Source organism: Ammospiza caudacuta, chromosome 12 (assembly GCF_027887145.1).
Source record: "Ammospiza caudacuta isolate bAmmCau1 chromosome 12, bAmmCau1.pri, whole genome shotgun sequence".
NCBI lineage: Eukaryota > Metazoa > Chordata > Aves > Passeriformes > Passerellidae > Ammospiza > Ammospiza caudacuta.
This window is the reverse complement of record NC_080604.1, coordinates 17,145,258-17,289,436: the sequence shown is the minus strand read 5'-3', so window position 1 is coordinate 17,289,436 and position 144,179 is coordinate 17,145,258. Positions and strand designations below refer to the sequence as shown.

At 38.9% G+C, this 144,179-nt stretch overlaps 1 protein-coding gene across 2 annotated transcripts; it reads left to right on the top strand.

The window, feature by feature from the left end:
* Nucleotides 1–33,174: 33,174 nt before the first annotated feature.
* SUCLG2 (succinate-CoA ligase GDP-forming subunit beta) lies at nt 33,175–141,326 on the top strand. 2 transcript variants are annotated; one of them, XM_058812709.1, is made up of 11 exons: nt 33,175–33,238; nt 59,313–59,454; nt 84,369–84,468; nt 84,599–84,689; nt 89,664–89,816; nt 90,780–90,869; nt 93,295–93,391; nt 96,705–96,866; nt 98,257–98,399; nt 131,873–131,993; nt 139,366–141,326. In XM_058812709.1, the coding sequence occupies exons 2-11, from the start codon at nt 59,373–59,375 to the stop codon at nt 139,479–139,481; spliced, it is 1,155 nt and encodes a 384-aa protein (XP_058668692.1). In that variant the 5' UTR covers nt 33,175–33,238; nt 59,313–59,372; the 3' UTR covers nt 139,482–141,326. The 2 variants fall into 2 exon arrangements, with proteins under 2 accessions (XP_058668692.1, XP_058668691.1); XM_058812708.1 differs by lacking the exon at nt 33,175–33,238 and adding an exon at nt 39,101–39,185.
* The last annotated feature ends 2,853 nt before the right edge of the window (nt 141,327–144,179 follow it).

Below are 144,179 nucleotides of genomic sequence, written 5' to 3'. Positions count from 1 at the left end.
AGATAAAATTTAGAAGACAGAGAAACTGTTGGACATTGGTCACTGGCAATGGAAGGCACAAAGTGCCAAAAAGGTCAGAATTAATGTGGATTTCTTGAACCTTAGTCATAAAATCATTCTTCCTGTCCTCTCTTCATCTCTGAGCACTGTTAGTTGGGTTAATGACCCTACAGCAGCAGACTCAGCACTGAAATCTCCTGTATGATCTTTCATTTGTATTTCTCTTATTTACAAATAATTCTAAGAGTATCCATATGTATTAATCATATGTACCACAGCTTCTCTTGAATGAGTGGGTTTTTTTTCAAAGAGAAAGCAGTACAGCAAGGAACTTTTCCACTTAAAAGCATTCTGCTCCAAAGAATCCTAGCTGTCATTTCAAAGCTATTTGTTGTGTTAACAATATTTTTCCAGGAGAATGTTTCATTTAGTAATCTGGAAAGTAAGTACAATTGTGGGAAATAAAAAACCCATGAAATTCATATGATCAAAAATCCACAGAGATTTCAGAACATTTGAAAAGAAAAGAAATATATTTTAAAAAAACCAAGACATGCAAAATAGAAGATTCATATTAAATTCTCATAGCCGTAGGGCTTTTGCTTGCTATTCATGAGAGCTACAGAATTTGCTTCTACTTGACATCAGAAATGCAGATTCACTGAATTCATTTAAGACAAAACTGAAATCTTATCTTTTTAGACTGCCTCTTCCAGCCTTAAATGCAGTTCAGTTTTAAAGCTCCTAGATATTATTTTATGTGAAGCTATTTGAGATCCTTTGTATTTTCTGCACTATATACTTTTAGTTTTATTGTACTTAGTTCGTGTGCATTACAACATAGTGTGATTAGCTGAAAAAAATTACAAACCAGGTAATGGGAAAGGCAAAGCAGTTACTTGCTAATGCAAAAGGATAAATACAACAGAAATGGAAGACTTCTAAACCATGTTTTTAAATATGAAGAAATATTTAGTGAAGATTTCTTTAGCTGCCATGCACAACTGTGTGTATACGGGATGAATTAAAAATTGTTCTGTTCCACCATACCCCCATTTCTTCCTGTCCACACCACAGCACTTCCCAATGCTCCTCTTTCCTCTTCTTTAACTGCGAAATCTCCATCTGCTCTCTCTTACCCATGGGCCTGCTCCAGAGTCAGGAGGGCAAAAGTGAAAATGGCTTTCCTTAGTTCCCAAAAGGCTAAAGTATATCTTCCTCATACTGAGCTATCAACTCATGGTCAACAGAGGCAAACTTCAACCTAGCAACTTTCCCTGAGATTTCAGTAACTCCTTCATAAACCTAAAGGCAACCAGTTGCCACTTGCTTTTTCCAAAGGTGAATTTTGTTCAATGACAAGTTGCTGCTTTAAGTGTTATAATCAAATATTGACTTCCCAAATATTTAGCACTTCACAAACACATGACCCTGACAGGAGTTATTATGTAAACTCTCAGGAAAAATCTGGGAGTGAATAAGGGTAAAAAAAGGGGAGAAATCTGTTTCTAATTTGACCAAGTGATAACATACTTTAAATATCAGATTATTCCAGTGAAATCTGTTTTAAGAACTCAAATGTTCCTGCTTACTCCAAGTATCTGTCATTACATCTTACAGTCACTCTCTCACCCATTTAGGAGACAGTTAAGCATTTCTGCATCCCAGAGTAACAAAAGCCTCAGTTCAATTTCTGCCTTTAGCTCAGTAAGGGGAGCAGCTGCTGCTGCCCAGTCTGTGGTCCCTCATTTGCTGTTTATCCCTCACTCCAGCCCCATGTAACCCACCTTGCTGTATGCAAATCCAGCTACAGAATTCTCTCAGAGTGCCCCTCTGGAGTGTTTGCCAGGAGGATGCAGCAAACAGCAAATGCAGGAGTGCTGCACCTGCCTGCATCAGCATCTGGGCTCCCCAGCTCATCATGTCTTCTAACTGCTTCAGTGAGCTGAACTCATTTCTTAAAAATGGGATTTCTACTAAATATTTTTTAAGTTTTTGGAATAAATTTTCCATACTAAGGACAGGTGCAGGCTGAAAGAAGAATGCCAGCTGCCCCACGTTCCCCATCCCTGTCCCTGAGGAGGGTGTGTTTCCCAGGAGCACACATTCATCACTGACTGCTGTGGTGCAGAGAGCAGCACCAGGGCACCCTCCTGCTGCCATCATGTCCTCAGGAACAGCACCTAAATCCCCTCTGTACTGGTAAAGACAGAGATGCACCACAATTTGTTGCATGCACCACTGAGAAGGCGGACAGGCGCCACAAAGTGCAGCCAGAGCAACCTGCTGGAGGCCTCTTTGCTCACAGTGCCCATTTCCCCTCCTCCTAATTCCATCAAAAACTCATGCAGGAGAAAAAGAAAAAAAAATCAGACAAGATCTTTTCATGATGCTACATGCTGCAATTAAAGATCCATGGACTGGAAATTGTCCCTGCACTCCTGTGCAGCAAGCACACAGGTCAGGTACATTTTCTCCTGCCAGCTGTACATACAGGCAGTTGGCATGGGACATGGAGGGATCACTCTATTTTCACTAAAGTAAGAATATGTAAAATCTTCTGACAATGTATTTACAATACACTCCATGTTTTCTCTTTTGGAAAAACACTTCCTCTGGGTCTGCATTTGCCACAGTCCATCAGTTCCTATCAGCTCCCTCTGAGGGTGCAGGACCACTGAACAGGCTGCATTGCACTAAGAAATAACAGCAATGAGAGTCTTAAATTGGAAAAAGGCATCTTTTCTAGATGAAGGCTTTGAACTTGTAGAAATGCAGTCTGAAAATGACTCTGGCACTGACAACAATAATACAAAAAATATATCTTCTAATAAAAATTGTTATAGAAAATAGGTTTTATAAAAAATAAATACATTTATATTTTAAATTAATATATATATTGTAATAAAATTTTACATATACATCTATAAAATATATCTTATATATTATCTATAATAAATACATATAATATACTATATACTATATAATATATAAAATATATACTATATACTATATAATATATAATATATAATATATAATATATAATATACATAATATATAAATAAAATATATACATATATACATATATATGGAATAATATATGTAATTTATAATTTATTATAATAAAATTATTTTCTAGGATAATTACACATTGTTTCAGTTATTTTATTTTAATCAGCCTCCTCTAACATTGAATTTGGCTTATAATTTATATAAAGCCCAAACATCTTCTGATATTTATAATTGATTTTGGTACAGAATCATCAAAGGAATGCAGAACAAAACTTGAACAACTTCCTTAAAACCATTAGCAGAGCTAAACTGTATCATGAATATGAAAAAAAAGCATAGCATACAGGCAGCAGAAAATGAAAGGCAGCTGGGTAGAGTAAGAAGAGAGATCAAGGTGCAAAAATATCAGTTCAAATATTTCAAACATGACTTTAATATTCATCAACTTGTTCTTCTGTATTTTACAGTTCATTCATCTGACTTAGGGGTCACATGATAGCAGGCATGGATTGAATTAGGAAACCCATCTTTTCCAGCTTTAGACTCTGAATGAAAATAAGTAAGTAGAATTTCCTCTTTCTCTGGGTTTCCCAAGCTATGTAACAGAAACAATGATATTTATCTCTGGTTTTAAGATGTCTTGAGATCTGTGATGAAGAAGTGCACTGTCAGAGCTTAGATAATGTAGTGTTGCAGGCAACTTTCTCCTTATTTGGCTCCATTTTTCTTTCCAAACTCTGTTAGGCACCTGTTTGAAACTTGTAATTCTTTTAAAAGGCTCCAGGTTGTTTTCAAGTCTGTGTCCTTTTCTTCAGTCCCTCTGTGAGCACCCCTTGCACAGGTGGCTCTGGGCATGTTTCTGTGCAGTCACACTGTCCTTCTGTCACTGAACTGCTCAGACTCTGTACCATAATGCTCTTCACACATTTTTTAGGGCAAGCCTTGCATTGCAATCAATGATAATGACCCAAGTTGTGCCATCAGACTGGGAAATGTATTGAGTTTTTGATTCATATTTAGTTTTGGAGTAGCTGAATGACAGGCACTGCAAGGGCTGGAACCAGACAGTTTCTAGAGCCACACAATTCTGACAATATCCTCTTTAAGCCAGGTAAACATCCCTCAGGTTTTCTGGAGTCTGGCACAGCCTACCCACATTTGTATGGCCCTGAAACATTATAAAAGTCATTCCCACTGGCACCCTCCAGTGTGGGCCACCTTCTGTTCTTGGCACACATGATAACAATTTCCACTGCATCCTTATCAGTTTGTTCTTTCAGGAAATGCATTTTATTTTCCATTAAGTCCTTTTTGCATGAAGCAATTCTTACATCCAGCAGTCTGCCAGACTTCCTTTATCCTTGACTGACCTTTGCTAGGGTAGTTTGGCTCATGGCTTGCCTACCAGTTCCATTATTCCCAGCCTGACTGTTCATATCGAGGGCAGTGCTTTCCAGGAATTACAGATACAGCATTGCAAGCAGCCCAGCTGATATTGTGATGAGATCTACAAATGGGACAAAATCTTCAAGTTTCAACTTAATAAGAAGCCACTTGCATGTTTCTGTCCATGTGCAACACTTCAGTTTTTAAGTCAGATTCTCAGGCTAGACATAGATGTGCCTCACTATGCCAAAATTAAACCTCACTATGCCAAAATTACTTCACTCACTTGGGGCATTGAAGAGTCTATGGCACTACTCAGCATGGGAAAAGTCATCTGCATCCAGCCCTAAGGAAGTGCATGAAAAGTTTAAAAGCTCTGCTGGTTGATGAATTACCTGGAGCCTCACATGCTCCAAACAAAAATCAGAAAGGCTTCTTCTTTCTGCCAAGAAAAGAACCAAGTTCATCATCAATGTAGAATCTAAAAGATCCTGTCCAAAAACCTTCAGAATTTTATCCAGCCATTCATGTTTTGAGGCCATTACTGTAATTATGATGAAGGGTTAATATCCAGGCTGGCAATGGACACTTCCAGTTTTACTGTTTTGCACTGAAAACAATGCAAAGGCATCTAAAAGAATGTAAATTTTATTGCTGCTGAGAATCCAATAAGCAAAGTGATGATTTCTCGTCTTTGATCTGCCTTGTTGCACATTGTTATATTTCTGAGCTGACAGAAAAGATGTTCATTTCAAGGCACCAAAATGTCTGAACCATTTAAGAATTGTCGCCTTGAATCAATTCCGGTTTCCTACACTGCATCTTTGTGAGCATTATTTCTTCCAGATCAATTCCATATCCAAACTAATTGTTTAAAAGCCATGACTTTAAGGGAATAACTGTGGCATTCCTAATTAAAACAAAAATATTTCCAGTAGGGTACACAATATATACAAAGGTATTGACAGCAGTAAATGTTTCCAAATGCAGATCTTTCGCCTTTGCACATACAAAGGAGCTTTTTAAAGGCTGAAGGGCCTATGTTAGAAAAACATACAGTACCTACTTCAACAAGAGGATCAGACATCATTTATAATTCATGTAAGTGTATTGAAGTTTTCCACTGCCATCCAAGAGAGATGGTTTCAAATCTATGGAGTGCAATAAGCCAATATTCTGTGTTGCAACTCCTATATATCTCACCTAGATTTTACTCAGGAGATCATTTCTATACTAAGGTCTTCACATCTACAATGTGCTACGTTCAAAATCCTCACTATCTCTGCATATCTATCAACATTAATACGTCAGCTTCCACCCCATGCTATTTTCATAAATGCTTTAGGGACACAGATTTGTTGAACAGATAGATGACAGAGTTAAATGTAATCTGAGAATAATCAGAAGCAAGAGGAATGGTTAGCTCAATATGCAACTTTTTTTTTTCTATATTCTGTATAAAAAAATGAAAAGAAATGAATGATGGATCTGGTCAGTTCCTTCTGCATTGATGAACTGATGCAAAACTGCTGCACATAACTTAGCTATTTCCTACAACCATACAATTTAAATGCCCAACAAGTGAGCAGTTGAGCTAAGGGAAGTTTATTACAATTCAACCACAAACAGTTCAGTTCTGTTCAAAGAAGATTCTATTTGCCAGTGAGATAAATTTGCACTATGACTGCCTGCAAGGCATCTAACCTATCCAAAACTTCTGATCACAAGGGCAATTCCATTGTCAGCTCTGTCTCTTAATTCCCTAAAGCTTGTAGTCTCTTAAATAATCCTCTGAAAGTTTAGGACTTACATTAAATGACCATGTATAATGTATAAAATCCAGTTTTACAGTTTGGCAAAAAGTCCCAGAGAATTTGATTTCTAATAATTTTTTTTTCCATCTCTGCAGCTCACACTAGTATTTAGCACATAGCAGAGATAATGCATCACAAACGACTTTATCGGCTGTCATAGCTTAAAACAGCTTTGTTCTGCACTGATTAATTTGTGAGGCAGTTTATTCAGATTCTGAAGCTGCTGGTTCTGCATGATTATTAAAACTAAACACAAGCAAGTATCCTTTATTACCTAAAAATAACGAGTGTGGAAGAGGCAGGCACTGGGGACCCAGGGAGGTGACATTAATGTTCAACGCTTTGCAAACAGCAGCATTTTGAATTATCGATGCAGAGCGTTTGACAATGGTCTTTAAAAGGCAGGCACAGAGGCTGTCTAGACATGATCAGATATCAAAGTCTATGGGTTTGGCAATCTGATCATCTATTTTTTCCCTTTTCCAAAGGTGAAGAGGCGCCTGTCAGTATCTGACAGACTGCAGACACAATGATTATAACAACAATAAGAACTCCTCTCTGTAGTACTATTAAATTACTTTGTTGGAGGAATGCTCTTCCAGTTTGTTTATTTGTTGGCTTGGTGGCTTGCTTGGTTTTTATTTCTGATGCAGGGTAATGTCTGTATATTGTGACCTTTGTTGCAGCTCCCACTAGACAGAGGTTTAGATACATATCCCAAATTGATCTCAAACCACTGTGGAGAGACTAAGTGGGATCATTTCTTGGAATGATTTGGAATATAAACTGGAATATGTTCCAGAAAAAGTAAGTTATTCTTTTTTGAATTGGACATAGGGAGTAAAATCTGATTTAACCCTTCACTGCACTAGAAAGTTTCTCCAAGCTCCTCATCTCATGATTATTTATCAGGCCACAGGCATAAGAATAAAAATTGCTGCTCTCTTTAGCAGCAACCTATAATAACAGATTTTGAAGTGGTACACCATGTATTTAACATAACAGCAATTCTAGGAATTGATGTGTGCTTGTTTAATAATTGTCGCTTTTCCCCCTCAGACCTCATGACTGTGCTTTTGTCCACAGAAAATGGTAATGCTTTCCTCTAAGGGAACATTCCAGGTCAAATGAATGTTGAGATAGAAAGCAGATAGTAGCAGAAATTGTGATTAGGGCATTTGGTTTAGTCTTTTCTTTGTACCAGAACGTATAGGCAGCTCCTGCTAAGATATCCCTAAGATCAAATTCCCAACTCAATGCTAGTGCTGGATTTGATGTAGACAGTGATGCTGATGTCATTTGGGTGGATATCTATGAGAAAAGTAATGGGACATGAAGTGATTCCATGTGAAACATGACAAATGTAGTTCCAAGAGTTATAACATGTCCTGATTACTGAAACTATTGAAACCATACTCCATAATTTTATTTTATTTTATTTTTATGTCTCTTAAGTAGTAACAGCAAGTGATGCTGCATTATAGCATTTAAGCCTCAGGGTTAAAACACCAAGTCTGCATCATGTCATGCTGTCTCATCTCCTGGTGTTAAGTCACATACAGAGATTTACAAAGGCTTTAAATCCAGACTGCTCTTTATCATCACTAGGAAATAGATTTTTAAGTCACACCTCTATGGAGGCTGATCATCAGAAGAGTGAATCAATTTCCAAATTGCAAAAATACAACTGTTGCTTGTTATCAAGAGGATTTTAGACAACTGGTCAGTAACAATTTCTCATAGCAGTCAATGAAAACTCCTAGTAGAAAATTAGAAAATTAAGAGGAATAGGCTTGTCACATCTCACCTGTAGGAAGTTTTTCCCATTTCTTGGCATCAGAAGACTCTGGAGGTTAACAAGACAGTTTGTGCTTTGCTTTAGAAAATCAGCATCCTGTTGTGTTGAGCATTGCATGCACATACAGTAGGAAAACGTTCTTGTCCTTTCAAAGCAACTACATAGATAGATCAGAAAACATCTTATTGTCCCATTTCAGAGCAGGGAAATCAAGGCCATTGTCTGAAAACTGCAGCAGAAGCATGAAGCAAATCTATGACTCCTAAATGTGCACAAATCATCTTTCTTTTGCATGAAGACAACAGTGAAGAAACAATGGGGGAAAGTTCTGAAGGCTGCAATTATTCAGGCAACTGGGGCAGCATTGAGGATCAGAGCAGGTGCCCTGGAAGCAGTCTCAGCACTCAGACCAAGAGCTGCATCTCCTTATCCCCAGGGATGAAGGGATTGGAACTGAAGCTGGTTGCTGGTGAAATAGGATGTGTTCAGAGCTCCTGTGCTGCTGGTGAGCTGAATTCCTAAACCTCCAGGGCTGGCACTTGGCTGTGCAGAGGGTCCAGCAGATGCTGAGGTGCTTCAAGGTGCAGGAGCTGTGCCTGACCAAGGACAGCGATGAAGCCCTGCCTTGCCCATGGTTCCTGCACCACGGCCTGGTGCACACAGAAGCACAGGGGTCAAAGGGCTCCAGCCCTGCTGGGAAGTGAGAAATGGAAGCAGCAAAGCACAAGAGTGATGGGAAGGTCCAGGGAGCCAGAGTGAATCCAGTCCTGAGCGATGCCGTGGCCACAGAGCGCAGTGGTGGGCCGATCCATTGCTCCACTTCCATTGTGTTCTGTACAGTTTATCCAGCTTTGGCTGCACATCCAAGCTCTCAAATGCTCTTGATTTCTGCCCCTAAAGTGCAGTGCTGTTTGCCCAGCCTAGGTAGCTGGGGTTGCTATTTAACCCCCAGGTCAGCCATGTCAGTGCCTGATCTGCTTCACCCCTTCTTACTCCACAGACTGCATTCACTATGGATTTTGGATATCTCCTGAACTCTTGATCTGCATTATAATTAATGACAGATAAGCAGGTAACGTTACCAGGCTGCCCTATATCCATCTCCAGAATCTGGTGAAATTTTACTTATGTTAGTAGAAATATTTAATAGAAAAAAGCCTTTTTCCCTGTGGAAATCTTCATCTATTAACAAATTTTTACTAAAAAATGCATGTCTAAACCCAAATGGGAGGGCTTGTCATACAAAGTTTACAAGAAAAATGAGTCATCACTTAAAAACTTATTTAATAACATTGCACACAAATGACCAGAAATGTCAATTACCAGGGAGAAGGGGGACAGGATACTTCATGTAATCGCAACTGTTGCTCAGGGGCACTCATGTTTGAGCCTTTCTGACAACATCTACAACACTCTAATTGAACTGCCTGGGCATAGAGGAATTGCTTCTTGCTCCTGCAAAATAGCCAGCAGAATTGCAAAAATGGCGGCCCAGAAAAATTTAGTGTATTTTCAAGCTTTTGAAATGTCACACTCCTGGGCACCAATTTATCTGAGTTACATTGCAACATTACAAATAGCCAGCAAGTCTTACAGGGCCATTTTTCACAATAAAAGTACTTTCCTAACTGCTATTTTAGTTCAGTAATGATTGTATAGATCTGTTTATTATGCATTTATATTTTTCCCTAAATAACACCTTACTGTTGGCAACATACTGGAACAGAGGAAAGTGTGCAATATTAATGGGGCCAACCACTTGCTTCAGTATAAAAATATTTTTGACTCCAGGGGAAGAACAAAGAGAGAGAAAAAAAAAAGAAAAACTCACGAGAAATCCGTGAAAACAAAGAAATCCTTCAGCTATTTTTCTAATTTAATATTGTTTCCACTTCTATCTGTTGTCTCCAGGATAATGGCCATTATGATCATAGTGAAAAGATTACATTGATTGCAGAGTGCCAGGGAAGCTATATTAAAGGTCAATAAGGAAAAGTGGGATATATCTCTGCTGGAGCTATGATTCAGCCTCTTGAGCCCACTTCTGAAGATATTTCCATTGTTTTTTCTTGTATGTAGAAGCACAGATAAGCTGCCACTTTCAGAAAAGCACAGCCAAAACCAAGGGATTCCAGTTCCCAAATGCTTTAGTGCACCTGTGTTGTACATCAAGGAAACCATTAGGCATGCAAGTCCCAGCTCTTGGAGACTTCCTTCATTGGCCCTAAGACAGCTGTTCTCACTGATGGATGTCCTGCACCTGCCCAGGTTAGTCAGGGCTTCATTTGGGACTCTGGGCCCACATGCATATGCTGCAGTGCTGGAATGAAAATATGTTGGATATCTGGCTAATCCTCAGCTCTCTGTGGCTTGTGCATCTCTTGGAGGCAGGCAGTGCACATCTCATGCAAGGTACAAATCTGAATTTGCCCACTGAGTATGTGCTCCCTGTGGTACCAGAGACTGCAGTAGGGGCTTAATTCCAGACAAGAATGATATTGAACCTTTTACACTGCTTGCATTTGTCCTTGAGTTATTTAATAACAATTATTAATAGCAAATTAACATGCAGTTGGCAACAGCTAACTTATCAATTGTCTTAACAAAGTGCCTGCATAACCCCCTTAGCACTGAAAAAAATCTGACTCTGGAAGGTGAGGATTTGATTTCAATGAAACCTTAAAATTAAAATTAAAGGGTAAGAATACCCACCCACTATGTCTACAGGCCAACTTTCTCTTACAAAGGGAGGGTTGGAAAATCTCTCTCTTAAGGCTTTAAGTGTGAGTAACTTTCTAACAGAAGGAGTTGCTAAAGGAACAGCTCTGCCACTTGAAGAAAATGGTTGCTTTTCAAAGAATTCATTGCTACCAAGTTGCTTGGCAGTGAGAGCAATGGAAAATCGTTGTGTGTTTCACATAAGAGCAAATGCAAATGTTTTAGCACCCCTCAGTCCTCCCTCTCACCTGCAGAGGTGAGCAGAGATAAGTATTTTTAACACTCTAATAAAAAATGCTTAAGTACTAATAACTATTGTTCATTCTGTTGGCAGGATTTTAGTAGAGAAACTTTTGTCTTCAGGTTTTAGAATCATGATGCTAAAACCTGGAGAAAACAACATTTATACTTTATATGAACATAAAACAATTCCATGCATATATTCTAAACATATTCCTTAGCACAGGCTGCTGCACTGGGTGCACGTATCCATAAACTGGACTCTTTAAAATAAACTCTGGAAGCTTCCAGATTAATTAACAAATAAAACACATGGAAAGTTGTTCAGGTCACAGTTTCATATGTGAATAACATTCTCATAATAGTTTCATTTTATTTGTGCTTTTAAAGTGTAGTTTAGGAATGGCTTGAGGAATTACAGTTATTACAGGGAAACAGTGATCTTGAGAGGAATCTTGGGATGAGCAAAAGCAGGCTAGAAACCACAAAAACTGAAGGATGGCTATTTTGAAAGGTACTTGTGACTTCTACCACTTTCAGAAGGGCTATCAGAAGTATTTTCTGTCTTCCTAAACTCTTTTCTCTGTATTTGTGACTTCTCCCACCTGTCTTGCAGAGGGGGAATATCTCTGGGTGAGAATTGGGCCAAGAGCATGCAGAGAAGCACTGACGTGCTGGATCATCTCATGGCTTTGGGCTTCAGAGCAGCAAGCTCAACTGTTCAGAGGGACACTGAGACTGGGATTCAGCAACCAGCAGCCTTTTCTCACTTGGGACAGTCTTGATTTCAATGTCTGCTCGTCTCTAGGGACAAAGTCTCTTCTCTGAGAGGCAGTACCATGACTTTGCTTAAGTGATCATCTGACCCAGAGGAAAAGCTGTTTAAACAACCCTGCTTGGATTAAGAAGGCCAAAAGGAATTGCCTAAACTTTGCTGCCCTTTTACCCACTAACACTGAGGGTTAGTATATGTCTGTGAACATGCTAATCCTAACAGGAAAATTGATGCTTAACACCCAGCGTATTTTATCTATTTGATCACAGAAAACAGATAAAAACTTCCTGTCCTGAACCAACAAAAGTGAATTCCTAAAAAAAGAGATGCAGCATAAGGGTGCCTTGAAAAAAATCTCTTTGTGACATATGGACCAAGTTTAAACAGTCAGATTGCCTATGCCAGTTAAATCAGTGCCAATCAAACATCTTCAACAAAGCATTCTTCCAACTAAGAATATTGTACAATATTAGAGGCTTCCTTCTTACTTTTCAACACACATTTAAAATTCTGATTTTTCATTCAACTCACAAAATCTAGAGGATGAGCTAAGAAAATGAGTCATGATAGAGACTGCATACTTTACCTATCATTTGATGGGAAAGACATTGTTATTTGTTTGATTAAACAGTGCATAATTAAAAGTCAATATGCAAAACTGTAATAGAATCTGTGTAACTAGTCAAATTTTTGTCAATGACCTTGTCTAATTGATAGGAAATCAGTAATAAAATGTTTGTTTCCGACATTATCTACAAAATTATTTGTATATTATGAAAATAAATCCATATGGCTTTGGATCCACAGATAAACATCCATGGGCGAAGTCCATGGGATGGTGATCCAGCTTAGGTACTAAACTAAGAAGTGCTACTTGGGGAGGACAAATTATAGTTTACTTCTTCAGATCTCTAGCACAGTGTGCAGAAATGAGTTTAGTTCCTTTGAGAATATCTGTTATATCCAAGCAGGGAAGAAGAATACCTTATTAGGCTGTACCCATTTCATAATGCATACAAGATAGATGTCTCCAGAGGAGGGAGAGGAGTCGTCTTATGTTTAAAAGTTTTAGAGTACAAGCTTGTTAAGAAAGTTGGCAATCAATTATAGAAACTAATCCAGTCAATGAATTACTACTGATTTTTAGCAAAGCACCACAGGTGAGAAATAATTTCATTAACTATAACAATACACACGCTACACTGTGCCCTAGGTCAGCCAGTTTTCTAAGGTCTGATGTGAATCAATGAGTGGCAACTTCCCAAATTAAAAGACAAACCCAATAATCCTAAGGATTTTACTTCCAAAAGGATTTGAAAGGAAACAGTACCTATTAATGCTGAGAGGAGCATGTAGAAAAATAAAGGAGGGAATCTACAGATTGGAATGGGATACTTCCAAACCGTTCTTCCAAATGCCTGAAACCATTTCCAAAAGGATTTGTTCATGCCAAGAAAAGCAGTCTTTTTTCCATTGTTGCTCAAGGTGCCAGGCATGGTAGGAGCTCACAGAGACAGGGCAGGAAGCCAGACCCAGCCAGCTCCTGTTGTGGATTGGAAACTGGCCAAAGAGCCAAGCCTAATTTACAGAGCTCTGGCTGAGATCTTGATCTCAACCTTCCCACTGCCTGGGTCAGTCTGAAATCAGGCTCCTTGCTCTGGAGCCTCTCCTCAGCTTGGCTTGGCTGGATAATTTTTTTTTTTTTTTTTGGTCCTCTGAGCAGGAATATAGAGGTAATTTGACATGCAAAAAGCACATCTCTGCAACAACAAGGACAAGAAAGATAAGAGAAATAGTGCTGTAAAGTAAGCCCCAGAATTGCTCTGGATTCTGAACAAGGACACAGCTACAAGTGTGCAGTGCTACAACACTGGACCAGACCTCCTGGGAGGGAGAGGCCAGAGGACTGACGAGGTACATGGACCCCTTTGATCCCATGATCCCTTCCATATTCCTATTTACTCAGCAGAGGAAGGGATGCACTGATACTAGACAGTGTAAATAATATCCAGAGCCTGAAGCACTTTCCAGTTCTGCCCCTGTTTTGCCTATGTGACACAATGAACTCCATGTGTGGCAGTCAGGACTAGCAGTGCTTCAATTTTATATAACAAACATCCTAAACCTACTCCAAACAGTTTCCTTCTGTGACCATAGGTGGGAAGAATCCATTTTGGAGACAAGTTGAATCCACACTTAAGCTTTGAACACTTCCTGCTGGAGGTTAAGGCATAAGGGAGGACAGGCAAAGAGAGTCAAGAGATGCAAAGCATTGGTCTCAACATCTCACCTCCCTCTTTAGCCTCCTACATACCCTACAGAAGCCTACACTGAGATTTAATGTATTGCTCAAATCCTCCCTGTTCCCACCTCCCCCTGCCTCCTGCACTGGCTGCAGTCACACCAATCCCTTGCAAAAATTCCCTTTGAAAATCTTCCAGCCATTATAAGAGAGGAATGACAATTTTCCTTCCCCAGCACACGAGCAGAGGAAGCACTGCTGGTTGGTTCTATGGTGCTCTCATTAATTACAGCAGAATTTCTACCCTGCTGAAGTCACCAGGAGTTTTGAAAAATGACTGTGTTACACTCTTGGAAAGCACTGGTTTATATCTCAGCATCTCCAAACTAGTGGAAACAGCAATTTCTACTTTAGAGGAGATTATCTCCTCTGGGTAAAACCCTGTGGATATTCCAGGAGGGAGAGGTTGGCAAAGTGTGTTCCCCACTAGATGAACAAGGGCCCCACAGTGACACTCATAGCCTACTGCCCATGAAATGCCTTCTCAAGAGTTGCAGAAGCTCCTGAGAAAAGCTGTATCCTATCCCCATGGTCTATAGAGATTATTGGTACTTCCCCACTGCATACAGTTTTTCTTACAGCGACATTTGGAATAAAAATTCTTTGAAATATTTCTTTGATGTTTGTGCTTCTTTCAAAGTTGAATTTCTGTTTTAAAGGTTCTCAGTCCTGCATGTTCACCATTTTCTTATCCCATGTATTTTGGAGATACCAGACACTTTAAAACACAGGGAGAAATGGTGAATTCTTATGGAACATTTTTCTTATCCGCAAGCACTCAACTACTTAAAAGAAAATGTATTTTTCAAATGTGTGCAGCATTGATTTGGCGTCTTTATGTTAAAATTAACTAATTTTATGGTGTTACCTTATGGCTGCTGCTTGTGACAATATAGAGTTTGCAGTTATATACCATTATAAAGGGAAGGGCTGCAAGAGGGTGTTAACAGCTTATTTAGGATATAAAGCATTGTGCAGCACACAGATTTAAATTCAGGTGCAGTATAAGGTCAGCCTTGAATTGTATGTATAATATGTTTGTCAGGCACCCCATGTGTAAAACTGACAGCTCTAACCTAGTTGCCACAGGCTGTTTTATACAGTTGGGAATATTATGTCTCTTTGACTTCAGTGATGTACACTTGAAAAGAAAATTGTTTCATTTTGAGGAAACTTGGAAAGTCAGAACCTATTGCATTAATAAAATACAACATAAACTTTCTAGTTAAAAAGGCTGTTTGGAAGTAGTTAGCATCAGCTCATGCCACAATTAAATGCAATACATACGAGTTAATAATAATAATAATAATAATAATAAAATAATAATGAGGCTCACATAGTGTGGTTTTATTCTTGGATAAATCTGACACATGGAAAGTCTGGCTTTGCCCTGCTACATTGGAAACGTGAGTTGAATGCTTGGGAGAGTCTGGATTTCAGGAAGTGCTTGGAGCATGGCTGAGAGGAGTGCACAGAGCCAGCACTGCACTGTCCCTCCTGCAGGACTTGAACCTCATGGTTCCTGCACGATCCTGAGAATCCTGCTGCACCAGGACAAGGAGCTACTTTCCCACTGCTCATTTTGGGGTACAAGCTGTTTCCCACCACCACCACCATCTTGTGGAGCTGCAAAGCTGGGGCCCCACCTATTCCCAGATGATTTGGCAACAATAAAGCTTTGTTGTCCCTGGTTCATATTTAGCTAGACAGAATAGGCAAGATTTCTCTCAGTGAGAAGTTGTCTGGTGTTTAAATTCAATTGATTTGCACAAAAGCATGGCCATGGACTGCTTATGATTCACTGCAGCCCCTCAGAAAGAAAAGGACAGTGGAATGAGATGGAGTAGCTTGGAAGGATCACATTGATGAAGAAATTCAGGCACACAGTAGCACTGCAGGTTTCCAAAGTCATGTAAAAGCTCTGGAACAGAATTGTTTGTGAATCTCCTCCCTCAGCAGAGAGCCACCCTTTCACCACCTGTAACCAACCACCAGAACAAAACAGAGGAGGGGACATTGTACAGCAACTTCAGCAATGACAAAGGTGGAGGCTCTGACAGGACAAGGATTGACCAGGATTTGGTTACCATCTCTTTGTTATGTCATACAGCTTTCTTCCAGAGAACAACAGCACTGTTTCCAATCACTTCTTCACTTTCTCAGAAAAAATGGACGATGATTTATCAGGCCATTGCACACGGATCTAAAATGTCCAGCTCTTCACAGAAAGGTTTGAAGGTACAAAAGCTTTTTATGAGCTCTCCTGAGAGGAAGCTCCTCAACTGGTATAAAACAACACTCAGTAATGTCAAATGGAAATAGGCCAATTTATATTGCCCAAGGATTTTGTACCTTTATTTCTTATATAAGTGTTCCCAATATCTTTCAGTCACCTCCCTAAAAGGTACGATTCAGATCGAGTATTTATCACCCTTCTATATTTCTTATCTCCACTTTAAATTGGAAAAGAAAATAACAAGCTGTCTGCAGAGTAATCAGTTGCTATAGTAAACATTACTTTAGCATACAATGCAGTACTTATCTCTGTTTTGTTTAATTAAATCTGTGGTATATGCTGTCATTTGCCTATGCAGAGCAAGTGCTCTTCTCTCCAGCCCTAAACTTAATTTCACTAAATAACTCTTTGGTTTTAGAACAAATTTGGAAAGAGGTTAAATTAGCCTGATTTTCCTCATTTCCCACATCACTCATATGTGCAGAATGTGCTTTACTGCTCTGAATTAGCAAACTTCAGCACCCAGTCATAATGATGGAAAAAATACTTATACTGTGGTAGAAAAAGCACTTTTACAGGCCTTATTTATTTTCTAATGACAATGGATGTTCCAAGGCTAGTGTATAACTGACTGTATGAATTTTTAAGTTGGTAGGATTGCATGCAGGCACTATCACTAGTGAAGAGCCAAAGTATGAAGGTACAAAATAGACATGAAACTCGTGATTTCAAGCATTTTATGAAGGAATATTTGGGTCTGAATTGCTAATGGGTGCATATATGTATAAAACAAGTATTGGTGGTAAAGTTATACATCATTTGTTCAGCTGGTCCAAATCCCTAAAAGGTCCCTCTACATCAGAGAAAACAGTCAGGGTTATGCCAGCAGTGTCTGGCCCTACAGTCTGAAGAGAAAGGCACTAAGCTGTCTTAGGAAAGTCTCTAGGACAAAGAGAACCAAAGGCAAGTTTTCCTACACTGAGGAGGCACCCAGAGGGACATTTTAACTGAAGACTCCAGCTGTTCATACCTAACAACTGCAGTGAAGTCTTTGTGCCCCAGTTCACAGCTCTGCAGTGGCTATAAATGACTGGTGCCTGTAGCCATCACTCACAGAGGTTCAGGACACCACTCTACACCCAGGTATGTGCAGATCATGGCTCAACTCTATAGAGTTAGACAATCAGAGAACATCCTGAGCTGGAAGGAACCCACCAGGACCATCAAATCTGCACAGAACAGCCCCAAGAATCAGAGCCTGTGCCTGAAGCAAAGATACTCAAAGAACCGTTTGCTTCTGAGACTCCAAACACTGTGTTAGACCCTGAGTAATCCAAAACTGAACTATGAAAAGCAATAAGAACATAGCACTGCCTGTAGAACATTGCCTGATTTTTTGTCAGTGCACTTTGCAGAGATGATGTTTTTCTTCTGGTTTAACACTTGTACCAGCTCAGTCACTCTGCAGTGAGTGCATATCCTTGGTACAGAGACATGGAACACTGCCTTGTTCACAGCTCTGTGGTGGGGCCCATGGGCACTGATCTAATTTCCCTGCATCAAAACAAGGCATCTGTAATATCACAGCACAACCACAACCAGGCTGGAGCCAGAGCAGCCTCCACACTGCTGGTACAACTGTGTCAGCTCAATTCTTTACGCTTTCTTCACCAGCAAGGTCTCATCTCCCCAGTCTAATTGTATCAGCTAATAACCAGTAACAGTTCCAGCAATGGAAAATCTATGGAAAGTCAAGGGAACAAACTGGAATGATGAAACAGCAGTTCCCATTCCTCACCTTTAGTTATTTACTCTGAAAGTTGCAAAAAAGATTTTCATCTCAGCTACAGCACCTCTTTTTCAGTGCCAGAACCCCAGCTTTCACACTAGAAATAATGATCAGTAGCTGTCTATTCAGACTGCCACTTGCTTATTGTCCAAATTATTCTTACATAGATTTTCTTCAGTAGTTAGGATATTGCAATAATCTGGAAAAATCTTAACAAAACCAGGCTCTTTTATGAAGATTTAGACTACCCTCACTCTATTCATTTTTTGCTACAGAAGGTGAAAAATTATATGATCAGTTTCATAAAAAGACATATTTATTTGTAAACTGTATTGCACACATAAAAACATGTTCTCCAGCTTCCAAAATTATTGTGCACTCATGTTTAATAATATTCCCTATCATATTTACTTGGACATTATATTAAACAAATAAATTTGTTGTTGAAATATTGCATAATGAAAAAGGAAATATGCTTATTTTTCTAATAAGTTCAATGTTTTTTAATCAGTTCAATGTGAATTCAATACAGCCAGTCTTCTCTTGGTACTGCTTCCCTTATTGAAATCAATTCTTCAAAAGGGAAGGCAATGAAAAAAACCAGGGAATGTAAATGTCTGAGATGCAGTCAATGGAAATAATCCTAGAATCATAGAATGATTTGGACTGGAAAGGACCTTAGAGAGGATTTTGTTCCAAGCCCCCCTGCCATGGGCAGGGGCAGGTTTCACTAGACCAGGCTGCTCAGAGCCCCATCCAGCCTGACTTTGGACACTTCCAGGGATGAGGATCCCCTAGTCCCTTTCCATTTCTGAGAAACTGACTGACAGGGAGTTCTGCCTTTACACTTGTGCACAAGGAAAAGTTGTCTCCCAAACAAAGCACTCAGAAGCATCCTTGGTCCTCCTGTGTGCAATCCTGAGTCCAGCTAGTTATCAAATCTGGCTCCTGCTTTTAGCAGAACAAACCACACAACTTCCCTCTGTGTTTGAAAACTGGTGCTCAGTGGCCACTTGAAGCACTTTGGATGATTTCTTTGCCCCCGTGGTAGTATCCAAGTAGATGAAAACTTCTTACCTAAGTTCACAAAGAAAACACTATGAATTCTAGGACTTCCCCTTGTGATGGAATAAAAAAAAAAAAAAACATACAAAAGAGAGACAAACAACATACAGAAGTAACCAGCTTTCACAGTTCCTTGTTTTTACAAAAAAGCAATTTGGCATGATGATGATGCACTACAAATTCCAAAGACCAAATAATGAGAGATCCTGTCAGCTGAGTGCAGGACTTGGTGCAATGCCTGTCAAATCTTGAGTGATGCAAGTTGTGCTGCCAGACTTCACTGCCTGTCACTTACATCCCCTTTATTTTTACACAACAATTTACACATAGCCACAACTATTGTTGCAAAGATAATCCCATGCCACGGCAAAGAAATGAAAATGGAAATTCTCTGTGAGGTGGAATCAAACACTGATTGATGATTTAGACATGCAAGGGAACAAATTTTCTGGGAAAACATGACTGTTTAGATTGCCATAGGACTCATTCTGGAGACTTTTGATATTATCCATGTCCATGGCCAGTTTCATACTCTTAACTCTATGGCAGAAGGAAATTTTATTCAATATATTGGCCAAATATTATTGTATACAATTGCAGATTCAGGATCTTGTCATTTTGGAAATATCCTGTTTGATAGTTTATTTTTAAATGTCCTCAAAAGGAAAACAATTGCATGTGTAGGAATTTAGAAAGCAAGAGTTATCTAAAGCAAGTGGCTTACCTTGTGATAAACTATTCTGTCAACACTTGAGCTGAACTTCATAATTTTTCATTCCTGTGAAGGACATAATGTTCTGGATCACTTTTAGACAGGATTTTTTTAAAAAAAATTCATTTTAAGAGCTGAGCAGAGTTAGGATTTTCTTTCCTATACAAGAATTCTGCCTTCTCAGTGCCTGGATCTCAAACACCATTCAGTAATTTACAACACCAGTTTGTCACATGCCATTTCCACCAGGGAAAGGACATTAGCCCTTGTCTGTTCTTCACAATAATTAAGAAAAACGGGAGCATCAAATGGCCTGGATCTATCATAGCCTTCATGGTTCAGAGGAGTAATCATCAGAGGAGTAATTTCTGGGAGCTGGATGTCTCTGGAGCTGTAGGATACTGAGTGTGAGCCTTGTGCTCCTGTCAGCCTATTTTGCTCATTGAGTATGGGATTTAGCAGAATAGTATTGATTCTCCTTCAACCCTTCCTTCATTTCCTATGGTCTCAGCCTGTTCCAAATCACCCAGGAAATATGGCTCCAGCAGCAAAAACTTCACAGGTGTCAAATCCAAAGCAAGAGATAACAGAATTAGCTGCATCAACTTTACACAGATGAAGATTCCCTCTAGCACACCTGTATTCTCCAGGTGTCAATCTGGCCAGTTAAGTTCATTTGGTACTGACTGAACTTAATGGGCTGTAAAATCTCTTTCACTATAAGCAATTCTTATTCAAACCGAGAAGCAAAAATAATTTGTTCTCTCTTTTTGAAGCCAAAACCAAAAGTCCCAAGAGTTTCCTTGCAAATTGACCACACTTTTCTTTCCCTGTGCAATGCTGCCTTGACTTCTGGAGAGAATGATATAGATAATTTCTGCAAAACAGTGTAAAACTATTATAATCAACACTACTCCTGCTTCCTTTCCAGTACAACATTGCAATCATTTATGGACTTCCATGAAGCCCTGAATTTGTTCTCTTCTTGTTGTCCTCAAATCCATTAGCAGGCCAGGAATCAGCTATGCCAGCATGTTCATCTATGAATTGCTGATAGAAAGAATTTTGAAGCTCAGAATAAAAGCTCTGGATCAAAGATGCTTATCTGAAGCAATCTGTCTGGGGAACCATGGGAAAGAATTCCAATCACAATGGGAAAGATAAAGTGACTTAAACTCAATCCTAGAAGTAGTAACTATCAGGAAAGAGCAAAAACCACCACGAAGACAGAAAGAACCTTCCATGCACTATGGCAGGGGGCCAGAAACATTGAGGTGCTGTGATGTTTGGTTGCTGTTTCCAATCCCCTTGGCAGGAAGGCTGCAGGTGGTGGCACGGAGAAACAAAAAAACCCCACACAGAAACACAAATGCCTGTGCTTTACTGTGCTCATGTGAGTAAAACAGATGCCTGCCTGAAATGCTGAAGTACCCCCTTTAATAAAGATAGCATCCATGAAAGAGCTTGCTTTCAGAATCCCTGCTTACTGATTAGCATTCTTTTTTTTTTTTTGTTTTCTTTTTAAAGTGTTGCAGGCATTCTTGACATTTGTGCCATCTGAAAGTTACAGCTGCTCTCCCAATCTTCACTTGAAGGCATCCTAACCACTGAGAGCTTTTCTGAGAAATGGCAACCTGTCCCCTCATCCAGAAGTGTGATTTTTGAATGGAGTGCAGGCAGATGATTTCAGCTGAATGGGTGTCTTCTAGAGGAAGTCTCTTACATCTTATTTTCTTTGTGTGATAGCAGAAGCCTGAGTCTATTTATTCAATTACCATGTGTTTGAGCCTACAGGCTTTGCATGCTTCTGCCTAGCAAAAATAACTTGCTCCACTGCTGCAATCTAATTGAAAGAGTTCTGTACAGTCTCATTATGAATTATTCTGTGTTATGCTAGGAAGGCTAGAGGTTGTGAAACTAGTTACATCAGCAAAGCTGGCATCTGATTTCATTAGCTGGCACTGTAATTGCCTTGCATTGATGGGCCTCATACTATCACTCCTGCTCAGAGAAAATCTCCTTTGCCTTTGTTTCAGAGTTGTCAATTCCACTTTGGGAGCTTATGGCTCTGTAATCTGGCACTTCATACCACAGTGAGCATCTGGCTGCCAAAATATCCCAGGGTGCAAGGAGAGTGGAGATGACATGTCTTTAGGAAAACGCTTGCACTAGTCCAGTCAAATCTAGAATTAGACCACTCCATTTTAGAGCACTTTGCATCATTACATTCCTTTCACACCTGGCCAGTTTGCCCCATAGAAACACATCCATGTCATGGCCAACAGTGCTCCAGGAAAGGCAAGACCAGGAGGTGTCCAGGACAATACCTAGTGCCAGAAAAGGACAGTTCTGAGAGAGAACTGGGTCAGTGCTGGCACACGAGTGGTGACAAGGCACAAGAGTTTCCAAGTGTTTCCAATGCTATCCTCTTCTAGACACATTGAGCAGTGTGAAGTTTTCCAGCAGGATTTTGAGAAGTGGCCAGACCAGTATTAGTGTCTCTTTCCCCCATATATTTTTTTGATCATTTATCTCAATCACTGCAGTACTCAAATAGTTAATCAACAGGTTTTGTCTCTCTGCCAGTGGGAAAGTAAGTGGAAATGGGATCCTCTGTCTCTGCCATTCACAGGAAGAAAGATGTCATATACCAATTATTAAGTTTCACCTAGATTTATGGCATGTGTTTGCCATGCAAAATGAAGATATTATCCACAAAGATTCTATGATTTATTACCTGGAGAGGTGATGCATCACTGAAAAAAAGGAAATGGTGGAGGAATAATAGAGCTAAACACAGGTAGCAGCAAGGTGGCAAAGGTTTTCTTCCTTTGCCTACAGAAATTATGCATCCCAATCCATGTACCTCCTTTAGCTCGAGGAAAAGAATTGGAATTCACAAGGATTTCTGCGAGCAACCTCAAACTGCAGCTGGAGGTCACATCCTTCTATCAGTTTCTTATCACTGTTCTCTAGTTCAGTGTAATATTTGCAACTGTCTTTTCCTCTGAAATTCTCTGAGTCTCTGGAGAAAGTGTATGAAGTAAAGTAATAGAGCCACCATTTCTGGAAGAGTTGTAGACTTTGTCATTTTCTTCCACAGCCAAGGAGCATTTCCTTACATTCCATTCACAGTGTTCCTTCTTCAGGAGCTTCAGGAGATGTGAGCTTGGGCTCTTCCAGTGCCAGAAGGAGCAGGCACAGCTCCTGAGGCCAGAGACAATTACACCATAACACCACCAAGAGTCACTGTCAAACACCTCCCAACAAATCAAATTCAATCCTCTCCAACTGCTGAGATCAGAATAATACAATTGTCCAAAATACGTCACATTCTGTAGGAGCTCTTCAGCTCCTTTTAAATCCTTTCTTTGGAAGTGTGCATGAAAACATAAAGTTACTGTCACATTTAGCAGAATGTCACTCAGTTTTTTCTGTCTGCTCTTAAAAAATACTCCATCAACTAGTTTGATGTAGTGAAAATGCCATGATTTCAGTAAAAATTAACTGTAAAACATGCATGATTTTTAGAGAAAAGCTATAAACCAGTTTGTCAAGCAAGCTGTCTTGATGGGTGCTTCCAATACACACCCTACAAAAAGGTGAAATGGGTGAAGCACTTGAGGAGTTTAATACAATATCTGCCCTCATTTCTACTGTAGGAGTGGAAGATACCAATATAGCTTGGGTACATTTTATATAATGCTATAAACTGTTGGCATACTACTTGAATTTGTATAAAGTTTTCAGATATCTTTGGGTTAATCAGCTTTTTATTTATGTTTTACTGTGGAGTTTTATGGCAGCAAAATCTTCTGTAACACATAGTAAAACTGGTCAAGCAACCATGATTTCCCAGAGAAATACATCCTAGTGGGATATAAATTACTGAGTGATCTACTGAGGAAGAAAGTGTAATTACATACAAAATGCAATATTTCCAATGAAGTTTCTGAGCAGGCTTGAAAAAATGAATTTTCCAGGCATCATCGAGTTCACAATGTGGAAGAATGAATGTGAAAAAGAAATCAAGAAAGAGCTCCACAGAAAAATAAAATAAAATAGACTCCAACATTCACACCTGTACATTACAAAAGAATAAGTGCATCTGATTAGATCAGGTAGAAAGGAGTTAAAACACACAGGCTGGGGTACACCTGAGGAGAGCCAGCAGTTCAGTCACAACAGGAAGGCTGACAGTACTTCCTTACAACAAAAATGTCTTTGCTCACAGTCCCTGGCAAGCAAAATGGATCAGAAGCATTCTCCCCACATTGTGTGGACAAGGGAGTGAGAAATGAAGCTGAGCCATCTATTAAACAGCTCTGTGATGGAGCTGTCACATCATAAGGTGAAAGGAAAGTGAAGCAGAATCTGTGATAAACCTAAGGAACTGGCAGCATTTGTTAGATAAATGGAAGCAACTGACAATAGACAACAAGCCAGGCTGTCCGGGCAAAGACTTTGTAGTTCTGTATTTTCAGGTGACAGAAAAGCACACCAAGATTCTAAAAGGCTTTTGTTCCCAGAACCACTGATATGTCACTAGGGAATGTCAGCAAATAAAGAAATAACACAATTTTTATTGCAAAAAGATACATAGTGCAAAAGAAGGAAAAGAAGGTTTTTATGAATATTCAGTCACTGGGTTACCTAACATATCTGGGGCGTTGGCAATTGACCATTTCTACCCTGTTTTAGTGCCCAAAATGCATATTGGGCACAGAACTGTGGGAAGCAGGCTTTAAAGAATATTATTAGGAGTGCCAGAAAGAGTGATGGCCTGAGACAACCTCATATGGCTTCACTTGAAGAGGGACACTGGGGTAACATCCCTAAGAAGTAGCTTTCCTCCCAAATTCATTGATTCCAGAAGTGCCAGAAAACTGGCCTAGAATAACAACTATGGGGAATGAAATGATGGCAGTTCACAGCCCTCTCCCAAGTAAAAAATACCAATTAAACACTGCATTAATTTAGTGTTCACCAGGAGTTATCTAATTAGCTCCAATCAAATCAGATATATGTTCTATATTAGTTGTAAGCTGTGTTTAACTAAAAGGGTGCAACAATGGTGAATGGGGTGCAGTTTTCTTTATATTTTTGTGGACTACACAAGTATCATCTATGGCTATTTGCCCAGGGTAGATCTGGCCTGTTGCTTCTAACATGAAACTCTCTACTATTCTCTCCCCTAGAGAATAAAAAAAGCCTCAGTGAAATTAAGATCTTGATGCTGTATCATAAAATCAAACATAATGAGACAAGCACCAGCAATGCTGATGTCAGGGGCTGAAAAAGAATTTGAATATTCTCTGAATGACACCCACATGCTTCATTCCAGAGAGAACTTCTTGCTGTATTGCAAGGCATTGATAGCAGTACCATCAACTCAAGTAAAATCAGAACCCAGCAGAATATTGATCTGCAGGATCTGAAAGCACTCTTTAGAGCCTTGGCCACCTTAATATCAAGCAGGAGCAAACTACAAAATATGTCCATTGCTCCTTAGTACATCTGCTATCAAATTTTTCCACATCTCAGAAACTTTTTACTGAGCTTATATAGCTTATTGTGGGAGTAATAGAATGAGTGAATAAAATAAAAGTATTCTATCTTCTCTGTCATTGAAATGCAATCAGATTTGCTCAAAGAAAAAGTGCCATACCATCTCCATCCTCAGTGTTAACATTCAGGACTTTCTCCCAGGTTTGCTTATCTGATAAAAAGCCTCTCCACCTGGAGCCTGATATTAATGCATAAATCCCAGAAATGTGTCTTGAAAAGTTCACACTATTCAACTAAAAAAACATTAAGGAGAACATGAAGGGAGGATAAAACCCTTTCAGGTTAAAATATGATTTCTATATTTCCTTTGGAAAGAATAACAACAGACCACAATCTCAAGGGAAATTGTAAATTCTCCAAGGAACAAACAAAAGAGCTGAAAACTTTAGAGATTTAAGATATTTGAATAAAGTGGTTTTGCAAATTAAATATTCAGAACTCTGTTTATTTAGGCCTCAGTATTGTAATGATGCCAGACTGCAGCATGGTGATAAACAAGCAATGAACTGGAGACCTCTGGTCCTAAATATATCAGCTCCTTGTGCTTGAGTTTAACGACCAGCCCTGGAGCTAAAAGTGGTAACAGCATATCATCTGTGGATTGGGACCTAAGAGGATAGGAAAAGGCACTGACTGCTGGCCAATAAACACTTAATCATGTCTATCCATCTCTCCCAGGGTTTTACTCTGCCGTCCATCACTGCACCATCCCAGAGCCTTCATGTAAAATCAATAGCACTGGTGCAATCCCTGGAGGTGCCACAGCAACTCCAGCACTTCTCCTCTTCTGGGTGTTTGCACAGCCACAGAGTCCCAGGCTTTGATTTTAATGAGACTGTTCATGCGTACTGTGCTAAGAAAACTTCCTGTAATCACACAAGCATTGAACTATTCCTCCAAATATTGGTGCTAACAAAAAGGACCAGACTCAGATATCACATCCTGTAGCTCAGTTTGAACAGTTGATGAACAAATGATTTTGTTCCATCAGCTGCACCTTTTTCATCATTTAAAGAAAGGGAATAGGCAAATTGACAAACACTCTCAGGAAGGGCTGCCTCATTTCATAAAGGAAGTAGTTTACTGTCTCCCCATTTACAGCCTTTGTCAGTGCCAATCCCCTATTATTGTTATCATCCTCTTCTGTCGTGCTGATGCCCGCACTCCATTTTTTAGCACACTCAATACACCAGATCAGTTAGAAATAGATGTATTTACATATTCATATTCATTCACTTCCATTTACTACCCATGCAAGACTGAGGTTTAGTTGTGCTAACTCCAAACCAGGTAATATTTAAATAGCACTCTGATTTTCTGCAGCATAAAACAAATATAACATTTTTCATTTCTCTGATTCTCCAAGTTTTAGTCGATTCCTTAGAAATAGATAGAAATGCACCTCAGAAAGAAAGCAGGCAAATAAATAGGCCCCCAAGTTTGTACATACAGCTCCCTCTCTTCTCAGTTCACTGAGAGGTGGCAGCAAAGTGCTCCTTTCCTCAGTTTCAGAGCTGCCACATTGCAAACAAGCATTTTGTGAACACATGAGCTAAACATCCTTTCAGATGGATGACTGAAAGCCTCATTAACAAGAGCAGATTTTCTTCAAGGGAAAAGAGAGATCTATCTCTTTCTATTGCCACATTCAAGGATTAGATAAACACAACCAGTGATGGATCAAAAACCCCCATGAGCTGCCCATGACTGCCATGAGGGCAGGGCAAGGTCACTGGTCAGGTACCCAAAGGAGAATTGTGCAGCATCCCAGGAGCTACCTTTCACAATCTGACCTGTAAAACAAAGTATAATGTATGGATGGTGAATCATTCCAGACTTAGGAAGAATCACCACAAACCCAACAATGCTCTGAATATTTTCTGTACATGCTACCATACACTGATATTTATATAGGAGAACTGCAATGGGAGAAAGCATAAGGAATCCAAGCTTCCTACTGCCCACCCTGATAACATGCCAACCCAGAAAGTGGAACAGAACTAATTTCTCCAATTCCATCTGATTGTTAAGAATTGAAGTAACAGTTCTTTGTATACTGATATGTTTTCTTAACATGTTCTTTCTTTTTTTTTTTTTTTTTAATATAGACTATTTGATTGTTGCTTTTTTGCCATTCAATGTCCTGACTAAACATATATTTGACTTAGTTGCTAAAGACATCAAGAAGAAAAAAAAGTAATGGAATGTCAGTATATTGCCATGAATCTTAGATTTTCATTGACAATAAAGGGTAATACACGTGCCACCCATGGAAAGCTCATAGCTGAAAGGACCAGGAGAATTTTCTGTGAACGGCTACACATTATACACTTTATTTCAAGAACAATCAAATAAAGCCTAATTGGTTGAATAATATTAGGAAATTGAACAGCAACTATTTAAACTCACTGTCTCCAAGCAAAAAGCCCATGTTTGCAATAAACCTTAGAGCAAAAGCTCTCAAAAGTGGCTCTGGAGCTTTCAGGCTATTTCATGAAACCATTCCAATAGCCAAGATTTCCATCTCTCATAGATCCTCCTCAGCTCTCAGCACAGAGTTAGTCCTTCTGTTACCCTCTCTGTTATCCTGCTGAAGCCACAGGATACTGGGGAAAAAAAAAGGCTTGAGGTGGCTCCCACTGCAGCATCAGCAAAGGCAGATGGGATTTGCATGCAGGCTGAGTTTGGACAGCCCACAGAGGCTGCAGGTGTGGACACAAAGTGCTTTCTGAGCAGCTGTTCTTCCTGGGGCTGGACACTTCAGTGACCCAGCAGAGATGAACAATGTTCTTTACTGCTGTGCTGAAGTAGAGAGAGGCTTTTTCTTAGCATTCATTTCATTCAATAAAATGAATCCTCCTAATAAATAATTGTATGGGAATTGAAGTCCTACACCTCACAGGTTTAGTTGTGCTTGTTTTATGGTATGCACAATTGTCTGGGTATCATTTCTCTGACAAAATATTTTACAAGTTTCTATTACAGCTATTTTCTGAATACTTGCAAGGGCAACTGACAGGTTACATTTTCATTTCCTGGGCACACAGGAGTGCCGGATATGGGAGGAGGAATCTTTGCTGGGTTTGTCTCTTAAAACTGCCATGAACCTATAGCAGTATTTTCTCACCCTCCTCTTCCCTCCCTTTGGGCAAAATGGTACCTCAGAGGCTCCTAGTTTTATGCAATGCTCTCTAAGCCTCCTCTTCCCCAACTCCACACTCCCAAAATAGAGAGCTACAGCTGCCCCTATTTTTGTCTGTTCCTAAAAAGTTTTTTAAAATTTTTTCTTTACAGTATGTTTCAAAACTGCAGAAGGAATGACAGAACCAGTAAAAACTTTACAGCATTTCCCCTTCTCCCCCACTTCACACTCTATAATCTCTGTAATTAGAAAGAAATTGTATTGCTTTTTGTTTTTCTCAGACTTTCTAGAATAATTCAACTTTCAGCAAAAACCATATCTGGAAATACACTTACATCCTAAACATAGAAATAAAAATGTTCTAATGAAAGTTAAGTTGCACTCTTACCTACAGCATTCCCTACTGTGAAGGTTACTGTTTAAAAAGCCTGATTATAATGAACCATCTGCTTGGCTTCTTTACACTCACTTTATTCTTTATTGTGTGCTGTAATTAATGAGGCTTTCTGTATTATTACCATAATAGCCCATGTTTTTCTTTATAAATGAGAAGCAAAAGCTCCCTGATGAAAATTTCAGCTTACTTCAACAATTGAGAGGAACTGCCCTAAGACTGGATGGTTGTTTGGGGGTCATTGCAGTAGCAGAAGTCTCAGCAGCACTGCAGCCACAGTGCTTTGAAACAGAGTGGCCATGAAATGATGGATGAGCTGGGTGAAGTCAGGATGGCAGCCCTGTCTGTAAAGGACAGTTGTCATATGTGACTGCTGTACACTTTGGCAGATAAGGAAAGAAACAAGACAAAATAATTGAATACCAAATCTCTCTGTGAGTTTTTGCTTCATCTTTGTTCCATGGCTATGGAGTATATCATGAAGATAAGAGCATGCTGCTGATGCCTTTTGACTAGGAGGACAATTTCTGTGCTCTCCTGCTGCCTCCTTTGTGTATTTTTTTTTCTAAGTTGCAGACAATCTTATTTTCATGGAGAATGATGGAGTTTTTTAGACATACAAACCCAGCATTCTTTACAAAACAGGGAGAAATTGCCTGACAAACAGGACCTCTGGTTTGGTTCTACATAGCAAAGGGAGCAAAATGTCACACAACATAAACAATCCCTGGCTTTCAGTTCCCAGATAAGCACAATGTCTTTAAAAGTCCTTTTTGTGTGTTTTTGACTTTGTCACTTTTCTTCAGCTTTTTATAAACACCTCTCACTCTGTAGCCCACAGCTGTACATATAAACCTTGTGACCTTGCTATTTAGTATTAGCTAAAGCCTGAGAGACACTCAGCTGAGGCTGAAATGACCTCTGATAGTTACCTTTCAAACACTTAACAGCCTACCTTCAAAAACACATTTCTCCATCTGCTCATCAAGAAAAATGATTTCTGATGGTCTGTACTCACCGTTCATTCAGGACTGATTTTCTCATTTGGGTGGAATTTTATGGAGCTGATTTTCACTCTCTCAACCTCTCTCAGGTTATTAAGACAGACCTGTTCAGTCTGACAGCACAGATGCAACAGGGCATGACTGGGCTACATTAACAATTCTATGCAATTTGATCTGTGCTATATGCAATTAATCTATTCATGCTGGTTAGAAATCCCTGGAATACTGGGTATACTGAAACTTCCTCACCATTTTGAATAAACTGGTGGAAGCCTGAGGAATTAGGAAGGAAAGTATTGCAAAATTCCTAATGTCACAGAAACCAGTGAAAAAGGATCTTAAATATTATTTAGCATATATTTTAATACAAATATTCTATCAGTAAAGGTCTCCACTAAATAAATATATATTTATTACACATATATATACACATGTATGTGTGTATATATATGTGTGTGTGCATATAAATATAAATATATATATATATATATATATGCACACACACATATATACACACACACACATGTACTGACACTCATATATGTACATGTATCTTCTGTGCTTGAAATGGTGCAAGAAATATTGGACTTATCACTTCTGCTTGACTTATCACTTCCACTGGCCTCAAAAGAATGAGACACTTCTGCAGGATATAGTGGTGACAAGTTTGCATCAGGCACAGTGCCACTGCTGAATCCTGTGCTTCTGATGTAAGACAGCATGAACTGCACTGCTCCTTCCAATGAGAGGTTAAAATAAAAAGTCATTGCTATTCTCCAGGAGCTCTGGACAAGAGATGAATCCCTTTCCCCGTCCTATTCATTGTTTGCTTATTGACTGGCACTCATATTTTTATGCTGTATCACAAGATCATACTTAGCATTAAAGCTAAGTGATTAATTCATAACAATTACTGCCTAATAAAGTCTTCTCTTCTTCACAGAAGACTGATGTATTTTGCAAATTCCTCAGTTATTTGTTGTTCTGAAGTAATGAATTAATTGCAATAATTTTCTGTTTTATAGGGTGGCAACAGTTGTGCTCTCATTTGAAACATGGCACGTGTCATACCAGGCATACATTACTGTTTTTCTTCCCTTGCTGGCAATATTAGATGCAATTATTGAATGAAACATGCACAAACTCTCACATAGATATAAATTTCATTGGAATTTGGGGGAGTATTCATTGGCAATATTAAAACTCTTTTAAATTCTTTCATTTATAAATAAGACTTGAGCATTCTTACATTGTGCACTCACATTAATGTCTGCAGGATGATTAGTAGAGAAGTTCTCTCCTTTGCAGAGAGCTGAACCATGGGCCATAGGCACTGTAATAACTGTGCTCCCAGAAACCAGCAGAGATAAGGAGGGTTACTCTCAGCATTTATCCCTTCAAACTCTGTTATTTGTTATGAATCCTACTCTGAATTCCATCAAGTAAGCCACATGTAGCCTTCAGTAACAAAAGGATTCATTCCAGTATATAGCTCAACACTCATTACATACATTAAAATCTAAGGAAGCCAAATCCAAAGTGAATAAATAGTGATTTGCTCAGGATACTACACAAAGATGCATGTTGCCTCAAACATAAAATGATCACAGCCATTAAATGAGCTGTACATGATATTTTCTGTAGTTTCCCTGAATTTCTATCACAGCACACAGGATTTTGATCCTAAATGACTCTCCAAACAAATCACATACCTCCTATGGCACTTGTTGTTAATGAACTGGTCTTCACTCGTTCTCTAAAGAAAAAATTCAACATTTTCTGAAGCAGAGATTGGTAGCTTAAAAATGCTTCTTGGGGTAGAATTTTGATTGCAAATTTGCTTGTATGCACTAAAACATTCTCAGTGTTCCTAGAGAAACAAAATCATCAAAACACATTTATTAAGGACAAACAATATACAAAGCAGAAGCTGTACCTGACAGTGCTATATTTAACAGCTAAGCTTGCAAATGCCACTTTACTAAATCAGATGGATACTAGAACTTGTTGCTTAGAGAAATCTTATTCCAATTTCTTTGTGAGGCAGAATGCAAAAGAATTTTTTTTTAGGCTCTGCTACAGCCAAGCTGATGGCTAAAGTACTCCCATTTTGATCTTTATAACAAATGCATATTAATTAAAAATATGGTAATTTCTATGTACTTCTGTAGAGGCTATTAAAGGAATAGGCCATGGGGAAGTTATTTTTGATTCCTCCTAGCTCTACTAATAGAAGAAAGCTTTATATTATGATTTTCCAAATGATGAAAAAAATGTAGTTTATTTGTGTACACACATAAGACTTGAAGGTGAGATAACAGATAATCTATGCCCATTTCCAAGAGTTTATGTAGAAAGTTAGCTGTATGTTGTAACAATCTTCATAAGCAAAACAATTTGGAGTTATTCTGCTTACAGGGTTAAGAAATCTTTACATAAATGAAGCCAATAAATTATATGGGCTTCTTTTACTGGATAAAATGCATCTATATAGAAGGCAAGCATGAGGCTTTACCCTCCCTACTCATCTGTTCATATAGATACTGTCCCCTGAGGATGCAGACTTTGATCTTTGCCCATTTTCTCTTTGAATTTCCATAAAATTTGCAAACACCATTCAAAAGAAAATACTAATGCAGCTGATTTACAAACCTCTGTGTAGGGGAGGTGATGCTTACAAATGTAGTTGGAATTCTGTTAAAGTATTTAGGCTATAGGGTTGGGAAACTACAGTTCACCATGGGTATGATCAGTTAGTCAATTATATTTAATGTTTTCATCAGGTTCCTAAAGGCTCCTTGCATGTAATTTGAAGGGATCTCAGAAAGTCACTGTCTTTTTTCTTCTTCACAAACTTACATTTTGACTATATTTTTGAAGAATTGATACATTAGCTGGTAATTGACACAATAACTAGCAAAAGAGAGCCTGGAAGCACCTCTTGCCAGTCCCTTGTGCAGAAAGATTGCTATCTGCTGGTAGTTTTATTCTAAAGGGTAGATTTATTCTATACAATATTTGTTAGATTTTGTAACCTAACAGATTACAAAACAAATCAGCACAGTCTCATCTGTGTGATTGCATTTCTAGCTATTCTCCTTCTTCTCATAGCTGGTTTGAGAGATGGCACCATTCAACATAGGAAAACCAGAAAAAATTTACAAACTTTGGCACTTTTATATAGAAGCACTGAGATCTTTTCAAAGCCGTGGAGATGAAGTCTGCCTGCAGTTTTGACTGGGGACAGCCTGGCTCCATCAGCTGTAACTGCTCTTGCCACCAGGTAAGGTAAAAAAAATTCTCCTTTACTTTACACACTTGTAAATGTCCAAATATGCTGTCTAGACAACAAAGCAGTGAGCATATGCACCAAATGCCATAGTAACTGTTGTCACCCTGCTTTATGTTTAGGCAGTTCAGTTTCCTCTGGTGCATTCGGGTTTTGTTACAAGCTTTTTCACACAGTGCTGCAGTTCTTTGTTAGGCTCCTCAGAAAGGTTATGGTTTTTATAAACTTCCATGATCACTGAACCACTTGCAGGTGTCCAACCAATTGTAATGAAAGTGAAACCTGCCTCCACAACAAAAGGTTTTATTGAAATAGGAAAACACAGCAAGCAATCTACAAAATCCACAGAAATAGTACCCTATGACCCCAAACTAGGTAGCATAGTAAGCTTCTTTTAGATCAATACTTCATTTGGCAGAAAAATCAATTTCCCTGCCTCTGCAATCCATAAAATTCATCAGGAAAAAATTACCCCTCACATATTAGCAGCCCTTTCACCTTACTGGTTTGGAAATTAATTACAATAGACAATTTCAAACCCTGTAACAGGTTGGTGCAACAAGGTATTTTGCAACCTGTGAATTAAAACATGGATTAGCTGTGATGGGAACACCTATGGCTTTCCTGATTTGCCCAGCCTCCCTGTGGTAGGGGCAAACAATGCTTGTTCAGCTACAGCCTTCAACAGTCTCAAGCTGTAACCAGGTTTCATTCCTGGAGAATTCTCACCTGTTTGCAGATAACTGTGCAGGACACACAGAACACCATAAAGCAAAGCTTTTTCTATCAGCATCCAAGTAATTTCTCTTATGGCAGTGCCATCTTGCCTTTATTCTTCCATATGGGCATTGCAGCCCTGCTGGGAAAGAGTGAAAGAGCTTTACTGCATGGCTCATGTGGAATTCACAGATTCCTGCCAGCCACCATGGTGGATGTGGAGGTTCCACATTTGATTGCCTCAGCAAACTCTTCATCTGGGAACTTTCCTGTGCACTCCAGAGAGCTTGCTGGTAGGAATGTCTCTAAATAGAATGCCTTGCTACTAAATATGTTTTTAAATATAATGTACAGAAGATTATTGATCTAGTCAAGATCTTGTCTCATCTTTAATAAATCTAATTCTTTTTTGGAATGTTTTTCTACATAATAAACTGAGTTGCTCAGCAGATACAACAGAGGCTGTCTTCTCATTGCATCACTGTTTCGCTGCTACTCTAACCTCTATTCCTTCCCCCAAGAAAATTTAGCTTTCTTTTTTTTAAGACTGTTGGACATTTCTTTCCTGAATTTAGATTCATGGTATTTTTTAGAAAATTCAATGTTTTTGTAAGGATACAGTGACATCTTATCAAGGAAGTCCAGACTCTGAGAGGTTGTTTTCACTGTATCCCACAGCTCAGATCTTTACACTTATTGTATTCACAGTCCTGCATGGTCTCTGACAGAAGTTCAATAAAATTGTCTTTCTACCCTCAATATCAGGGTCCTCAGCATTGTTGGAACTGAGTGTTATAGAGCTACAGTCTGTCTCTGCTGAGAAACCTGAACTCCCGTCTGCCTCATTATACAGCAGGCCACTGGCAAGAGGTAGCAGTAGCTCTCCTGTAAACTGATGCATCACTTCTATTGTTTTCAGCCTATTATTTATGTCATAAATCCTGAAATTTCTGTTTTTACATAGCCAGGTAGTTAGACATCAAAAAAGGTGGAGCATAATTGTTACTATTGCTATGCCTGGTGTTGCCGCTCCTGCTATAAATCTTTTTAAAGTTGGTTATTCCACTACTTTTTCTCTTAATTCCATGTCATTTAAAGTTTTCACTGTTTTAGACACTTACTTTCACTTTTCAAGTCACAGTTATCACACAGTATTAAAATGCAGCACCCTGGCTTCCCACAGCATTGAGCAGAAGATGCTGTTCCAAGGTTTCACTTGGTTCCTTCATTCTGAGCCACACACAGGTTCCACTGGGTACAGCAGAGGTGCAATCTGAAAATGAAAAGGGCAGGCTGATATTTACTAACACAGCCTGGGGATGCAGCAGCACACAGAGCTCCCATGTCACTACAGAAAGAGAAACCAGGATGTTTGATCCTACCAAGCCAAAACCACCTCATCCTGCTTCCTTCCAGGATACCTTCCAGTACATTTCAATAATGTTCTAATGAATGGGGAATTTGGGGCTGTGTGCAATCACTGAACTCAGTGACCTAGGAGGTAATTTACAACTCTAATACACTATTTTTCATTCCTTCTTTTCAGACCCAAACATCGTTATTTTAATATTTTGTTACCTTCCTCCACCCATTGGTATATTTACCACTTACCACATATTTTTTCTTGTTGGTTTAATAGTTGAACAGAGAAAGGGAATGAGAAATAATGAATGATTGGGAGAGCATCATAATCTGAGAGGTGCTTGAGCATCAGGACACATGCTCTGCAGTGGCACTGTCAGACTCACCCTATGATCTTGTTTCCTGTTCCTCAGCCACCTACAGTGGGATTTAGTGAGTTTGCTGCAGCTTTATTACCCTCACTTGTTATTCTTGAGGATGCTGTGTGTGGGGTATCTGGCAAATAAACTTATTTATTGTAAACTTATTCCCTATGAAATCCATGTGAAAGTGAAGCTCAAATTCTGTAGTTAACATAAAGACAATTGCAAGGCAATGTGCAGCTGAGGAAATGTCTTTCAGCCCACTGGTTCCAGTACCCTGAAATGAAACTACAACCCACCAAAACCCAGCTAGAGCAACACATTATAAAATAAAAACCCCCAGTGGTTTGGGAGGTAATCTGCATAGATAAGAAAATGAATATACAATGTCATTGCAAAAACACTTAGAATTGTGCTTTACCTGTGATAAGGTGATTTCTTTTGTCTTTAAATGTTTTCACTTGAACACTACCAACCATTTAGCCTTAAGGATAACTTCTAAAGACGTATAAACCTTACACAATGTTCTTTTTTAAACTTAATTGCAAAACCATTACTGGTTGTTTTGCATTAAATAGACCACTGCTAAAAACTTAGCTACAATCCAGCCTTTTGTGTATTGTGGGGAAGACAGAGCAGAAGCACACTCAAAGGCTGCACATCCAGGAGAGATACAGGGAGGAATGTCTGCAAGTCTAGAAGGAATCACCTTTGAAACCAGCCTCTCCCTCTATCCCTTTTTATTTTGCACTTCCCTCCTCTCCTTATTTGTGAGGATGATGTGTTGAGACTACTCCTCAGCTGCTCCCAAATTCCTGCATTTGAAGTGTTTTCCCCAACAACAATTCATAGTTTGTCCCTCCTCTCACACACCAACACATCTTGTACTCCATGATCCAAAAATTCCAGCTCTTACTTGCTCTAGTTGCTTCAGAGACCTGTTTAATCTAAATTTGCTTTGGCTCAAACACACACAGAAGGAAACTGGATGTGAAGACAATGAATCTATCTTTTCTCCTCATGCTTTAAAGGTCAGGTATGTTCTGCAGCAGAGATACAAAAAGAAATATGTCTTGGTGACTACTCCACACTGTGCAGTGGTTTTCCACTAAATCTAAACAATAAAAAAATAGTAAAGCAGGTTCTGCATTATTTATATTAAGCAGTCAAAATGCTCCTCACAGCATTAAATGATAGCCTTGCATGCAATTCACAGACATTATCTGAAAGCTTATATACCTGCTATATATATATAAACCTAATGCAGACAGCCATAATAGACTGTATGAATAGGGAACTCTGTGCTTACTGAACCACAGCCATGAAACTAAAAATGAAATTATAGTTCCTCCATCATCATACCTAAGCCAGTACATAATATTATGAAAGAACAAGCACACAGTAATACCTGGGTTAATACTGGTACCATACATTATTGCTCAATGCTATCAAAAATAGCATCTCCAGATTCTTTATTGAAACATATTACATTACTTAAATTGTCATGACAAAGACAAAAGTGTTCAATTTCAGACTTTTCTAACACCTCAGTTTTTATGAAATTGCAGATTTTTTCTCTATTAGACATATAATTTATTTGCTGATTAAATTCCAATAAAGGACTTGTTCAGTCCTGATTTTTTAAAAAACATGTTTGGGAGTGTAAGTTTTAAGCCCTGACAGGAGCATTTTCTTTGTTCCCACTCACATCCTGGACTGGAAGATGAGGATTTAAGTGTTTATCCAACTATTTCATCATAAACCACTGAATAAATAATGCTTAGCATAAATAATGCCTCCATATAATGCTAACTCTGCATGCTTCAATATAGGTGAATTTAAAATGAACTGTTGTAAAATTGCAAGGGTATCTCAGCCACTGCTCAATTTTAGCATTTTTTCTTCAGACCATGATTGTAAATGGACAATTTGTGTGAGCTATTTGGTTAACTCTCTATTACTCATAGGTGGATTATCTCAAATGTGCACTAAACAGAAACAGACAAGGAAAATGCTCAAGTGAGTCACATAGCAACTGTATCTGCAAATCCTAGGCCATCTGACTGTTGAGTTTGCTTCAGACTGTAGACATGGTACACCTCTGTCTACACCAGCCCCCAAGTCATTCCTGATGGATGGAACAATCTTCAAAATGTGGCTGCTGGGACTCACTTTCATGAAACCTCTGCTCAGACTGTGAACTCATGTCAGATTTTAAGTCCATGTGATGGACATAAAGCTTTATGGGCTTTGCTCTTCTGCTCCATCCCCCAAGAGGACCTGAGTTTGGTGTCTCAGGTTTGGCATTAACTCACAGGTTTCACAGAATTGTTTAGGTTGGAATAAACCACTCTAGATATTCAGGTCTAACCTGTGACCAATCATCACCTTGACAAATAGAGCACAGCACCATGTGCCAAATCAGTCCTTTGTTAAAAACCTCCATGGATGGCGACTCCACCACTACCCTGGGCAGCTGATTGTAACACCAAACAACTCTTTCTGTGAAAAAATTCCTCCTAATGTTTAGCCTGACACTGACATATTTTACCTGTAGATTAAGAAGAGAGTTTTATGGAGTTCAGATTAAAGTTCCTATGAAGAGTCAGCTGGATCCCATGAAGCCTTATTAGGGTTTATTAGATTGGGTTAATTTGATATTTCCTAACAAAGACCAAAAGACCTTTTAGTCATGAAAAATGAAGTCGGAACAGCCTCCAGCAGTGCAAGGCCGGCACCTCACACTCCTCAGGCGCTCCCCTCATGGCTGCCTGCCCGTTCCCAGGCACTGCCTTCCCCACAGGGCCCTTCCTGCTCTGGTCACCGCACTGGGCCCCAGTCCCAAACCGGGCCGTGCTGGGCACACTCATCTCAAACACAATTTCATGGGCAGGGCTGGAAGGAACCGCAGCGGCTCCTCTGGTCCAGCCTCCCTGCTCATCCCAGAGCACAGGGCACAGCATCGTGTCCAGGCAGCGCTGGAGCATCCCCAGCGAGGCAGGCTCCACACCCTCTCTAAGCAATCTGTTCCAGTGCACAGCGAGGAATTTCTTCATGTTCAGGCAGAACCTCCTCGGCATCAGTCCTGTCCACCGCCTGTTTGTTCTATCGCTGCGCGCCACCGAGCAGAGCGGTGTCCATCTTCCAGAAACCTTTAGATAGTTACACACATTATCGGAGTCCCCTCTCGGTGGCCTCTTCTCGAAGCTAAACAGCCACAACTCCCTCGGTGTTTCTTAGTCAGAGAGATAACGCACCCTCCCTCACAGGGGCCCATACCCTTCCACAAGGTGCCGACCCCACCGTGCCGGCCTCCCGCAGCCCCTCATGGCTCTGCCGGGGCCCCGCCCGGCCCCTCTCCGCCTCCGCCGGGGCTTCCGCCCGGGGCGCGGGGCAGGGCGGGGACAGCGGCGAAGATGGCGGCGCCCTTGGCCGGGCAGGCGGGGGCCGTGCTGCGGGACCTGGCGCTGCGATCCGGCCGCCTGCGGGCCCGATTCCCGGTGAGTGAGCGAGCCCGGCCCCGCGCCCCGCCATCCCCCCTCGCCTGAGCCCCGCGGCCGGCGCGGCTCCGCTCGCGGCCGTGTCTGGCAGGGAGGGACCTTGGTGCTCCCGCTGGCTGCGATGCTCGGGCCGGAGGATGCGCCCGACCCGGCGCCTGCGGGGTCGGAGCGAGGCTGTGGCGGCGGCGCTGGCTCAGGGTTGGGCAGACCAAAACCGGCCGGAGCGCCTCGCTGCCCCCACACCTGCCCGAACCCTGAATTGTTTCAATAGCAGAGCTGGGTGACGCTGTGCACGGAGCGATAGCGTCTGTCTGAGCGCGTTTCGGTGGCGGCATCGCGTTGGGTTGGCTCAGTGCGGCTGGCTGAGGTCACGCCGGGGTGAACATGCCTGGCTGTGCTCTCCTGGGAAATCCATCCTAGCTCAGGCTCCCCGGTGGTCCTGAGCCTCAGCAGAGCGGTGGGAAAGAGTAGATGAGCGTTCTGGAAGGGCTCAGGGGCTCTCTGAGGTGTGGCAGGAGTTCATTATTCACCTTGACAGCAGCCTTGCCGAGGTAAAACGAGATACGCACATTCTGGACAGCCCTCGTGCCTTTGGCAACCAACTCTGTTATTTTACTTTTTCATCATGAGCAGCTGCATGGGAATCTTACTTTGGTCCACACTTCTGAGCATAAATGTTTTCCACGAAGCAAAATCCCCTGGAGCAAACAAAACGTGTTTGTGTCCAGTTCTGTCCGCAGGTGCTGCTGCTGGGAACGCTCCTGGCTGCTGGTGCAGGGCTCGGGGGTAAAGGGTGCTGTGGTGCTTAACTTGTGTTGCACAACTGCGGCTGTGTGGTTTATCTTTTAACCTGAAGGAGGTTGTAAATCTGAAATCTTTTATGCCCGACTTTCCTATTTGAAAGCTGGGTACAGAATTAAGTGCAATTGATTTGTTGATTTAGCATTTGTCCGTTTCACGTCAATTTTTCGTCAATTTCTCACCCTTTCTTTCAGGAAGACTGTTTAACACACACACACACAATGTTATCTATAAACATACATTTATCTGTATATATACAGATTTTGTGGATGGGCAATGCTGTCAGTCACAACAATGTTTGAGGAATATGCACTGTATGGTTGAAAATGTGTTCCTCCCATCAAGGCTTTGGTGAGTCTGATGCTGCAATAAGGAATTTGGAGGTAACATCCCTGTTCTTGTAGGGCTTGGAAAGGCTGGAGTATGGAGCATTGTCTGAAAAGAGTCATTTGGTGTGAACTTAGGAGGTGTTTTGGTTGAGGTGCTTTGGTTGGTTTCAAGCCCTGTCTCTGTCTGGTGCTGCAGTGAGAAATAGGTGGAAATTAGGAGCTCATGGTCTATTCTGTCATCTCTCAAAGCATGAAGGCAATCTGTAAATTACCCCACCGAAATAACTGGGTATCAGCTCAGATACTCAAGAGTATTCTTAGGATATCAAGGTGGCCATCTTTAAAAACAAAAAAACACCTTTTTTTGTGCATTATTTTTGAACTAGAGCTGTTGAGCTTGTATTATTAATCACATTTTGATATTCTGTTTCTTCACTCTGCCAGATACTGAGAGCATCTCCCAAGATCTGTGTTTTCCAAGTAGGCTATTTTCAAGAACCACATCAGTACTGTATAATGACAAATCAAGTTCCTAACTTCAAAGCAAACAACTTTCCTTTATAAAGGTCTTCAATTTGGCAATGTTGCATAATAGAATTCCCATCTAAACAGTCCCCTAATCTTCCACTGTCTCAGACTTTAGGCTACAAATGAGTTGATCAGCCAGAGTCTGGATTTCTGTGCTATAAAATAGGATAAAGGATTTGAGAGTAAGAGCCCATCCATTGAAGGTGTTTCTCATTTCTATCATTCATTCTGTTGCTCAGATGAGAAGTTACACTCTTACTTTATTTAGCATGAACCTGTCCTCAAAGCCCATCACAGTGTTTCTTTCACAGATTAGGGTCTTCCATATGGTGTGAATGTGATCAAGAAATACCAGTCTCCAACTTTGTGGTTTTGGTAACCCTGTGTGAGATTTAGAATCTTTCCTCATAGCCCTTACTGTTGGAGTGATGTTTCTACACTTTGTTGCAAAATTTCTTATTATTTCAAAACTGTAGCTGTGAAATTCGGTTATATGCTGTCATTGTAATCTGCACACATTTTCCTGTGTAGCTTCATTTTAGGGGTGGAGTAAATGGTAGTTGATTCTACAATATGAAATTATTTTATCATCCTTTTGCTTTTTTATAACTGTTAAACATTCTTTTACTCCTTTTGCTGTTTATATTCTTGGTAGATTCGATTCTTTGTGCTGCTGGAGTTTTAAATCTGACCAAATATCTCGAGAAGATAAAAGATAGGTTTGAGTTGTCTGCAGTGCACGTGGACAGGAGCATTCAGGGCTGCTCTTGCTGGAGCAGTGTTTGTGAAGAGCTGTGACAAACGCTCCAGGGACCACTCGGCAGCAGAATTCAGTCTTGTTGGCTGGCAACAAATAGGCTCCATTGAAGGCTGTTTATTTGAATGGGAGTTGGATTGGGCCCTTTGGGAGAATGCTGTCTATTCAAAATAGCTTCAGATGCAGTGAAATTCAGCGATGAATATAAATGAGGGACAATTAAATCAGAATCATAAAAAAAAAAAAAAAAAGTGCTTAAGGTATCTCTCCAGTATTCTAATAGGGTGAGCAGGTTGGTTGGTGCATTATGAGCCCTAGCCCAGCCTTCAAAATGGGCCTCAGTCCTGCCAGAACGCATCCAGATTCCACAAGCATTGAAAATATTAAAAAAAAAAAAAGCAAAGAGAGGAAGATGAAATTAAACAAGATTTCTGTTCTAAAATCTGCTGGAATCTATAGAAGTTACAAATAGGGAGCTGCAAGGTTGCTCACTGCAGATGCCTTCAGTTCCTACACTTGTATATCTGTAAAACCTCATTAATGTTGAACAGAGAAAATTCTGCCTTTTCCAAGAAGCTATCAGCTGTGATAGCTGATCCTCCATGTGACACAAAACATTACCCAAAAAAACTTTTCAATTCATGGCTTTAGAAGCTACTTCAATGTTGAATTCTTCTTTTTCTTGAATTCTTCTTTGGTGTTCTTGAAAATTTCTTTGGACTGCTTCCCTATTTGGCTTTTCCTGGTTGGCAGTTTTGCTATATTTTCAAGGTTTTACATTTAGAGGCAGGAAATACATGAGCCTACAGACTTTCACAAACAGCTTTTCCTACAGGCACCTCATCCAAATGACAGGAAAGCCCTCTTCAAACTCTAGACAAAACTGAAATGCCAAAGTGGAGCAGATGTTTGGCCCACTCCTCCCCAGCAGTTCCATTAAACACATGGTTATTGAATCCTATTTTGAGATGAAAAAGGAAATGAAAACATAAATATAACCTCAGACTGTAATTTTTTTTTTTTTTTTTTTCTCCCCCAGTTAGTTTTCTGCTAGTGGAACTTCTACCCTGGGAGCAATCTGGCTCTGACACAGATATCACAGCTCTGTCTTAAAGCAGAAAAGCTGCACTTTGCTGCATTGATTTACCTTCTTTTTTTACTTCATGGAGGTATAATCAGGGGATGGGGCTAATTAGGTAAGAAGAGAGAGCCTTCATGAATATGACATTAGATGGAGAATTAGCCACACCTGTGGTCTTAAACATGGCTCTGAATAAATCCTTCCTGACCCTCCATCTGAGCTTCCAAGCAGTTTACCCAGAGACTCCTTGCATTCCTTGGGTATGTTTAGGATTGGGTGAAGTTTTTTTTATATAAAAGCAAGTGGGTTTTTTTCATTGATCTGCCTCCTGAGGAACTAGACAAAGTGTCAATAGGCAAACTGTGTTTTCTTTACAGTTATCTGAGTGATTGTTTCCTCCTGTTTTTCTCTGGAAATTTCTATGTGGTAGTTTTCCTTTTTTTTTTTTTTTTTTTTTTTTGTTTTGTTTAATTTTTTAAAGTCACCTTTCATTTGGTCTATCTGGCTGATGAGTACCAGCAGGGATTTTATCTGAAATGTGTGAAGCTGCTGAGGTTCTTTTGAGAATACATAGAAGTGAGATGAAGGTTTAGGCACAGTTGGGGTATAGTTGTTTCTTGGAAGTAGTTCATTTCTCTACTATTTTATCCTTTCTCTTGTTTGGAAGGTTCATTTTCACAAAAATGGGCAATGTCCTCATTTAATGTATAGAGATGAGGTCATCTCCCTCCCTGTTTTTGGGACTCACTTGTTCCAAAGTGATTTAACCTCAACTGATAATTTTTATTGTTGGCCACACCTGTAGTGAGTAGCTCAGCTCATTATTGCCTTGGCCAGTCCAATTTTTCTGTGCATATTTGTGACTGTGACTGTCATGTGTAGCTTTGAGCATATACTGTGAGGGTTTTCTCCTGAAAATTTCATCCTCTAATACTCTAAAAGCAGTTTCTAACCATCTGTGACTCAGCTTATTTCTTCCACAGCACTTTAATAAAACACAGGACAGAGGAGTCATATTACCTGTCCAAGTGCATATGACAATAGCTTTGGAACTGGTTATTAAACATTGATTCATGATTAGGAGCTGTTGATTTTATTTTAACTAGATAACAGCAGGAATGGATATGAAACAAATAGGAGTTAAGATTGACTATTGTGAAAAATTCCTTAATAGTGGAGTTTTGCTGTGCTGCTGAATTCTTTGTTGTACTAGTGAGACTTAAAACAATTTGAACTGCAAGCTGAAGCCATCCTTTAATGTGGTAATGAAAATCAAACCCCTAGATTGGTGTTGTAGTTTGTTTGTGCTGTTATGCTGATGGTGATGTTTTTGTATAATTAGTGGCTAAATGTTAACTGTGAAGGAATTTAAAGACTTGCTGTTTTTCCACTTATTTGTTGGAACATCTTTTTTAATTCTTCAGTAAACAGCTTATACTGATAGCACAAATATATTCAATAAATGCAAGTTTAGTTTTGCTTAAAAGGTGCTGCTTTGATTTACCCATGGGCTTTTTTCTTCCTGTCCTCTCTCTTCCATAATTGCTCATGGGTTTCCCTAAACTATAAGAGTCTGTATCCCAAAGTTGAATGAAATTTTGATTCTGTGATGATCTGCGTGTTTGGAAGCTTTGAGTCCAAAATCATAAAGCTTTAGGCACTCACAACCTTGAATGTATATTAGGATGTTTAACTCAAAGACTGTTTCATTTAAGAAAAGACTTTTAAGCATGTTTTGTGATACATTATTATTCATTTGTGTTTACTTGCCTTGCACATGGGTAGTACTTGGAGACAGATCAATTTCTGTCTACCCTGTTTGTCTTTAATTTGTGTGTTGTAGAATCACAGTCTGGGTTGGGTTGGAGTCTGAGCAATGTAAACTGTGAGAATCAGCCTCAGTTTGTGTCAGGAGGATAGAAAATCACTTGTACTGTGGTGTACCTTTGATGTCTTAACTCTTGTCCACTTAAATTCTTCATGAGATGCAAAAGTTTTGTGAGAATTGTCAGGAGGAGTGAAAAATTAAACAAGAGTTTTGATCCTGTTTGCCTGCTTGTCTAAGACTTTTGACTGAAAAATATGAAACCGCAAATTAAAAACCAGCCACAGATTACTAATGGAACACTTCATTATCTTTTGATATCTTTCTCTGAAGGATCTGTGGACAAAAGGACAGTTTAATTTGACATCTGCTAATTTCATGTCAGCTAAGAAAGCAGTTACTGCCTTGTATAAAAAAAATAGTTGTTCATACAGAATATCGGTATGAAAATGTCAGGGAAATTCCAATTATTGGAGGAGTTCTATGTGCCAGTTGTACATAACACTGATGGGTATAGGTAAAATATAGAGCTATTCATGATAATTAAAGATGAAAGGCCTATTAAAAGAAACCATATCCTTTTTATTGTCAAGACAGTACTTGCTAAGGTTTGAAGATGGCATAAAAATGTGTTTTCCCTTAAATTTTCTACTGTCTTCAATTCTGTCACTCCAAACACATTGGAAACAGAGAATCTATTTAATTGAATTCTTTCATGCAGAGTTTCAGTCTAGATTTTTTTTTCAGTTAAATGGCTCAGATTAAAATAGTCTAAAGTAACACCATAAATTTTGGAAGTAGAGGAACAGCTATTTAGAGCTTGCTCTAACCATGATGTGACATGAGTGAATGTGAGTCCAGAGCAGCTGGAGTGCTGGAGCTCCATCTAGGGAGGGCTGGTGACCCAGCTGGAGCCCACAGGTCAGGATTTGGGGGCACACCAGCATCTCTGACAGGGCTGTTGTGCATTTCTGCTGCAGGCACCTGCATCAGCAAGGACCAGATGAAGCTGCAGAGCCTGAGGGAGCCTCAGCAGGCCCTGTCCTCTTGGAGGACTTCATTCCCCCCAGGTCCTCCTGGAGGGACAGCACAGCTGGGAACATATCAGGAGTTCCAGGAGGTTTCTGGAGAGCCCTGATAACTTCCACATGCAGATGTGTGGGGAGCTGACAACAGGAGACCCTGCTGAGCCTCACATGTGGGAACAGGAACTGGTCAGGGCCCTCAGCTCCCTCTGGGGAGAAGCTGAGGGAAGAGCAGTGGCTGTTGTTTATTCTAATGTTGTTTATTTCTGGATATAGCATGGGCTGCAATAAGTCACAAGGCTGGGCACAACCCAATTTCCTTAACCATTGGAGTTGGCATCACCCATTGCCAACATCCAGTGCCATCATCCTTTGGGCTTGGAAGTGCAGTTTAATTGGATTAAAGTTTGCCTTTCTCTCCCTCCATACAGTCAGGGATGTAGAAATCTGCTTTAGGTGAAAGTCTTTGAGGATGATGAAGTGATGCTTCTTGTAGTGTCCTAAGCTTTCTTTGAGATTTGAGAATGGCAGCAGAATGAATTTATATAATTAGGTATAAACAATGGAAAAATATTAATAAAGAAATTACCTGCAAAGGAAGGAAAAAATATTCTTAATGTTTGGCTTCATGTTAGTCTAAGTCAAATGGTCTAATTAAAACCAAGACTTAGTAACTATAAAGGGTGTCAATTCAGATGGAAGCAAAAAATGGGTACCAGTCTTTTCTTAGTGCTTCCAGGAAAGAAATTGGTATAGACCATTCTGGACTGGTTTAATAAACCAGATATGACTTAGGCATGCAGTGAAACGGCTTCTGTAGATACTTTTCTGTATTTCTTTATTTTACTACCATGGGCATTTGCATTTTTGTTGCTTTGAAGTGTTATGTTGCTTAGTGCTCAAAGTCCTATTCTGTGATGACATAGTCAGGTAGCGTGGAAATTATCATGATTTAGCTTCAATATTAAAGAACTGGAACAAAAAAGCTGTGATTGTGTTTCATATTTCCTTCTCTGTGATGAAAAATGGAGCTCAAACTGTATAAATTGGCATTTTATCAGTGTTTTTCTTAAAATATCAGTGACTTCTAACACTTGAAAAAGCATTCTTCCAGGGTATGGTAGGCGTGAAACACTTCTTTGATAGATATGATTGCTTGAGATATGAATGCAGAAATATTTCTTTTAATCTTATTGAATATGCTTTGGGTTTTGTAACAATTTTGAAAGCTGAATTTGCATGCAAGAAAGAAAATATTGGTAGTGGCTACTTAGTCTCATGTTTGGTCGTACAATAGTTTTAGCTTTTTTTCTGGTTATGTTTACTGTTTAGAGCATTTCTTCATAGCTGCATCAAAATATCATTTTAATCTTGTAAAAAATTAGGAAATTAAACATTTTTATGATCAGAACAAAAATATAAAATTTCCCCTCAAGATACTTAAAATATGTAGAGAAGATGACTTATTTCACTTTTTGAATGTGTTGTGCATATCACCAACAATCTTCTTTCATTTGCCAAGGCAAGGAATGTGTTACAGTATTTTCTGCAACTGATTATGCAGTTGTGTATGGTAGTGAGTTTATTTTCATCAGATACTTCAAAGCCTTACTTTTTAGGTCAGGAAAGTATGCTTCTCTTAAAGCTTTGAAGTACAAAATAAGCAAAATGAACATAATTTGACTAAAATTAATTACTAATGCAAAGCAGAACTTCTGATGGTGAGAACGTTGACAAAAGCAGAAATTGAATCTGGGAGTTCATATTTTTCCTTTGCCCAAGCAAAGGCTCTGCAAATCAGTTCCAGAGGTGTAAAGCTTCTGTAGACATGCTTGATCTTTGGGCACATGTAATTCTGTTTTATTAGGCTGAAATTTGGTTTAAAAATGCAAGGAAAAAATACTTTGCCAACAATTTCTGCAGGAAGGACAGAGGGTATTGTTTGGCTCTTGGGGTGGATTGGCAGCTTGGTGTTTGGGCTGGCAGCTTTGTTTTGTGACATCCTTTTTGTGATGTGATCTTCTGCATGTTGTTTGAAGCAGATAGTAATTTTCATGTAATCCCACAGAATGAGGAACCTGCCCTGTGTCAGGGTTTTTGGAAGGTGTGAATGGTTCAGTGTTCAGGTGAAGGTTCATGGCTTGGGGTGTGCTCAGCCCTGCTCAGGCAGCCTGTCCACACTAAGCAAAATGCATCCCAAAACTTCTCAGGATCACAAGGGTGCTGTCAATTAATTTGCAGAAATTTTATTTTGCTGATTGCATATAGATAGAGTCCTGAATAATCCCCTGGGTGGGCAGCAGGATGCAGTTGTCAGGGGTTTGATGATGTCCTGCTTTATTTGGAGGTCAGTCTGACTGAAACAACTGCTGAACAAGGTGTGGGAAATGGAGAAGAGAGATCAGGGTCTTGCTGTTCAAAAGAACACTCTTCCAACCCTCTCCTCTTTTAATTTTGAGGACCATGGTCCTTACAAGCCCATTCATGCAGACACCCAAAAGGATCATCCAGGTGGTGGCTGCTAGGATCTGCCTTGTAGAGCACGAGGATGTGGGCTCAGATTCTGGTTTGGTGAGATACGGAGACTAAGAATGACAGAAGGAGCTCAAGTGTGACCCCGTGCATGTTCCTGGTAGTTTACAATGGAGCTTAGTGGGTAGGAGAGTGTATTTACGGAATAGCTGTCAAAATCCCTGAGTGTAAGCAAGCTGTAAATAAGTCTATAAAGTGTAATCGTTACTGGAGACTTTAAATCTGCAATGAGTGAAGGACTTGCTTCAAGTTCATTCTTGTGTCTGCTTCCTTGCATGAGAAGTAAACAGAAGGATAAATCAGAAAGCTGAGTTTGTACATATATAGGCACACTGGAAGATTTAAAAGCACATTGGAAGAGGATTGGTTAATGTCATTTGTGTTTTCTGGAGCTAATGACTGAACTCTGCAGTGGAAGAACATCACACCACACTCATCATGTCCAGGAGAGGGCAGAGGTAAAGCCTGGGATGATCACTTTGCAATCAGACTGATTCTGGAAGGACAAGGAGGGGCACAAGATCAAGTCAAAAGAGCATAGTAGGGCAGGCATTCAGAAACCCTTGAAGTAAAAAAGTGTTTTTGCAGTAGACAGCAAGCAGGAACATTGAGGAGAACTGGTAAGGGAGTCATTACATTGTGTTAAGAATGCAGTCAGGATTTTCAGTCCCACTTCCACGCTGAGTACATTTACTGTCCTTACAATTTCATCTGCAATACTGTGAAACACACAAGACATAACTGAGATGTTTCTAAAACATGGTGACTTTCATGTACATATTGCTGTGGTTTTGTTTAAAGGGAAAGGTTCATGAATAGACACATCTGATTTCTTAATCCAGTCTATATGGTTTGGTAATCTAAATTTCAGAATTGTGAACGAGATGGGTGCTGTCCTCTGAACTCCTCTTCTGTTTCTGTGATATTTGGTAAAGCACAGCAAAATTGTGCTGTTTGCATTTAGTGTGGAAAAATTTAGGTGTGCTTTAATGAAAGAGATAAAGAAAGCCTCCCCAGCATCCAGCCACTTCAGAACTGATGGAGACACTCCTGATGTTCCTCTTTCCTAGATGAGGGATTCTACCATTGAGAGAGGAAAGAAAGCACTGAGTCAAAAATAAAGAGGGGTGTTGAGGTATCAATATATGTTTCCTAATAAATATTGATTAATATGTCATTGCAGTTTAATATATCTTTTAGTGGAAGGGAATATTGTTTTAAAGATGGAAGAGGTAAATCCTCATGAATATTTAATATATTTATTAATGAATTAATTTTGAGGCAGTAGGTAGTGAATGAAATGTATAAACCCCCCCAAGTAATGGTGGCATTTTAATTTTAATGTGAAAAACCTTTACTAGAGCCACATATTTTTAGATTTAATTACCTTGGAAAGTTGGCAGTTCACTAGTGAGTGAGGTTTGGGAAGGTTCTCCCACTTCAGTGAGCAAATCGGGGGAGAGTGAGGGAGTTTGATTCATGACTTGACTTTGGGGTCAAATCCAGTAGGCTTATTTCTTTAGTTAAATCATTCCTTTCCCAGGTTAATTTTAACATTCTGGGTAGGCTGTTCAGGTTGAGGCTGAAACTGTTCTTTTTATAATTGGTTTCTGCAGGATCTTGCTACTTTGAACTGTCTTGTATTACACAAAAATGTCAGACCTTCCTACTCTGCCTAAAAGTGTTCCCTGCTGCAGTCCCTTGTGTCGAACTTTATATTTTCTTTTTAAAAAGCAGAAATGTGGCTTATATGGCCATCTTATGTAGAGGATATTTTATAGGTGTTTATTTGATAGAAATTTCTGTTCATTTCTCTGGTATTATTGAAATAAAACTCCTTTGGTAAAACTGAAATTTGAAGGAGAACTTAATATTGTTTCTCATTTAAATTGTGTATGAATAAATGATTACAAATTGACAGATGTGGCTTGTAGTGATTCCTTTCTTGAGTGAAAAACCAATTTCTATTTCCTTCTTAATTTAGGAACTTAAAATTATTAAGAGAGAAAAAGAGAAAATAGATGCAGCCGCAACACAAGCAAAATGAACTATGAATTGAAAATTTAATCACTGCTTTTGTTTCCAGGGCTGTGTAGCATTGCGCTAAATGCAGATGAACCAGCTTTTACTTAGGATTTATTGGTAACAGAGGTGCTGCAGGTGGGTTTGTGGAAATGCAAAGTTCTCCAGTGTCCCTGCTGAGGGACTTAAACACCTAATGCTACTGATGCCTTGTTGGTACTACCTAAAACCAGACAAAATTGAGAGAATAAAAAACTGCTGTATTTATTGAAGGGCCTTCAGGTACATTTCAGGCAGTTGAAGCCTCTCCATGGACCACACCAAACACAGATGATGAGTCATGGTTTTAACTTGGGCCTTTTTCAGAGGGCTCACCCAGAGGATTCACTTGCCACCAGGCTTTTATTATTCCATTAAACAGTGTACAATATTTTCTGCTTTAATTTGTTTTGAAATAATTCAGCCATACTTTATAATGCCTTATGGAACTCATCAATATTGCCTGTGTATCTGTCTAATGAGAGCTCAGTAAATTAGCATATTCATTAAACAAACAAATTATTGTTCTGTTAGTAATTGGTGACTGCCTGTTTTTCAACAGATGAGTGATGTCAACTGGCATCAATTGGTTTAGTGTGCTTTGTTACCTACAGGTAGGTAATCTGTGGTTGGTAATCCTTGCTTTATTAGGTTTTATTAAAATAATCAGTGCTGCTGGGTGATGGGAGAAAAGTGGTTTCTCTTAACTAAAAAGGATGAGATCCCTAAATATACCTTGTTTAGCTTTTCAGTTAAAATAGATTCCTTCCCTAAAATTGACATTTTACTAGTTTAACAAAGCTCTTCTCTTTCTTTCTTTCATGTTTGTCGCCATTTTTCTGCTATGATGCACTCTGATTCCTCTCTCTGGTTTGCAGCAGCTCCTCTTAAAAAGAATCTTGCAATGTGTGACAAGAGAAATTGGCTTGTCCTTGAACTGTGGGAAAGTATTGAGGGTAAGATTTAACTAAGCACTTGTTTTGATTGTGTTGTGTAGAACTAAATGGTGACACAAACACCTAATGCAGTAATAAAAACAATCCTGTGATTGTTTCAAACTAGATTTCTGAAATTCTTCTGGAGTGTTGCTGTTCTGGACAGTGAATTGCAGTGAATGTAATTGCTTTGGAAGGAGAAATGCTCTTGAGCAGGGAGTTTGGTACTGTCTTCCCCTTGGTTTGCACTGTGCAGTCTCATTTTCAGGAACGAGAGCTTCTGAGCAGAGGTGGTGGCTTGTTTCACTCCTCTGAAGTTGTTCAACTTGGAATTCTTAAAATTTATGCTTTCCAAGCTCTTGACCACCCTCTCAACTGTTTGAGTCCAATTTTTTAAACAATTTACCAATAGCAATCCTAATAATTACGGTAACTGTGAGCTCCTTTTATGAACAGCCCCCATTTCTTTTTTCTATATTTTGTCAGTATATGGAGAGAACCATTTAGTTATTTAACACATCTTGTTTCAAAGAGTCATAGATGTTAGGAATAGTAGCAATTATCCACTAGGCAATCCAGATTTACTAAACAAAATGTAGGGCCATACTTCGTGTGTGTTTTTTATTTTATTTGAAGTTAGGTTTCATAAACCTTTGTTGCATGGACAGATCTCACTTGTTCTGAAAAGTGAGTATATGGTTAAAACAGTAAATTACCCTGCAGTTTATTGATCAAAATGCCTTAGCCTTTAGAAAACTGGGAAATGTGATAGGTTCTTTTCTTTTTTTTTTTTCTGTGTATTTTACTGCTCAGGGTATTTTGTGTGCTATATTTTCAGGAAAAAATATGGAACTCAAAGGCCTATAGCTGTTAACTAGAGTTTGTGTGTGGGTTTTAATCAGTTCAAATGAATTCCCATTTTTAGGAATAAGTAATGGAAAGTTAAAAGATCTTCAGCTGTACCTGTAGATTTAAACCCAAATGCTCTTGTTTAAGGCCTGGTCTGCTTATGGTGCTTTAATACAGACTAAAAAATAAGCAATTCCTGCCTGCTGTGAACAAAAGTATGGAAACTGTTTTTGTCAGAGAAATATCCAAGACTTCTTCCTAAACTAGCTCACAGAACCAATTTTATCCCTCATAAATATATCACAGAGGTCTGGAGTGAGGCTTTGGTTATAATCTCAGTGTTGGATGAGGCTGCTGGAGCTGCTGGCACCAAAGGGACCTCGCTGCCATGTGGCATCCCAGCCAAAGCAGGCAGTTTGGGATGGGCATGAACACTCTTTCCTCTGTGGCTTTTAAACAGCGTGACCTGGATGCTAGCTCCTGCTTTGGAAGATGAAAATTGCTGGTTTGTGGCAGCCAGCAGGACATTAGTTGGGAAGGACATTTTCTGTCCTGCTGTCCCTAGTGTGCCCCCAGGTTTGCAGTGTTGGCCATCTCTGAAGGGAGTGTGTGCTGTGCCTCGTGGGACCCCTTAAAGCCCATCAGCCTTACCTCTTTCCAGCTTATATTCTTCAAAGCTTTCCCTACAGAGCATATTTTTGCATTCTATGACTATATTTGTCGTAAACTTCTGTTTAATGTGGTGCCATTTTGCTACATTTTTGTTTCTTCTTGGGTTAATTTACTCATTTTGTGGGCACTGCCAGCAAACTGAAATAAGTGCTTTAGTTTGTTTTCAGTGGCCTATGTGGTATATTTTAAATACATGACCTAATAAAATGTGTCTGTATCTGCAGTGGTTTATATGAGGGTATTCAGTTTAGTTTATTTCTGATGGTTTCTTTTTGAGAGAAACTTCTACATCTTTGTCAATTACAGAGACTGTATGTCAATAAATATAATAAAGGTTTATGCCTCACATTGATGAATGGTCTGCTCTTTCATTACTGTCATCTTTGTGTATCTGCTTTCCTTCATATGTGCTTGGAATTGCATTATAGGGCAGAGAGCACAAATTGAATAAACTGGAATGCTGTAGAATGTGTTGGCTAAGCAAATAGATTATTTTGGTGACAGACATTTATTTTTGATCACATACACTAAATACATCTCCTTTTAATTTCAGATACAGAATACATCTCACCTCCTCAAAACTGCCACTATTTTTCTTCCCAATTGACTTATTTCCAATATAACCATTACAAAAAAGTCCAAGTTTACAAAACCTGATACTTTATATATTTGACATATAATTTGCATTCATGCAGAGCTAATTTGTGTTGCTAGAGCTGGCACAGGATCAATGAGCACAGTTACAGCTACTTGGCTTCTGTGGAGCAACAGAGGGAGAAGAAGTGGGCATTTATTTGCCCAACTTTCCTGCCAGGTGCTTTTAAAAGTCCATCTTTGCTTTGTGATGCTAATACTGGCTTCCATTAATACTGTAAATGAAAAAGGAATGTTGGATGTTAGAGTGTGTCTTCCTTTTAGCAGTGATGCAATAAAATGCATTAAGCTGTGCTAATGAAAACAGTAGAGCTGCTCAAATTATATAGGTGTGTCAAGGGATGTTCAATTATCCTAGAAATTTGCTTAGTGGTGGTTTTGTTTTCTTTAATAGTGTTGATTAACACTGGATTCTCTTCCCCAAGCTAGAATCATTTGGCATTTTATAAAAGTAGAGTCTTACCAAGAGAAAATAAGTATTTATATTTAGGGCTCTTTCTAGGGAAATGATCTACACATGAACTCTGGACTTGATAAAGTGAAATATTTGGTTGTGGATGATTAGCCAAGGTAGTTTTTACATGGAATTAGGCATGAAAGGGCACTAAATTTCTTAAATTTTGATTTTTTTAAGACCAAGAGGCCTCAGTTGTAATACAGGGTATAATTTGAATCTTCAGTTGTTTGTCAGACTTGACCTTTCAGTTATTCCTTTTGACAGCTTCTTCTTGTTATTCTTGTTAAAGAACAGACTTAAGTGATTCTTTCAATTCTGTTTATTCCATTTTAAAAAGTCAGCCTTGGATATTTTACCAGGGAAGCCAAAGAATGAGAAAACCTTATCCTGAGCATAGAGGTTCAGGTAAGAAATAATCAGTGCCATAATCTGATGAAGTTTGGATTTACTGATGCTGCTTCTGTTTGGTGCTTACATGGAACATTTGTTAACATTTCTTTTCAAGCAGAGTTTTGCTGAAGTAGTTAACATGCAACTTGCAAACTTCTTGGTGAATGTGTTAAGACAGTTTCTTCTGGTTTTATGTGTGTGTGTTTTCTTTTTCCAAAAGCAAGCACTCGAAAGATACCTCCTGGGTCATCTGAAAGATGTTTTACATCACAGCAGTTAATGCTGCATATATAACAAAGATGTCTCTGTTGCAGTGTTTTCTAAATCTGTTTGGGGGTTTTTGAGGGGGAGTTTGGTGTTTTCTTTTTGGTTTTGTGTTTTGTTTCATTTGGGGTTTTTTTTTTGTTTTTTTTGCTTATATTGAAGCAAATTTCTGCTAGAAGATGTACTTTTAGTTCCACTTTGCTTTAACTAAGCTGCTAGTTTTTTAGCCCTTGTTATTTAAATAATGCAATTTTTTTCTTGTCATGTGACAGTTAAAGAATTGGCAAATGGAACAGTGGAAAAATAATGCAAATCAAATACATTTTTTGTGCAGATCCTGTAGCATTTTATAAACCCCCCCCACCAAACAAAAAGGTGGTAAATAAGAGGTTATGCAGGTTATGTGAAGAATCAAATTTTTTTCTACCAGTAGTCAATAAACCACAGATACAATTCTGCAACACCTGACCTTGTTAAGATGATCAAAAAAGAAATATTTGATTTTTTGATGTGTGTGCCACTCATTTATCGTGCTGTGGATCTAAATATGGTCTCTGCTTATATAAAGAAGGAACTTTGGACAGAAAGCTTGTTCAGAACAAAATACTCAATTCCCAGTAATAGTAATTTTCTAAGTCCTCCTCACTCTGTATACTTTTGGTCTACATTAGTGTGATTCTGACTGGTAACAAAAATATTGGAGATTGAGAAGAGAAGGGAGGTTAGAGATGAAACCCAAGCAATATTTTGTGCTTTTGGAAAATGCCAAATAATTCTAGCCAGCAGGGGAGAATCTGGTTTGAAAGTTGTACTTGAATAAATAATTCTGCCTTCATCTCACTTCATGTTACTGCTCAGTTGAGGCCTTTTGTTCCACTTACTTGAGTTTTGGGATTTTTGATATTGTCAGGCTCTCAGGAAATGTTATCAGTTGTAAAAGAGCTCTATTTAAATGTACTAATCTCTTTGATAAGCATTTTCATTAGAAATTTAATCTTAAGAAGTATCTTATTAGGATGAATTTAAATCCTCTTGAAAGCTTTATTATTTTAAATAACAACATTTTATTTTCTGTGTGCTGCTAGTAATGTTTTCTTAGTTTCACAGACTGATTTATCCTTAAACTTTATTTGTGGTTTGAAAATAGACAACACCTTTTGATTTACCAGGCAGATCTGAATCTCCGATAAGATCCACTCTGCATCTTCAATGTGTACATCAATACACAACACAGAGTTCCCATATGAAAGGATAACAGAGAAATGCCACCAGTGGAAAATTTTCTGGTTTTTTTGTCTGTCATCTTATGAAGATGAAAGATGAGATGTCACACAGGAGTCAGGGTTTACTAAAATCCACACACAATTTCCAGTCTCTTCTTCCCAGGCTGGTGGGACAGGATTTCTCCTTGTACTGCAGCCCAACCTTGCAATAAAGAGAGAGATGAAACACAGATACAGCTTGAACTTGTGGAAAACACTGGGTGTCAGCTGGGACAGAGCTTCCTGGAGATCTGAGACATCTCTGGTGTTTTCTGATATGTTTTCTGACCAATGTGTGAGGAGATAAAAATATTCGAGGAGGGATAAGATGGGAGTAGAAGATAATGAGAATCACTAATTAACAGAAATGACTAAAGCTAGACTCTGATTTCCTGTGCTGTAGGTTCTCTTTCAGCTGCTCTCCCCATTCGCTTTTTCACATTGAGATTATTTTTCTGATGCTGATTTACCATCTAATTCTTTAGTGTGTCTTTGCTGAGAGCTGGGACTGAACTGGTGAATCTAAGAGTGCTGTTTGCTGCTGCTGCAAGCAATGGAACAGCTGTAAAACAGGAAAACGAGTAAAACAAAGATGTGATGGCAGAGTTGTATTGTGTGCTGGATTAAAGTCTCTTTGTAACAACTTTCAGGGGAAGGGTTGGATTAAGGCTGCCTGTAGGAGACTGTCTGTGGGCCATAGCTTTCTCTCAAACCTCTGTAGGTTTTTCTCTAGAGTTTTGGGGCTGTACCTTTGTGCATTAGCATCTTACTGTCAGTCTCACATGTGGATTTATCTGTAGAATGCGTAAACGTTTATGATGCCCAAGAATTTAGGCCATTTGAAGCCCATCTGAGATTTTTGAGAATGTTTGGTATAAATGTATTTGGAGGGTGGGAGTTCAAGGTTCTTATATAAATTTAGGTACAGATTTATTGCAACCAAAGCATCTTGGGCTGGAAATTAGTTCAAAGCAGCATCTCATGTTTCTGAGATTTCATGGTCACTTTTTTTTTGTCTTCACCCTAAAATGCATGTCCACAGCTGTTTTGATTTTTCAAGATAGTCTTGAAAGAGCAGTCACCTTTACAGATTCAAAGCTTGTGCTTTATTTCATCTCTTGTAACTGCTTTAGTTTTCCTGCTGTCCCCATGACATGTGGTGGGTATCCTGCAAGTGCTTCAAAGCAAGTTTTTCATGTTCCTTGCTCTTCAGAGCTTCTGGTACAGACTTTAGATACTTATTAATTTCATCAAGCAGTTCATTCACAACCAGGAGTGTGTCTTTTGTGCAGAGACTTGATTGAAAGTCCTCAGTTGGCACTCAGTAAGATGGTCCCTCTTAGAATTATGTAGTATAGCAGGGAGTGTGCTCACTAAGCTGGAGTTTGTAGGCTTTGTTTTTCTGTGCCAGAAGTTGTTGAGCAGACCTTTGTCTCATCACCCTTAGGACTGCTTTGACCCTTTTCAGAGGAATTATTCTTTTATTTCCTTTCTCTGTCCTTACTGTGGTCTGGTTCATAATTTAGGAAAGAAATATTTCGTAATATCTTAATTGTCCAATTTTTGTAAGAGAAGATGTGTACCTGTGCTTATGTATGTCTGCACTTCATGCATGTGTAGTAAGATTTTTAGCATCTCATCAGTGGAATATCTCTGTGGGACATTTTGAGTTATATTTTGAGTTTTAAAGCTGTTGGATCCCAAAAGCACCTATGAGATGCTGAGAGGGTGTTTGGGAGCAGAGGTCACTACAGTTGCCATCAAGCAACAGCCACAAAAATCTTTCCCAGAAGGAATTTTTTTATATTTTCCTTCTTATTGATTTGATTTAGATCAGCTTAGTAATACTTATATGTGAAACTGGTTTATTTTTCTAAGTTATGAATAAAAGCTGTTTTGAAGACTTGGTCTAAATTATAAAACCAGTGACCAAAATTTTATCAGCAGTATTACTGACCTGTAGAATTTTTTAGATAAATTAAAAGGGTCCCTCCTGGCCCCTAGTGTTAATCCCTTTGTGGGAATGATCCTGAAGTGATAATTGTTAGAACCTAGAAGAGAATTTATAATAGGGAAACAAATTAAATGTCAACAATTATGAAAGGGACTTTAAATTTTGACCCTACCTTTGAAGTATTGCATAACTGCAATAACATATCATCCATGAATAGCATGGAGGAATATAAATCATGTGAGGTGTCTGTATGATGTGTAGAATTAGAGATAGCCATAGAGCAAACTGACAATGCCATTTTGTTCCTCTAAAATATGTTAATCAGGTTATGCATAAAAGGATTTAAAATGTCATCCTGAGCTATTTGTAACTGTTTAAGTTCAGTGGGAGTCACTTTTACAGAAAACATGCAGTTATATACTGTAAAAGATGGGTTTGTGTTTTCTTTATGTATCACTCTTTTGTGCTGTGTTTCAAAGAGAATAGAACAGATGGGAGTTGGCTTTTGAGACAACTCAGCCTGTAAACCTTGAGTGTTGTGAGAGGGTGTGTTACTGAAAGACTTTAGCACAGAGAGGTTTTCTTTTCAGTATAAAGTTGCATTAGGTTGATAAATTTTTTATCATGCTGTTAGAGATGAAAGTATAGTAAATAATCCTCTTTGTCCAGCATTTCTAAATACGTAGCCCTGGCTTGCATGCTGTGTTCCTTACTTCAGGAGAAACCAAGAACTGGTTGTGGCTGGCTGCCAGGGGGACAGCACTTTGTCTCTCCATGTGGGAAAAGCATCTTTGGCTGGCACAAAATGCAATTATACCATTGCCAGGAGCCAGCTCCACCTTTGCCGTTATAACATTGCCAGGAGTCAGCTCCAGCTCCTTAATCATTGCTTTTGTGTGAATCAATTCATCCTGTGTGGAGAATGTGTCCTTTCTCAAAACCATTCAGTAAAGATCCTCTGACTTCTGTAGTGTCTCAAGGTTTCCTGCCAGGACAAGCAAGTGTGATGTCTGTGTGTGTGTAAGTTCTTTGTACCCATGGGGTGTAGATGTGTTTATATTCCCACAGGGGCGTCTAAACTGGCATGTTGGGAACGAGGAGGGAATTATTCTAATTATTCTCATTATTCTAATTATTATAACCAGCTGTTGTTGGCCTGGCATGGCTGATGTGGCTGTGCTGGTGTCCTGCTGCTTAGAAGCTCAGTGAACAAATCAGAGGTAGCAGACCACTGAAAATACATGCATTAGTGTAAAGTTTCTTACAGAATAATGCTAATACCATGTCACTTGCTTTTCTTCTCAGATGTGTTTCAACAAATGCACAGAATCAGTGGAAATCATTTTATAGGGAAGGATTAGGTGAAATGTTGTATAATAAGGATATTTAACATGAAACTGAATTTGTTTTAATGTAAGAGTCTGTTACTACTTTTATAGCAGAGGAAAACATTGAAACATAAATAGACTTTGGAGTTCAAGACAAATTTGCCTTGATATTAAATGCAAGACATTTTGTCTGGCCGAGTGAGCCTTGTGTAGCTTTTGAAAAATATCTATAGGTTTCAGAGCACTTGGGATGCACAAATGTTGAGAAAAGGCACTTAGGTAAATCAATAAGTATTTTACCTTTTCTCTGGGTGTTGTTTAACTGCTGGTTTGAGATAACCATAAGGTGGAGGAGCTCAGTGGGCTGTCTCATGAACTCTTCTTAATGAGCATTATGTTATTTTCCCCTCTTGTTGTTTCTAGGCTGTTCAATTAACCCCCAGACGATGGCTCAACCTGCAGGAGTACCAAAGCAAAAAAATAATGGCAGACCATGGGGTTACAGTTCAGAGATTCTTGGTAGCTGATTCTGCAAATGATGCCCTGGAGGCTGCTCAGAGACTGAGTAAGTTGACTGATAATGGGAGAACTCTGCTTCACTGGGTAGCAATCTGGAAAATAAATTGTTTTCTAATAAGTTTAAGCAGTCTTTAAATTCATGCTTACTGGAAAGCTTTGATATTTCATCCAGACCATAAGTATATGCTCAATTTTATATATGAACAAGTTTTTAGTGGCAGTACTTAGAACTTTATTTCTCAAATTTTTTGCATGCAGCATGTAAAGTGAATTCTTTAATTAACATTGTTATAATTCAGAATGTCATGAAGAGTTGTGGGAGGAAATACTTGATATAACTTAAGGATCTGAAATAAATGAACTTGTGTAACAAGCTGTTTTCAAACAAAAATTTGCTTTATTAAAAAGCAAAGGAAGGAAAAGGTTGTGGCCTCTCCATTTTACAAGATACTTAGATATTTGTAAATGTGTGTGTCCAAATGAAGAAATAGAAAAGGTGAGTAGAGTTACCATCACAAAAGGACGTGACAGTGGCTTGAAGACAAGACCCTGCTTCTGGAGCTTTGTTTTGTTTCTCTGACAACACCTTCATTATGGTGTGATGAACAAAAGATCATAATGCGGGTCAGAAATGAATTTCTGTAATAGCTTTTCTCTCTCAAAATAAAGTGTTAAAGTACTTTGTCAATCTGTTCTAAGTGAAATAATTTTTCTATTTTTAAAAGTTGCACAGTTTTCCTCTTTTCATTCAGCTTTTGTTAATATATCAAATATCAAAATGCCAGAGGCCAGACATTATTGCAGTCTAATTGTGTAGTAACAGGAAGGTTTTTTGGTTTATGCTTTACATAATGCACAGGCCACTTAGTTAAATGCATTTCAATTTTGCACACTGGAAGGTAAATTAACACAACTTACTCATATCCAAGATCTCATCAGAGCTCAAGTAGCTGAGTAGCATTAGCATAATGGCTTGTTCAATCTCTAGAACTTCATTAAGGTGATACATTTTTCAGTGATCAAAACCTTCTTATGACAATCAGTATATTTGAAAATATATCCGGAACAAAAAATGAAATGCAAGTGTTATGGGCATTTAGCAGTACAAAATGGCGAAGTGGGACATAAAGCAAAGCACATGAAATTGGAGTGTTTCCTCATGTCTGGATATCTGAGAAAATCAAGGAATGCTAACTGAAGCTGTGGCAGGTTTATCACCAGTCCTGCAGCACTTAAACTCTCCTCTTCGTGATTGAACTCATAAATGGATTGGCCTGTCCAATAACTATTGCTGTTCTTGATCTCTGTGACTATTTGGAGATATAAATTACTCCATTAAAGGCAGTGAACCTCCTCTGTTTTATGATGCTGGGTTTATTTTAAATAACCTCTGTAGCTTGCTTGCTTTGCAAATCACAGAAATATCTGTCTGTTAAAAACAAATAAACAGTGTTTAAATAACAAAAATAAAATCCAGAACTAAAAAACGTTTGCTCATGCAACTTTATCAGGTAAATTTTATTTTAATTGTGTGGGCTTGCTAGCACTTCAGAAAGTGATGCCTTTCTTCATTTGATGTAGTTGCATTCAGCCATGGTGCACTACTGAGCATGAAAGAATTGTGGTTTATGGTGTGGAATCTATTTCATGTTGGAATGACTGACACTCCATTGATCCACTTAATAATTAACAACATCCTCCTTATCATTCTGGTGCTGTGCTGTCCTTGTACTTCTAACATGCACTTTGAAAACTAAGAATCAAGAACATCAGTTTTGCTGCTGTGGTCATTGTTGTTCCAAGATTTTGCCAGGTTTATGTTCTTTGTGATCCCTCAGATTAATATTGGCTCTGTCACTCAGGGTTTTCTGCACAATTTGCAACTGAATATGCAACCACACAAAGTAAAAAGATATGGGAAAACAGGAAAATTCAGCCTACAGGAGGCATGAAATATTATGAAATAAAATAACCAGTGAAGGTAGTTTGGTAGTTTAGGGATGTTGTTGATAGATACTGGCATTCTACAGTAAAATATGGGGAGAGGCCAACTTCCCCTGCCAAGTCCTGCTCAAAAATCTCGTGTTTCAGGTGCTGTGTGCCACGTTGCAGCTATCCTTCACTTTGGCTTCTTCAAACAAGAAAAGGTGCTTGTCAGCATATTTTAAAGATAGCACAAAGTTCTCAAAACTTGAAAGTCAAAGGTTCAGTATTTTTCTTGTGAAAGGAAATTCTTTCTATAGCCCTCAGGAATGCAAAAAATACAGAAAACAAGAATTTTCCTTTTAAATCTTACAGCATTACATCACTCATATGGGTCTGTGTGTGTGATAAAGGGGTACAGGTAAGGGGATAGGAATTTCTGGCATGGAAATCTGCATCAAGTCTGGAATTCACAATTTAATTTCACAATTTCACCAACTGTTTTGTGCTTGACAGAGCTGTCTTTACTGCTGCAGGGCCTGTGCTCACCAGCTTTGCTATTGTTGGATTTCCTGTTGATGCAATGGAAAGAGATGAGATGATTTTTTGCTGCTGTCTTCACTTGTCAGGAATGTGTTAATGCATGCCTTCTTGAAAGGGTTTGCCTTTATCCAGTATCAGCAGTTTTGTTACACTCTGCTCATTTCCTCTGTTTCTCTCTATTTTTATTAATATATACGCTGAATGTTAATTTTTTCCACAGATACTTTCAAAACTTACCAACTGCACAAAAGACAGTTTGCAAGGAATTTTTAATGGAACTAAAGGATTTTTTTTCCCTTTCCAAGATAAGAATGGCAGATGTAAGAAAAATTAACATGACATCACTAATATTGACTTCAAAAGAAGTTGTACACAATACAGAATTAAGCCCCAAGGAATTTATTGCCTTCTATATGCTAAGCAACTTCCCAGTTGCTTAGAACTATAGAACTTCCCAGTGTAACTTTTGTAGAGAAGGCAATATCTACAGAGTGCCAAGAAATTCAGTCACAATAGCTTTCTGGTTTGAGTTAAAATTCCTTGTTTTTCAGGAGTGGAAGGAAAGATGTTGTCCTGTTGGCTGCACAGTATGGTGTTGCTTGATCTGCTCTCTGAAGAAACTTAATTTGTAAACAAGTACTTACAATTCCAGTGCAACTATTTAATAGAAAAAAAAAAATACTTGGGAGCCAAGTTTTTGTCTGAAGTATAAGCTCATGTGGCTGTTTTTATGTTAACCCACAAGTCTTCTGATCTAATTTTGACTTAATTTAGGGCTTGTTTACCAGAGAAGGCATTTCCTTACTTGCTCTTTCTTTTCCTTGTACTGTAGCACCAATACCTAAGGAAATAATCCTTATATAGGCTGTGTGTGCATTGCCACTGCCTGTGCTGTGCATCATTTGTGAAAGGAAAATCTGTGCCCTGTGCATCATTTCAGGGCATCGTTTGCTCTGGGCTCCTCCAGCACAAACCCTTGAGTCTCGTGTTCTGCTCTTTGTGCTCTGCCTGATGGAGAAGTTATTAAGGGAGCCATCATTTGCAGCCAGGAGGTGGGCAGAGCTGAGAGGGGCTGTAATTCTGCTGGAGGGGGCTGCTGTGCGCTGTCATTTGGCTCTTTGAGTCAGTGGAGAGCACAGAGGTGGCTGGCACTGCTGACAGTCCTAAATCGATGCCAGGAACTTGGCACGTGTTTCTTTTTCTGAATTTTAACAAAAGCAATAGAATGCTGCCTGTTGCCACTTAGAGTGTTTCATTACATTTAGGAATCAATCAGGTGCAGTGTTCACACTCTATCACAGAGAAATGCAGTTCAATTGAGAGCAAGGTTTTTATTCACTCTTCTTAAAAAATAATAAAACAAAATATAGCCTCTGCATGTCCTGTTTCTATTGCTTATGCATGAGGGAACTCATAAAATTCAGCTTTGGACTGAAGGTGTGCTTTTTCTATCAGGCTGGAGAGGTAAACATGTATTTTATAAAGAACAGAAAAGGTTTATTGAAGCATCTTTTCATGAGGTCATTTACCTGTCACCTATTAGTCACCATTTTTTAGAATATTGAAAGAGTTCTTGGTCATGTGAGCACCAGTCTCCTTCCTATGTCAGCTGCTGAAGTTTTTTCTCTCAGTGGTTTTTTAATTTAAAGGGAAGGCTGCATTTTTTAGATGCTGTTTTAGATCTCTTATCTGAAAATTCACCTCTCCAGTACTAGTTGTGAAAACCACTTGAAAGCAATTTACGTTTAGAAGGGATCAAAAATTGACCTTTAGGCTGGTGTTGTCCTTTTTGTGTAGATCATGAACAATTTGTTGGTGATAATGCTGTCTGCATTTAATTTAAGCTTTTATGCTGGGAAAATTAAAAACATCCTTGAACCTGATGTTTCTGAGGATATTTGAAATGTGATTTCAAGTCCTTTTTTGTTATACCAGGAAGAGCTTTTCTATGAGTATCCTGGACAGAGTGGCCCCTATATAAAATTTTATTTGAGAAACTTGGCTACTTAGCTGATCTTTTTTTACTGTCATCATGGAGTTGCTTATGTGATTTAATTTCCTCTCTGTTTCTGTCCATCAGGATAGGTAGCAGAATTGCTTCTTTCAGCATTTCTATGATTTTCGTATTTATTTCCATTCTATGCTTCACTGTGAAGTAACAATTTTTCACCTGGGCATAATGAGTTATTTCTCAAAAACCCTCATGTTATAACTAGTTATTTTTTGAAGCCACTCAGGTAATCCTTTTCTGCATATGTTGAAAAAGTCATGTGTTGCTGCAATAGCATTCCAGGGAACTGTACACAGAACTTTGCTTGCTGGTGAGGAACAGCTCTCCCACAAGTCCTCTTATTTTCTCTGACAGCTTTTATTAAAGTTCCTTAGACTTAAATTATAGCTTTCTGAAACTGTTCTTTTCAGGCAAAATAACGCTGTAAGTTATTGACTAATATGATCCTATTCTCACATGGGTAAGTATTTAGAAAACAATCTTTTAAATTTAATAGAAAACTGGTGGTGGATGAGCTGCCTTGGACCATGTTCAGTGTTACTGAACGTGAATATTTCTTTGTTCCACTTAATGGATTTTGCCTTGTCAGAGGAATGAAATCTAAAATTGCAGTGAATCTGCACTTTCCAAGCCACTTCTCAATGATAGAAAATACCTGTTAATGCTCCATTATTTGCAGCATTCATCGGCATCCCTTGAATGCATTAATTCAAAAATCCACAAAATTTGTCAGTGTCTGTGGTTTTACTCTCTTTCTGTCCCTTGTTCAGTTCCCTGTTGTTTCTCAGAGCCTTCTCCTCCCTGTGATCATTTGCTCTTTTCTTCTCAGCCCTTCTCCCACCTTATGAGTTCTGATTGGGAAAATCCTCTTCCTTTTTTTTTCCTTTTTTTGTGCTAAACAGTCACTTGTTACCCTATTTAGCATCGTTAGAGCACATATTTAGCAGTTGTGTGCTACTAAAAGCCATTTGTGTGTGTACTGGTTTTTTGCTTGTTGAAGTGCATTGCTCAGACCCACATTTGCTTGGCAATCACAGAAGGTAATTTTTCTGTGTATGATCAGAAGACAAATATTGATTGCTAAGCATGGTTTATATGATATTTAAATAATATCAAATAATATTGCAAATGAGTTTGTTTCCTACATTTGTCTATGTTGCAATGGTTTGATTTTTGGAAAAAATCGCAAGTGTCAGAGTTGTGCAAACAGCTTTAATATTCTCATTTGTGTCTGAAAATGATGAAAATAATTAAGTAGAGGAAAAATTATGAAGGCAACATGTTGTTTGCTGCAGTTAAAGTAATCCTTTGTAGGAGCCTTGGTAATCAATATGTCAGTGACCCAATTTATTTACCTCATCTACTGGATGAAAAAGATCAGTCCTGGAAAATCAGAGGAGCCAGGAAAGGTGGTACAGGGTTTTGTTCACCAAATGTGCTGTGCTAGGGAGTTTGTTAGAAGGTCCTGGGGAATTTGCTGTGGACAGCTGCAGAACAAAGCAGGAATAAAGCACATCTGCATTGTAGTTATTTTTATGGACATTCTTCATTTCCTCACACGTTGCTTTTTGGGGCTTTAGCTTAATCTGTCTTGGAAGCTGAACTGCACAAGGCACAGTCAAGGTGGAATGAAGATTTCCTTTGAGGGTTTCACACTCAGTGAATGTTGCTGCTGCAGGACCTTTCCCCTGGACAGGAGCCCTAAAGTTCTGCTGTTTTCTCCTCTGTATTTGTATGGGTTGGTTGGGTTTGAATCTTGTAATCCTGCCTGTGCTTCCCTCCTCCCTTTGTGTCTCATGCTGAGACACTGCTTCACAGTGGTGGCAGAGAATTGGAAAACTTTTATGTGCAGCAGTGTTTAAGCAGTGCAGCATCCTTGGCACACCCTGGGAGGGCTCTCTGCCTTTGCCTTCCTGCTTCTCTCATTCCACCAATCTTTTCCACATAAAACCTTGGCATCTCTGTGTTTTCTGTGGAATCCAGGCAGCTGTGGAACCACACATGCATTTGTTGGTAATGGCCACATGTGTTGCATCCTGTGTGCCAGAAAAAACAGGTAAAGAAACTTCCAGCTTCTCTAACTTGAGTTTTATTCTTTTCCAAAGAAAGTTAATAACAGATTTTATCAAAGCTCACCACTGGGTATTGTTTTGTTTCAAGCTGAACCTTTTTGTTTCAAGTTAACTTACAAATTGTGGCTTTTTTAATATTTTAGAAATGAGCATACTTTGCAAGACCCTCTGCCTCCAGAGGAATTACAGAAATACTTATTTTGAAATGTTATTTTGTTATGAAAAACAAATTGTTTTGTTTTTCTTATCTATTCCCTTCGTTAGAGAATTACATGCTGAGTGTGAGTCAGTAAATGCAAGCTTGAGACTGCTTACATTAGGTGGATATTTTATAACCATTCTTTGTCACCAAATGTCTTCATATTCAATAGATTTATAGTAATATGAGTAATGGCTTGGGGGCTAACAAATCAAAATCTCATTTCAGATGTTTGACACTAATGTTGAGCTGACTTATTGTTCTCTGTGTTGGATTTCTGATCAAATTACCAAAATAGCTGCTTGAAAGTAAAACATAAAGTCAAAAATATTCTAGAAATGGGGTACTGAATTCAAAACTTGCTGTGTGCCACAGAGTGTGGGCTTTGGGAAATTTCAGTTGTGTTAAGTACACTACTGGATTTTTTGTTCATAAAAGAAGGAGGGAACAGAAGTTATAGTTCTTGATTCAGGAATTTTACCATGTGGTGAAAAATGCGAAGTTTTACAAGGAGGGTACAAGATGACTGCTGGTATTTATTCCACTCTTGTCACACCATATTTTATGGTTCTTCAAGGTAGTTTTGCAGCTGCAGAACAATAACCAGATGCGTAATTGAGAAGCAGCTGCATGAAATTTTCATTTTTTTATGCATAAAATCAGAACCATTAGACACACTTTATGTATAAGGTACGAAATACTAAACAAAAATGTTTTCTCTGTAGTACTAGCAGCTGTGTAAAGGAGAGAAATCACTTCTTCTAGACTCTCTAGGTGCCCATCAACTTCTAAATGTTCAGGGCCTGATTACTGAAAACAAGTTTCATTCTTCTCTTGTTTTCTTTTTTTCCTTGTTTGTTACTCTGTGGTGTGCTGCTGCATCTTCTATGTGATCAGTCCCAGTGGATAATCCCATGTATAGGGCTCTCAAATACAAAATTGATGCTCATGCCTGTTTTTCATTTAAACTTCTCAGTAGAAGGACAAGTAGCACAATCATGTTGAATAAAATCTAAGAAGGAATGATGGCAGCCCTAAAACAGGATAGTTTATGATTGATTTGTTATGATTTTCCTCATCTCCTGTAGTGTGCCCCAGGTGACACAGGGTACAGCAGGAAGATACTGTTGTTGGTTATCTACTTTTTATATGTAATTTATTTAGGAAAGTTGCTTTTTAATTTTTTTTTATTTTGTCAATTGTTTCTGTTAAATTTATCACACATTTTGTCTTTATGCAGCAGGTGGTGGTTTAGGATGAGCTGGATTGACAAGTAAGGATATTAACTTGTACATTTGCTATAAAAGCACATGGCTTGGAACCAAGCCAGGAATCTCTCACAACTGATGTTTCAACTCTTGTGAAGCTCAGAGAACACCCAGCATCCAGCCCCCATACCATGATTCCCATCCCCTGTTTCCTCCTCAGCCTCTTCCAGTCAATGAGGTAATATTAACTGGTATTTTGCAAAGGTTAGGATGCCTTGCAAGAGCTTGTTTTATCTTTAAAGATGGGAGTAATTTACAAGTTGAATATATCAGCAGTTGAGAAGTATGATCATAAGAGGGTGTGATTAATTTTTTTTTTTTGGTAGATAATCTCTACCTAAAATGGTAGAGCAGTTTTTGAAGCTAAGGATGTTCTGACATTTTGTTAATCTGCTACTTCGTATTTGAGAAAGTGCTGTGAATTTAAAATATGTTTATCTACATTTCTTCAAATATTTGCGGTTCAAGAAAAGTAAAATATTTCAACACATTTATGAATACAAAATGTGTCTTTGTAACCCTGCTGGATTCAGCTGGGAGATATTATCTGACTCTCTGCATCACAGTATATTTTAAATGATGCTCTAACCCTTGAGAATGTCACCACAAAAAAATATTTAGTCAGAATCATGTTCAGGGTAGTTCCGGAAGTTAGCTAAGCTCTTATTTTAAGTGATTTTTGTTTTATTAAGAAAAATCTGAAGTTGACAATTTTACCTCTGTGTGGCACACTCTCCCTGGTCCTACAGTTAAAGTCAGCTTTTGTTCTGTGCATCATTATGAAGAGGAACATTTTTCTTGCACCTCCCCTGGGCTTAGTTGGACTGCTCACCCTGAGTAAGATAAATATGGCTAAACTTCAGGCTATAAATCTTAAATTTATCTATTGTTCTAAATACTTAAGAACAGCCCTGGGGGTTTTGGAGAAAGAGAAGAGAAAGGCAACCAAGAAGAGTTTGCTGTATAAACAGTTAACAATACAAAGTCACTGGGAAGGTTCACCTCTGCTGCACTGCACTTCCCTCTCCTCCTGCCAAGTCTTTGACCCCTCTATTCCTCCAGTTATTCACCTGCACAGTTTAGCAGTAGCTTTTCTGATCTTGGTGTGTTGAGCTTTGTCCCCACTGCAGATCATTCATGAAAGTGCTGATGCCATGTCTGCATGCCCAGCACCCCCTCTTGTTCTTGTTCCCACAGATAAATCCTGTACCTTACTTTTGGGTTTAGCTCATTAGATGGGCAGTGTGCTAGATTTTCTTTACTTTTCCACATCTTCCCTTCAGTATAATACAGGTTTTGCTTGGGTATTTTGGAAGAAGAGTGGAACAAGAGAGACTTGAGACTGATTGCTGCAAATTTGACTATCTTAGGAAAAGCTATTCTTATGCAATCTTCCCCCCCCCAATTAAATACAGGCTTATGTCTCATGCCATGAAATAATTTGCCATTTAAATATGATGATTAATTTATACTATAAATAACTTGCTTATTTTATCTTCTGAGTCACATTCCATATGAAGTGCACATACAGACAGTATTTATTTAGTTGGGGTTTTTTTATCCATGAGAAGCTAAGTTAGGTGCTTAAAGATGTTTCTATGGAAAAGTTATTTGATAATTTTAAAATGAAAAAATTTCATGTATTTTCATATTGTTGGTTTACAAGATGAGACTCCTGAGTTGTTGGGCTTATGAAGCTTTGTGACCATTTTCACAATTTTGATTTATGGGTTCTGATTTATGGCTGAGTTTTACGTTGAGTTTCTGATGTTCAGAGTCCTGTAAATAGTGAGAGGTCTGGACATCCACAGACTGGAGTAAGCATTCCTTCAGAAATCTCTCTGCTGCTGAGGAAGCAAAATAAACCAGTCAAGTGAAATACTAAAGAGAAACTTTTAAGGGCCAGGGTTGAGGGGTAGTTGAACACGAATTGCATATCACTGATGATGGCTCAATGTCAGAATTTTCAGTTGTGCAGAAAGGATGCAGTTAGTGCAGTTAACAGCAGGTAGGGCATGATAACTATATTTTCTTTTGTCTCTATGAATTGTTTTAGCTATTTAGAACCTTCTTCTTTTGCATACTATTAAGCTATACTTCAAGAGGCTTTCTGAGAGTAAGCTGTGACCACAGTTTATACAAATGTGATTTATACTGCCTTAGATACCAATTCTGGGCTTAATTTTGGAGTGAGAAGGTTGGAAGGTAAGAAATGACAGAAGCATGAACAAAACATCATGCAAAGATGTTGCCTTTAAATAAAGATTGCCCTATTGTATATCTGATGCTTCAGTAAAATCTGGAGCTCTTTTTCAGCAGCACAGAGAGGAGGAGTAATCTCCTGTAGGTTTATTTTCAGCTGTTACCTCATGTGATTTGTAAACCAGGCAGACACGATTCCATGACTCTGCAGAAGCTGAGAAGTGGGCTTTGTGATGTGCCAAAGCAGCTTGCTGACCTTGAGTTAATGAAATATTAACCAGTTGTCAGGATGACACAGAGCATCTGTTTTTGAGGATTCGTAGGAGGGGCCTTTGGGATGGTGCTTAGGTCACACCCCTGTCATTTAAATGGCAGACTGGCTGATCCCACACACTCAGCTGCCCAGGGTTATAGAGCTGCTGTACAGATGTGGTCACATCTGCTGCTGACAGGTTTGACACACATTTGATCCATGGTCCTGCTTGTCTGGGGCTGAGAAGGTGCTGAAGAGCACCGTGCATGGAGAGTGTGACCATCTGAGATGTACTCACTCACCTGCTGTGTCAGCCCCTTTGTAGGTTCAACACGGGTTCAAGGCACTTAAATCAGCTGCACATTCTCTTTCTTTGGAAACAAACCTGGTGTTTAATTCCAATTCTACATTTTTTACCCAGAAAAGTTCCGTTTATATGTGAGTAATTGGGAAAGCTCCCAATTCCACTCTTTGATATGATTGCTCACTCATTGTGGTGTTTAGACTGTGCAATTTCATTAAAATATATAGAGTTCAATTTCCAAGCATAATATCTGCCTTCAAAATCCCCACAGAGCTCAACTTGCAGGAAGCCTAAATGAAACAGCTTTGCTGGTTTCCACATCACGTTGAGATACACCCTTTCCTGCAAATGCTGATTGCCAAACCAAAAGCTCTCTTGCTTTTATATTCATTTTTCTAGGCTAATTTAATGTTATGAAACATGTAAAACATGAAGTTTAATGTATATAGCTATATCTTTGCTGCTGAGGTGGTGATTGGAGCTTGAGAGACAAATGCCAAGCTGTCAGAACTGGAGGGGTAGCATGTTTGTATTCCCTCAAAGGACTGGGAAAGGGCTGGGTTGTGACAAAGGCATGGAGGCTTCTAATTAATCAGGACAGTGCTATCAGTAATTGAATGTATGCACTGCTCTATGTCTTTAACTAACTGCAGAGTGCCCTGTTGAATACTAGAATTTGGTTGTCTTATGTACCCTCCCTGTTCTTTCCAAGCTCTAAAAGCTGATCATACATCTGAAGGAGAATCAGAGATTTCATTCCTTGGGTTTCAGCTTAGCAGTGGTTGGCCTCAGTGCAGCCCATTGGGTGATAATTACACAGAATTTGCTGTGCTGTCCAGAAAACTGCTCTGAACTGCTCTCTGTGACAAGTCAGGTGCTGAATTTATTCAAATGAAACACTTGGACAAAGCTGTGTGAGCCCTCCCAAGTGCACGGGAAAAAAGAGATTAAAAAGACTGGAGGAGTCAAGGGAAGCACTGGGAAACCTGGAATTGGCAGGAGCTTCTTGTGCTTCTCTGTGTGTGGGAAGTTGTGTGTCCTCAGCTTTCCTGGGAGGTTCAAGAGCAGGTCAGCAGTTTGTAAGCTCAGATTTCTTCAAGGACTTTAGAAGAATTTGTGCAAATAACTCAGGAAATTTGTGGTCCAGGAGTACCAATAACACCTGGCGTTAGGGAATGTTGGTTTCTGCCAATATCAACACATTATTCTGTAATACAAGTTGTGACAGCAATCAAAGATATTAATTAGTAAATTCAATAATTTTGGTCTCACAGTGGGTTAAAATGTGTCTCTGCTATCTAATGTCCCTACTACTCACTGTATACAGTAAACTCAGTGGGAAGAAAGAGCTTATTTTAAAAGAGTGAGGAAGAAGGAGCCATCAAAAATATCCTATTCCTCCCAACAAAGAGCTCCTGCGAAGAACAGCCCTAGACCAGAATGAAACTCTCCACAGACCCAGAAGTTCAGTGGAAGGGTGAGCATAACCCCAGGAAAAGAGGTAGCAATTAGGAAATAGTTGTGTAACAATTTAAACTGCTCTATTATAGACTGTTTCCCCAGCATATAAGCATTTATTGCTGTTCTGTAACAAGTAAATCCGGAATTTAAAAAAAAGCAACTACATTGTTGAGATCATGGGTATATTTACAATATATTCCTGGCTTTCTATGTGTCTAAATATGTAAATTGTGCTTTCTCTTTGCCTGTAAACAAGGTTTTGAGTGTAACATTGCTCATGGCTTAGGTTTCTGCAGACACCTAACAAGTGTGACCTGCTTCCCTGAAGCTTCTGTGCCTCTGGAAGGATCCTGGGATGTGTGGGCTTCTCTGCAGGAGGCCAGTATTTGGGTTTTTAAACACCTTCCCCCCTTTTTTGTTATGAACCCAAAGTCAGTATGCTGAGACCGTTCCCCACTTGGAAATATTTTTTTACAAGAACAAAAAGACAGTTTCTTTTGTATATAAAGAAAGAAATAGGCTTATGTGCAGGCAAGAATGATCTTAAATAAAACATTGTCCTTTTTCTACCTTCGTTCAGCTGGGAAAATCAATTTTTAGTTCCTCAACTGCAAAGAAAGATCAAAAGGAAAAACTGACAATCCAAACAAAGGGCAAGGTGATGTGGGCTGCTTGCACTCCTGTTCCCTGGTGTGCTTCATACAGGCATTTTCCCAAGCAGAATATATTTACAAAAAAACCCCACCCTTAATTCTTCTGTATCTCCAAATCAATGATGCTGTGACTAAAAGTGACCTGAATATAAAAGTAAAGAACCCCACTTTATATTACACTTTGTGGAGCTCTTTGGTGCTAATTTAGGCAACAGTTCTCAGATGTGTCAGGTTCTTCATTGCACAATACTTATGTTTTGAAGAATTGTCATTGATTTTACTTTACTGGAACTGGCCAAAGCCAGTACTTTGTTCTATTTTTTTTTTTTAGCATGTTATGTAATGCAAGAGAGAAAATATCTTCATTCTTGCTTAAATGCCAACCAGATTCATATTTGAATCTTCACATGAAAACTAATTTCAGTCAGTGTGGAGGGAAACTTTATGGAGATTGGCTTTCCTGCTTTGTATTGATTCCTGTTTATATCTTTAATAAATAAAACATAATTTATTGTTATAAGCTCATATTTACAAGAGGAGGGGATTAAAGTGTCAGCAGGAAAAACAGAAAGGAGTGTGAAAACTTTAAAACACACAAACTGAAAAATAGCTTGAATAGCTTTTATGAAGTGTATTAATTATCTTTTGCATAAATGTAAGAAGTTGAAAATAGTTATAAAAGTATTTGATTTTAATGTATTTTCACTTCTTTGTGAGAATTATTGTGTAGACATCAATTTTGTAACCATACTGAATTCAGTGGATATTACAAGTACAAAGTAGGCTGCATCCAACTCAAGGCACACCCTTTGCAGGAAAATATTTTTGCCTGCATGTTGTGCATCAGTGTGTTGGGTCTTTACCCATGCAGGCTGAATGCATTTACTTTTGGGACTCTGTGTTTGGCATGTCTTGGCATAGTAGAGATGCAAATAACTGTGTACAGAATGCTCTTTTCAAACGCAGATGGTCCCAAGTTTCAAAAGCAGCAACTGTAGCTGGCAGCCCTGGGACTTTTGGGAGTGTTTGCAGGGAAGGGCACTCTGCACTGTGGCATTTGAAAAGCAGAACCTTTAGACAGATGATTGGCACAAATGACCAGTGATTTATAAAGTTTAGGCCTATAATTTTGTTCCTCAAGGACTGATTAGCTCCAAGACCTCCCTATTCTCATCAGGTGTGTCCAAGGAAAGTTTTGAAAGCAAATCCAGTGATTTAAGGCCTTAAATTTGTGTGCCTGTGTAATAGCTTTGTAAGGCTCATGTCAATATTACATAATCAATAAAAATAGGTCAGTATGTTTGACCTTTGTAGATTTTGAAGCACTTCAAACTGCTTGCAGCTTGTTTATTGTGCAGTTAAATCTTGATTTGTGATAACAAACTGCTCTGAATTAGGTGAGTGGTAAGAAGCCATGTAGGAAAATTATGATGATAATATATATTATAATGAAATGTGCCTGATTTTGTAACTGTGCTCATTTGCAAGATTTTTCTTTCTTTGTCTATTCATTAATTAATTGTGTAACAGGAGAGTTCCTGGGAGGTGTCAACAGAAAACTGGCAGCTCCACCTGCTCAGTCTGCAGTGCCATGGAAGTGTCATCGTGGTGCTTTATCACTTCACTGCTTAGACAGGAGAGCAGAGCTTGGTTTCAGCTCTCTGCTGAAAGTAATGCACTCTTCATTTTCATTTTTATTTGTTGTCCTGCTTCTTCTTTCACTGGTTTGGGGCAGCTGAGAGCTTTATGGAAAGCTTATTGCATGGAGCACATGTGGCTGATCAGGGTGGCCAAGGTCAGAGCCTTGGATGTCTTGTTCTCTCTATCAACACCTCCCCTGCACTGCTGGCTGGGGCTTCCCTCCAGGGCTGTCCTGGACAGAGCTGTGGAACAGCCCAGTCCTGGGGGAAATTACTTGATTTCACACCAACATCCTGGTGCTCCTCTCTGCTGCCAGGCCCCTTGTCCCCCTGCAGCTTTGTTTTTGGGTTACAAGCACAGTGACAGTGCTTTGCCCTCAGGGTGGGGGGGCCTTCATGCCTTCTTTTGTCATCTAGCTTGGCCATGGGGTTCCACACAGACTGCCCTGGAGGGTGGAGAATTTCCTTTTACTCAGGCCATTGTTCTGTAACATACTAGGGTTTTGTTTCAATCTCTTATGCCTCCTAATGTTTCCTATGCTGAAAACTCAGGAAATTGTTGATATTTCAACCTTTCCACAGGCTGCAGGTGAGTAGGACCTACTCTCAATCTAGTTGCTGATGTTTCAAAATTCCCTTTACAAATGCAGACTTGGTTCTGCAGAAACCAGCCAAGGTGATGTCAGAAAATCACTTTGGTGTTAGTGAATTGAAAGAAAAGACGTAATTTTGATGTTCAATTTCAGATCAGTGGTAATAAAGCAAAAGAAAATTATTATGTGCATTATCAGATTTCATTTCTCATATATCCAGAATACTTGGCTTTAAAACTGTAGTCCAGAGGCTTTGCATCCAATTTACTTTGAAGAAAAATCTATTAATATCACAAAAGCTACTTTTGTGATTAATTTGAAAAAGTCTTTCCTTGTGAAACAAAGGAATTTGTACAGATAAAGAAAAAATAGATTGTGTTAAAGAAGTGCACAAGAAAAAAATAGGAATGGTTTAGATTCATGTAGGTTTGTTTTCTAGAAGAAAAATCTTAATTGTGATCTTTGAGGCATGCACTGTGATTGATTGTAACCTCCAGTGCTGGCATGGACCAGAAGTGTGTGAATGGGAAAAAGGCTGAGGAAGTGCTTGGAGCATCCTAGACATGTGCAGACATTCCAAAGCATAATTTCCTTTATATCATTCCAAACATATGTATTTTTATGGGCTTTTTTTTAGTGCCTAAAAATTAGAAAATAACTTTTAATTGTTGTTTATGAAGCACCATATGGCTGTCTGAAATTTTGGCTTCTTGTGGAATGAGGAAAATGAAATTAATAGGAAATCACACTCAAAAATCTATTATTAACTTAATGGAGCTAACAGCTTGTCCAGTGTCCTCATACAGATCATGTTGTTGCTGCATGTAATAAAAAGCAAATCCTTATAAAACCACTGAGAAAATGAAGTGGCAGAGAGAGGCCAAGACAAAAAGCTGCATGTGTTGGTACTGGGCATGGTCATGAATGGCTCAGCAACAAGCTACTGACGAAAATCAAGGATACAACATCTATTTTCACAGTTGCTTTACCATGTGTTTGAAATAATTATATTTTCTTCTAGGTGGTTTATGAATTAAAGGCTTATCTCAGAATCAAAATATCTTGTCTCATTTTTGGTTTTCATCTTTCAAGTAGAAACTTGTTTGGTCCACCCAACTTAGTTGTTCAAAGTTCTGTGCTTTTTTTTGTGACTTAACGTTCAATAAGTAATGGGAATACTTTAAACCCATTTTTTTTCTCTTTTAACCTGTCCTAACAGAGAGCTGAAACCATAAAATTTGCATTATCTTTCTTCCACCAAACATTCCAAATTGAAAGCTCTTAATACAATGGTGTGAAAAAAGAATACATCACAACCTCAGCATTTTTGAAAAGTGTATGCAGATGATGTGATACTAAAAAAAAGCACAACAAAAAAGAAATCTAGAAAAAATAGCCAAAATAATTTTTTTTCTTAGAAGACTAATTAATATTGGCAGGGATGCAGTGTTAGGGATGTGTTCTGGATGGGTGTATGTTGAATGTCTTGGCTGTATGTGTGAGAAGGAATTGTAGAGGCTGGGTAATTTTATAAAGCTGTAAAAAGAACTTTGTTCAGGTAATACAGATTTGAAACTATGTTTTAAACAATTTTTTTTCAGCATCGAATCTAAATTAACCAGTGTATCATTGATCACTGAGATGGCCTTTTTATGGAGTAATTAAGTCTGAAATATTGAATTAGATATTAAAGGTTCTTCTAATAGGTCTGCTCTTAACCTTTTTCCAGTATTAGATTTTTTTGGCAATTGCTTCTATTTCACATATGTGATGAGTAAACAAAAACAAGAGGAGGTTGTGGGAGGTGAAAGTCAGGTATTTGGGGTTAGTTTTGGCAGGGGGTGGCAAATCAGTGTCTTGCTTCAGAATCAGGGCAAGGAGTCGAGGGCATATGTAGAATAACAGCTCCAAAGTAATACTTTTCAACTTTCTGTCTTTAGCACTACTGAGGCAGACGTAAATTTTTCAATGTGATAATTTTCCCATCCAGATGTTTCCCAGATAATGACCAGTCTAGCATGATTCTCTTCAGAGGCCCAATGAATTATTTCAGTAATACATTGAAAACTTTGTACTTAATTCCATTGAATAAGTTGGATAATGAATCAGGCTACTGGAGGACATTTCAATCCTACTGGGCTTGGCTCAGATCAAAATACTGCCAGATTTGCTATTCTTTTGTACATTTCTAGTTTTTGATGTGGATTGATTTATTTGTGGTCTAAACAGCAAAATGTGTGGTACCTAATGCAACCCTTCACAACGAAACAAAAGCTAAGGGATACAAGGCTAAGAGCTAGAGCAGAATTGTATAACCAGAACTGTCTCTGGGAGAGAAATGTTACTTTTGCTAAAAATGTAAATTTTCAGTGGAGAGCTGTTCAGTATTTTCATTGCTTTGGGTAAAAATGCAAACTGTAGAAGAGATTTAGGTTTGGAGCTTCATTAAGAAGTTCTTCATGAAATGGGTCAAAGCCCCACTGAGGGAAATATTTATGCAGGCGCCCAAATGCCAAGCTGGCATCAGTGTGTGCTTAGAATTAAGCACCTGTTAGATGAAAGAATCTATAAATTGTTGTAAAGAAGAGAAATGACCACTGTGGTGGTGAGTAAAGAGGTGAGGTGCCTTGAAGTGGTGCTGTGCATGCACATGGGCACCTGTCAGGTCACTTTGTCCCAGCTTTTACAAGGCAGCAAGAGGAGATGAAACCCTTTGAAGGAGTTTAGCCCTGGCCTAGTATTGGCAGCCTTGCAGGAACTGGGTCTAAAGTTGATGCACTGGGTCTAAAGTTGATTTCTCCCTCTGAGCCTGTGGCCTGTTCCTCGCGCTTGCCAAGGGTGTTGGTTTTCCAGCCTTCACTGTGTGATGTCCTCCACATTTCTTTAAGCTTTGGCTTCCATTTTAAAGCTTATTTTGAAGGATCCTGCTGGGCATAGCAGGCCTTTGTGGAAAGACTGTGCTTGGCAAAGGGCTGATTATCAAGTCTCTGCTTGAACAGGGTTCACATGTCACATTATGGATGTGTTAGCACTTCTGAAGTAGTGGTTGTAACATTGCAGTTGTCTTTATTCTCTGCACATTTTCAGATATGAAAGAGAGAAAGTTTAGATTTTGTATCAGGAAAGAATTCCTTACCATCAGGGAGGTGATGCACTGAAGCAAGTTGTGTCCCATCCCTGCAAGTGTCCAAGGCCAGGTTTGACAGGGCTTGGAGCAGCCTGGGATGGTGGAAAGTGTCCCTGCCATGGCAGGGCTTGGAACAAGATGGGCTTTAAGGTCCTTTTCAAGCCAAAACATTTGTGATTCTACAATTCATATTAAAAATTCATATTAACTTGCTTTTTTACCATGTGAACTCCCAGCTGTCTTGCTTACCTTTTTTATTTCGTGCTCCATTTTTGAGACTATCTCCAACTACAACAGCTCCTTTATGATTGAAAGTGAAGTGAGAAAAACTAATATGTGTGCCTTGGTTTATGTATTCTACACTACATACAATTTTTTTCAAAATCATCTCTGCAGTTCAATAATGGATAAAAGAATTAGAATCAGTCAGAGAAGGCTTTGTGTCTTTTTTTGCCTTACATATAATCAGAAAGAATGAAATTTTGAACACGTTCCAGGAAAGCAGGTGTGTGTATTGTTGCAGCATGGGGAGAGAACAGTGTTTGTTCCTAATGGCTGCTTGACTTGAACACTACAGATTGCATAGAGCCTGTTCCCTGAACTGTATTAAAACAAATTGTGTTATGCTATTCAGTCAAGAATTTAAGTCACAGTTGATCTGCCTGAGTCTGCCAACTTTAAAATATATTTTACTGGAGGGGGGGTGGGCAAAAAAAGGTTTGCATGTTATTTTGGCAAGGAAAACTTCAAATCCTTGTAAGCTTTAAAAGGTAATTTTAATTTTTTAAAATTTTTTTTGTAATTTAAGGAAATAGGAAGAATAGAGAGAAATGTCTTGATAAGAATCTGTTCAAACTGACAAATTCTTGAATGAAAGTTTTAGAAATCAAGTCTTGTGATTTATTAATGTATTTAGTACTTACAAGGAAAGCACATGATTTTACATGCCCAGGTTTCTCAGTGCTTAACAGAGTATCCTGAGAAGCTTCCATGGTGGTATTGTCAGATCATAGGGATTGTGACTAATACAGAAGGAAAAGTCTTCTTTGCTTGCTTTTGCAGCCTCTTAAAATGAAATCATCTGAAGAGGAGAATAATAATATTGGCTTGGGCATAACATAAAGGATATTTTGAAGTCTAAAAGTAGCAAGAATGGACCTACTGGGTATAATGAAGAAAGAACCCTGGTTCCCTTTGCATGGATTTTTCTATTTTTGTTCAGTATTTAGTATTTATATGCTGCAGGATGCCAGGATGACTGCAGGTTTCAGAAACTGCCTTTCTCTGTTTTGCCCATAGAATGGATGTTGCTTTAGAGCTGGCAGAAAGCTTTTTTTCTCTCTTGTCAGTGAACTTTAGTGCTCTTCCACAAAAGACCAAATTTGTTCCCTTCCTGATTGAGTTTCAAACCACATCTGCTCTCAAGTTTGTAAGCAAATGTGAAAATAGCCATTTTTCTCAGCCCTTTGTCTATTACAGAGGAAATTTATGTAAAAAATAATGAGAAGTTAGGTTGAAAAAAGAAGCTGTTAAAGGCTGAAAAATATCAGGAGTGAGATATCCCATGGAGTTTGAATCAAGCACATACAATGAGCAGTTTCAATATGAGAACTGTTTCTTTTGGATCCCTGCCTTAGTGTGCATATTTTTCCTTGCATTATAGTGGTGCTGCTGGATCTCATGAGGCTCCCTTTGCTGTATAAGCAATTTATCAGGTTTAACTTACATGTAGGATGTGTGAATACTTGATTACTTTTACTCTGAGAGGGTTTAAGGCTGCAATATTGAGAGTGAGCTTTAGCTTAGCTGATTTTATCTAGCCTTAAAATTTTTATCACCGGTGAAGTGTGTAGTAATGGCTATGAAAGCAATTAATAACAGTAGTGACAGAATCAAGAGACTGACTAATTTATCATTATAGATTTTAATGAGGCCTATAATCTAGCAATAAATATACAATATATTCAAAAGTATGGAATTATAAAATGGATGATTTATTTAACTTTAATTCTAAACTAGTCTGCAAACCAAAGGTTGTAGAGAGTGGGCTTGTAAGAACATAATTCTTTTTGGTGTTATGGAGCAGAAGGATGAAAATAACAGAGGAAGAGAGTTTAAATTAAAATTAAAGGAGGGGGAAAATCATTGTTTATCTTCATTCAAAAGGCCTTTAAGCACAACAGTTTTGTAGGTGTGGGAGGTACCTTGTGGACAGCTTCTTTTTCATCTCAGTCTGCTCACTTGGCAGAGCCTGGGAGCTGCCTTGGCTGCTGCATCCCTGCAGCTCTCAGAAGATGGGCAGCAGTGGAAGTGGCAGCAATACTTAGGAAAAGCTGTCTTGGATTTCAGACCAAGCTGGTGTAAAGAGACCCAAATGTGAAAAGTTATTATAATAAATTTAAGATTCAGTGTTCAGTGTGGAAACTAAGCTTAGTTACTGGGTTAAAAGTGGAAATAATTTAGGTGTCATTGCTTAATTGGATCGTTTAGCCTTAAAAGACCTTGTGCAGGAAGATAGTTAGCCATTTTGTAGCTTGTTAGTAGAATCTGTGGAACTCAAGACTGTCCTGACTTTGCATTGTGCAGCTCCTGTGACTGTGGGTTGCTCTCTGCTTTGCAGTGTGTGCTGAGCTCATTCTGAGAGAGATCAGGGCACATTCCAGGGACTCTCTGCTGCTGCTGCAGTGCTTACATTGCAGTCAGGGGTTTGCAGTGAACCCTTCCGAGCCCAGCTGCCTTACACTGGGCTAAAAACACACTGATGTCGTGGTGGAATGCGTTCTGCATTTTTAAAGGAGGCACACACAGTAATTAATTTATACAGAGTCCCTGCAGATAGAGAAGCCAGACCCCTGAAAATCTCATGGTGAGACAGAAATTTGATTAGGAATTCATGTGAGACCTCCTCCCTTTGTCCCAAGCTCTGATTCTGTAGTGTGGGAGGTCTTGTCAAAGTAGTCCTGAGTTCCCTCTGGTAGAATGCCTTTTGTTCATGAGCAGGGGAGCTGTTCCCATACATCTTGAGTTCTTTACAGCAGTTTATTTTTGATAAGCTACAGCACATTTTAATGTAATTGTTAACATGCCTAATTTGCAGCCACACAGTCGTATCAATAATAATGGAAAGTTGTTCGCAGGTAATAAATTAGCATAGCATAAAACCAGCAGAACTCTGCTTCTCACTATATTGTTTCACGATCAAGAATTCAGTAGTTAAATATACACAGCAGTGGGCTGAGAACAAGCTGTTCATTTTTGCTGCAAGCAGTACCAGTGGACCAGAGTAATCATAGCTCCCAAAAGCAGGACTGATTTTATTGATTTTAAATAGGCTTTCATTACAGCACTGAGCTTATTCCAATTGCAAGGAGTATCACTGCTGTTTGTATTCACAGTGCTGGCTGAGGGAGGGAGAGGTTTTGTTGGATGCCATGTAGAGGCTGTTTGTCCCTCAGTGTTCTATTCTGCCCTGCTGAAATAACTGAATTTATTATAGAAAAACAAGTACTCAAGGCTTTTTTCCCGTGGTTAAATTTTTTTAGATACATAGAGCCAGAGCCAGTTCTCAAATTTTGAATTCTGTGTATTCTTCTGAGGAGTCAAGGTCTTGCTTATTTATTGACATATGACTTAGGGACCAGCTGTATTTTAATTCCATTTCTTTAAAGGATTCTTTGGAAATCATGGAATCACTTTGCTTGGAAATGATGCTAAGATGACCAAATCCACCCGTTTAACCCAATACTGCACAGTCCAGCCCTTAAACCCATCTCTAACACCACATCTGCACCTCTCTCTTTTTCCATAGATTAACGTAAAAAAGGCAAATAAGAGAGCTGCTCAGTCTGAGATATTAATGTATTCAGGTTATAATTAGTGAAGAACACATGCTGTTACCAGCAATGTGTCATTAATTTGCATGGAGCAGTTTGCAGCTATTTGTTGCTAAATTAGTGACACTTCAAAGCTGTCGGGTTTTTGTATTGTTTCTAATGATAAAAAAAATATAAATCTGTGACTAAAAATCCACATATGCACACTTAAGAAGCAGGCTGGTTTGTTATTTGGTTTTCTTTGGAGTTTTTGTGTTTGTTTTTGTGTTTTAATTTGCACCAGGCTGGTCAGTCAATGGCCATATACAGAAGTTGGTTGAAGCCTTAATGCTGTTGAAAATGTTGTACTTTGTGCTTTAAGGTGGTGTACAGGCATGTTGTTTGTGATAGGTTTTCTTCAAATCCTTTATGTGTAACTGCAGAATTCTCCTTAAACATTTTTTCCAGTGTTACTAGAACAGTTTGGAAGGGTATTAATAGAAATTAGTTACACCTTTCTGGTTTTAATGAGTTTAATACTGACTTAAGGTATGTTTTTTATATTTTTCTCCTTAAACCTGGAGGTGAAGGTGAATTACTTCAAATATTCTAGCTAACCCCACATTTTTGTTTTGGCATAGTCTTTCATAACATAATTAGGGAATTCAGGCAGGAACAAACAAAAACTTTGTGTGAGCATTTCTAGAAATCAACTCTTTAGATAAGATGGTGACATTAAGGAGTGAATCAACTTGGTAAGTACTGAATGATCAACCCTAGTTACTGTAAAATGAGATCTGGATGGTTCATTTAATTTTAGAGAGTTTGGGCAAATAATTATGGAATTAAACTGCTTCCTGTTGGTTTCCTGCAGGGCATGAAGAACCTGCTGTACTGTGCTCTGCTGAGCTGCTGCATTGATTAGTTCTTCAGGTCTAATCTTTACGTGGCTGTGCTCACTTTCTGTCTGTTTGTTTATGGGTTTGATAGCTGTTTTTCTGAAGTTACTCTATTGCCTTGATAGTCCTCTGGTGGATTATTAAAATGCACACATTAATTCCTTTCTCTAGCTTCATTTGTTGGAGCCCAGTGGAGATAATTGGTGCTCATGGAAGGTTGGGAATGAGGCTGATGATCACTCCCAGAACTGATACCACCCATCACTGACAATCAAAGCTCACATTTTCAGGATGGCTGGAAGCTAAAATTGATTTAATTAAACGCTTACAGCATCTCTTAACAATACCATATTAGATTCTTTATCACAGCAGCTACTGTGATTTTTAGAGTTCGCTTGTGCAGGTTGAAAAGTGATTTATAGTTTTAATTCATCTTAATTTGTGTGCTTACGAAACATTTTAGATAAAACTTTTTGTTGCATTTAAATTTCCTTCTTATCTGCCCTGCAGTGGCATGAGTAATAGGGAGCCCAGAACATGAATATATTGGAATGCATGAAATATTTTCAAGGAGAATGCTTTTAAAGTTCAGAGTGATATATGTCAAATGTTACTGAATGGATAAGCATGTGGAGAAATTTTAGAAGCTTAGAAATTAAGCATTTCTTACAGTATCTGTGTTAAAAGTAATTATTAATAATAATAGTAATAGTAAGTACTACTATGTTAAAATATAATACCTGTGTTAAATAGAATATTTGTTTCATAATATTTCTCCTATTCTAAGGTTCAATTTTTCTTTTTGTAGCTGCTGAAATTTATTATACAGGTACTTTGGAATGATGCTGTGTCAGAGCTTGCCTGCACCAGAAATTGCTGCAACTCAAAACTTACATTTAATAATCTTTAAAATGTTTCTACAGCCTAGAAAGTCCGTATGTGTTTGATTGAAAGTATCTGTATCCTCTGTGCCAATTAAACAGTAAATTTGTCAATTTAACAACAAATCCTCCTTGATACTTAGATAAAATATTATTGTCTGAGGTGTGACCTAATCCAAACACCACTGAAATCAGAGATTTCCACAGACTGCAGGAGAGGGTAACAATGACCCTTTTCCAGGCACACTTGGTGATCTGGTCATATTAGGATTTTGCAAAGCAGCCAGCACTGTTGTGATGAATGTGCAAAGTGGCAGTGGTTGTTGTTAATAAACATCCTAAAGGCACCTGGGAGGTGTTCATGGTTCAGGAATTTGCCGTGATCTGGAGCTGCAGAGATGATGAGTGGTGATTTGGTTGGGTTGGTTGTTTTCCTTTCCCTTTTCCCCCCCTGTTTGACTCTGTGAGGATGTCAGGATTGCTTTTGTTTGGAATGTAGGACGTGGTGCAATTGCTTTTGTCACTGTCTTGCTGCTCTTTTGTGTTACTGAGCCTGTTACACTCAAATTGCCAGAGGTCCAGGTGATGCCTCACAGACAGATGAAATGTTTTTGTTTCACAGCTCCTGCCCCTGCTCTGCACTCACCTGTCCTTTGGACATGGGGATTTCTCCTTTAAGAACCACATCCATGCATTTCCTTCCATGTGTTCAGAGCAAGGAATGCAATTTATTTCCCTTGATGAGCATTGTTTTGTTGTGCATTCAAGACAAAATATGGTCTGATTTATGTTTAAAAACTGTGCCAGTGTGTGAGCCATGAAGCTGAGCTGGTTGTGTGTGGTTTGTTGTGCAGGCCATGGAGCATTAGCAGCTTGGTTCTGATCTCCACAATGACTTATTTATCCCTCTGATAATCTGTGTATCCCTTAAATTCCTGGAGCAATTCTTTTTTTGCAAGGTTGCTTTATAGAAGTGATGAATTTACTCTTCTTTTGTTGCTCACTAGTTATAAACAATTTCTTGTTGGTTTAAGAGTCCAATCTGGAAATGCTTTTTGATCTCGTACTAACAAGCTCAATAATTGACAAACCACAGAATTGCAATGTTTTTCTTTGTAGAGGCAAAGGAAATTGTTCTGAAGGCACAGATTCTGGCTGGAGGGAGAGGGAAAGGTATTTTCAATAGTGGATTGAAAGGAGGAGTTCATCTAACTAAAGAGTAAGTACTTTCAGTTGGGAAAACTACATAAATAAATTGCTTCTTGTATAATATTTAGGCTGTTTACAATAGCTATGGACTGTTTCTTTTAATATTTTTCAGTAAACTAACATTTTTGCTTTGTTTGTAGCCCTAAGACTGTTGAACAGCTTGCTAAACAGATGATTGGGTACAATCTGTCAACCAAGCAAACTCCAAAGGATGGTGTGACAGTTAAAAAGGTAAGATTTTGGCCTCTTGAAAGTTGAAAACTATGTTCAGCTGCAATTTTGCATTAATAAGCTGGGATGTACAACATAGATTTTTTTTCCATCCTTCTCCAATTCCTCATTGATTACATCTAATTGATTAAAAAAAATATAATGTTACTTCTTCAGTTTGTGTATATATTTTGTACCTTAATTTTGCCATACCCACCGATGGAAAAATAAATTGTTTTCTCTGTGAATATTGAAAGGAATCCTTTGTCATAGGCTTATCTCCCAACAAATAATTTCTAAATGGTGATACAGCTGCACTATAGCATTAGCAGTACACACTTATTGACATTCTGCTTACAGAAACAGTAGATATATGGTTCCCTTTAATAATAATATTATCTGTACTTCAGTCACCCTCAGGTTTGTGCAAGTCTTAACAGAGTGACAGATGAATCACAGAATGGTTTGAGTTGAAAGGAATCCTTAAAATTCCTTCAGTCCAACCCCCTGCAATGAGCAGCTGCATCTTCAGCCAGATCAGGCTGTTCATAGCCCCATCCAACCTGGCCTTGAATGTTTCCAGGGATGGGGCATCCACCCTGCTCTGGGCAACCTGTGCCAGCGCCTCACCACCCTCCTTGTAAAATAATTCTCTCTTATGTGTGGTCAAAATCTGTCTTCTTTAGCTTAGAACCACCTTGGCTCATTGCAACAGGCCCTATTAAAAAGTTTGTCCTTATCTTTATTGTATGCCCTCTTAAGTATTGAAAGGTTTGCATGAGATTTTTTTCTCAATTGAAAAATGTTTCTGAACAGTAGATTATCTCTTCTTGTGGTAGATACAGACTAAAATATATTCATGGTAGTGGTTGAGGTACCAGATAACCATGGGAATTCATTTTCCAATGATGGTGCTTTCTGCAAGGCACCAGGATTCACTTCAGCATAAATTATTTGCTCTGTATTGGCCTAAATAAGAGAAACAAAGATTCAGCAAGAGTCTCCTTCAAATTAGTAAAATTCTTTGAGTCAGGGAATCCTGGCAATTGCCTAGCTGCTGTATCTGTTTTTACCTCTTGCTTTGTTTGACTGAGCAAGAATCCTCATACAGGTAAGTAGTCAAGAGCCACACTCTGTCTGATGCCAGGAAATCATTTGGCTTGAGCTGAAGGAGCTGCAGTTCACATTTAATATCCTGTGAACAGCTTGGTGTATTAGCATAGAAGGGGAAGAAACACCTGTCTGGAAAGATCCTGTCTAATGAGGGTGGAGGAAGGTGTTCAGGCAGTTCTCTTGGGGACCAAGGAGAGCAGATTTCCATCCACTCCTCAGAGATGTTCTTAAAAAGAAATACTATATATTAAAATAGGAGACTCGGTATTAACATTAAGGCATGTCTGTCAGAGATCCTGATAATACTAAGGATATAAGACAGGATGTACCTTTTCCATATTAAGGCACTCTGCTTGGGAAAATTAGTACTGTAAAAGCAGCTTTCCTTTATAAGTTATTTATTTTTATTCTTTTGCCCTAGTTGGCCTGCCTTGAATACATCTATACAGAAATTCTACTTTTTTGTCAGAGTGCAAGCCTGTTCATCATTGACAGATTCAGTTCTGAAACAGAAACATCTGATTTTCTTTGGAATTGATAGAAATGGAAGAAGGAAATGGGTATTGGGGGCAGTTTTGACGTGGATTATTCAAAGGATTTGTATTAGGATGACTTTTGTGCCATGTAGCTATAGAACATTTAACCTGTGGTTCCTTTCTCCCCTCCACGTTTGTGTGAATGAACAGTGGGCAGGACCAAGCAGCTGGGGCAGAGGTGAAGTTTGAGGTGAAATTTTCACTACTGAGCTTCAGATATTTACTTTGGTGGTACAGGACTGTGCACAGCCTTGAGAGACTGTGTATTTTTGCTTTGCTATAGAGTTCCTAGGAAACTGGTATTTTAATGCTGATCCATGATAAACCAATGTGATGCTTTTCACTGGAAAAAGCTGATGATTTGCTCATAGACTTTCATCCTGATTACAGAGTTGGCTTTTAAAAGTATGTTGGCTTTTAACTACTATGTTTTATATTTTTTGGTATTAAGTTCTTGATTCTTGGTAATTAATGCTAAGAGCATACACCCTGCTTTAAATTAATTCAATTTGTCCAATGTTGTGCTTATTAGATAGTGAAGAAAGCGTGTTTAAAATTATGCACTACTTCATCAAAAAACTGTTTCCCAGCAGAATTATGTCTGTTTTAAAAGAATTTCTCATTTACAAAGCTAGCTCACGTTGGGATATTAAAGGTAGTTAGAGGAGCTGAGGCACTCAGGTTTGTGGTGTCAGGACTACAAAATCAAACACTGACATTTTAATCAAGGGGCAAACTACAATAATATTATTAAACATATAAATTTAGCTAAGTCTGAGATATCATTTAATGCAGTGGGAATGTAATGCACTGAAAATGCCAGGCAGGCTCTTTGGGCTTGCTAAGGGCAGTGGGGAAGGTGAGAACAAATCACTGGCATTTTTCTATTTCAAGGCATGGACTTTCTCTCTGCATGTATGGAAGAGATTATGTTCTACATGTACTTAAGGAAAATTGCATTTCAGGAAGAAAAGGATTTGGGCTATTTAAACTTTTCAGTGTTCTGGACATTTGAGTGGTTTAAAATACTCCTATGTTTAAAAAAATTTAGGTAATAAGCATTTTTCAGAAGGAAAATATTTATTATGTCACTTTCTGCGAGACAAATGAGCTAGTGTCAAGTCAGGGAGTGGAAGTCATGTACCTTTTACATCTGTTTGTAAGCAAGGTATAAAAGGTAGAAATTTTCTACAATTAGAATAATTATGTAACAGAAAATGACGGTTTCAGCTTTCTTTTTCAGCTTGTGCACCTGTTGCAGAATTTAAAGTGTGTTTGTGCCTGTTCAGATTGATGTTTCTCAAATTAATAGCAATCTCTTCAATTCCCTCATAACTTGGAACCTGTTTCGTGAGTTTACATAAAATCCTCTTATGGCATTTGGAATTTGGAGAGCCTGGCTATCTGTGATGACAGTCTTCTCTTATCATGACAACCTGAGAATTCACTACCTGTGTTTTTCTCTCCAAGCAATAACAGAATGAACATTTTGCATATTTGATTCTGTTTGAGAAGAGCTGTTACAGTTACCCTCATGACATTAGATGTGTGACTTAAACTTTTAGGTAAAGATTTGTTAAAGAGAAGCAAAGCTTGAAGTTGTCAGGAAGTTTTAATGAAAACTGATTTTTCCCCAGGACATTTTAAATGTAAATATGATATGGTAAACAGATAATGGTGTGTCATATTCTTTATCAAAAGCAAAACAGACAAAATGTGAGAAGAGTCAACAGTCTGTAGATTCAATTTCCCTGTTCTTAACTGTTCATCAATGTGTTTGCATTAATTCTATTGTGTGAGTGATAGGTAGACTTAAATGATATTTAAAGACCTGGAACACCAATTTCCTTGGCTTTGCTCTGCGTCAAACAGGGAGGATCGTGAAGGAAAGTTATTTTGTTGGGAGGAATTAGAGATATTTCACAATCTAACAATTTTTTGTGCTAAGGTTTTCTACTGCAAAGTAGACTCTCAGTAGTTTTGTGAATTAAGACAGAGAAGTATCCGATGATGTTGACATTGTTAATTAGCAACATGAGGACAATCACTCAGGCTGGAAGTCTCAGTTGAAAATACCTGATTTAATAATGTTAGTTCCACCTGCTGTGCCTGCAAATGTATTCCTCAAAACTTGTGGAGTGTATTCCCATCCCAAGTCTGGCCCTGACCCTGAACTCTGTGGAAACTGAACAGCTCTGACAAGATCCAGTAGGACCAGTTGGTTTTATCTGACTTATGTCTAAAGCAACTGACTCACATTTTTCAGATACATTGATGCAGGATATGTAAGAAGGGGAAAGCATGGATGCAGGTAAAAATAGTAGCAAATCAAGGATGCTTTCCCTACCCTTGCTTGTTAATTTGACAAAGCTTGGCAGGTAGCCAAGCTATGTCTCTGAAGTTGTCTTTTAGCATCCCTCTGTAGTAGACTAAAATAGGCAGATGCTTTTAAGTAGTACAGTAGTTTTCTGCATTCTTGGTTCTCTCTTTCACCCTCTTTCTTTAGTTTCCTTTTGAACAGTTGTTTATTTGAACTATTCCTTTACATCCCCTTGTGTTGTGTGAATAAAGTGAGGTAAAAGTAGAAAGAAACAAAATTACTATAAAGCAAATTTCTTCCAAGTCAAAAACACCATAAAGAAATTTCATCTTTCCTTCAATTCTGAGCACTGATGGCTTTATTTGATTTCTTGTTTCTTACAATTTTTTCTCCTCTAATACCTACTACCTGGCAGAAAGTCCCTACATTCTTTCTTATGTACTCTGGAACAGACTGTCAGAAATGTGACTTGGGTGAAAGTATAGTGCATCTTTCTTGTTTATAGCCCTTGAACTATGAAAACCCAGAAATACTCATTTGATGGAGCACCTTGTGCCAGGTAGGCAGAGTTTTAGGGCTGCAGGTACAAAAATGCCTCTTGGATCTGCTGACTGAGAGAATGAATTTCTCCTTGTGGTTTATTCAGTGATGATCATTGTCTGCAGTCATTGTTCAAAACTGTCACTTCAGAAACAGACCTTGCTAGAAAGATGTTGCCATTTAATCCTTCTTAATTATATTAATACTTGGGAAGTGATTTTCCTGATTTCTACCACTTCCATTGAAAGATGGGAATTAGTAGTTCTCTTAAGGAAGAATGTAATTCTAATTAAATTGCAGAGGTGGCTACTTCACTTTCAGATTGAAAAAGGGAGAAAGGTCACAGGGTTGTAGTAGTGCAGTAAAAGCAGTGAAACCAGTGTTTCTCTTCAGGGTAGCAAGTATCAAACTGCTGCATTTTAAGGCAAAGCAGAAGGATGAGTCAGAAGCACTAATGTTTTCTTTTCTTCCCTCTCTGCATTTTAGGTGATGGTTGCAGAAGCACTGGATATTTCCAGGGAAACATACTTTGCCATTCTGATGGACAGAGCCTGCAATGGACCTGTCATGGTTGGCAGTCCACAAGGTGGTGTGGACATAGAAGAAGTTGCAGTAACTAGCCCAGAACTTATCTTTAAGGTATTGGAGTAATGTTCTGCAATAACATTTTTCTCTGTCAGTTATCCAAAAGAATATTTTCCCCCCTTTCTCCTCCCATTTTTCCTTCTTCTCTGTAAAAAGGAGACAAGAAGAACCATAAAAATAGTGTTTCATCAAATACAGGATCATACCCATCATCTAGTAAATGAAGCATATTTAACATCTGATTTTACTAGAATTTTTCAATTAGAAAAAGATCTTAAACCTGCCTGTTATGTGATATGTTAAACTTAATATCTGAAATGTTTTATGAGTGAATTTTACTTTCAGTAAGGTACACTGTTTTTTCACAGGTGGGTTGGTGCCAATACACTTATTGTTTCTGTGGCTGTTTTTCTCTAATTGACAGAGTTGTTAATTATTTTTTTGTACCTGCAAGACTTTTGCATCTGAAATACAACTTTTGTAATTGCTTTCTTAATGGTGACTACACTGAAGTATTTTTTAAGTTACTGTGGCATGATAATGAGTAGACAAGCTATTCAGCTGAGAAAATAATTGATACTATCAAGTATAATTATTCAAAAAATTGTAAAAATATTTAATGTGCACTTAAAAAAATCATATAAACTTCACGGTGTTACTGGCCAGTGACACTCATTGCCTTGAAAATATTCCAGAATATGTCATAAAAATTAACAGACTAAATATTCGTCAATGCCATCTGTACAGTAATTAAAAGTGAAAACTGGTGTCACATTCTCTTGTCAGCATGCCACCCTGAAGAATTATATATTTTTTGGAAGGACTGTTTCATAGTCAGTGTGGTAATTATAACATCCCCTATAGGCAGCTGCTGTAGCCTCAGTCTCAGGGAGCCTTGGCAAACAGCCAGGCTTTAATTACTAATTTGCACATGTACACCAAGTGTTTTCCTTTTGAAGCTATAACCCTCCATTCTGATTGAATATTTAGTTATATTCATGCATGTTACTGTTGCAGGAGGAAATAGATATTTTTGAAGGCATAAAGGATCATCAGGCATTGCAGATGGCAAAAAATTTGGGATTCCAAGGACCTTTGCAGCAGCAGGTAACTCGACTCCCCCCTCTGGCTTTAGGCTGAGGGCTTTTTAGCCCAGCTCTATGTTAAATGTTTTCCAATAGGAAAGGACACTTGGAAAGGCCAAGTGTCCATTAAATCAGGATCATTTTGACATTCTAAATACTAAATTACTCTATGTAATTGTCATTAGGCTTTAGCATTTTGAATAAGCTCCTTCTGGTTTTAAAGTGTGAGTCCCTTCTCTTTTTAGCAGTTGATGGCAACATGCTGTTTCCCCATGTGGGATTCCTTTGTTTTCACTGGAATTCCACTGGCGCTCTGTAAATGGCATGGGTAGAGCTGATTTTGAAAATTAGCCCTTAAAATGAGGAGAAATAAAAGTGTGTCTGGCTTTGTGATTGGAACCTTTTAAATTTTTTTTATTTTTCAACTCAAAAACAAAAGGCTGACAGCATGTTGTGTTTTCAGTATCTCTTTTCTGTACATATATATTTTGAATATATATATTTGCCTATGTGCATCATTTTGGACAGAAAAGAGCTCATTTAAGCTGGCCTGTTTTTTTTCTGCAGTATGAAACTCATTTTTGTAGAACTACTTTATTTTTAATTCAGCAGTTTTAATTCTTTTCTATCCTAACATGCAATTAACAAATGCATAATGATTAAGTTGATTAACACACATTTGAAGATTTAGCTGTATATATAATGAGGAGGAATGATTATGTAGAACCTTTCAACCCTTGAAGAGTTCTGGTACTTAATAATTAACAGCAAATATGTATGGACTTTTAAACAACACATTTAAATAATGCTGCTGGAATGCATTTCTTCCCTCGTGTAGTCAACTAAAAGGAATTTACTGAAGCACAGGGACATCCTTTTTATCCAGACAAATCCTGGTATTTACTTATACATTCTCTAGTTCTAGGCTGGGATTTTCTGCTTGAAGAGGCTCAGTTCTTATAGACCCTGAGAAAGGGAAGCGTTGACATTAAGCTGCCTGATTCAGAGAGGTGCTGAAAGATGGAGCAGCCTTTAATAAAAGTGAAGTGATTCTGGTGTTCTGGTGCCATTGCAGAGAGCACTGTGGCAGCAGCAGCTTTCCAGGTGGCCCAGAGCCAGTGTGGGGTCATGGTGGTGCTGCCTCCCCAGTGTCACTGCTGAGAGCTCCCCCCATGCTCTTGGGGTGCTTTGTCAGCCTGAGGGTTTGTGCCAAGGAAGCTGCTGCACATTTACAACTGATGGGTTTTTTAGGGTCAAACCCACTGAGAATGCTTTGATAACTCTTGAGGAGGGCAGGCGTCCAAAGGAATTTGTGCTGCTTCCCAACTGGGACTCTCTAAAGAATCTTATCACAGAATCACAGATTAATGTACGTTGGAAGGGACCTTAAAGAACATCCAGTTTCAACCACCCTGCCCTGGGCAGGGGCACCTTCCCCTAGATCAGGTCACTCAAACCCCATCCAGCCCAGCCTGGAACATTTCCAGGAATGGGGACTCCACATCCTCTCTGGGCAGAGCTGGGATTGGGGTTGAGTCTTTCCACTTGTGATATTTTCTTTTTCATGACTGACCTCATAGGGGAAAGCTGACTTATGCTTTCTTTATTCTAATTCATTTCACTTATCAGGAGAGGTCCTAAGTATTTTTTGGGTTGTGTACTTCAGTTAGTTGATCAGTAATGAGAGGGAAAAAATGGAGTGGTTCTTTATTAGTGCACTTCATCTGCAAACTTATTTCAGCTAATAGGTTCACAGTGTGTAATGAACCAGAGGGATTTTTTAATACACATTCATGTTGCTGTTTTTAAGTAGTTCTATTAGTGGAAAAATATTAAAAGAACAAAAGACTTGGAAATTAGTAGTTAGTGGTGATATTTTCAGCCATGGAATTGGGCATGGGGATAGATGGTGAGGAGTAGTAGGGAATGAGCAAGAGTATCTTGTCATGAGTAAACAAGCAGGCTTCAGATGTGAATTCTTCAAGAAAAGAATTTCAGACTGATATAGGAAGGAGAAATAGATATTTTTTTTTTTAAGTCACCAGAGAGCACAAACTACTTTGTGGTTTGTGACTTTAGACTGATTAATGTGAATGCAATTCAGATCTTGGTGTACCAGAGAACATTTCATTATGCTGGTGCCTTCAGTCACTTCCCAAATTAAACTTTTCATAGTAATTGCACTGTCTATTTTGTACAAAATCTCCAGTTTGTATAGTCTTTAAATGCACATTTACTAAATCTTACACAGTATCATAATGCTGCACTGTAACAGCACAAGTGACTATATGAATATGGTTAAGAAAACAGAAATAAAAGCAGTAATTATCTAGAATTACTGTGCAATGTAATACTTTAAAAATAATCAATAATGGTCTACCTTTGCCTTGCAAACATGAACTTTTATTTTTCTGTGTGGTAATTGTAAATCATTTGATCACATTTAGGCAGCAGATCAAATTAAGAAGCTGTATAATCTTTTCTTGGAAATTGATGCCACTCAGGTTGAAGTCAACCCCTTTGGTGAAACTCCAGAAGGGCAAGGTAAGAAACTGAAGGAAGCAAATGAATGCATTATAATTCTTTATTTATGCAAACTATAAATTAAATTGCATAGAAGGATGTAGCAGCAGCTTTGCATTAATTTCATTTTGTAATGTAATTTAAACAATATTCATAAATATTCCCTTGGCAGATTTTATATTTCAATACCTTTTATTGTTCCATCCAATACTGGAAGTATTGGCTTCTACATGTTCTGCTTGGTGAGAGACAGGAACATTTTCTGCTCTTCTGCTCAAGTTCAAAGTTGGGGTTTTCTTGGTTTTGTTTTGTGGAGGTTTTTTTGAGTTTTTTTTGTGTGTATGTTGATTCCCACTTCTTCCTGGTCAAACCACCACATAGAATTACTGAGATTGTTTGGAAAGAAAGTTGTTCTTTTATGTCTGCATTCATAGGGATAATTAAAACTTTAAAGTGCATAACTTTGCAGTCTACTGGAGCACAGGACAAATTTCAGCTGAGACAGACACTTGGCCACATCCTTTGGGAAGAAGAAGGGTCATTGATCTTCCTGCACCATGACTACAGGGTTGAGGAGGTGTAGGGTAAAACTGAGGAGCTGAATTAGCTCTCACCTCATTGTAACAGTTGGTATTCCAGCCAAAACCTTTCCTTCAAGTAGCTTGGACAAAGGTGAGGAGCAGAGGAACTAAAGATGCCTGTGGGATAATAAAATAGGGTAGGGCTGATCCAGGGGGATCACAGTTACCTCCTCACTGTTCCATTTCACTGAGGTGCTGAAGCTTATTTAGTGTGTACCAAGAGGAGAAATTGGTGTGCAAGAAGAGACAAGTGAGGGAGAGGACAGAAAGTATGAGAAGAAATAAAATGTGGTCCTTAAAGATTGAAAAGAGCCATGGTGGCACTCACCTTGCATCCTTGCTGGAGGTGGCTCTGTGGAAATACAGATTTGGATGAGTTACCAAGTTAGCTCTCCTGGAATGGCTGTGCATATTTAGTGAGCAGGGCTTAATCTGAGGCATGGTAGGAGTTTTTGTGTTGTTTTCTCTGAGGTTTTTCCCCATGTGGTTTGCATCCAGGAAGCTGAGGAGCAGAAACAGAGTGGGTTTCAAGCTGTGAAAGGCTTCTTGCTCAGAGAAATGCACAGGAATCTGCCTGTGCTTATTCCTTTTTTGCTAGCAGTTTCTCCATCTGAAATGTCTTTAAAGAAGAATAAAGATAAAACAAATGGAAGAACATTTGAGTAGCTTAATGCAGCTCTTCCTAATGACAAAATAGAAGTCTCTGTATGAATCCCATGATTCTTGTCAAAGTAATGGTTCAGATGGATTTACTTCTTGCTGTGTCTTGTGTTTATCACTTGTGTGGATTTCCATCAGGTTGTATGTATTTCCTTGTTTAATATCCTAGCAAATTACTTGGTAACACTAATGGGTCAGAAGCCTGAAACTTCCCCTTTTTTGTTATTTGTTTTTGTTTTGTTTGCTCTCAGTGTAAACTGTTGAATTGGCAGATGACAAAAATCCTACACTGCTAACAAAAACAACAGTACTTCATGAATACAAGTGTTGGAGCATTCTTTGATATTTGTTTGGAAGAAAAATCTATTTGTATAGTCTATCATACATATAACAATGTGCTTTAGATAGTGAAAATGGTTTGATAAATATTAATACATGTTTTTGCTTCTACTTTGTACAGCATGGCCTTTGTTAAAGATGAATGTTCTGTAGAAAAGAGTTTCTATTAATGTGACATGGAGGATGTTTGTGTGTAAGGTAAACAACTCTGAAACTGCAGTTGTACTCTAGCTTTGAGTGGGCTTAGCAAATTTAAGCACCTGAAAGCTTGAAGAAGAAAAATTATATTATTTCATTGCTAAAAAATTAATTAGAGCAGCTCTAGTGCATTAGAAGCATATTAGGAACTGCAGATATTTCTACTTTTTGGCACATTCTCACATGATGATTGACCAGGTAAGATCTGGATTCTTCCAAGAGATTTATTATGCACACTCATGAATAATTTTCTGAAACTGCAGTCACCGAAGTGAAATTTGATAGCTTTAATTTAATCTGTTATCAGTTACAAGTCAAATATTAATTCTTTTTTTAAATCAACATCAAAAAACCAAACCCCAATGCAAATCAAGATATACAGCTGAGACTCTCCTACTTGTGTAAATGTTTTATTTGCTGTTTCCTTAGCTATTTTTTCCTAAGTTAAGAAACTGTATATTGAACAGAGTTACATTTCCACCAGACTAAAATTGTCCTCTTAATTGTCATTGACCTCCAGATGTGTGCAATGCTCAAGAACACGTGCACAGTACCATGGACATGTCCCAGTGGCAATGTGAATAAAAACCACCAGCAGATAGAAAAACTATTAGATTTTTGTGGACACAGCATTTAAAGGCACTTAGATTTGATTGGTTTGTCTTGAGAAATCAATTATGCTTAAGTCAGTAATTATAATCTGAACATAGTACAAGGGAAATTACTTGCATAGTAATATGATAAGTATAGAGTCTTACATTTGCTTAGAACATTTTAATCTAATGAGGCATTTGCCTATGCAAACCCATGGAAATAATGAGTCAGAAAATAGGCAAATAGCACTCTACAGGCATTTCTGTTGCTGCTGTGTTTATGGGAATACTGGGCCTGCTGGCCAGTCCTTTGTATCTTTTTTTTCATGTAGTCAGATTTAGCAACCTCTTAATTTGTTTTTATAACCATAGTGGATGTTGATATCGATGAGAAGGTTTGTATTTACTTTCCTAATTTTCTTTATTTAAAAGTAATGTTTTGGTCATTTTTAACATATTTGTTTCGGGTTTTTTAAGCTCTTTAATGAAATAATGCATGTATAGTTAACAACATCAGGAATGTCAAAATATGGCTAAGGAAAGCATTTTGTGTTGCTGAACTCTGAATGACTGCATGGCTTTGGGTTGGTGTTGCCTGTTATATCTGTTATTCTTTCAACATATGGAAGGTAAACTCTCCTGTGTCATTGCTGCAGCCCACCTGTCCAAATCACAAAAACTGCCCTCCTAACATACAGGATCTTTGTTTGCAGCAAACACAGAAAATCTTCCTGTGTGCTGTGGAGATCTTGCTGTGCCTTTTCTAGCAGAGGATTTATGTAGAACCTGTCCTTTCCTGCTGGACTCAGTGCTGGACCTTCAGCTGCTCCTGTGCTGGAGGCAGCATCATTCCCAAATTCCCAAAGCAGCCTCCCCTCTCTGCTGGAGGAGCTGCAATATTTCAGGAGCTCTGGCTGACTGTAAACTCTAAATTCCTGGGTGTTGTTTTATTCTCTCCTCCAGTTGTTTGCTTCGATGCCAAGATAAACTTTGATGACAACGCAGAATTTAGGCAAAGAGAAATATTTGCCATGGATGACAAGTCTGAAAATGAGCCCATAGAGAATGAAGCTGCCAAATATGACTTAAAATATATAGGACTGGATGGAAACATTGCTTGCTTTGGTAAGAACAAATACATCCAAAAGACATTTGAAAACAAATTTATGCTTGTTCAGTGTATAGACTTTGTTTACATCTGACATTCAGGTCACCCTTTACAGAATTTCAGTTTGTTTTACTGAGTGTTTCTGCAGTTTTGTCTGTCCTTCCACAAGTTCCTACAGGAATGAAACTAAAATTGTGTGCAAACTGTGCTGATGGCCACAGCACACAAGCAGTGGTGTCAGAGAGAAGGCACGCTAAGCTTTAAAAACTCAATTTCTGACTTTGTAACCTGATGTAATTGGTCTTTCCAGTAATTAAAACAAAATAAGTAATCAAAACCTAATCATTAATTTTAAAAAATAAGAGTTTGTTACTCAAAAGGCACTTGAAAAGTATGTTTTTATAAAGGTGACATTCCCAGTTACAATTGAATATTAAACTCCATTTCCCTTTAAGGAAAGCTGCTAAAGCATCTGCTTGGAAATCCAGTTTTTTATTTTCCTGAAGTTTCTGTAGAACAGAAATTACTCTGCTGTTTAGAAGAGATAAGTAGAAGAATCAGCTGTGCTCTAAATAATTTTCATTTTGTACAAATTCTTTTAGCCAATTCAACATTTTGTTATTAATCTAATTGAATTAGGTAATTTTTTTTGACTTGGTGAGAAAATGCCCAGCATTTATATTGGCTGAGATATATTGGCAAATCTACAAGATTCTGATAATGTGTTGCAGCTGATTCAGTAAATGGCAGTGAGACTTCAATCTCAATTAAAAAAAACAACCAAAATGTCCCAAAACCCAAATAATAATTGCCAACATTATGCTATTTTTTTAGTGGTCTGTATTCTGGTTGACACAGGAGCATTTGTCCAATAGGAACAACATAAAGGGGACACATAATTCTCATCACTTTTCCCAGTTTAGATCTTCCTATCCATGGAAATGTTTCTAGACCGGTGCAAATCTGAAATAAGATGTTTCAGGAACATCTGAGGTCTGTCCCCAAAATTAGTTATCTGTGATGCAGTAATACAAAACATCCACTACTATCAGAGTGATGGGAGGGGAGCTTAAAGAGTCAATTTGTCCTTCACTATTTCAAGAAGTTTTTATGTCTCTTTATTTTTAATAAAATCAGAAGGTTCTGCATTGCCACAATTATTATTCCAGTGCTCATACATGCTTAAAGGAAGATGAACGTCTAAGCACTAAAAAAACCTAAATGTTGGTGTGTTTGCACCAGATTTTGAATTATTTGTTGCATTGGATGTCCTTGGATAGCTACTAGTAATTAGAAATGACTGTGTAACATTTTGAGCCATGTTCTGGGGTTGTGCTAATACATTTGAAGCCTTTTCACAAATCTCATCTGTGTGAATTATAAGCACTTTGATGTTTGCAATTACAGTCAATGGAGCTGGACTGGCAATGGCAACATGTGATATAATATCCCTGAATGGTGGAAAGCCAGCCAACTTCTTGGATCTGGGAGGAGGTGTGAAGGAAGCACAAGTCTATCAAGCATTCAAACTGCTGACTGCTGATCCCAAGGTAAAAATGTTGGGTTTGGACTGGGAGCTTCCCTGTGCAGCAGCAGGGCTGAGTAGGACCATGAATAGTTCACAGAAAAACCCAGATCATGATGAGAACACTGAGAGTGAGTTCCTAAAGGGCTGATCTGGGAGGAAAATTAATTCAATAGGAACCACTGGAGAGACTTTTCAGCTCCTGATCCGTACTCAGGCTGGCTGGTGAGTTGTGAGTGTGAACTTTCTCAAGGCAGTTCAGCACAGGAGTGCAGGTGTGCTAATGCTGGGCATTGCAGTGCTGAACTCAGAGCACCTCACTCCTGAAATGGAGTTTGTGAGATTTAGATGTTTAAAATAGCATTCTTAATAGTGTTGTACCACAATAGACTGAGGAGAAAAATGGGAAAATTAAGCAAATAGCTAATTCCAAGGGCTGATTTGTACTCTTTTAAACTCAAGGTTTCTAAAATATCTGACTCTGCACTGCAGGATAATCTGTATTTAATTAACGTTCCCAGGCTGGAACGTTCTGACACTTCCTTTTGCAGATGGAGCTGCAGTTGCTCTTTTCTGTTTTGAACAAGAGGAGAAGACATTAGTGTGTGTGTACTGAGTAGAAGTTATTTCTAGAGATGTGTGTTGAGGTCACTGGTCCCCTCTGCAGGCAGAACTGGAGTATCTGCTGAGAGAATATTGATCAGGCGTGGGCTCTGGAGCAGTGCCAGCTGCCCATCCTGCCAACGTGCAGCTCTGCTTTTGTGTGCAGCCAGAGCTTCCTTGCTGCTGATATTTTTACTAATGGGAATCTGTTGGAGGGCTTTGATCATCTTTCCCATCTCCTGCACCTAAGCATCACAGCTGAAGCCCCTATTTCAACATATTGCTTCTTTTTGTGGCTCTGGCTTCATCCCCTTTATCTCATGTTTGCTGTGATTCCAGTCATTTTCCTCATGTTCATTGTGATGTGATATTGGCTTCTAAATGCCACCTTCCTGTGACAATTACATTGCTCTAATTGTATGCTCTGTGCAGCAGAAAGTGACAAAATACTGTGGCTTTTCAAATAGAGGTGGGTATTGTTTGCAGCAACATTTCAAGGCAAAATTAGGAAGGAAATTTACAGTACAAGATAAGCACAGGTCGACTTTATACTGTAAGCTCTTTGCAGTTGCAACTCTCCCTGCATATTTTATAAGTACCTGGTACCTTGATGTCTCAAGTGTTTGTTGTTTGAGTTGTTTGAGTTGTTCTGCAGTGTTTGCTTGGTGTGATGATCTGGGTTTGCCTGAGATGTAATTTAGTTCTGAAACTTGTGTTAGTGGTAGAGAAGCAGGTGCAGCAAGGTCTCAGATACACAACTTAGCTGGTGATTATCACTGTGCTAAGTAGTTTGTACTGTCTGCTGCACCACAAACAGCAGGTATTAATTTTGGTGATGAAGCTGACTGAGTTTAAACAATTTTAAAACAAAAAGGCATTCTAGCAGCTCTCAGCTATAGAACATCTGCGTGCCCAACATTTGACTTCTGTTATATCCTTCTATTACCCATTCTGATTATATGTTAGTGCTTAACTATTTCCAACTGCATGCACCAGGGCTAGGGGAGCTCTGCTACTGAGAGAAAGCAAAAAGGAGCATGGAAAGGACCTGAATTAGGCATTTATGCTGGGGCTGTGCCATTCCTGGGATTGACTGGCTGAAGATGCAGAAGGCAAAACATTTCATGGTTTATTTCATTCTGTTCAGAAAATACAGCAAATGTCTGTTATTTCTTCTCCTGATACACCGTGTCCATTAGCTCACTAATATATAATCAGAAAATTGGATGAATCCTCTCTTTTCTTAACTATTGGTAGGGTTTCAGTCCCAAGAGTCTCTGTGGCTAATGCAGCATTCACAGGTTGTATCTGGTCAGTCATTTCCCTGTGGCCTTTAACTTGATTCCCACTTTGTTTGATCAGATAAAAATTTGTTCTTGGGAACTTGAGATTCAGTTAATTTTTTGTAAATATCCAAATGTCTGGAGACTAAAGAAACAAAAAAAAAAGTTCACAGGGCTGTAATATGGAGAATTGCTGGTTTTTAGTTGTGCTGGCAGAGTTAAGGACATTGGAGAAGATGAAACCTTCCAGAAGGAAAGGTTCAACTGCACTCTGAAAAAGATCTTTTTCTCCCTCTTTAGTTGTCTTTAAAATGACAAAAAAACCCAAACGAACAAACCCAAAAACCAAAAAACCACACAACCCTTCCTCTCTCTCAGACAAAGAAAATAAACAAATCAAGGTAAGCCATGATTTGATTTAGTGAAACAGAGGATATTGTTTTTTGGGAAAAGTGAAGATCTGGGTTGGTTTGCTGCTGGTTTAATCTGTCAGCTGTCAGTTTCTATAATTCTTGGGGAAAAAGAAAATAGTGTAAGGGGTTTTGTTGCAAAAGGTGATCCACTGGCTTTTGGATGGAAATGCTGTCCCTGGAGCCAGTGACCCTTTTTACACTCTGCTGGTCTTGTTTGCTGTCTGCCATATCCAATACTTCCTAGGTTAGACAGGTCGTTGCAATGGTTCTGAATTCCTTTCTATTCACTGTCTAAATTCCAATTGCTTTTTTTCTTTCTTTATTCTTTTCCTTCTTCCTGCCTGTCTTATTTCTATAAGTTGGCGCTGTGCATCTGCTCTGGTAGAAAATGTAGTCTTCCATGTTTTTAGATACTAGCAGGAAAGGGAAAGATCGCTCAATTCTGGCAGTTCAGGTTGCTGGGAGACACTGCAGGAGCTTCATTTATCCCCCTTTGTCCCACAGTGAAGTGGAAGTGGTTGTTGCCTTTGGTGTTTCTGAGGTTCTGGGTGGTGCCTGGCTCTTCCTTGAATGTGTGAATTCCTGCTCCAGGCATCCCCACAGAGTCCTCATCTGTGAGCACTCTCACATCCTTGTCAAGCTCCAAAAACAAGCACCTGTTTTTGTTCATGCTGAAGACATGGTTACCATATGATGACTCTTTGTAGGATTCAGCAAGGTTTTTTGGAAAGGCTAAAGCTGAAAGAAGTATCTGCTCTTTCCTGGATCTCCATGGGCTGCAGAGGAATCTTGGCCCTGGCACCTGGGGCAGTTCCTGCCCTTCCTCCTTCACTGCAGGGCTGTTCCTCTCTTATTCTCAGTCCTCTCTCCAGCTGCTGTTTTGCAGTTTTCCTTGCCCTTCTTAACTCTGTTATCCCAGAGGTGATGCTACTGTCCCTGATGGGCTCAGGCTCCATTGCAGAGCTGATGGCTCCATCAGACATGGGAAGCTCCTGGCAGCTGCTCACAGAAGCCACCCTGCTACCAGAACCTGGCCTCACAAACTCACACAAAAGCCAACTCAACTGTAAGCAAGTTTTTTTTTTACCATCAGCACACTCTAGCCCTGATCTTAGCAGTGGAGTCCTATTAGGAAGTGTCACTGAAACACAGGCAACTAAAGGCCAAAATGGTTTGTTGTTCTTTTTCTCCTTTTCCCACTAAAGTTGCTTTTTTGAAGCCTGTCATTGATGATATGACTAAAGACTCACCAAAGCAATTGATGTTAACAACTGTTGACTTGTTATTTAGGCAAAGTGCTATTGACAGAAAGACAAACGTTTCTCAGGAGGAACTATTCCATATTGACATCTGTTAGCTCATATCCAGGGAATAATTAATATCAAACCCACACAAGACTTCACTTTTTTTTCCTTAAGCAATTATCTAGTCCAAATTCAGATTATTGTCTTAATTATATGGACTAGACAATCATTCCTGTTACCTTGCTTTGCCTGTTCATGTTCAGATGTATCTCTGTGCCCACACATAATTGGCACTGATGTGTTTCACTGTTGTGTGTCAGGCAGAGGTTTTGTTTTCCAGGCATCTGAGAGAGTGACCAGAATTCTGAAAGAGGATATCATTAAACTATAACTTTGCAATTCACTTCTTTCCCAGCTGTGTTTGGTGTGAAAATAATACAGTTTATACATCCTTATTATACAAGACATTTTTATCACCAGCTTATCCTTTTGGCTTCAGGGATTTTTAGCATTAGCTTTCTTAACATTTGCAGTCTGTTATGTGGCAACAGAAGGGATAACATTATACTAAGAGGAAAAATTTGGGATATTCTTTTCTTAGATTTCAGAAATAAAAATAAAATTGCCATGTATAATGAATTTGGTCTTTATTTTGGGTAATTAATTTAAAATTGAGTGTGCTAGCTCAGTTCAGACCATTCAAAACATCTGAAATCATTCAGGCAGATTGGGGTGTAGTAACTCTGTTTGTGTGGTTCTGGACTGTTTGCTCTCACTCTGCAGCTTTGAACAATGACCTGCTCAAGGGGAAAGCTTTAAAAATGCAAGAATTCCAAATGCCACATTTCTGTGATAGGGAACTTCCTCATGCTTAGAGCATAGGCTGGCTGTGGGCAGTTTGCTGCATTTCACTGATTTCTCAGTGTTACAATAATGCGAACCCATAAATCAGTAGGAACAGATAACCTTCCCTATCACACATGCAGCCTATGTCATGGGCATATAATTTTGGAGAAAAAAGGGAAATGTAAATAAGATTCAGTTGCAGACATAAAATAGAGTGTTAGCACTGAATTTGTTTAAATTGTCAGATTTTGTGTCATTTCAGAACCCTGTTATTACAGCCTCATTAGGAATCTCTTTGCTTTCTCATTCACATACCACGAACCCTTTACCCACTTCATTAGCCAGCTCTTCTTTGCACAGCATGGAAATTCTTTACACCTTGTGTAAAGAAGAAGGGTGAAGCATCATACTGTGGTTTGGGAACTCCAAACTCTGCGGCTGAGGAGCTGCTCCAGTGCACAATGTACTGCCCTGCTCTGCACTGTTCCCCAGGTGTTAGCCCCCTCATCTGCCATCTACAAAGATTGATCAAAAATTAAATAGTTTGGCTATGAAAATCATAACAGTTATCACTGATCCTCACTGGTTTTTACAGAGCCCCCTCCTCCTGGCAGTTTAGTGCTCAGCGCTGGTTTTGTTAAAGTGCAATATTAAAATTTTAAAAAGAAAATCATAATAAATTAACCTGTTGTAATTTTTTGCTAGAAATTTTGACATTTCTGTAGGATGTTGTCTAATCAATCATTGAAAAATTCCACATAGTTTTTGGAAGCTGGATCTTGCTACATTATCTTAGTATTATCTCCTATTAGCACAATAGAGGAGCCTTTTAGTCCTGAGGGGGAGTAAACAGGTAGGTAGAGAGCCACCTTTTCTCTGATTTCAAATATACAAATGATTCAAGGGTTGAAAGACGCAGAAAGGTGAAGGAGCCTTCAGTTAACCTGAGCAATCTGCCTGGTGGTGCAGGTCAGTGACTGCCTCGGGCAGGAAATAAGGGTTAAAGAGCAGCAAAGAAATGTGGCTGTACAGGGTAGCTGTTCTCAAAATACTGCAGCCAAAAAAGGTATTGGAGTCCTACAGCAGTTTATGTGGGGAATTTAGACACTATCCAGCACCACAAGGTTTTAAAGGCTAGCTAAATAAGCAATTATCTAGGAAATTTCAGGGAGAGTTGATCCTGCCTTGGAGCCAGTGAATGGTCTGGAGCTTCCTTTCTGTGTTTCAGAGAGGAAACATAAACATAAAGCTGTGTAAAACTGTGAGTGGTAATTCTGTAAGAGCAATGATGTCTTGACTCTTGAAGTTTAAGATTATTCTCATAAAATGACAGTTTGTGGGGGTACAAAATACCTATTAGGGCACGGAAATGTCTTGAAAAGGTGGGTAAAGTTCACAAAAGCATATTGTGGTTTTTGTCTCAGAAATTTGTACAAGTATTTTGCCTTTAGACAATGGAACAGGTTATGGTTCTTTTAAAGATCTTGTAGGTTTTGAGTTTATAAGAGAAATTTAGGAATTTCCCCACATTTTTATTAGCTCTGCATTGGTGAGAAAATACAGACTGATAGAACTATAGCAAGGATTCTTTTCTAATGTGCCTTTTCAGTATTGCAGAATTAATATGAAATGACTATTCATCTTTTAAAACACTTAAAATATTGAAAAGTCATTCTTTCATTTCACTGAGGCACTTTTACAGACTGATAGCATATTGACAATATTTATGAAAATGAGAGGACAATTATGCATTTAAAATGCATAATTGAATTGTCTTGATTTATAACCAAAAGTAAAATATTTTTCAAGAGCATGTGTAGTATTGAGTCCTAAGTAATTGATATGTAAATATACTTGAACATGAATCTGTCATTATTTATGGGCACTGACAAGTTCAATGCCTTTTGGCATTTTATAGTAGGCTATAATGAATCCTAAAAACTGGATATGAAAATAAAATTCCTAAGCAAGAGGAAAACTTGCAGTGATTTTGTAATTGCTTCCTTTGTGGCAGGAATGTTTTCATAGATGGTAAATGCTGGTAAATTTGTGGAAGAACCATGACACAAACTGAGCTGGTGGGTTTGGATGGAACTTGAAGTGTTTGTGTGCTAATTACCCCCTCTGCAATGTTGTATTGTGACTGTGTTCACAGGGGTCCCAGGATGAGGGAAGAGAGGAGGATCTGACCCCATGTTTTAGAAGGCTGATTTATTATTTTATCATATATATTATATTAAAACTATACTAAAAGAATAGAAGAAAAGATTTCATCAGAAGGCTGGCTAAGAATAGAAAAAGAAGAAGAATGATAACAAAGGCTTGTGGCTCGGACAGAGAGTCTGAGCCAGCTGACTGTGATTGGCCATTAATTAGAAACATCAACATGGACCAATCCCAGATGCACCTGTTGCATTCCACAGCAGCAGATAACCATTGTTTACATTTGTTCCTGAGGCCTCACAGCTTCTCAGGAGAAAAAAATATTAAGGGATTTTTCAGAAAATATCGTGGCTACATTGTCTCTTATAAAGCAGGGAAAGAAGAGCAGGCATTTCCATTTCCTTGGAGCAGAAATGGCATCACCCTCCTGAGAGAGCTGCTCTGTGGGCAAGGCTTGCTGCATTTCCCTGCTTGTTTGGAGTTGTGCTGGGTTAGTGATCCAAGTGAGAGAGGATTTTGTTATTGGCTTTGGTTTCAGTGCTCAAGGTTGGAGAATGTGGATGTTTCTGATGTCTCCACTGGTGAGCTGGGAGGGGAAGTGTTTGGGAAGGACATGGGAATGGTTATGGGACCTGTTTCTTTTAATGTCACAGCCTGGTGTCACCATCTCACTCCAAAGCAGGGCCTCAGCTGGAAGGTGCTGGATCCTGGCACTAAATCTCCATCCTGAGCACCCTCCCAGCACCTCTCGCTGCCAAGGGCCTGATGGCATGTCCAGGGTGTGCAATAGAATTTGGTTTAGAATAGTATTTTTGCCCACAAAAATACATCAGAAAAGTGTTTAATCCTTCCCTGGGATTCCCAAATTGATGAAATTTTGGAAATTTATATGACTCATTTCACAATTAGTGAAGATAAAAAGAGAAGATATTTTGGGAAAGTCAATTTGGTAATTCATCTTGGTGAGATGAGTAATTTATTAAGGATCTATTTTAGATCCTCCATCTAGCACACAGGAGAATGAAAGACAAATAATCTGATAATACAGGTAGGAAATAGTACATTAAAAGAAAAGTTGTAGGTGTCCTTACTTAAACTGTCCTGTAGAGAAAATCACATTTTAATTCTCATTATTTTTAAGTGGGTGTTATGGCAGTCTAGGAATGTGTTTGTTCTTTCAATCAAAATGAAGAAATTTAATCACCTTGCCTCCATCTGTTCCTGACAAACTGGCCCAGATGATGAAATGTGTATCTCAGGTAGGAGCTTTCAGCCATTTGTGCTGGGTTAGGCACACTCTTGTGATAGTGAAATAAATGACAACTGGTTTTATTTATCATTGCAGAAGCACTCTGGATGGATGGAGCACGGGTAGATAGGACTTCATATTTTTCTTACTGATAAGACTCAATGTGGGGAAAAAATGGTAAACCATGACAAAATTAACAAGTGTTTGCTCATCATAAAATTATCTTTTAATGACGGAAGGGCCTGATATTGCTGAAATTTTTAGAGTAAAGATACTTTTTTTTTGAAGGGAATCATAGGGTGATGGAAAAATTTTCTAAAAGACAAAAATTGTTTGAAATACAGCTTAATTAAAGAGGACTAAAGCTATTTCTCTTGAATCTCTGTTTTGCTTCAGGTAGGATTGAATTATTTCACAGCTTCATATTCATGCTCAAATTCAACAAGCATTCAAACCTGTTTCAAATTTTAATATTTTATTATCTATTATTCTGAGTGTGTTTTTAAAGCTGAAATAAATGAGTCCATTTAAAGCTTATCATGTACTTAAGTAGTTGGCAAATCAAGTCCATGTCTACCACAAATGAGTAGCTCTTGGTCTTTTTGCTCCAGGTTTAGTTTTATCTTCTAATAAAAAGCTACCCTCTCACAGGAAGATAAACTTAGTCCTGTTTCTCAAAAGATGTTGCAGTTTTTGTACCTTTCACAATCAGCAGTCTCTAAAGTCAGGTGTTCTCTTTAGAGTGGTGTGAAAAGTGAACAGTTTATTTATTTTGGTGCTCCTACCTCTGATAGCAGTCTGAAGCTGAAGTTCTTCCATTTCCATCTGCCAGTGGCCAAATTTTCCTGGTTTTAGTCTGGGGTGTGTGTAGGTGATGCCTGGTGAAGGCTGACTTGGAACAGAGGCTAGATAGAGTTAAAGCATAAAGCAGGGATTTATTTTCCAGCAGAAAAATACCAAACATTTTAAAGATTCTTTTTTTCCCAAGCAATTAGAGGAGCTGATTAGGACTAAGGTAGCCTTACTTGTTTCAAATAGCCATATAATTCCCTCTTTCTGGCTGGGATGGAGCAGGTATTGTACTACTGCAGCTATTCCAAATGAATTTAGAAGACATTTGACTGCTTTTACAAAACCATTTTCACCTTGAATCTTCTGCTATGCCTGTTGTGTTCTTTTTCATTTGCATACATATTTTACTCATCAAATAAGTAGAGGGAAAAGAGAACTTCCTTTTGAATTTTTACATGCAGCTTGCTATGGTGAAGGTGAGTAAATCTGCAGATCTCTACCCCACTGCTGCTCTGACACAACATTTCCACAGCCTGGTTTGTATGCAGTGCTGGCTGCTGCTGTACTTTAGAAACCATTTCTAATTATTTAAGGGTAAGCCTGAGTAACCAAAGAGCTGCAGAGCACCAGATGTTCATTCCCTGGGAACGTGGGGGAGAAGGAGCCTCCCTTGCTGCAAAAAACCTGCTCAGGGCAGAGGAGCTGGAGCTGTTGTGGCTCCCACCATCCTCTGCCATCCTCCCCCAAATAACTCTGCAGTGCCTCAGTGCAGGAAACACAGCAATCCCGCTATCAGTGCCAGAAAATTGGATTTCTGGGTGGCTGACAGGTGAGCTGACCAGGAAAGTCAGCATTCACTTCACCAGAAAAGGGAATGAAATCTGCACCTTCAGACAAGGCCCTGCTGAGAATGTTGTTCAGCAAAAGTGTGCATAAAACTCTGTCCTGTGACAGTGATGCCAAGCCTGTGATTAAAGCAGGAGCCTTTGTATAAACTTTGGATGGCATTTCTGAATGGTGGATTTGAAATTAATAGTGATAACCTGGGAAAAGAGGAAAAACATCTCATTAAGAAAATAGATTATATACATGCTTATGTGGTGCAAGTTTTCATCTAGACAAGATTAAATCTTGAAAACGCTGAGGATTTCTTTTTTCTTAACTAAATCTTGATTAAATCAACCTCCCAGAATACTGTTATGGGCCTGTAAGAGGCAAAAAAAGAAGAATCAGTTATTGGGTAGAAATGAATGAATGTGAAGAGTCAATATTTTATTGGGGGTGTTGCAAGTTGAATGCTTGATGCCCAACAAATCATTTGATTTAAAGGTTTGGGACTGCAATGCTCGATTTCTCATTGAAGAAATATAAAGGAGCAAATTACTATTTGCTGAAAAGTCACAGAAACCTTATCAGAATTGTTTAGTTCCTGCTGCTCCCTGGAGGTTTTCCTCTTCAACCATTGATTGAGTATGTGCTCTCTGAATTGTGAAGGATTTGCCTTTAATCAAAACTTCCATGGGGCTCTGCACAGTTGTTCTGGGATTTTTGTGTGTTTTACTTTGAGGGAATCTCAAATACATTTTTGTTTTCACTTAGTCATAGAAACTGTGGGAGTAATTGAACTGAAAAGATAAAAACAATTAGAGCAAGGATGGTGTCTACATATCAGCAACATTCCTTTAACTCTCTTAGCAATGCTGAACATCTGTTGAACTTCCATTAGAAAAGCAAATGGGTTCAGCCTTGCCCCTGACCTTACTGACCACTGCAGTGTGAGGCTTTTCATCAAAAAACTTCCTCTGCCACTTGGTCAGCTCTGTCATTCCCTCCTATCAAGAACTTTTGGCATGTTTTTTAAATCCAAGAAAATAAATTAAAAAAAAAAAAGTGTGAATATATTTTCGTATTTAATATCCTAAAAAAAAAAATCTAGAGAGAGAGTTTCTGCAGCTCACTCTTTTTAGGGATAAAATGTCCTGCCCTCTTCCACCCTTTGTTTGACGCCTGATTTGGTATTTCATTTATATTTCTGTCTTTTTGAGTTCAGTGTATTTTACCACACAGCACTCCAGAGTGCTCACCATAAAAAGCTGGCCACCAAATTTCCATTATTCATAATTTACCATTTCAAACCAAAGGAGAAAATCTGGCACAAGTTTGATTTCAGTAGAAACTATTATTGGCATTTTGCTGCAGTTCTGTGCAGTGAGAGAGCTTATCTTTGTGTGAATTTGAACAACACCAACACAAGATTGTCCCACCAAGCCAAGAGCAACTCCACTACTGAATTCTCAGGTGCAGCATCCTGGCATATAAATCAAAACCTGTGTAATTGTAGTGCCAATTTCTTGGTCAAAATCTCAGCCCTAATGTTGAACTTAATTACATGGTGGATTAAGAGCATGAAGCACTTTCATGTTATTTAGGAAAATGTGGTCATGACTACTAAATAGCTTTTACTTGTAGCAGGGGAAATTGTTTATCACTCACCAAGTCCCTCAGTTTTTCACTTCTTACAGTCAAAAGTGCTGTAAGGGCCCAGAGTCACAATGCCACCCTCAGCAGAGGATGATGATGTTTATCAGAAATCAGGGGAGCTTGAATCAAGCTAAAAGTGCTTCAAAGGTGAGGCTCTTTTCCCTCTCTTAAGAGTAGAGAAGGAAAACTTCAGTGAAAATGATTGTGCTGTCTCAGTTCCTTCCCTGTTTTTGATGTACTTTCATCAGCTGATTTGCTCCACAATGAAATGCTACAAATGAATTCTTGTAATATAAAAGAAAGTACTGTTTTGGTCAGCTCTTCCTTCTCTGGAGGTGCATTTTATATGCTAATGCAATTTTTTGGTTACTTTGGGGAATTGTATTTGCAGAAAGTGGGGATTTGTTTTGGAAGTCAAATATTCCACTCCATTTTTTTACTGGGGAGGAGGAGTTGGTTGGGTTGGTTATTTTTTTTTTAAGCATTTGTCAGGCCAGAACAGCTCTGGAGGCTTTAAGTAAAGTGCTGATTGCCCTGTCAATCAGGGTGCTGAGGAACTGGGAACTTCACAGATTGATGCTTGACAGAATAATTAGAAAACTGTCACTTGAAGTAACCACTCTGGTGTTCCCTAAAGAAATGTGCTGGTGCCAAATGTATGCTGTCCAGATCTGGAGGTTAAATGTTCAGTAAGACAAAACATAGCATGTCACCAGAGAAAATTACTTCCAACATGCTGGGGAAGTGATGCTCCTCTAGTCCCTAAACAGGGACTGCACAGTTTATTGAGCTCACCTGCTTTGATCTTGCTCATGTATTCAAGAGCTTTTTAGCCCTGAACCAGGGGGTTTAACTTGGTAACCCACTGAGGCATTATCTAACATTTTAGATAGCAGAGGGTCTGGAAGGGTTGGAGGCAAAAGCACTTAAAGCTGTAGCAGAATTTTCCACTTCTAGAGAGGTTTTAAGGCAATTCTCTGAGTATTTTTGAGTACTTCCCACTTAAAATAAATGGAGGCAGGAAATACCAATGTTTTTTTCTTAATCCTTAGCTCTTAAGGAAACTTGAATTTTTTTTCCTCATTTGGTTTAGTTTGGAGATTGCTCTGAGGAGCACAGGACAGGGGCTGTGACATTTGTGTGCTTTGGTTCTCACTTGTGTTAGTGCTGCAGGGTCTGTGCAGGGCTGGCATGTCAAGGCTTCCAGGAATCAGCTGTGGAATCTCAGGCTGGAAACATCCAAGGAAGGTCTGTCCCAGGAAGAGTTTGTGTGCTAGAAAGCTGTTCTCCAGAATGAACAAAGTAAATTTGTCTTTTGCAACAACACTTGCATAGCCATTGAGTTGAGGTTTGCCTAATTTTCAGCTTGAAGTTTATTTTGAAGTGCAAGGGGCTTTTTCAGTATAAGTATTTTACCTAAGTTGCTCATGGATTCTCCAGGTAGTAAATACAAAGGATAATTCAAGATTTTAATTGAAAGCTGGCACTTTCCTGTTGAGATGGAGTTTTATAGGAAGATTTGCTTTATTTTGTCACTCCAATGCTTAAGATCACTTCATACATGAGAGTGGTTTCCTGATTGCTGTTATCTGTAGGGCTGAATCTTGAATTGTGCAATTCCCCTGACAAGGAAAAGCTGCTTCAGTAAGTTAGAATGAGAGAGCTGTGGATGCTCAGGTTGCATTTCTCAGCACTCACACTGGAGCTGCTGAGACTGTGTTTGCAACGGATCTGTCAATCAGAAGTGCAAGTGTCTTTTCCTTTCAACATTACAGATATTGAAGGTCAGTGCTTTCTGTGGATTTAACTGAGAATAATTTTGAAATTCCTATTTTCAAAGTTGGAGATGAAATTTCAAGACTGTCGTAGAGAGAGAAAAAGTTTTATTTCCACCAGCAGTCAAGGTCTGATTCTCTCCTCAGTGAGATATTTCTATTATTTATAAATCTCCTGGTGCTGGAGTGTTAGTCCTGGTTTGCATTAATCTTCTTAAATCATATTAGATCCTTAATACCTATTTAGTTCTTTTCTAGTGTGAATTGAACTGGGTTTTTTTCCCTGGATAATTCACCTGTGCAGTTATGCACATGCACAGAGCCTGAAGAAGGGTTCCCTGTGTGCACACTGAAGCCAAGTGTCCAAGGCCAGGCTGGAAGGGTTTTGGAGCCACCTGGGATAGTGGAAGGTGCCTCTGCCCATGGCAGGAGGGGGAATGAGATGAGTTTAAGGTTCCTTCCAGCCCATCCTGTGATTCATTCTAACACAACACAGTTCCTATGGTCACAACAGCTCTGTAGCAGCACTCCTGGGAAAATCCTTCTAGGAAGACAGGAGGAGCTGTCTCAGCTTTCAGGAAAAACTGGAGTAGTTTCATTCAGCTTAGAAAAACCATCAGGAATAGGTGAGACAGGGATGATCTGTGTTTTGAGAATTAGGATCAAGGCAAAGAACTTGCTGAAGGCAGGATTCCTCTCTTCCATAATGTGGGATGCTAGGACAGAATCCTTCCCTTGGGAAGGATTTCAGACAGTCTGAAAGGTCCAAATTCTGCTGGAGTTGGAAAATTTTGAGTTACTGTTGTTCCTCAGCTGCTGGCTGCCTGCAGAGTGAAGAGAACAGATTTCTGCTTCCATTGTTGGATGCAATGCAGTGCTTGAGCACTGATTGTCCCCTGGGCAGTTGGTGCACAGACAGAACACACATTTCAGTACAGCTGAGGTTGTTTTTTTACCCAACCACCCTTCAGATTTCAAAATGGTGCAAAAATTAACTTTGCACTGACACTTTTCACCTGCTGCATCAGTGACAAAATTGTTTCCACAGAAACTGATTTCCTCCAAAGATCAGCATCAAAAAGCCAAAATCAAATAAATGGCAGGAAATAGAATGTGATGGTGCAGATGCTCTATCTTTATGATTATTGTCACTCATGGGGGGAAAATCCATGTAGGACATTCCTATCTCTGGCACCTGTTAGAGATGTTGTCACTTCAAGCTCAGAGCAGTGAAACCTTTAGAGGCTCCCAAACCATCTATTAATTTTTATTCCCTTTTTTTTTTCCTATCACACATACCAGTTTTCCATGCATGCTTCATATACATTTTTATCATAACAGTTTCAAGCAAACTTCCCTTATCTTGCTGATATTCTCCAGTCCAGAGTTTTTAAAGCTCTAGTGTACCTTTCCTATCCTGAGTTACAATAAAAGTGTTCTCTCTTATTTTCCTTTTTAATATTTTTAAAGGATTTCTTAAATTTTGATTGCATTTTGTAAATATATGAAAAGGGAAAACTTTTATTTTCTATCTTTTGAAACCATTCTTGTGTAGATTTTGATAAATTGGAACTGGCATAAATGCCTTAGTTTTGTTCCCCTGTCAAACTTCTGTGTCTGAATAAATCAAAGAAAACATCAAAAATAATGGAGGGAGGAGGTGAAAGGGGTATAGGGAAAGTGGTAAAAAATTATACTCCCTGGGAGGAAGAATGTGCTGAGCATTTTGAAGTGTATAAAAGGTGTAAACATGAAGGAGAGAGATAATTATTTAATCTTAGTAGAACTAGAATTAATCATTTTTAAAAACAAAGAGAAGTGAAGATCATCCAAAAAAAAAAAACCAAAAACCCAAATCCTATCAGCAGGAGCAATAGGGTGAGACTTTGATCCTGAAATTAGCTCGGTGTGTGCCCTTCCTGATGAGGCAAGGAGTCTGCTGAGTAGGTTTTTCCCTGACTCAATCTGCATTTCTGTTTGCAGAGTTCTGCCAAAAATCACTTCTTATTTGAAATAAAGTACAAACCATCTCTCTGGAAAGCTTTAAAAGTAAGTAGGCTGAAAAAGGAAAGATATTTCATGGTCTGTCAAGTGAGTAACTGGAACTCCTTGCAGGTATTTTTGGGGTTGGATTAGTGATCTGGTTGCATGCATATAAGATGAGAGGTGGTAAATGCCGTTTCCATAGGCTGTGGTGTAATTCCAGATGTGCATCTGGAAACAGGATCTGACTTCAAATGTGTTCTCTCAGTATGCTCAAACTCCTCCAGGAGTTACTTGTACAGTTCCTCCCTCTTCTTCTGAGTCTTCATCCTTTCCCATGTGGGAATTTTCATCCCTGACATCTTTCCATTCCTCATTTATGGATTGTCCAGCCCCTGTGCCCTGGTTTGCAGTGGCCCTTCTGAACACAGAGCCAAATCCACCTCCCTGGTGGGAAGTGGCAACCAGGTACATCTCTGTTCAACCCCTGGCTGGTGGAGGAAGCAGAGACTCTGAGAAGATGAGTAAGGAAATGGGAATGGTGTCATTTATTGTCAGTATTGATGATCCATGTGCGTCCCTTACAACTCAGAATATTCTGGGAAGATGTGTCTGAGTGAGGTTTCGTCAGGTTTGGGTAGTGAGGTGTGTGTTGTGAGATTTGGGTTGTGGTTTTTTGGATTTTGTGAGGTTTGGGTTGTGGTTTTTTGTGTTCTTTTGTCTTAAAGGATTGTTAAAAACTCCCCAGCTCTTCCTGAAATTTATTCAATACTTGGGGAAAAGGTCAGTGTCAAAGCATCCGTGTCCAAGGCAGATCCCAAGATTGGGATCCCAAAGTAGCTTGGAGATCAGAGCTGTCATTCTCTAGGACAGAACCATGACACAGACTTGTCCACACTGTTTTCCTTTGATTTGTGTTGGATATTACATTTTTTAGAGTTAATATTTTCAAGTTAATCTCCTTGTTTGTAGCTTTTACAGCAGAAAGGAAGTGATACATTTCTGTCTATGCCTGTTAATTTTCTATCTTTATTTCCTGGTCAACACACACCACATTTCTGCCTTATCTTAAAAGCAAGGCTTTGCTGGTGCTGGAGTAAATATTCTAATTGAATCCCTCCAGTTGGCACTCTAATAGCTTGTCAATTTGCTCACATTTGACAGCCAGCCCTGCTGCCTTCACAACTAATGCTCGTTGAGTGCCAATATAAATGAGCATGATAATAGTCTGATATTATGTCTGGTCTTTTTCTAAATTTAGTGTCAACATTTTTCTGACTCTGTTGTGGTGTGGTGTTTTCCTCAAAGAAAATGATTGAGGAATAATGAAATCTTGCTGTGTTTGTCACATGACACTGAATCCTACAAAGAATTTTTCATTTTCTGTTGAACATCAGAGTTGTGAGCACTCTGTAAAACACATCTTATTAACTAGAGCATTACAATAAGGAAAGAATGTAAAATTTGATGTCCATTTAAAAGAATGAGAGAAAGGTAAAGAGAAGGGTGAAGAAAGGCTACCCTTTAGATGATTGATGGGCTGCCTAGATCAAATGTGTCTAAATTAGATACTTTTGTATAATTGATTCTGAATGGATATAGATTGTGTGATTGATGGTGTGATTGATGGTATCACTATTTAAAGAAAGACTTGATTTTCTTTGCCATTTTTGATGGCTTATTCTGTTGACATTCAGAAACAATAAAGCAACTAATTTGTCATGACATTTTAAAAGACTAATAAATGGCAGAGAAAAGTGAGGTTTTTTGTGTTAGAAACCAGGCTGTGTGACCTGAGTTGTGCAATGCCACATCCTCCACTGTGGTCCCTGCTGGGCTGAGCTGAGGGAGAACAGCTGTTTAAGGAGGTGTCAGAGACATGCTGGCTGAAGGAGGTTTGGTGTCCATATTTTGACAGGAAAGGAGATGTTATTTTTTAGTGCTCAAAACAAATAGATGCAAATAAACACAAAAAAATGCTATTCTTTGGTAGAGTTGAGGAGAATCCCTGTAAAACAAAGTCACTTTCATCTCATCTGTCTGCTTTGTTGAAATAGAGGTCTGTGAAGAGAAAAAGGTTACTTTTGGAGATTTAATGCCCTGAAAATTTGCAGGCTTGATGCTTAAGCAGTAATAAGTGAAGCATTAAGGCATTTCGTGTGGATTAATGACTGGCTGGGAGGAGTTGATGGTTTGAAGAATAGCTGAGGACCATTAACCTCCACTGGTCATTAATCTTCAAAGGCTGCCTGGAATACTGAGGTCATTATTGTATGGAAAATAAATATTTGAGGAGTGGGAGAGAGGAAGGATTACACAGACTTCTAAAATATATGGTTTGAATGGTTTAGTAGCTCTCCTTCTATCATACGCCATTGTAGGTGGACAGTCACTAATATTATTAATCTACAGGATTAATAATTGTTTTGAATTTTCACTGCTGAGGTTGCTTTTATTTTACTCACTAATTCAGCTATAAAATTCATAACATCAGAATAAATACAGTTGTAGACCTGTGACTGTAGGGTGTGTACAGCTGGGTGGTCTGAGAACTGGCCATGTAATGGAGCTTCCAACATTGTTTTCATGTTTAAAGGAGATGTTGTGGCTTCCATTGAAACCCTTTGTTCTGCAGCCCCTTCCCCTGTTCAGGCACATGGTAGGTACATGCCTGTGTCTTTGTTTCCCTGCCAAAGGATGTACCTTTCCTTGATTTAAGTGCTCAGCAGTGTTATTCTCAGCAGTTCTTCACAGAATAACTTGATGTAGCATCTCATTTGCTGCAAGTCAGCTTTGCTGTGTGGATGAAAAGGGCTCAGAGTGGCCTGTGTGCCTCAAATACAAGTGAAAATCAAGCTGGCAGTCCTGCTGCTTTCACAATTCCTTGCCTTCAGCTGCAGGACAGAAAACAGTGACACCTGGAAAAGTGGATGCACTTTTGCAGTCTAACCTGGAAGTGATTCTTTCCATCAACCTCCAAATGCACTGATTTAGGCGCTCTTTGTCCCAAATTCTACACATGAGGAGTGTTTGTGCTGTTCAAGGGGAAATGTCAGATGAAAATCAGCTCATCTTTGTCTTTGTTAGGGTTAACTGAGCAAATTCATGAACAAAATAGTTGGGGCAAGGGGTTCTTCCTCTCTTTGCTCATTCAGCACAGCTTTCCATGTATTATTAATTTCATTTCCCTGCTCTTATCTTGTGTCCTGCCATCAAAATGAGCTGTCAAGGGAGCAGCTGATGGATATTTTGATGATCAGCTGCCCTGTTATTCTAAAGTTAAAACAAATTCATGTCATTAATATGTCAAAAATGTTGTACGTGGAGGTTATACAACCCCAAATCTGTTATGTGCTCCGTGAGACAGATTGGAAAATTAGAAAAGACCTTTAAGATCATCTAGTCTGACTTCCCACAAACATTTGCCAAAAAATCCTTGCCTTGAGGTCAGAGTTCTGTGTTTGAATTAGCATATGTCTTTTTTAGAAGAAATTCTCAGTCTTCATCATTAGTTAAGGCAGATACCACATATATTCCTAGTAGCTTTTCCAGGCATTTTTCAATTTATAAATGCAATAGTTAACCTATTGTAGTATGTTTTTACCTTCTGAAGTATTAGCTGTCTCCTGTCACAAATTATTCTGTGGTGTTCCATTCAGTGGTGTATTAGAATGAGTTTCTTAAGTGAGTTTTTGATATTCTGAGTAGCTCCTCTGACTCCATTTTCTTTCCAAAAATCTGAGGATGTGAGACTTAAATTGAATTCTAACAGGAGAAAAGAGTGAGACAACCATTGCTTTGTAGCCCTCATATTTTGCACAGGAAGGAGTATCTGGAAAGCAGAAACTTCTTGCAGATAGCAACAGCAAAATTAAGGTAAAGACTTCCTTAACAGCTGTGCATACCATCAAATTTAAAGTGTGACAAAGATGCTAAAAGTCCTTTTTCTGGTTCAGTTTGTAAAATCTGCCTTTTCTTACTAAAACATTTTAAATGGGGGACTTTTCCTCAAGTGAAAGATGAATTAATCAATTTAAACCTAAGGCAAGACAAGGTATATGTCAAGTTACAAGTTTTTGGTGAAAAGCTGTCTGCTGCTGGGGTTGATGTGTGCAAGTTGCATAGCAATCTATGCAATGGAATTGAAAACTTAGGAATAAATACGTGTCTGGTGTTGAAAAGTGAATGAAACAGACTTGCATTGACACTTAGTGCTCCCAGGAAAGACTTTTTCTTGTAGGAATGAAAAATTAATGAGAAGCAGGCGACAACTGCAGCATCGCATTATACTGAAAACTGCTACCTGTAGCTTTTTCATAATTGGGAAACCAAAATAGCTATCCAGAAATCAATACAATGGCTTTTGTTTCTTTGAGGGTTTGTACACATTTAAGTCTTTATCATTTGCAGCTGTGTGCAATGTTGAACAGTGTCTGTGCATTTTTTTTGACTTTTTTTTTGAATGGACCAACATGCTTTTAGAAGAATGCTTACAAATGCTTGCCATAGATGGGAAGGCTTGAAAATAACTCACTTCAGTGAATGAAGTAAAAACCCAAACATCCTGGTGACATCCACATTCAGCAATATACAGGTTAAACTATTGCATTACTCTGTGCTTTAAAACTGTTTGTCCTGCCTACCAATGGCTGTAGCTAAATGTAGATGCTGACTGAGGATTTAACAATAAGTAAATCTTGTTTGCATTTGTTTGGTTATAAAATGTTTGAAAGAATTCCAGTTGGTTCCTCACATGAAGCATTATTAACTGTGAGCATTCACAGCTCTGCCATTACATAGGTTTGTGAAGTTCATTTGTCAAATAAAAAATGTGGGGCATGAAGTAGGGTTGTAATTCCTCAGTGTTGGGTGGAGTGGAAGGCTTTGGGCAGACACAAGAAGGACTTGCTGGGTTTTGATTTCAAGGCCTGGAGAGCAGACAATTATTTCAAGCTTTGTAACTTGTGTGTGAGTGTTATACCAGAGGGAGAGCAGCAAGTTCTCAGTGTAGAACCACTTTGGCATTTTCTGCCAGTTCCAGTGTTCTCCAGAAGTCATTTTCACAGCTGCAGCCATAAGAGAAAATCAGGGATATTGGATTTGCTGAAGTCCTGGTAATCAAAGCCTAGCAGGTAATAATAGAGTCTGGCTATAATGGTGATTAACTGAACCATAGTTGTTTTGCAGGAAGGGAGATTTTATAGAAACTTGAAGTACAGGCCAGAAAATAACTGAGGTCATGACATTGAATAAGGGCTCTTTGTGAGTTAGTGCAAAAAACAATGGCCAGTGTGAGGTGTAAGTATTTAGACCAAGAATCCAAACATCCTATGACAGTCAACTGTCATTGACATTAACTGTCATTGTCCTTGGGCTTGCCTTGGCAATTTAGACATTGGCAATTTAGACATTCACTGGTACATATCTGCCAAAGTGAAAACTGACCCTTTCCATTTTGCACTTTGCTTTCCAAATCAAGCCTGTCTTGCTCTTAATCTCTGGCACAGCTCCTTCTTGCACATTGAGTTAGTCCTTTGGCACCCTCTTCCAAAGGGACCTGTACAAATGCTTGTGCATTTCAGTCATAATGCATGAAGGGCCATAATTTGCTGACAGTTCATTCTTTAATTCTGAATTCCAAGGCCTCTTGATACATTGTTAATCAAATATTTGGGGTTTGTAATCTGGTTGAAAAAAAAAAGAAATATTGGCTATAAATTATTTGAGTATTTATGTATGTATTATGAGAGATGTACTGACTGTTGCAACAAGGACCCATCACATTTTTCCCGTGCTTCTCATTTCTGATTTACATCAATTTTGTCTGCAGACATGTGTTGCCTGGAGTTGTGACTGGTAATCATTGTGTTTCTGAGATAGCTTTGATCATGTGCTCACAGAAGATTTTGTGAACAATCTATTTTTATATGATCAGAATAGTCCCAAATGAAAGGAGCAATGCAGTAATCGCTGTACCATTTACCTTGGCTTTAATTTGTTAATTTTTTTTATTTTTAAGTATAAATTTTTCTTGTTTTTCTTTATGCAGTTTCAGTAGTGTTTCACTTTTAGTTCTGTAACAAAACTGAGGAGAGCATTTTTCTTCATTGATATGAACAGCAGCTTTCACTCTGTTTAAAGCATTTCTGGTGAATTACATACAATAGAGCAGATTTAAACACGCACAAATTTTATTTAATACTTAATGACTGAAAGTCCTCGGATGTTCAGAGATGCTTCTAATTTGAATCAAAATTAGAACTAGTCAGAGAGGTTTTCTTGATACATTACTTTTGATACTTCTTACATTTTCCATCCAGGTTGTTTTTATTTCTGAACAAAACCAGCATTCCAGGAAATGCCAAGGAACAGGCTGCTGGTTTTTCTGTTAGGTGTGATATGGGACTTTTTGGGTGTCTTGAAGCAAAGTCTTGAAACATTGCCCAGTTGTTTGTGGAAACAATTAAATTTGTAGGCTCAAGTCAAGGGACTAATTCAAAAGCGTTTGCCAGTTTGCAACTGGCAAAGGATTATAAATGAATGTATCTGTCAGCTGCAGACACTGAAGACAAACAACAAAGTGAAACTTTGATAATGAATGTTGTATTATCTGTTGTTATTCAAGAATCATTCTTGTTGCCTTCATGGATTAGAAAGCTAAAATGTTTCTTCACCCTTCCCACTTCCCATCACACCAAGGCAATGCTGTACATGAGTTACAGGTATCTAAACAAAATCATTGTTTCTTAAGTTACTGTCTTAAATTTCTGGAGCAATCTCACATTAAGCCTGTAAGAAATGTGGTGTTTTGTTAGTTCCAGGTTCACTATGATGAAAAAGATCTTTTAGAAGTAGGTGGCATCATGCTGTTCTAGTCTAGGTCTTAGCACATCTTCCATGCCCTGCATTGTGTGTGTGTTGTAGCTTTCTGGTTTTTATTTTACCTGCAGTTTTTTGTCTGTCAAAGATGACATTTGGTCACTATGACTGCATATTACTTTTATTCTATTTGAATGTACTGAGCTTGTAATGGTCTTGTACATTTATTTTTTCTATGAAGTGGAGAAAAAAGCATACAAATGCTACCATTATATTCAGAACCCTATTCAGGCAGCAGATTACATTTCTGATCTATTTTGGATTAATATAATATTCCCACAAAGAATTTAGTCTTTTCCCATGAGCAATATGGTTCTTCATATTGACTGCTAATTGTTGGCATTTGAGAAGATTAAAGTCAGGTCTTACAGGGAGTGCAATCATACAGCCTTTCAGATCTAAATATCTTGTTGCTATAGAAAACAAATATTCTTGCAAATTATTTAAGACTGAATTAAATAAGTTCTACTGAGTATTTTTTATATCTGAAACTCGGCCTGTCAAAATAAGACAGGATTTCAAGCAGTTAATTCCAGTGACAACTTTTCACAGCTTAAGAGTTACCTCATTTTTCAGAATTAGTCTTAACCCATGGCCTTTAACATTTTGCCTACTCAAGCAGGCATTTTTCAATTTATAAGAGGGGTGGCATCTTAGCAGTGAATATAGACAGGGGAGCCTGCAATTAATAGATAACCTGAAACAATAGCTTTAATAGCCCATGATTGAGTGTATTTAATAAGTAAGGAGATTTTCTCACTCTAAACAAAGAATAAGAGAATGTGTGTGGGATTAGCAGTTTGCATCAGGGGAATGCCATTGTCTGGGCTGAAAAGAGCTGCACATCTGTAGATAGTTGATAATTCAGATAATTATTCATTTATGTGTAGCTGACTATTTCATAATAAGAGGGGGTACAAGTTTGGGGGTTTATTTTTTCTGACTTAGATAGGGAAATGATTAATTACAGAGCTGTATTTCATGTCAAGTTGTGAATAAATATGTTTAGCATTCATATGGTTGTTTACAAACAGGAAACCCACACCGCTTGCCAACAGTTTGATTAAAAAAAAAAATCATTCAATTCATCACTAATTCTCTGTAGGAAAGATCTTTGCATTTGTGCAGTTTGGCATTTTATAATTAAATTCTTTTAAAACATTTTAATTAGGCAGAAGTAAAGCAGAGTCCTTTTGTTTGCTCTGTGTAAACACTCGAAGGTGTCACTGAGGTGAGAGCTGTCGAGAGTACTGCAGGGTATCTTGGCTTTGAAGAGTGCTCAGCTTGAGGTTTGTAGTGTGTCCACACTTCATTGGGAGATGGCTTTATCAATTCAAATAACAAATTCAGGAAACTCTTTTTCAGTTCAAGTTCCTTGAATATGTGTTGGTTTGTCAAAGTGTGGTAGAACTCTTTGGACTGACGTCTCACACAAATGCATTTTCCATGCAAAAAACAACATCTGGAACAGGGACTCATAGCAAAGCAGTTCAGTCATCTCCTGGCCAGACAGAATCTAGGCAGGAATCTGTGCTGTTGGTGCTTGACAAAAGAAAAGGTGGGAAAGACCAGAGGAGGGGCACAAAGAGGATCTGAGTGCTGGAGCATCCTTGCTGTGAAGACAGACTGAGAGAGCTGGAGTTGTTCAATCTGGAGAGGAGGAGACTCCAGGGAGATCTCAGAGCACTTTCCAGTACCCAAAGGGGCTCCAAGGGAGCTGGAGAGGGACTTGGGATGAGGGATGGAGGGACAGGATGCAGGGAATGGCTTTAACTGAGAGATGGTGCTTTGAGATCAGATAGAAGAAATAACCTGGTCTCAGTGAGGGTGGTGAGAAGAAATAACCTATTCCCAGTGAGGTGGCTGCCCCTGGATCCCTGGCAGTGCCCAAGGCCAGGTTGAACAGGGCTGGGAGCAGCCTGGGACAGTGGCAGGTGTCCCTGCCCATGGCAGGGGGCTGCAATGAGATCCCCTTCAGGTTCCCTTCCAACCCAAGCCATTCTATGAGTGAGATTCTGCTGGGCCATTGAAGGCCTTGGAAATGAAGCCAAGGCTGTCGTGGTTAATCAGCACTGCTATTACAGACTGTGGCTCAGCAGGAAACACCCACTTGGAAATGTTTTTATGTAATCTCCCTTTTATGTAATTCCTCTTTAGCCACTACTGCGTAAGTGCTTAAAAAGTAATTAACAAAAACTACATGCAATGCATGCATTAAACTGTATTCTGCAAAAATTTCCTTGGTTATAACCATTTCCATTGTTTTCTTTTGAAATACGGATTTTCAGTTCCCTTCTACAGCTTAGCCCAGATCACAAGTTTGCCTTGGTACTGTGTGTATTGGCAAACAAGGCATGTTTCTCAGGTGAGGAAATATATTCTAATAATGGGAATTTTTCCTTTTTGTGAATCATCCAGGAGGAAATTAAAAAAAAAAAGTCACCATGTGAAGATATAAATGTGCAACTTTACTTTTATGCTCTCAAATAGTTGAATAAGTAATCTGCTTTGGATGTACTTGCTTATCTGATTTTGAGATTAAAAGGTATGAGACACTGCTGGACTTGTGTGCTTAGCATTAAATATTGCCATTGAATTTTGCACCATATTAAGGTTCTGAATTAATTTTTTTTTATGACTTGCCTCTTTGTATCTTTGGAATCCTACACCAAGGAACTGTGTTTAAGTTGCCAATACCCAGCAGAAAATCTGAATTTAGAAAAGGTGCTACTGAAGCAAAGTGAGAGCTTTTGGCTGTGTGAAATGTGGTTGGTTGTATAACTGACTATGTGCTGGTTATTTGTTTGTTTTATCATGCTTAGTTTCAAGTGTTATGAGAGCATACATTTGAGGCTTGTTCTGACATTTTTTTGCAATTTAATGTGGGAGTTTTAAATCCTCTTAAGCTTTTTCCAATTCTCATTGAAGTTAACAATTCTAGGAGAGCCATTTTTTGAGATAGATATTTTCCTTGACCATAGTGCAAAATCACTTGTAAAGGAAGGGAATATGGTTAACAAGGACACCTACAATTCCATGTGTTGTTCTGTACAGAGCTGGGGTGAGATATAAGAAGCAGTCTGTGATTTACATGTGTCTCCTGGTAATTTTATGTGCCTGACTCCCCATGGTTGCCTTGAGCATCTCAACCTTGATTAATCTAAAGTTAAGTTCCTTTATGCTGGCTTATCTGTGATTGTTTTAGGCTCACTCCATCTCTTTCTTAATGTAGCTCTATAACTTTTTTTACAGTTCAGATTTGCTGATTATATCACTTTGGGTTTGTGGCTAAAACATTCAGTTCTGGTTTTATTACAAGATATGTTGATAAACTTGTGAAAAGTGGATGGGAGATTATTATCGAATAATTATTTCTCTGAAGGTGATTCCCTTCTTAATACAGAAAATAGGTGGAAAAAGTTTAGTAAAGATGAAGACAGTAGATTAAATTATTAGGAAGACTGAAGTGACATCACTGATTTTTACTTGTCAATGATTCAGGCCAATCTTTTCCCCTTTGCTATAATGAACAAAATGTTAAGTTACATTTTATGATTTTGCAAATAGCAAGACAGTCCAAAAATGTATGTTGAACCCCTTTGTCAACTCCTCAGTCATCCCATTTTGCAATAATCCAGTTCTTAGCTTAGCATCCTATTTGTGGGGATGTTATTAGTGGCCATTAATTTTTAAACGGGCAATTTTTATTTTTTTTTTAGTTTAAATTCCTTTATATAAACCTTGCAGAAGATAAAGATCATTCTCTGTCTTTCAGCAGTCCTCTCCAGAGCTGAATGTCTAATATATGATTCCAGCCTTTGGAAGAGGCATTTCTGGAACAAAAATTCTCACTGATGTTGAGGTGGCAGCAAGTCCTGGTGGTGATCACTAGGAAATCCTGAGCTGCTGGGTGGGCAGGGAATGATGTTCCAGGATGAGTTTAGGAGGGTGGGAGGAGAATTTCCTAATTCTGCTTGGGCTGTGTTCATCTGGAGCTTGGAATGTCGCAGGAACAAGCTCTTCCCTTTCTGGTTGAGCACCAGAGGTTGGGTGGAGCAAGAGGAAGAGGACACATGAGCTCTTCTTAAGCTTGTTCCACATGTGGACAAGATCATAGCATTAATTTCTGAATCTGAATATTCTGATTGGGATCTGATCCTCTAAAGGATAGGAAACAGCCAGGAATTAATTGTATTAAAAGGAGAAGTAATCAAAATCACAAATCACTTGTCCAGTGCCATGTTCCTGATGCTGTGTGGTAACTGCTGAGATCAGATAGTTTTGTAATCAATTAAATTGATAAAGAGACATATGACTCTAACACCAACATTTTTGTGATTTAATTTAGAAAAGGGTTGCATAGATACATTAAAGAAATTTAAGCTGTGCTTTACTGGAAAAATGCAACTGCATTGAGTGGGATTTGGACCTGTCTTGATCTGATCTGTGTTCTCCAGCAGCAGCCAGAGGCAGGTGAAGAGGACAAGTGTCTGAGGAGGCTTCCTAGTGATCTTTGATACTCTTGTATTTACAAGTCTTTGGTTGTTTTCTTTCCAGGAATTTGTTGCTGTATATTCTCAACTCGTGTAAGCATTTAAAATAACCAATATCCTGTGGCAGCATCTCTAACTATGGCTGTGTGCTGTACCTGAAAATAACAGTAAAAGGACCCCTTTTGTATCTTCACTGTCTCATTTCAACAATTAAGGACTAAGAAATAAAACTACCTGGAGGCAGGTACAAAATGATTGCACCTGGTTCCCTTTTTCCCTTGCTAGTTGCAGGCTTGGCTCTGAATCCTCCTTCTGTTTCCTTTGCTAAGATTATTTAGCATATTCTGAATACAAAGCTTGTCCAGTGTCTTTATCACTCTTCTAAGTACCTTTCTGAGTTTTATTAGTTCTGCTTTGGTTTACTGCATGTTAAAAGTGAGCTGATTTTTATGTGGTAGTAATTTGGAACCTAATGAGGACAGCAATTCACGTTTTTGATGACTACAATGTTACTGTAAAAGAACGTGGTTTAATTATTTGGAGATTTCAGTTCTGTGTGTGCACTTCAGTACCCATGACAATGCATTTTTGTACTTTAATTAAGCTTCTTGAAGTACAGAATTCCTTTCTGAAAGTTTCCATTGTCTCACTAAGAAATGCAGCCTGACCTAGATAGTAGCTTCTGTAGCATTTCATTCTCTTCTGCATGGGGAGTAGAAGTCAAGGATGTTTCTCAGGTGACAGAAAGGAAGATCCCAAGTCTTTCTAGAGCTCAAGGATAACTGTTCTTCATCTCTCTTCTGCCATGTGATGGGCACTTTTAGTTAGTACTTTCATACTCCAAATAAACACAGTATTTTTATTTCTAAGGCTATTTCTAAAGGGGAAATAAAGAGAGGTTCTGGTGACTTTCTGTTTCAGGAAATAAATTTCACCAGTGGACCTCAAATATTATTCACATCAAGATTGCAGATCTTAGTGGGACTTTGGTTTTTAGTGGTTTGGTTTTGGTGTTTTTCTTGCCTGAATTATGAATTAACTCTCTGTTTGGAGCAAGGCACATTCTAACTGGATTTAGAAGAAAGCCAAACCAGAAGGAAGAGAGAAGAAACATTTTGACATGTCTCCAATCTGGTAATACATTCATTTTTAACTGGCTGTTGAATTAAACAGAAAGTCTTGTACAGAAAGTGATTAAATCAGCAGTTCTGTTCAGTCAGGCCTCGTTGGGGATATTTGTGATTGTGCCATTTAACAGCATTGGCTTTGGTAATTTGCCAGGTTTGTGCCACACACCACAGCACACCATCCAGTGTGACTTACTCTTTGAAAAACTCGTCTGGCAGCAGCCCATTCTGTGGATTGTGTCCTGCACCAGCTCCATTTCATCATATATCCATGATATTCATATATCCATCATATATATCCATATATCCACTCTCCAGGTGCTCCCTCTTTTGAGGAATATTGCAGTTAGCTCAAATAATTTAAACTTGTCTGACCTTTTTGCCTTTTAACACCCAATAAAGGATGATGAAACTGTGCAGAGGCACCCCAGGGCAGAACATGTTGTTGGAATAACAGGGACACCTTGCTACCTCCTCTGTTACATGGTGCATCTCTCAACAATGCTGCATTATTTTTCAGAAAGTTGATTATTGCTTAGCAAAAATCTAATTGAAACTTCAGACAGTGAAAACATTAGAGAAAGTGTATGATGTGCCTCTGAGAAATTAATCTGAAGTGCAGAGGCAAAATTCAGCAAATATTGGATCAATTTTTATAGACTTTGCTGTTGTGGAGGAACTACTTGCAGTCATGCTGCTGTATAAAGTGTTTTGGATGAGTGGCTTTGGAGGGTGTCTATAACTTACCATGCTAATATGGAGCAGTCAAAAGGAGTTCCCTGAGTATTTAATGACCAGTGTGCACTGCTTGTGCCTAAAGAGGGGTGGTGTGGGTGCATCTTCGTTCTGCTGGATTAATATCCCCCAGATCAGCCCCAAACATGCAGCTGCCCTTAGTTCTGGGTGCACAAAGGGGAATTTGAAGGCAATGTGAAATGCTGTGCTCTCATCTGACACACAAGAGCTGGTGATGTGTGCTTATTTCAGTCTTGCAATGTGGTTGTGTAGGTAGTTGTCTTCCCTGGGTTGTTCTGAAGTCTGCTCTGCTCTTCCTGGGGTTCATCACATTAAAGTCAGATATTTAAATGAGAGTCAGAACAAATTTATTCCAAATACCCATGATCTGGTAGAAAAGTTATTCTGCCATATTTGCACCAAAAATACAATTTTTCTATCAACTTCCTGCTGCATTATGTCCTCAAAACAATACTAAAGACTATTGTCTTTATTCTCAAGTATACTTCAGAATGGTACTTTGTGGTCTCAACCTTTTATTTTCCTTCTCTTTATTCTTTTCCCTTATTATCATAAATAAGGATTATATTAGGGGTTTGTTGTGCTTCCTATCAGTGGAAGAACATTAATTAGCTCTGCTCTGCATTAACCTGTGGGATGTGGCTTCTGAGCAGGACCTGACTGAGGCCTGGCCAGGTGGGAGCACAGGCACAGGAGGCAGGGGATGGTTTGCAGCTTCCTAAATTCATCTCAAGTTGGTCCCAGACCTAGGGATGATGGATTATTGTGATGGATGTGATTGTGCCAGGGCTCAGGGTGGGCAGAGTGTGTGTCCTGCTGCTGAGGAAACCTTCCCAAAGCAGGCTTGATGTGAGACTCCTCCCTGAAATTCATTGAAATGGAGGTTCCTGCCATGATATTTTGGAATTTGAAGGAGACTATGTGCATGGAATTGGAATATTTCTGTTCCCAAAACATGCAGTACTTGGAGCTGGGCAAAGCAATGAAGGAGAGTCTCTGGGGACTGTTTCCACTGTGGTACTCTGATGTGTAATTTGCCACTCATCGTTTCATCTCATTCCATTAATGAGCTCTGATCCCTTAATTTATATTTTTGTGTCAGTACTACAGAGAATTAAGACAAAATCCCACAGCAGGGATGTTCCTGGTGGTCCATTCTGGGGGTATCGTTGGCATTGCAGAGCACCAGAGCTCTCCCTGCTCCAAACCCTCCTGGCCTGCCTGGTTTTCATGCCCCTGGAGTCTGCTCAGGTGGCAGAGGATTGTTGCTGAATTGTTTTCAAACCAATAAATTCCTGTCCTGTTCTAGATCCTGGATTTGCTGTAAGCAGGAAGGACTGAAAACTGTAGGTGGCTGTTTCAGCACACCAGAAACTGAACCTACAAAGCTTTGACTTTGCAAAAATGTGGAATTTGGGACTCTGAGCATGGCACTAAAGGAGATGCATTTCAAAAAGGCTTCCCCCAGTGCCAGCCAGGCACTGCCCTCTCACCTGCCATCCAGAAATGGGGCTCCACAAACAACAGTGGATGTGGCAGAACCAGGTGTTTGCTCTCAGGGAGATTTGCATTGCTCAGGAGCCTCTTGAGTACAGACCAAAAATTAGCTTTGGCCAAAATCCTTCATCTGCTTTTTCTACCTAGCAGTTGGGGTGCCCCAGACAGAAAAATCTGAATTGTGTTTTAGAGTTTCATCAGAGTTCCTTTCCTTTCAGGGCCACAGGGTGCATTGCCAGTGAATTATAAACCTTGACCTGTTTTAGAATAGTGCAAGACATTCAAAATTGCGTTGTGTCAGTATTTCTTAACCTGACTGCAAGCTTTCCAGCTTTACTGTTTGTTGATTCAACCTTTTTAAACTTCTCACTTTCAGACTTTCAAAGTTCCATCCCAAAGAGACAGAATGATATTCTTCATAATTTTTATAAAGTTAAATCATATTGTTTGGCTTTAAGTAGAAAAAATAACCCTGCTGTCCTCTCCAAAGAGATTTTATATCCCTTTTCCACATTGAATTGCACTGTCCTCTAGTGGGTGTTTTAAGCAAATGTTTTTGTGTTTGTAAATCTTTCATACTGCTCAGATACAGAAAGCTTAATCTTTATTTTCAAAAGAACCATAAATGTTCTCTGATATAAAAAGATAGAGGATTAGAGTAATATTTGAAAACCAAATAAGAAAAAGTTACATTTGACCTGTGGTCCAAGCTGTAATAATACAGAGATACATAAAAATGTTTGCATCTGACTTATCTGTTGGAGCAGAAGGATAAAAAGTGAAGACACAACTCTGGGCGTTTTATTACTTTGTATTGAGAATTGAATATAATCTGCTTCTTTCACATTGAAACAAGTTTGGTAAAGTATGAATGAATGAATATTAAACACCATGGACTAATAGGAAGGATTAAATGCACTACATTAGGCTCAAAGTGAAGAACTATGTATCCCATATTACCCAGTGGTTTGGGGATTTTTCCTAATGTTGCTATTTACCTCTTAAAAGTCAATGCCCTTCTTTTAATTGGGGTTTCATGGGATTTGAGGTGTAAAACATCTCTGAAAATCAGAATGGGAATATGAAAGTTTTACATGACAGTGATTGTCAGGCTTCTGGATGTTTGCAGTACTGGGTGTCTGTGTCCAGCTGTAGGTGACAGCACCTTTACTGTCCCTCCCTGGGCTGGGGATACATCTGGATCTTCACTGCTTGTGTCCCAGCACCCAGCAGTGTGAGCATCCCCCAGTCTGGGACATGTTTGAGGGATCTGATATCATCCTTCCACTGGTGTTTGTTCTGTTGGAGGAGCAAGGGAAGAAACAAATGCCTGGCAGTGAGTTTGTTTCCTTAGCAATGTTGCTGGAATAGAAAAAACATTTATAAGGCATTCTGGTAGGTAAAAATGGTTATTAGAATAATGATGCTGTTTAGTAATCTGTCTTGCATGCAGGCAGTTTGCCCTCTCCTTGGTATGTCTGATAGTCCACAGGTATTAGATGCTGAGTATGTGGGTATATAATGGTTCTGATATGCTACGGGAGGTTTATTTTTCTCACAGCCTTAAGTAATTCAGAGACAGTGCACATGAAACACTGAAAACCCCTTCATCCATCCACTGTGTCTGAATGCTAAAGTTCTTTCAGCTGGAAATGCAGGATCTAGTCAGGCTACAGAAGCGTATATAAACAATGTTCACAGATTTCAGCAGAGTTAAAGTGAATCTCAGCATCATTGGAACTGATCTTCTGGCTTATTTGGGAGATTAGGATAAAACCCAAGATCGAATTTCCTACCTGATTCAGTTTCTTATTGATTGAATCCTTTTAGACTCCTCTCTAATTTAACAGTGTATTTTTATTAAAGCCAAGCACACAAACATCAATTATCCAAGCTGCATCTAATTTCCTTCATTTTTTTTTTCCCTCTTGCTGCCAATGGATTAGAAGACATGATTAGAATTCAGCTTGAAAGCTGAAAAGCAGATCCCTAAATGAAAAAGTCTGCGCTAGGAATTAAAATATCTGTAGTGGGCATAAAATCCTCCTCCTTATCTCCACTAATGTAAACACACTTGGTTGAGTTGATCTGTCACATGTCTGCTGCAATGTCCCTGAACTAGGAGGATGTATTAGGAAGGGTGGAGTGCTGTCTGTGGTGTGTCCCTCTCTTAGAATCCATCACCTGGGTGCTTTAACACCAAATTGTTTTGCATAGAGACATCTCTGCCTTAAGGGTTAATGGGATAAGAGCTGGAAGGGCTTTGTTTTTCCTCTTAGGTTTTACTTGCTGACACCAGGAATGTTTGTGTGTGCACAAGCAGTGGGAACCAGGCAGAGAAGGGGTCTTTTAGGGTTTTACTCTTTGTAGCTTCTGCAGAGTAAAGGGTTTTGTAACACAAAGGTGAAATGAATGACTGCAATGGCATCACCAACTGAAAATCCACAAAACCCTTAACTGGTAAATGCATGCATTTAATGTGAGTATAAGGAAAAGTTATAAAATCAATTAAATTGTATGTTCTTGTTTGACTGGGTTATAAATTTCCTTCTGGTGCCTGTACTCTACCTGGGATAAGAAAGCCATGCCATGAGCCATACACAGGCTCCATGAACTCAAAATGCACTGGATCATCTTTTGATCAACCTGGTCTAGTGAAAGGTGTCCCTGTCCTATGGGAAGTAAAGCATTTGTTGGGATGTTGTGTTTTCCTGTTGCACTGTGGATGGCAGTATTGCCACCAGTGCTGAGCTGCGTGTGAGTGCACATCACAGGAGTGAATTGTCACATTTTGTCTGTGGAGAGATGTAAAACCTGATTGTGCAGAGCTATAAACTGTGGGTGGCCTCAGGGAGTTTTCCTGGTGCTGGCATGAGCCTGGCTGGGGCTGGGCAGGGTGAATCCCTTCCTGTGGTGCAGTGAGCTGAGATAATTGCAGCTGACACCCTGCACCAGTGCAGTGCAGTGATATTTCATTCCTTCACACCTAATCCCTCCTTTGTCCTCTCAGGTTTTGAGTCAACACAGTTCTGGAAAATCTTGCTTGTGACACCCAGAGAAGCTTCTTGTGGAGCACCCCAAATGTTGTGGGGTAGCCCCAGGGTGGGTGAGGAGCAGCAGGGCTGCATCCCTGGGGTGTCCTCAAGGTGATAAGGCATTCTTGGGAGCCTGGAGTATGGGCTTGGGTTCGTGTTCTGCTGCCTAACCAAGTGGAAAGAAATAATATTTATATCTTTTGTGTATTAATGTCTTGTGTGTTGTGAAGGGCAATTTAATTGTGAATCGGGTGGAGAAATTGCAGTTTCCAGAAACTGATGAATAGCAGTTTTTTTGAGGTTATCAGTTAACCTGTTGTAATGAATGCTCTTCATTACATGCCTCTCCTTGTTAATTAGAAGGGATTTTTACTCCTCTTTATCAAGTCAGGGCGAGTTTATTACCTTTTCCTCTGTCGTGCTTGTGATAAAGTGGAGATCCAGATTGTTTAGTGAAGTGTCCACATGAATATTTCATTGCATGTACATCACATTCATGCCCTGTGTTATCTGAGTTCCAACCTCTGATGATTGTTCAATACATTTTAAAAATAATCAAACTACAGTTTGTATAAGGTCTTTTAATTTATATTTATAGGTAGAAAGTCCTTTTTTTTGCAAATACTTTAATTGTGACATTAATTACCATGCCAGTTTATACCAAGACAATTAATCACTGCTGTACACAGGAGCAATAATAGACTCAGACTCAAGTTCTCTGAGTGCAGAGGTGAAGCTTGTACCTTCCATAAATCAGGACCTGCCTGACAGAGAGGGATTGGTATCCTGGTTTGGATCTTTTACCTGTGTTTATTTAAAAAACAAAGTCAAAACTTAAACGTGCCTCCACTCAATTCCTCCTTGGTTTGTTTCCTACAGGTTGAAGCAATCCTTGTGAACATATTTGGTGGGATTGTGAACTGTGCCATCATAGCCAATGGTATCACCAAAGCCTGCCAAGAGCTCGAGCTGAAAGTGCCTCTGGTGGTCAGGCTGGAAGGTGAGTGCTGCTGGATTCAGACCAAATCATCCCTCAGGGTCTCGGTAATTCACTCAGAATTTCTTCTTCTAAAGAAGAAATTATTTTACATATTACTCCCACACAATATGTCCAATTCTTCAGCCATAGCACAACCTGAAGTCAATAAACTCATATTTCTGCATGTATGGACCCTGATGGTACTGGAAGCAATGAAATTTTGCAATGGAAGCGTTATGAGTTTGCCTGTAAGATTTGCAATGCAAATAGGAATTATTTTGATGCAAGTTTATGTTTACTGGGAGGTATTTCTTTTTTTTTTTTTTACTGAATGCAATTCCATTATTGCTAAACCTGCAGCAAAATACAGGTTTTTTTAATTTACACCAGTGTCAATTAAAAGAAAGATGTTAGAAACAGTATTTTTGAGGGAGGAATTACTGTAATGCGTTCCTCTGCCCAAACCCCAATCCAGCTAAAATCCAATAAAAACCAGAAGATTTGGTAATGGTAAGGAATATTTTTTCTTTAGTGCATCCAGCATTGTTTCACAAGAAACAAAAGAGCCATAGAAGGTGAGGACAAGCACTCTTTGGCAGTTCCAGACTTTAATGGCAGTGGGTGTGGGGTTCTGCCTGTAATTTCTGAGAAGTGCCCTGAAGGAGGGAGAGGCTTCTGCCACTGAGTGAAGAGTGCCTTGATTGCAATCAGCACACAGCCCTGGCAATCTGAAAATAGTTCATTCTGGCCAAGTAGGTTTGGAAAACAGAGGAATTTCTGGATGGGTTTTCAGGCCTCTTACTCAAAACCATCCATATTCATGTTTGTGTGTGTGTAAAGAGCATAAAATGTCCTGTCACCCTGCAATGGTGATGAGAGGAGGAAATGCATCCCTTTATGGACATGAGATGCAATACTTAGGTGGTTTTCACACTGTGATGGGGAGAGGAAAACATGTTCTGAGTACATCAGGCTTTTTACTTTCCAAAAATTGCCCTCCCCAGGATTCCTGAGGATGCAGATTGCCCAAGGAGCCCTTGGCTTAGGGGGATGCTCCTTTTGTGTTTCAGGAGCAAGCAGAGCCTTCCCCTCCCTCATTCTCATGCTGCACTGCACGTGCTGGCATGGCTTCTGCTGGAACTTTAAATACCCTAAAATGGATTTTAAAAACAAATTGTGAAAAATTTCTTTGGATGGTGTAGCACCAGTCAACACCTTTAGAGACTGAGTAAAAAGTTTAATATGGATGAAGGAGACGGATGGATGTTGCTTGGAAGCAGAAAAGTTTCATTATATAAAATCTCATTGTTTATCAGCTCTAGGCAATGCTGTTTCACTTTTTGTCATAGCAAAAAAAAGCTTTTCCTGTCTTTCACAGCTGGGAAAGTTTATCTGTCAGATCTGTGAGACTTCTCAGCTGTTGTAAATGCTGCTTTTTAAGTGAAGATATTGCAAAAGCCATTAGTTTTTCCTGTGAACAAGATGTTTCTGTTGTGATATTTGAAACTGTTACAAAAGAAACATGAAGAGCAACTTGGTCATTTTAAACTGCAGGCTGCTGGGTCTGCCACTGTGTTTGCTTGGCCTTTCTCCTGTAATTTTGGTAATTCCGTGATTGTACAGAGGAGTGAAAGCCCTGCAGAGGTGCCTGTGACCTTTCAGTCATTTGCTGCTCCACCCACAGAGATCAAAGCTGAATCTCCAGAGTGTCAAATACAGACTTAAATGCAAACATCTTTGGGTTGCCATCTTCCCAGGACTGCTCACTCTTCACTAGAGCTGTGATAATGTTTCTCCCAGGCTGGTTGCTGACTCTGGAAATGGCAGTACCACATTTTCTTTAGGAAGCTCTCTCCCAGAATAATACAGCAATCCCCCACTTTTGCATAATCTTTATCTCATTTTTTTTTACATTCCTCCTCATATTCCTCATGTTCATCCTAAACAAAGAGCTGTGATGTTTATAACCTTCAGATGTTGTATTTTGGAGCTGTTAACAAGTCACTGCTGTTTTCTCTGCCTCCTTAATCACTTAACCAAGCAATACATGTGTGTTTGGTCCTTTTAATCTTCCCTCAGAAATCAATCCCTCTGGATCCCTTACCATCTTCATTGTTCTTTGAACTCACACCAGGTTATTTCAACTTATAAGGATTTTGAATTAATAATGAGCACTGTAGAAGTAATAAGACTACCCAAGACTTTTTAAAACATCACTGATTACATTTTACAGTTCAAAAGGAGAAAAAGGAACAAGCACTCTTTTGGGTTTCCATTTTGAACATTTTCCCAGCAGAAGGTTTGTGATTATTCCCATAAATCTAACAGATTTGTGACCTGCACTCTAAAGTCTCTTTGCCCACATGCACTGTACTACAAGTGTCCTGATGAGTAGAGTTTTAATCAGTCAAATCTGTCTTGATTTAGTAGGATTCTGTGGACAAATCTTTGTTCTCAGCTGTATAATAATTACAAGCCGTTTTACCAGTGGATAAAGAAAGGATTACTCTCCTCTTTGAAAATGGTAACTTTATAATTACATATGTTTGCTTGCCTTATCAGTAAAGAACTCACCAGCTGAGACACAGGATTATTGTTTAAAAAGCTCATGGACAAACGGAGAATCCAAATATTCCAGATTTCATCTTCTACAGATAGAAAAGTAACTGCTGCTGGGTTTGTGCAGGATTTTTTTTCCCTATAAAATGTAATACTCTTCACTTAAGTTTTGTGAAAACTGCCTAGGAGTGCTGAAGGGAAGCCAAGCCTTGCTTCTCATTTATGTAGCTCAGAGTTAAATGAAAAGAGGGAAGAATAAAAAAGAATTGTGAATTAGATATCTACTTCCTATGCTGGAAATTCTACATCCTCTCTCTTTCAGAAAATGAATTCTCTCCTTCTTTGGTCATAGGACAGGAAGGACTGGGAGGAATCATCATACTTAATTTGTTGAAATTCAGATAGAAACAAGTTGCTTTTTATTCACGTCTGAATGCAGATTTTTTTTATATTTTTCATTCACGTGATCAGTGACCTTGTATGTTCTTCAGAATCTGATATATTCTAGTATCTTCAGAAATCTTTTACACACAAGTGAAATTTTGCACCAGCTTGTGTATCTTGTTTGTAGATACAGTTTAGTATGTGTGCCTGATTTTTGGATTTTTAGTATCCCAAATTGCCTGTCAAGAGAGAAGAATGGGATCTTGCAAAGTCACACTTATAGCTTCATTCAGACCAGCCTATGCAGACATCTTGGTTTAAACATTCAGCACAAATTTAAATGTGCCCTTCCCTGTTGAGATGTAAACATGAGGCAGAGGGAGAGGTTAAATATTCTTTGGGGAAAGTTTAAGGCAGGAAAGGGCAAATGGAGTGGATAAAATAGAGTTTAACTGTCTTTTACAGATAGGCAGTGGAAGTTGGTTTATTCTTGACTGCAGAGCCAACAGGTGTGAGATGTGTGAGCCACCAAAACTTTGTATGTTCCCTACCTAAAGGTCACTAATTAGAGCTTGGCACCAGCCAAACCTCAAATCAAATGTTGTTGAAGAAGGTTAACTGGTGATGAATCTCAAACCTGATTCTGCAAATCTGTCTTTGGGATCTGAGAGGCCCCAATTTTCCAGGCTGGGGGAAGACAGGAGTGCATTCATTGCCTGGGTCCCTGCAGTGCACTCAGCAGTGCAGCATGGCCAAGCTGGACCCCTGCTAGGGATCCTGTACCATGGGCACAACCTGCTCATGTCACTAATAATCATTGACATCCTGCATATTGTGACGTTTTTTGTCATAGCAGAATGTTTTGGGTTGATCAGAGGATTTTTTATATTATTCATCTATTTGTTAGCACATAGCAAATGTATATAATTGTGCTCATGTCACTAATAATCATTGACATTCTGCATATTGTGACTTTTTTGTCATAGCAGAATGTTTTAGGTCAATCAGAGGATTTTTTACATTATTCATCTATTTGTTAGCACATAGCAAATGTATATAATTGTGCTCATGTCACTAATAATCATTGACATTCTGCATATTGTGACTTTTTTGTCATAGCAGAATGTTTTGGGTCAATCAGAGTATTTTTTATATTATTCATCTATTTGTTAGCACATAACAATTGTATATAACTGTGTCTTATCCCTTTTTTACCTGAAAAGCCAGGAATGGCACTGCAGAATCCTACATCCTCTGTAAGCATCAGCATTTAGCAGTGACCATTTAGCCAGTTCCTGATGGGTTTATGGCAGGCCAAGTGAGTAAGGGAACATAGCCCAAATCCTGTATGTGGTTGTGTTTTATTGGTTTGATTTTCATCCAGCATCTCCCAGTGAGTGTTACCACAGATAGAGACATGCTTAGACAGAAATTTATTATTAGGATTTTTTTGGTAATGAGTTGAGTACATTTGCTTTGCTACTGGTAGCAGAGATTTCAGGTCCACAGAAGTGTAAATGTGAGATTGCATTGACACAGACTCAGAGATTGTTCCAGAAGCCAGGTTTCCAGCAGGAGGATGTTTAGATTACAAAGCCTGAAGGTGCATGCTGATAAAATTACATCTTTCCAGGTTTTCTGGGGAGTGTTGTTGACAGTAATATATGTCAGAAGACAAAAACTTCTAATTAGAAAACCATCCTCTTCATAGAATCCAGTTAAAAAAAAACAAAAAAACAAAAAACAAAACAAACACACACACACACACACAAAATCCCCAAACAATAAAACCCAGCAACAGCAAAAGCCCCTCAGCCTCCAGCCCTGTGAATTTTCTCAGTTGGCTGCAGGGTAAAAGAAGGGCAGATTATTCTGATATCCCTGGATATGGGATTCTGTTCACAGTTCTCTGACACCATCCAGTGGCAGGAGGTTAATGCTGGAAGAGTGGGATTCTTTATTTGTTTATTTTAACATCTGTTGCAACAAGGTGGTGTTCTTTGTAGATTCCTAAATGTTTCCAGTGTTTTTGGAATGTTTAATTTTAAATCTTTTACCTCTGCTTTTAGCAGGCTCATTATAATTTCCATATTCTCCACATAGCTAAAATACTTAATCACAATGAGATAAAAGGCTATCACAAATAAAAGAGAATTATAGCAAAGGGAGTGCTTGCTGAAAAGTGTGGTTAGTTGTATGGCCTGCCTATAAAAGTGTTGTATTTAAGAAATACAAAATGTACTCATACACTTTTGTCTGCAGTGAGATTTTTTTTTTCAGCTTTCATCATTTCATTTCCCTGCATAAACTCCCCCTCCCTTCTCAAGGGCCTGTGTTTTGTATTGATTTTGTAATGCATGTTAGACAAGGGCTGTGGAGAGCAATCAATGCAGTGCAGAACAGATCCAATGCATTGTTCCCTCTCTGACCCGTTAGTAAATTAATATTGGCCACTTAGTGCAGAACAAAAGTTAGTTTTAAATATATGGTTATCACAAAAACCACAATATTTTTTTTCTGCGTGGGAAAATTTCCCTCTTTCCATTTTTTCTCCTCATAACACTTTGTCTTGTAGAATCCTGCTTGAGAGATCAGTACATTCTTGACTGTTTTAAATGTTTATCACACTTGTGTCTAAATAAAAGGCAAAACCTTTTGGAAATCACTGTAAAAGTGTGAGAGACTCCAAAGAGAACAGAACCTTGGGAATGGCTCCTGCCTTCCCTGTGCAGTGCTGGGCTGACAAGTAGCAGCCTCCACATTATATTATATAGGATACTTGAACAAAAATCAAAGATTATGCTCTTTTTTTGCCCATAATACTATTTTTTTTCTATCTAAAAAGTTCTGTACAGTTCTGGGTGTTACTAAGCAACCAAATCCCCCTTCTGTCAAAGATTTCAGATGCCTTTGACCTTCCTACACAAACCCTGCAGCTCTGCCAGAGCCTTTGCAGAGGGAGCAGAGGGGTCCCACATTCCTCTTCCTGATCCTGCCTCTCCCATCACCAAGTGCTGTGACAGGGATGCCTTTGCTCCCTTTCAACTCCAGGAGTGGCAATCCTGATTTCTTGAGCATGCTGATGAAACAGGCTTTTGAAATGGCTCTGCTTCTGTGGTACCATTTCAGATGTTTTATGAAGTCTGCAAAAAAAAAAAAAAATTGAAAAATCATCCTTTAAAATGAGCATTCTGGAAGTTGCACAGTAAAGAGTATGCTTCTTGCTTGGTTAATAATTAAGGGTCTTATTAGTGTATAGCTACAAATAGAATTAAAATTCATTTTGCGAGGTCGAGGAATTACAAAGTAATTAAGCATTTTGGCATGGCAGATGAGGAAGGAGCATGACATGGGGGAGGACAGAAATGATTCTAAAGAGGCCCAGCTCAGGGTGCTTGTGACTAATGTGTGGCCCCAAAGGGTGGATTCTGCTTCCTCGGTAGGATGTCTGACTCCAGGTTCTTCTGTGGTGCAGAGCATAGCAGTGATCAAAAGTGTCACTTGGCTTTGCTGCAGAAACTCTGGAGAATTCAGATTTTCTGTTAGTCTCAGTTTTCCAGAAAGAATGAGATAGAGCAAATGGGAAGGTGATGCTCTTGTCTTTTAGACAAGGGAAGTGGGGAAAATGTATTTTCCTGAAATATATTTTTCAGCTTTGGATTTTTTCCTTTTCTTTGCATTAGTCTGTTGACTGAAGTTGAATTTTTTCCATACAAACTGCAGCCCTTGTTCTGTATAATCATATTTTCTCCTTGAGGTGAGATGGACATGGCACTCAGGGACATGGTTTATTGAAGGACTTGGCAGTGCTGGGTTTCTAGTCATATTTAAAGATCTTAAGGGTCTTTTCCAACCTAAATGTTTCTGTGATTATAAAAATTTAGTGGCAGCAGCAGAGGAGGGATTGGTGTCATGCTGAATTACTTCAGGGACCTTTGTATTCCCTGTTTTTAGTAAAAATGCAACAGCATAATCAGGAGCACCTTACACCTGGTTAAATATTCAGGATTACCCAAATCTTTGCCTTTCAACAGCTCATTTGGCAGCTTTCAGTTATCACAGGTGAATTTTAGTTACTGTTGACTCACTGATTAGCTGTAGCTGGTTGTGGCTAATAAATGCCTTTAAAAGAGCCTGGCACGTGGTCCATTCCCCAGAGCTCTTGCTGGATGTCCCTGCTGGCTCTGAGGGATGCTGCACTGCCCCTCTCATCTCCACCAAGCCCCTGTTGTGCACACAAATGCCATTTTCAGGTTGCATTGTCTGTCACAATTATGAATTAGGAGCTCCTTCCTTCTCAGCTCAGTCTAAGGCACTCATTTGATCTGCTGCTAAACTGAAATGATCTGTAGTTTGAGGCATTACCTGATTTTTCAGAGGTATGCTAGGAGGTGTTAATTTATTCATTAATATTAATTACTAATTATAGTCAATAATTGTTCTTTTTTAGGAACAAATGTCCAGGAAGCCCAGAGGATTCTGAGTGAAAGTGGACTCCCCATCACATCTGCCAATGACCTGGAGGATGCAGCAAAGAAGGCAGTGGCAAGTGTGGCCAAAAAATAACACCTTGAAGGTTCTTCTCATGGAAAACTTGTGTTTCACAAGGTATCATTCTTGCTGTTGTCCCAGAGGATTCATGGAGTTCTCCCAAGCAGGGATCAGGATTTAACTGGAGATACCTGGCCAACCTAGGCCACAGCTTGCAAGTTGGCCTTCAGAAATTTTGCAGCTACAATCTTCAAAAGTTTGTCTGTCTTTGTCTAATTTTGGTAATTTTGTTAGTCACAACTGTAATAAGTAATACTTCACTCCCTAAAGTTCTTTTTTGTCTCTCCTTCCCAAATTGCCACTGATAAACTCATGATAAGACAAAATAAGTAATAATTGACTTCTGTCAACAGAATTGTTCCTTAATCAAACACTTTTAGGTCACCTATTTCACAATATTTTCATTTGCCTTTTTATGTTGTAAAGAGTCAGAAAACTAACTGTGGCTTTATATTTTTTATGGACTTTGACAATAATGTAAAAAGCTATGCTTACAATCTATTTTTATTCAAATGAATGATGTTTATTTTCTTTACTTGGAAATCACTGGTTTTGCCTTAAGGTGATTCTTTTTTGTTGATGCCAATGCATACCTCACAATAGGAAAAGGGACTGAGAAGTTGATAGTGAAAGGATCTCCCACTCTTACTGTGCCTATAAACCACTGAAATGTGATTCATTTATTTTCTGGTTTTTGGAAATGCCCTGCTGTATTTCCAGGTGTAGCAGTGCCATCCAGGGAGCTCCAGCAGGATGTTTCTGCCACTAAGGAAATGGCTGCTAACTTTTTAAAATAACCTCTTTTGTGACAATGTCACTGCTGTGAGGTTTTAAAGATGAGATGAAGCAGTTTTGTTTCAGGAGCACGGAGAATTCTTCATCTGATTTGCCTTCCAACAACCATTTCAAATATATTGGGAATAAAACACAAATGAACTTTTCAATTTTTTAAGTTTTTGACTTCTCAGGCATCAGTAACAGTATGTATAAGAAAAAAAACCCCTAAGTTACAGTACTCAGATATTGACCAAGATTCATTTTGATTATATTCTCTTTTGTAGCAGTCAAAATTCAAGCTGTTAGTTACACAAATTATTCATTCAGGGAGCAGAAGGCAATACTAAAGATCTTGTGTAACTAAAGAACTTTGTGCAAATCTCACTCTGCCCAGGAATTATGTGCTGAAAATCATCAATAAATTTGAACAGTGAACAAATGAGGGGATATTATGATCTGGTCTTGTAAATGGGCAGAGATATAAAAATTTGTGAAATAAATTCCTAATTGGGATTTTTTTGAGCAGCTCTAATCAATACCGTGTTCTGCTTAGAAAAATGTAAATAAATTTTTCTTGACATTTCCATTAAAACTGTTACATTCAAAATGAATTATCTGCACTAATCTGTGGCTCCTGACACAAATAGTGCAGATGGGTTGCTATCATCAATTCCTGCAGGTTTTTCCTTCTCCATTCCTTTCTCTACATATTGCTCAAGGAAAAAATGTGTGACCATTAGAAGAGCAATAAATTTGCCTGTAGGTCTGTAGTTATTGGCAGAATGAAGGAGAAGGGTATCCTTAGCAGCTTTCCTGGAGGTGCATCAAAGCCACACTGCTCTGAAGGAAGAAATGTTTACCTCACCACAACAAATAAGAGTCACACTCTATTTTATATATTTTAATACTGGAAAGTTAAGATTCTGTGGAAGAACTGTTTGTGCAATGTTGTCACACACTGTCCCTAACTCTGGTCTCAAAACCATCCACTGTGCATACACAATTACTATTTTGCAAAGATTAATACTGTGTACACTATTTTGTCAAATAAATGTAAAAATGAACATGTTTTTGGAATTTGTCCTTTTCTGTAAAATAGAAAAATGTTTAATTTGCCTGTGCTCTTCCATCCAGCATTTTTTGACAGGTGAGTGAAATCAAATGCATTGGAATTTAGTTTCAATTGGGTGATATGCTATACTCCAACATATTTGCTTTTTATCTAAAAATGTAGATAATTTTTTCTTTATATCTTTTCTTATATGTAGGCCAATGACAGTACATACAAGTTTTATTCCTCTTAAGCCATATACAGAATGGAACAGTATAATTTAAATTTTCAGATGTAAAATGGAAATTTCCCTAAGCTCTGGATTGGTATCTTTGAAGGTTTGGTATTTCACAGGCACTGTGCACTGGCTGTAACCAGAGGCTCACTGTGGTGGTGTGGACTGGTTTGTTTTATTTGTATGGATTATTTCTCTCTGTGTGCAAACGTGCAAAGTTGGGTTTGGTCTCCCTGGGAAAGGTGTTTTTCGTTGTATTTTCCCCACACAAACCAAACAGCAGCATAAGCAGTGGGTAAGTCCCAGCTAATCCCCTCTGTGAAAGCTTTAAGTGGGATTTAATTAGCTTTTAAATCTGGAATTTTCAACCTGTATTAATAAAACTCTGCAGGATGGGACACTTTGCAAGGCAAAACAGGAGGAAACTGTTAATGCTGACACTGTGCTACGTCTTTAACAAGATACCTTTAAATTCTCCCAGTAAAAGTGTAACAGCTGGGAGTGCTGCAGGAATGTCCTTAAGGAGCACTTAGTGTCCTGTTTGTCAGGGCTGTGCCTGCCCATGGGGCAGAGCAGCTGTGATTGGAACAGCGTGGCACTGCAAATCACTCACAGAGGAGAGGAGGTGCCAGACAGGGCTCCTGCCCTGCCCTGCCCTCTCAGCTGAGCCTGCCTGGGGTCGCAGGTACCTGCAGGAAGATCCTCTGGTGTAGTGAGAGTCCTGTGTATTGGATAAGTGGGTCCTAGCTGTTCTAAATGAGCCACAGCTGCGAAGGCCTTAGTTGGGCAGCAGCTGTGGCTCGTAAAGATAGCTGGGATAAAAGGGGTGGGCTGAGAGCCCTGGAGGAGCCCCTGTGAAGCCATGAGGAACTGCGCTACAGAGAATAGAGGCATGGTAGAAAACCAGCTAAGAAGGTATGGACTTTAAGGATATAATAACAACAGTATGGGACTCTAGAAATAGGAAATACAACAATATGCTTACAACCATTGGTGACCCCGACGTGATGGAGTTATGCAGCCTGAGAGCTGAGGAGGAACATGCAGCCTGAGAGCTGTGGGACAGCCAAGAGCTGTAGAGAAACGTGGCTATTGAATCTCAAGGAGCTGTGTTGGATTATGGCCTTTGAGCAAGAATCTGTGTGTGTTGTACATGACCTTTGAGTCATGGGGGAATGTGTGTATTGTACTTGTGTGTTGTACAAGGCCTTTGAGTCTCGGGATAAAACATGTATTGTAAGGAAATGAATATATTGTACTTGAATATCTATATTGTATTTGAATACATTTGTTAGTAATAGAAAAAGGGGGAAATGTAGTGAGAGTCCTATGTATTGGATAAGTGGGTCCTAGCTGTTCTAAATGAGCCACAGCTGCCAAGTCCTTAGTTGGGCAGCAGCTGTGGCTCGTAAAGATAGCTGGGATAAAAGGGGTGGGCTGAGAGCCCTGGAAGAGCCCCTGTGAAGCCATAAGGAACTGTGCTACAGAGAAGAACTGCATGGTAGGAAACCAGATAGAAGGTATGGACTTTAAGAATATAATAACAGTATGGGACTCTAAAAATATGACAATAACAATATGCTTACAACACTCTGGTTCTTGTGGCTCAGGGAGCTGAGCCCAGGGCTGGCTGGGTGCACTAAAGGCGGCCCAAAACCCAGGGCTGAGCAGCCTTGCTGGGCTGGAAGAGCCAGGAAATCTGAGCACAGAGCCAGGCAGTGGCCAAATTGTGTCCTAGAGCAAGAACTGTCACCTTACAGAAACCCCCAAGCCTTAGGGCTTTGTTACATGACATGTGGAATGCCAGTTCTCAGTGCTGCTGCAAGCCTCAGCTGATGGTGAGGTTTTACTCCTTGTTTTTCTTTTTGCCTTTCCATTCATTTTTTTTCATTCCTTTTTTTTCTTTTGCCTTTCAGGAAGTTGGAGTGTCTTTTGCAGTCAAGGTCAGCTCTAGCACGGCCAAAGTGGGGGACAGAAGGTCATTGCATATTTCAATTTATCACCCAGCTTCTTTCCCTTCCTTTTCTAAACTTCCTGGGATTTTCACCCACTTCTCCCCACATTGCTGTGTTTCCTCACTGCTCTGTGCTGTCCTCATTGCTGGCTGAGCCCAGCCCTGGGTTTTGCTGGGTTGGTGTGGCTGGGCTGGGTGTCCTGGGGCTGTGTGAGCATCCAGCTGCCCACTGGGAGCTGGGCATGCTCTGCCCAGCCTGGCTGGCACCAGGGGCAGGTGAAAGCCAGGCTGGGATGCTCTCAGTGCCTGCCCACTCACTTCTGTGGGACAGGAATTACAGCAGGAGCAGGAATGGGCTCAGGAGTGTTTTACTTGTCTGCTCTGGAGTGCTGGCTCTGGAACAGGGCTGAGCTTTTGAGGCTGTAGGCTATAGCCATGATATTTTCTGAAAAATCCTTTCCTTGTGTTTTTTCCTCCAGAAGCTGAGAGGCCTCAGGAACAAAAAGTAAACAATGGTTGTCTGCTGCTCTGGAATGCAACAGGTGGATCTTTGGTCTCATGTGGTTGTTTCTAATTAATGGCCAATCACAGTTGCTTTTGTTCTCATTCTTCTATCTTTTTCTGTTCTCTGCCAGCCTTCTGATGAGATCCTTTCTTCTATTCTTTTAGTATAATTTTAATATAATATATATCATA

What these genes read in the sequence shown, in the direction of transcription:
- SUCLG2 (XM_058812708.1), top strand. Translation starts at nt 39,102, where the DNA reads ATGGCGGCGCCCTTGGCCGGGCAGGCGGGGGCCGTGCTGCGGGACCTG. An exon ending in TGAAACTCCAGAAGGGCAAG is followed by an intron (nt 93,392 to 96,704) that starts GTAAGAAACTGA and finishes TCTCTCCTCCAG; the next exon opens with TTGTTTGCTTCGATGCCAAG. An exon ending in TCTGGTGGTCAGGCTGGAAG is followed by an intron (nt 131,994 to 139,365) that starts GTGAGTGCTGCT and finishes GTTCTTTTTTAG; the next exon opens with GAACAAATGTCCAGGAAGCC.